Source organism: Monodelphis domestica, chromosome 2 (assembly GCF_027887165.1).
Source record: "Monodelphis domestica isolate mMonDom1 chromosome 2, mMonDom1.pri, whole genome shotgun sequence".
Lineage (NCBI taxonomy): Eukaryota > Metazoa > Chordata > Mammalia > Didelphimorphia > Didelphidae > Monodelphis > Monodelphis domestica.
In genome coordinates this window covers 56611201-56755379 of record NC_077228.1, presented here as the reverse complement: position 1 = coordinate 56755379, position 144179 = coordinate 56611201, and the positions used below count along the sequence as shown (strand labels likewise).

Here is a 144179-nt window from a genome sequence, read left to right as displayed (position 1 = left end):
CATCAATAATCTGTGTTATATTTTGACTGAAGATAGAACAACTTTGGAATAGTTTCTCTCTCCAGAGTTATCTCTAATCTGGTCCATGCTTGCCTTCTTCATTCAGGCTCTTAAGACAGAGAACCCTATTAGACACAGGATTTTGCTTTGCTGGGATTTTTCTCCCCTTTTACCCCAAGCATGGGCACTAATTTAAAATGGCATGAAATTCTATGGAATTTACTAAAAGACTTCAAATCCTTCGGGCCTTTTACATAATGGAAGTTATTAGCTATAAGGCCTTTGGGGAATCTTTTAATTTCTCTGAGCCTCAGTTTTCTTCCCTATAAAATGGGAATAGCAATGTTTGAACTGTCCATATCACTGGAGGTATTTTGAGGATAGTACTTTGGAAAACTTAACATTTAAGTTATTATTTTTAGGATTATTGTAATGAACTGTGAAACTGAAGCCATTTGGCTATATATATGAAGATAATTACTACTATGCCAACTACTGGGAGCAGCTAAGTGGCTCATTGGATAGAGCACTGTAATGAGGAGGTTTTAGGGAAGGGAAGGTTAACAGATGGGATCACATTAACCAATTATATAAACATATTTATTATCTAAAGGGATAAAGGAATGGAAGGGAAACAGGAGATTATTTTAACCCACCCAAATATTAATTTGTAGACTTTCTAAATAAACCTTAACCTAACTAAATAAACTAATTAAAGATACAAGGGGTTAGTAATGTCCACAGGGCCAGATTCTTACAACTCCAGAGTCCTTGGTTGGGTCAAACTGCAGAATCAAGATGTAGGGTCCTCATAAGGTCCAGGAAGGGAGGAGGTTCACACCCATTCACAGTGTGTAGGGGAACCCTCACTCAACCTTTGAAAAGATAATCCAAGTCCTTGGCAGCTCCACAGTTGCTTTCTTCGGGGAGACACTTTTACACACGGCTTCTCTGTCTGCCACCCAATCTGAGAGAGCCAGTTGCCAGTTTTCCAGCTGCCTTAGAATGCTAACTCAGCCAGCTCTGTGGAATCTTGCTTTGAAGGCTGTCAGTCAGCGTTGCAAATTACCTTGCTACAGCACCTACCAGGCCTAGAGTCAGGAAGACCTGAGTTCAAATCTGGACTCAGACACTTAACTGGCTGTGATTTTTAAAAATAATTTTATTTATTTGTTTAATTTAGACTATTTTTTCATGGTTGCATGATTCATTTTCTCTCCCTCCCCATCTCTCCCCTCCCCTCCCAAAGCTAATGAGCAATTCCACTGGATTTTTACATGTATCATTGATCAAGACCTATTTCCATATTATTAATATTTGTAGTAGGGTGATCATTTAGAGTCTACATCCCCAATCGTATCCCCATGGAACCATGTGATCATGGCTGTGTGATCTTGAGCAAGTCACTGAACCCTATTTGCCTCTATAAGCTCATCTGTAAAATGAGCTGAAGAAGAAAATGGCAAACCACTCCTGGGTTCAAATCTAGTTTCAGACACTTCTGAGCTGTGTGATGCTGGGCAAGTCACTTAGCCCTCATTGCCTAGCCTTACTGCTTTTCTGCCTTAGGAACCAATATATAGTATTCTAAGATGGAAGTTAAGGGTTTAAAAAAAAGTAGTGAGTTTGGGTTCCAGGCAGGGACACCAATCATTGAGTTGACCTAAGAGGAAAGGACTATTCCTGTTGGGTATAGGGCAACCTGTGGAACTGTAGTATTTCAGAGAGGATAGTAGGAGGTACAAAGAAGTAGCTGATCCAGGCAAGGCAAGACCCTTCCTTAAAGACTGGAAAGGCAACTAGTCTGGAATTGTAGCAGATCCAAAAGGGATACCAAAAGTATTATTGAAGAGTGAACCTCATTCTTTTAGATAACAGACAGAAGAATTTGGTACATATGCTTTTTTAAAAGCACAAAAGATTGGTTTTTCATATGCAAAAACATTTTAAGTAGCATGTTTTCTTCTACATACATGTACAAATCTGGATTCCACATTTCAGAAAGACACTGATAAACTGAAAAGTGTCTAGAGGAAAGAGAACAGAATAATATTTAACAGCCTTGAAATCATGCAATATGACAGCCTGAAGAAACTGAGAATAATTAACCCTGGGGAAGAGGAGACAGGAGGGAGGGCATAATAGCTTTCTCCAGGTACCAGAAAGATTTTCATGAGGTAAAAGGATTATACTTGCCCTTCCTAGCAGAGTATCCATTCAAACCACCCAAGATCACATTTAAAACAAAGATTTACCTCCCAAATATCAATGAAAAGGGGCAGATCTGTCTACCAGTAATTAGTGCTGAACACTGGAAGCCAGTAACCAAAACTGGTCAAGTCATCCAGTCCCTGATAGCACTGGTGAGCAACCCCCAGTCTGAGCACCCCCTTTGGGCTGATCTACCTGAAGAATACTCCAAGGACCATAAGAAATTCTGTAAGAATGCTGAAAAGTTTACAAAGAAATATGGGGAAAAACAACCTGGGGACTAAATCTTCTATGATTGATTCCAACCAGGGTATGAGCATCCCACAACCAGGACTCTTTGGGAAATTGACAGGTGCCACCTCCTGGTGTTATATTGTGGCAGTTACTAACTTTCTACAGTTTTCTTAATCAAAAGTGGTCTAGGTAAATCTGTAAAGAAAGGATTATAAATTTAAGATGTTTTTTAAAAAGAGTTTGTCTTGTTTGGTCCCAAAAGGCAGAACCAAGAGCAATGATGGGAAATCACAAAGAGATAAATATAAGGAAAAACATGCTTAATAATTAGAACTATCCCAGGATGGAATAGGCAGCCTCCGGAAATGAGCAGAGGCAGCAGTGTCTTAATCAAGGTCTTCCAGGGAAGGTTTGATTACATTGTAGAGGGGTTAATTTTTGAAAGATGGGTGGGTTGAACCAGACAGTCTACCGTAGTCCTCCATGCACTCTTTGAAGATAGCATTTCAGCTCAGATTTGAGAGAGAAAGCAAGAAACTGAAATGAGGAAAGAGAACATTCCATGCTGAGGGACAGCTGGTGTAAATGCCTGAAATTAGGAGATGGAATGTCTTATCCATTAAACAGCAAGGAAGCCAGTGTTCCTGGATTGCAGAGTTCATGTAGGGAAGAGGTATAAGAAGACTGGAAAAGTGGTGGCAGGAGGCAGGTTATAAGGACTTCAGACTTCCTGGTGACGGATTATCCTTTTGTACAAATTATATTCTTAAAGGAATGAAATGTTGCCAACCTCCTTTAGACATTTAAAAAACCTCAAACAAAAATATAATATTTTAAAACTCTTACCTTCTGTCTTAGAATCAATACTAAGTATCATTTCAAGCCAGAAGAGTGGTAAGGGCTAGGCAATTAGAGTTAAGTGACTGACCCAGGGCCACACAGCTAGGAAATGTTTGAGGCCAGATTTGTACCCACAACCACCCATCTCTAGGTTTGGCTGGCTATCCACTGAGTCACTTCAGTTGCTGCAGAATATTTTTTAAATAATAATTTTGATATATTATCATGTTCTTGCTTAAGATGTAAGTGTGATAGCTAAGTGACTCTGAATAGTGTCTGGACCTGGGGTTCAAATACTGCCTCAGAGAAACAATTACTAGCTTTGAAACCATGGGCAAGTCACTATCTGGCTCAGTTTTCTCATATGTAAAATGGGGATAATAATAGCACCTACTTCCTAGGGCACTTATCAGGATGAGTCAAAACAGTAAAGCTCCTTGCAAACCATCATGATCTTCATTTTCTGTCATCTAGACCTGCCTCTTTTTTGAAGAGTGGGAATAAGAAATGCATGAAGGTTCTATTTCCTTCAATTACACTGATGGTGTCAAACTAGAAAAAATATTGCTAAAGAATAGTAAGAATTTGTTCCTCCATATGGAGAAGTAAGCAACGATGAGTGTAGACAGAAGGAGAAAGGCAAGGAGTAACATTTGAAGATGCTACTGTTCAGCCAAATAGTCCTGGTCAAGATTTTAAAAGGACTGCTTTATTTAAAATATTGACTGACAAAAATTAGAAAATGAGGGGATGCCCCTCAATTGGGGAATGACTGAAAAAACTGTGGTATCTGTTGGTGATGGAATACTATTGTGCTCAAAGGAACAATGAACTGAAGGAATTCCATGGGGACTGGAACAACCTCCAGGTATTGAAGCAGAGTGAAAGGAAGAGCAGAACCAGAACATTGTACACAGAGACTGATACACTGTGGCACAATCTAATGTAATAGACTTCTCTACTAGCAGCAATGCAATGATCCATGACAATTCTGAGGGACTTATGAGAAGGGATGCTATCCACATCCAGAGAAAGAACTGTGGGAGTAGAAACACAGGAGAAAAACAACTGCTTGATCACATGGGTCGATGGGGACATGATTGAGGATGTAGACTCTAAATGATCACCCCAGTGCAAATATCAATAATATGGAAATGGGTCTTGATCAAGGACATATGTAAAACCCAGTGTTTTCCATAAAAAGAGACAAGATGGTTTCCAAGAGGAATTATGCATTGACTTTGGGAGGGGGTTTGGGGGAGGTCAGGGAAAGAACATGAATCTTATAACTATGGGAAAATGTTCTAAATTAATTAAATAAATAAAATTAAATACTTAAAAATAAAATACTGGCTGAATTCCCCATCATTGTTCTGCTGTTCCATTATATTCCTTAGTCTATTCTCCAAACATATGAACAAGGCACAGTGAATTAAATACAGGGTCCAATAGCCTCTTTTTATATCTCCTAGGAAAGGGAAGAGGCATAACTATCATTGGTCAATACCCATGTGTGGGTGAAATACCTATTCCACAATTTTTTCCATTCATACCATTCAGCCTCAAGTTAACCCCAAGCTATTTTCCGATATTCCTCAGTCAGATGCTACTCCAGCTAATGCTACTTGAATGGTGTTTTCTGGGATTAAAGACTTAGAGAGTCATTTCCATTCAGTACCCTGTTATCTATTTAAAGCAAAGAACAGCCTACCAACAATAAACCAGAGAACAAATTGTTGTTCAAAAGGGAAGTTTTTGATACCTGATGTGAACATTCTTCCCTCAAAGACTTAGGAAAAGAATTTCTTTGGAAAGACTGGACACAAAAATATTTGTTATCTCTAATATTCTTACTTACGCAACCTTACTTGCCATTTTTCCAAAGCTAAAACTTCCACTTGAGTCAGAGCCATGTGCTCCATCTTCTAATATGCTAATTTCCTCCTTTTTTGAGGTCATGTGTCTTATTAGCTCATCTTTATATCATACTTCATAGGTTTATATAATATCACACACATAATCTCATGGACTTTTAAGAAAACCTCCTAAGGTAGGTAGTCATAGTATTTGTATGGTCAGTTCAGCAGTGAAAACATCAATTTCACTGAAAGTTCCTCCATGAGATGATAAGCTTCTCTATAAGGCTGGGAGTCCCTGGGAATCAAGAACTGTCTTTTCCCTTTCTTTGGGAAATGATGAGCATAGCATAATGTCTGGAATAGAGTAGATACTCAATAAATGACATTAACCATTTATTGACTGACTTGTCCACAGTCAAGCAAGCTACTCAAAAGGCAATTCAGAACTTGAATTCAGGCATTTGGTCTCTTAAGTTAACTGCTTTTCTCATACTGTAAGGAGACTTGTATACTTCAGAAACTAAGTCACAGGGTGAATTCTTCATCCTTTATTGGTCAATGCTACCCTGTATGCCATTTTCAAAATCCATAACAAACCAAGAATTTATAGGATCATAAAACTTTTAGGAGTTTCATTCCCACCCATTACCCTCAAAATGTTCAAGAAACATCAACAATTCTTTAAAAAATAACTTCTCCTAAGAGACAGAAGGAACCAAATACCACTGGTGATCTTGAGTAAGATGTATAGATGAAAAACATTTTCTCCTATAACAATTTAATGACTTTTTCTTTTACTAATCAACGAGCACTTTACAAGAGAAGAAATTTGAAAGAAGGGGAAGGTAAACAGCCTGACATTTTTATTTCTGAATTATTGCCCAGTTTCTTGATATTTCTCTGCTTGATGGAAAAATTTGAAGTATAAATAGACCCCTAGCCCAACAAAAATGTAGGTATCAGTGGAGGGTCAGTAAAACTTCGCATGCAATTCATAAGTGATTTGGAGTTTTTGTGTAAGTTCATTAAGATAGGATGCAAAACTATTGGAACAAAACAAGTTTCTATTTTTTTTTTAGAGTTTAATGACTGTTTTTGTTTTAATAGAGAACAACGTTTTTTCCAAGGTAAAAGGATTTCAAGCTAACAACTGTTGTCTTTATAGCAACAAAACCACATGAAACATTGAATGGTAAACAGAGCCCATTCATTCAACAAGCATTAAACAAACTGCATGGAGAACACTGGGGGAAATACAAAGATTAGATAAGGTAGAACGCAGATCCTCATGGAGCTTACTGTCATGTAGGAGATAGGCTTCCTAAACAAGGTTTCTTACACCCCAAGAAATTAGTGTTCTTCACTGCCATCTAAAATTACTTTGTATTACTTGTTCTACATTTTGTATTTGTAATTATCTGTTCTATATTTTGCATTTACTTTTATGTCTAGGGATCTTTACTTCTTCTACACCCTCCCTTCTCTCACTTCTCCTCTACAACATAGGCATATAACTCCAAAAGAATAAAAGCTCCTTAGGGTCCAGGACTGTTTTTTTCTGTTTAGATATACAGCAGATTCTCTGGGCTACTACACAAACTCCCATTCATACCTGATGAGTTGGATGCCCAGAGTGTGGATACTAGGACTTCTCAAGGGCTCTGGAGTTATCACTGAATGTTTAGAGGTATCTTTCAATAGCTAGCTATAGCTCACAATCCCCTACTGGTGTGCAGGCTGCTATAATTGTCAGTTGATTATCAGTTGGTCAAGTTAAATTGTCAATTAAGTCATTAGGGACTCAATTAGCTTTTAGAAAGAAGGTATTAACTAAGATAGCATAGTAAGTAGAGTTGTTTGAAGGTATCTTCCCAGAAGTCTGCAACCCACGTTCCTACAGGTACAGACAGAATTCAGGAGATAGTGGGTTCAATCTTAGAAAGGCCAATTCTTGGAAATTCCTTTGCTATAGACCTCCAGATACTGGAAATTCCTTGAGGAGAGGGGCTGTTTTAAAATTTTTGTTGGTTTTGAATTTTACTTTTCTTTATCTGTATCCCCAGTGTTTAGCTCATGACCTAGTATATAGCAGGTGGTTAATAAATGCTAGTTAACTAAGGTGTAGTTTTTCTGCTGAGCTCTTTATAGAACTGTGAACATGTGAGTCATTTTGACCTTGGTTTCCATTGTAGCCTTCAACTCTTCTAAGGTTGCTTCTAGGTGTGAGGAGATTATCTCATAGTTTTTTTGATTTGCATTTATCAATTGAAGAATGACTTGTATTCATATAAAATTACTCCAGTTCTATGCATATTTAGAAAATAAGACTTGCCAGATATACTTCCTATAAAATTTTCTTTCCGATTATTTGTTTTCCTTCTAATTTTGATTGCATTGGTTTTGTTTGTATTAATTTTGATTAAACTGAATTTTTAAAAAAACATCTATTTTATTTCTCTTAATGTTAATAAATCTTTCCTTTATTCATAACTGATATTAAACTACTCTGTATTTCCCCAATTAGTTTATGCTTTCATTATTTTAAAATAATGTATTCATTTTTATTTTATCTTTGTATATGGTGTGAAGATGTCAGTATATACCTAGTTACTGCCATACTATTTTCCAGTTATACCAATTTTTGTAAATTTGTCTCACAAAAGGTTGGAACTTTGGGTTTATAAAAAACTAAGTTATTGTGATTATTTACTACTGTGTATTGTTTACCTATTCTATTCCATTGGCACACTATTCTGTTTTTTAGTCAGTACCAAATTGTTTTAATGACTATTGCTTTGTAGTATAGTTTGAGATTTGGTATGGCTAGACCTCTATGCTTTTTCTTTTTAATTAAATACCTTGATGTTCTTGACTTTTTGTTATTTCAAATGAATTTTGTTATTATTTTTTCTAGCTCTATGAAATAATTTTTGAGAACTTTGATTGGTATGGCACTTAAGAGATAAATTAATTTAGGCAGATTTGCCATTTTTGTTATATTGGCTTCATTTATGTGTGAGGTCTGGCTTTATTTGTGTACAAAGTATTTTGTAATTTTGTTCAAATAATTGCTGTTTCTTTTAGTAGGTACACTCCCAGATATTTCATATTATCTTCAGTTATTTTGAATGGAATTTCTCTTTCTGTCTCCTGCTCTTGAAATTTGTTGATGGTATAACACATACAGGTGATTTATGAGAATTTATTTTATATCTTGCAATTTTGCTAAAGTTGTGAATTGTTTAAACTAGTTTTTCAGTTGATTCTCTGGGATATCTTAGTATACCATCATATCATCTGGAAAGTGTGAGAACTTTATTTCTTCACTGGCTATTCTAATTTCCTCAATTTCTTTTTCTTCTTTTATTGCTATAGCAAGCATTACTAGTTCAATATTGAATAGCAGTGGTAAGAATGGGCTTCCTTATTTCTTTATTACCCCTTGTCCTTACTGAAAAGGCTTTCAGTTTATCTCCATTATATATAATGCCTGAGAAGGGTTTAAGAAAGATACTCTTTATCATTTTAAGGAAAGATCCATTTATGTTCTCAAATTATTTTATAAGGATTAGGTGTTGTGTTTTGCCAAAGGCTTTTTCTGCACCTGTTGAGATAATCATATGATTTCTGTTTATTTTGTTATTGAAATTATCTTTTATACTGATACTTTTCCTAATATTAAGCCATCTCTACATTCCTGGTATAATATTTGGTCATGGTATATGATCCTTGTGATTTATTGCTATAATCTCCTTCATAGAATTTTTTGTTCCATCAAAAAACTTATGTTCTTTTTTTTCTTGTTTACACCTGAATTATTCTTTTATTTAACTGATTAACTTAATACAGAGTCCAGGTAAGCTTCACTCATACAGAAATGAGGAAACTGAGCCTTTGGTCCCTGCATACCTGCAGGAGATCTAACTTTCTAAACCTTTATTTTCCTGGCCCAATAAACCTATCTGGCTTTCAATGAAGTCTGGCTCGATTTAATTAACTATCCCTAGTATAATTATAGTCTAAAAAGAAAAGCCTGGTCAATTTCCTATCCGGGCTACCGGATCCATGGGAGACCCCTGGTGTCCTTCCTTTCTATACCTTTTTTCCTCCATTTTCACCTCCTACAGTGATGACATTGATGATATTGATGATGTTAATGTTGCTATTGATGACAATGATTATGTTAGTGTTGTTGATTTTGATGTCAGTGTTAATGTTGATGATACTGATGATATTGATGTTGATATTGATGCTACTGCTGCTGCTGCTGCCGCTGCTGCCAATGGTGATGCTGCTGCTTATGGTGATGTTGATTACATTGATGATGATGATGATGGTGATGATGTTTTGTTGATGACTGAATTTGTAGTTGGAGGTTTTTCTTTTATTTGAACCTTTCTGACCTTTCCCACTGTAATGATTAAAATTTTTTTGGAGACTATCTCCAACCTCTTTCACCCTTCCCTTGTATTGGTCTTCCCACCCCACCCTACCCCACCATGTGCTTCTTTATGAAATATAAATTACTCCATTTTATTTGTTTTCCTATTTCTCTTAGTATTATTCACTTTTTTACCCCTAGTCTATATTTTGTAAGGGGTAAATGTAGGGTTGAGATTGAATATAAATTTAGTTGTTCGCCTGGGATTTAATTTCTAAATCCCAATAAAAAATATTCAAGTCAGTTTGGGAATTTATGGTGCTTTAATTAATATAGAGGGAAAGAATTAAGAAGAAAGAGGGAAAAGGGTATAAGATTTCCTCGGCCTAGTCTGAGCCAAGGAAGTTCAGAGACCTTCCAGCCATGAGGCCTACTCCAAGATGAGGGGTATCCTAGGAGGATGGCATTTTAGGAAACATTAAGGGAAAAAAAAGGAATTGGCGTAAACTCCGAGAGAGCTCAGGGAAGATGCCTCACCTGACCCATACTGAGACAACAAAATGCTGCCACGAGTCAAACTGCTAGTTGAACCCAACATCTCTGAGAGAAAGACCCCGAGCTCAAATCCTCTGCCTCCAAAAGAGAGAGAGAGAGAGAGAGAGAGAGAGACAGAGAGAGAGAGAGAGAGAGAGAGAGAGAGAGAGAGTGACTTGAATATATATACTATTTTTTTACATTACTTCCTGCCATGGTACCATGTAACAATGATAGCTTAAGCTTGACTTCAGACAGCCCAGGGGGTCTGTCAGTTGTTTCTGATTTGTCAATTGCTAACACATGTCTGTCATAGGTCATCCTTCTCAACACTTAATCCTTAAGTAATGGTGTATACATTCCTGATTGCTAGACTAAGCAGGATGGAGTAATTCTAAAATTCACAATTTATATATGTGTATATATATATTTTGACATTTCATCTAATATAGTTTGTCACTGTTCCCTCTAAGTATACTTCTGGCTACCCTGATGATAGTAACAATTTTAAGAGTTACTTTTGTCCAAGTCTCTTTGGGGTATAAACGCAGTAGTAGTATGGCTTAATCAAAGGGCAGACAGTCTTTTAGCGCCCCTTGGGCATAGTTCAAAATTGACCTCCAGAGTGATTGGACCAATCCACAACTCCACAACAATGCATTAATGTCCCAATTTTGGCACATCTCTTCCAACATTTATTACTTTCCTTTGCTATCATATTAGCCAAATCTGTCAGGTACAAGATGTTACCTCAGAGTTGTTTTTGCTTTGCATTTCTATGATTATAAGAGATTTGGAACACTTTTTCATGTGTTTATTGATAGTTTTGAATTATTTATTCAAATTGCCTAGTGATGTCCCTTACCATTTATCAATTGGAGAATGGCTTGATTTTTTGTATAACTGATTTAACTCCTTATAAATTTGAGAAATTAGACTGTTGTTAGAGGTTTTTTGTTATAAAATTTTCCCCAATTTGTTTCTTCCCTTCTAGTTTTGGTTGTATTGGTTTTGTTTGTACAAACCCTTTTTAATTAAATTAATCAAAATTATTCATTTTATATTTTGTAATATTCTCTATCTCTTCCTTGGTCTTAAAATCTTTCCTTTCCCATAGATCGATCTGACAGATAAAATATTCTATTTTCACCTAATTTATTTATAGTTTCCTTCTTTATATTAAAGTCACTCACCCATTCTGAAATCTTGGGGCAGGTGTGAGATGTAGAAACCTAATTTCTCCCATACTGTTTTCCAATTTTCCCAGCAGTTTTTATCAAATAATGGATTTTTGTCCCCAAAGCTAGGATCTTTGGGTTTATTGTATACTGTCTTGCTGAAGCCACTTACCCCAGGTCTGTTCCACTGATCCTCCTTTCTGTCTCCTAGCCAGTACCAAATTGTTTTAATGACTAATGCTTTATAGTATAGTTAGAGTTCTGGGACTGCAAGGTCTCCTTCCTTTGCATCTTTTTTCATGATTTCCCTGGATATCATTGATCTTTTGTTCTTCCAAATGAACTTTGTTATGTTTTTTTTTCTAATTCAGTAAAAAAGTTTTTTGGTAGTTTGATGGGTATGGCACTAAATAAGTAAATAAGTTTGGGTAGGATGGTCATTTTTATTATGTTACCTGATCCTATGAGCAATTAATGTTTTTCCAATTGCTCAAGTCTAGTTTTAATTGTGTGGAGAGTGTTTTGTAGTTGTGTTCATATAGTTCCTGTGTTTGTCTTGGCAAATAGATTCCTAAATATTTTATATTGTCTAGAGAGATTTTAAAAGGAATTTCTTTTTCTAACTCTTGCTGCCAAGATGTGTTGGGAATGTTTAGAAATACTTATGATTTATATGGTTTTATTTTGTATCCTGCAACTTTTCTATAGGTTTTTTTTATTATTTCCACTAGCTTTTTAATTCATTTTCTAGGATTCTTTAAATAAACCATCATATCATCTACAAAGAATAATAGCTTGGTCTCCTCATTGCCTATTTTAATACCTTCAATTTCTTTTTCTTCTCTAATTCCTACTACTAATTTGTTAAGTACAATGTTAAATAATAGAGGTGATAATGGTCATATTTATTTCACTCCTGATCTTATTGGAAAAGCATTGGAATTGGAGATTTTTGGAAATTGGAAAATTTCTCCCCATTGCAGATAATGTTTGCTAGAAATATACTGCTTATTATTCTTAGGAAAGGCCCTTCTATTCCTATACTTTCTAGTGTTTTTAATAGGAATGAGTGTTGTATTTTGTCGAAGGATTTTTCTGCATCTATTGAGACAATCATGTGATTTTTGTTGGTTTGCTTGTTGTTATGGTCAGTTATGTGGATGGCTTTCCTAATATTGAACCATCCTTGCATTCCTGGTATAAATCCCAACTGATCATAATGAATAACCTTGTGATCACTTGCTGGAGTCTTTTTGCTAGTTTCTATTTAAGATTGTTGCATCTTATGTTCATTAAGGATATTGGTCTATAGTTTTCTTTCTCCGTTTTTGACCTGCCTGGCTCTGGAATCAGTACCATATTTGTGTAGTAAAAGGAATTTGGTAGAACTCCTTCTTTGTTTATTATGTCAAATAGTTTGTATAATATTGGGATTAGTTGTTCTTTAAATGTTTGATAGAATTCATTCATGAATCCATCTGGTCCTGGGGATTTTTATTAGGGAGTTCTCTGATGATTCAATTTCTTTTTCTGATATGGGATTATTTAAGTATTCTATTTCTTCTGTTAATCTAGGCAACAAAAATATAAACTAGAACGCCATATTTATTGCCATATAGTTTGGCAAAATAGGTTTTAATGATTGCCTTAATTTCCTCTTCATTAGAGGTGAGGTCTCCCTTTTCATCTTTGACACTATTAATTTGGTTTTCTTCTTTCCTTTTGTTAATTAGATTAACCAGTACTTTGTTTTATTTGTTCTTTCAAAGTACCAGCTTCTAGTCTTATTTATTAATTCACTAGTTCTTTTGCTTTCAATTTTATTAAGTTCTCCTTTAATTTTTAGGATTTCTAATTTAGTTTTTATTTGGGGATTTTTAATGTGTTTGCTCTCTAGTTTTTTAATTTGTATGCCTAATTCATAGACCTCCTGCCCTCTTTATTTGTGAATATATGCACTCGGGGATATATATTTCCCACTGAATAGTACTTTGGCTGGATCCCATTGATTTTGATATGATATTTCCTCATTCTCATTCTCTTCAATGAAATTATTAATTGTTTCTATGATTTGTTCTTTAACCAATCGATTTTGGAGAATTATATTATTTAATTTCCAACTATTTTTTTATTTGACTCTCCATGTACCCTTACTTGTTATTATTTTTATTGCATTCTGATCTGAAAAGGTTGAATTTATTATTTCTGTTCTTTTGTACTTGTTTTCCATGTTTTTTATGCTTTAGTACATCGTCAATCTTTGTGGATGTACTATGTGCTGCTGAAAAGAAGGTGTATTCCTTTTTTGTCCCTATTTATTTTTCTCCACATGTCTACTAACTCTAATTTTTCCAAGATTTCATTCACATCTCTTACCTCTTTCTTATTTTTTTTTGGTTTGATTTATCTAGATCTGATAGAGACAGGTTCAGGTCTCCCACTAGTATAGTTTTACTATTTCCTCCTTAAACTCCAGTAGTTTCTCCTTTAAAAATCTGAATGCTATACCATTTAGTGCATACATATTGAGTGCTGCTATTTCCTCATTGTCCATACTGTCTTTTATCAGGATGTAATTAACTTACCTATCTCTTTTAATAAGATGTATTTTTACTTTGGTTTTGTCAGATATCAAGGTTGCAACTCTTGCCTTTTTTTTCCTCAGTTGATGCACAATAGATTTTGCTTCAATCTTTAATCCTTATCCTGTTAGTGTCTACCCACCTCATGTGCGTTTCTTGTAGACAACATATGGTAGCATTTTGGTTTCTGAATCACTCTGCTATTTACTTCCATTTTATGGGTGAGTTCAATCAACCTGTTCACATTCAGAGTTATGATTACCACCAGAGTATTTCCCCATCATTTTGATTTCTTCTCCTAGTCCTGCCCTTCCTTCTTTCATTATTTCCTTCTACATCAGTGTTTTGCTTTTATTCAGTCCCCCTAATCCCCACTCTTATTTTTCTTCCCTTCCTACCCCCTCTCTTCTTATTCACCTTATATTTTTCTTTAGGGTCCATTGAATTCCTTCCCCCTTCTCTTTCTCTCCCTTTTGGTACCCTCCCCATTTTCCTACCCCCTCCCAAGTTTATCCCTATCAACTTCTCTTTAGGGTAAGATATAATTTTATACTCCAATGGATCTAGATATTCTCCTTTCTCGGAGTTAATTCCACTGAGAGTAACATTTAAGTATTACCTATTAGCACTCTCTTCCTCTCCCTCTTATAATGCTATTCTTTCACTCCTCTTTTTGTATTATAATTTATTCTATTTTTCTTAATCCTTCAAGTTTTTCTTGGTGCCATTTTCTATCCCCCTTTCTTATTTTCCATATCATCTTCAACCACTTAGTACCCCAATCACTTCCTATGAATAATTCTTCTAACTACTATGATAGTTAATACAGTTTTTGAGAGTTGCAAATATCATTTTTCCACATAGAAGTATAAACAATTTGACCTTACTTAATCCCTTAAAAGAAAAAAAACTCCTCTCATTTACCTTTTCATGTTTCTCTTGATTTTTGTATTTGGACATCAAATTTTCCATTGAGTTCTGGTCTCTTCTTTACAAATACTTGTAAATCTTCCATTTTGTTATATACCCATACTTTCCCTTGGACGTATATAGTCAGTTTTGATGAGCAGGTGATCTTTGGTTGTAGGCCCAATTCTCTTGCCTTTCTGAATATCATATTCCAAGCCCTGTGGTCCTTTTGTGTGTAGGCTGCTACATCCTGTGTTATCCTGATTGGTACTCCTTTCTATCTGAATTATCTCTTTCTGCCTTCTTTCAATATATTTTCCTTAGCTTAGAAGCTCTTGAATTTGGCAATTGCATCCCAATGGGTTGTCTTTTGAGGATTTATTGTGGAGTATGATCTATCAACTCTTTCAGTGTCTATTTTTCCCTTTTGTTCAAGCACATCAGAGAAGTTTTCTTAGATAATTTCTTGTAGTATGATGTCAAAGTTTCTGTTTATTTCCAGCTTTTCAGGTAGACCTATGGTTTTCAAATTGTCTCTCCTGGACCTGTTTTCCAAATCAGACATCTTCTCAATGAGATATTTTATGTTTCCTTCTATTTTGTCATTCTTTTGACTTTGCTTGATTCATTCTTTGTGTCTTGTGAGATCATTAGCTTCTACTTGCCCAATTCTAGTTTTTAAAGATTGGTTTTCAGCTCTGATCTTTTGCTTTTCCTTTTTGGTTTGATCCATCCTATTTTTCATGGCTTCCAGCAGGTCATTTCTGCTCTTCAATTTGCTTATCATTTCATTAGATTTTTCGGCTTCTTTTTTCCAAGTGGGATATTCTGTCTTTTAAACTATCATTCTCTTTTTAAATTATTTCCCACTTTTCTTGCTAGTTTCTTCTATCTTTCTCACTTGGATCATCATCTCAAATATGAGTTCCTCAAGAGGAACTAATTCCCATTTGGGGCTGGGTGGTTGGATGTGTTTGCTTGTTTGTCATCTGCTGCCTCATTTGCAGTCTGGAGTTTTTCACCATAGAAATTATTCAGAGTCAGAGGTTTTTTCTTGTTTGCTTGGGAGTTCTTGTTGTTGTTGTTGTTGTTGTTTTGGGGGGTAGTTGTAACTTGAAGTTTTTGGGTGTTGTGGCCATTGCTTTTTTAGTTTTTACTTCGCTTCCCAGTCAGAAGTCTTAGTGAGGAGGGTAAGTAGTTCTTTGTACAGAGTTACAGAGCGGTTTTTGCTCTGAGGCTATTTTACATCTCTGCTGCATCTTCTATGTTCAGCTCCTCTCTGCCCTATTTTTGCACCCAATCTCCAAATTCCTCAGCCTCCTGTGGTTCCAAGTCTCACTGCTCTCTGGGGTACGTCTGTGGTGTCCTCACCTAGTCCCCCAAGAACTTAGAAATTGTCCTACACTCTCTCTGACTCTAATGCCATAGATGGAATGGGGAAGGGCGTGATCATCTCATGCTTTGGTGGGAGTAATTTGACCCTCTTCTAGGATTGAAATACCCAAACCCTGACTACCTTTATGGCTGCACCTTACAGATGAGCCCCTTCACTTGTCTGATTTTGGTTTTTGTCCTTTTGAGGTGCTTTATATCAGTAGATGACGAGGAGAGGAAGCCCCTTGCTTCTACATTGTGGCAATTTTATCCCAGAAGTCCCAGATTCTATTTTTTAAATCTACTCTGCTATCCTCTTTCCTTTTTTGGGTGATTTAATCCCATTTATATTTATAGTTATGATTACTAAATGTGTTTCTCTCCTTATTTCCCCCATTCATCTTTTTCCCTCTTTTCAGCCTTTTACTGTTCACAGACATTTTGCTTCTGACCACCACCTCCCCTAACTCACCATTCTTGTTCATCCTTTACTTCTGCTTATTTTGCCCCTTTGTCCTAGTTCCCTCTTGGGTAGGATAGGTGTCTATAGACATATGAGTGGGTATGTTATTTCCACTTTGAACTAATTATGGTCATGCTTTGACCAATAAAGAGCCTTTTATCCCCTCTATCTCTCTTTTTTCTTTTCCCACTGTATTCCTTTTTCTCATTCCTTATTTTTATATGATCCCATTCTATTCAGCTTCATCCCTTCTTTTTTCTCAATATGTATCTCTATGCTAATATAAATAAAGTTCCCAGGTAGCCTAAGAACCTTAATTAGCTTGTTTGTTTAAGTACCCTTTGTATCTCTAGTATAAAATATATATTAAATATCTTACCACTCTCCCATTCAAAAATATCATTTAAATTTTACTGATTCTTAAGTTTTCACTTCTCTGTTTACTTTTTTATATTTCTCTTGAATGATGGCTTTGATCCTTGAATTTTCTTTTCAACTGTGGTCTTTTTGTCAGAAACACCTGCAAATCTTCTTTTTCACTAAAAATTATTTGTACTCCATGGAAAATTATGATCAGCTTCACAAGGTATATAATTTTTGGTTATAAATCCTAGATCTTTGGCCTTTGGGAATATTATATTCCACGCCTTCCAGTCCTTTAATGTAGAATCTACTAGATGTTGTGTTATCTTGACTGTGGCTCCACAATATTTGAATTGTTACCCTCTGATGGGTCACATTACTTATTTCTTGGATTGGGAGTTCTAGAATTTGGCTATAGTAGTCCTGGACATTGTCGGGTTTTGTTTGTTTGTTTGTTTTGGGGGAGGGCTGGTCTTTTTCAGGTGGTAATTGGTGGATTTTTTTTCAATTTCAGTCCTCCCTTCTTGTTCAAAGATATCAGTATAGTTTTTCCTGGTGATATCTTGTAATGTAGTGACCAGGCTCTTTTTTGATCTTGGTTTTCAGGTGTTCTGATGATTCTTAGATTAGCTTTCCTGGATTTATTTTCTAGGTCAGTTGTTTTTGCCAGTGAGATATTTGAGATGTTCTCTTATTTTTTCATTTTGATTTTGTTTTATTGTTTCCTGATTTCTTATGATGTCATTTACTTCTAGTTGTGCCATTCTGATTTTTAATGATTTTCTTTCTTCCTTAAGTTTTTGTGTTTCCTTTTCTTTTTGATTCTATCCAGTATTTAGGAAATTGTTTTCTTCAGTGTTTTCCGTCCATTTCCATTTGGCTGATTCTAATTTTTAGAGAGGTGTTCTCTTCATTGAATTTTTTCCCAAGCTATTGAATCTCTTTCATTTCTCTTATTTGATGTTTAACTTCTTTCCAAGTTCTTCCTGGGTTTCTTTTTGGGCCTGAAACTCTTTTCCCCTTATCTTTGAGACTTCACATGTTTTCATTTTGACATTGTTGTCCTCTTCAAAGTTTTCATTCTAGTCTTCCCTGTTACTAAAGTACCTCTTTAAGGTCAGGTTTTCCTTTTGACTTTTGCTTATCTTGCCAGTTTTCCTTTTTCCTCCCTCCCCCCATTATTTTGTCTATATGTGGAAGTTCTGCTTTGTTAATGACATAGAGGGAGTACTATTCTGAGCCTTCAGTGTAATCTTCTCTGGTGTTTAGGGTGGTTCCAGCTGCCTTTGAGTCCCACAGTGTACTTATGGGAGGGGAATTTGGCCTGGCTACCTTGCTGTAGAGATGCTTGTGGTTATTTTGTCTAGCTGGATTAAACTCTTACTCTTGCCAGTTCTCCTGGTGGTTCTAGAGGCAGGTTGGTCCCCAGTTCTATTGTATTTACCTCCACAGTCTACACTTAGTATGCTGATCCTGCCTATTACCACTCCTGGAACACATGTGATGAGTTGTACCCCCCCTCTGCTGGTTCCCAAGCATTGAAAGACCTGCTCTACTCTTATCTTCTCACCCATGTGAACTGGTTTCCTCTTGTTTTTCTTTGTTTTGAGGCAATTTTTACTTCTTTTTTTTTTGTATATGTGGATATCCATGATGAATTTGGGTAGATTGAGAACAGTCCTTACCTCACCATCTTAGTTCCCAGAAGTGGAAGTGGAAATGATTTTTATTTGTAGTAATATTAGATAGGACACAGGAAATAAGTATCATGGTTACCAGCCTTGGGGAACTTTTGCTATAGTTGGGAAGACATGACTAATCTAAATTTGTAACAGCTATTTAGATATACTTTAGAGGGAGAGGGTATATTGTGTTAAAGATCTGAGAAGAGAGTAGGGAAACACTGAGAAAAAAAAGGAAACACTGAGCATTCTGGAAAGGGCAGGTGCCAGGGGCTATCAAGCCACCATATTTTGACCTGATCACTTGTGGAAACCAGGAGGTCACAAAGTGGCTCCTAGGAAGGATGGAGATATTCAGCCCCCCACCCCCACCCCCATGTGACTGCTTTCACTAACATCCTCTTGTTATTGGAATAGCTATGATTATTGTTCTTACTTAGCCTCAGGAAAAATAGATGAGAGCAAAGTGCTTTCCTGAGTAATACTCGTGTCCCATTTTAATTCCCCCAGAATATCACCAAAAGATTATAATTATAGAATTAAACCTAAGGATTCTTATGTACCCACTTAGATAGAGCCCTCTTTTCAATGCATAAAACTTCTGACAAATCTGTGCTCAGAATTCCCCAACCTAAATCTGGTTCATGTTAATTCTACCTGCTAACCTCACACTTAGCAACAATGTTTTGTTGACTATCTCCTTAGGCTTTGCATCTGTTGTTAGGATCTATGGAGACATGTATGTTAAGAATGAAACTGTGTGCCAATTAGATGTGTGACCACAAAGGTACAAAATAAAGCCAAACCTCAGCCAAGGTGGAACAGTTTTTCCTGTGAAACCTGTGCTGAGGGTTGAATACAAAAGCTGTGTGCCATTCAACATTCCACCAACACCATCCCACCTCCAAGATCCCATCACCTGTGGGAGGCTCGCCCATCCCGCAGCAGGCAGGGGTTTTTTGCTCATCGTCCTACCCAAGAATTTCCAATTGAGGACAACAGAGAGAATGGAAGTTAAAGAGATGAGAGGGACTCCCTCACCAGCCCAATATAGCCATCGATTTTTGCTGCAAGCCATTTTAATAGTCACCGTTCCAAGACCATCAGCTAGGAAAGCAGTTTTCTTTCCCAGACCACAGGGAGAGGTTGAAAGAATGTTCCATATTGCTATAGTTAAATAGTGGAAGATGTTCCAGTCAGGGATGATACATTCCAAGGGAGTATGAAGAACTGAACTGTCTGTATCAAATTCTTACTTTCACTTGGCTTGTTCAATAGCAAGTATTGGATAGGATTGGTTTGGGTTTGCAGTTGGTTTGCATGTGGTAACCAAAGGTGTTTCTTTTATATGTTTTTTGTTCTTCTGACCACAAAAATGAAGTTGACTCAGATATGTTCATCTCCTTGTGGCTCTTTGTTTATGGTCTGAATGAGTAGGACAACTTTGACTGTTTTAGCCATACAGAAGAATGTTGAGTAGGACAATCCTCTCTGGTTCCAACCTTGAAATCAAGTCCCTATTCCACTGCTTAGAGAATTTTTCTCTAATAAAGGGACTGGGGCTGGGGAGGCATATATTACATTATGCACCATTTATCCCATATTTCCTAATAATAATATAAGATCCCCAAAGCAGAATTTTTAAAGGGACCTCCAGACCATTCCCCTCCTTTGGCAAAAAGAAGCTACCTCTCATTGTAGTTGTTATGTGACACATTAACCAAACAGTAATAATATTCAAATGATTGCACAATTATTATTTATTAGGTCCTGAGTTAGAAGCTAAAGGAATACAAAAGGTTTTCATTATCTTTTTTTCAAGAAATCATAGAATCCAAATATGGGAGCTGGAAGTGACTATAAATATCATCTAATTTAATCCCTCACCCCACATTCTTTACCGATGAGGAAACTAAAGCCCTAGGTAGTCAAATGACCCAAACCAGGTCATATAGCTAATTGCAAGCCAGAACTAACCACTGGGATTTTATGACTCCTAATCCAATGTTCATACTATACCTCTTCATAGTGCCTCAGCTTTTCTTCTTGTGGGAAGGGAGGAAATAGACCCAAATAATAAAACAAGATATAATGTGGTGGACCACAGACCACAAGTATGTTACCAACCTCACAATTGTCTACTTAAATATATCTGAGGGCTATCAGATAGATGCAATCACAAACTTCTGGATAATACTTATTTTCCTGCTTATTTTCACTAAATTTACCTGGACTTTTTTTTTTAAGAAAGGCTAACTAAGAGCTACAAATCCATAAACAGGCAGTGTGGGGCAATAGATTTAGCAGTGGAGTTGTAGTCAGGAAGGCTTTAGTCTAAATTGTTCCTGAGACACTTACTAGCTATGTAAATCCTGGGCTAGTCATTTCATCTCAGTTTATTTTTCTCATCTGTAAAATGGGAATAAAAATCCCTGCCTCATAGAGATTAAATGATATAAAATATATGTATGTAAATTGCCTTATAAACCTTAAAGCACTATAATAATGTTAGCTTTTATTAAGTCTATATTAAACATTCATTAAATGTTTGCTTGTCCTTCAAAGAAGGAGTCTGTTGTTTACACTCAAAAGGAAGGGAAAGCTTCTTTTTTGTCTTTCTGCGTATAAGCTAGGACCACTTTTCTACACCGGTTTTTCAGAGAGGGAAAAGGTTTCATCATCTTGAGTTCTTAACCTCAAAAAAACCAAGTCTGATCTTAGGAAAGGAAATGGAATTCAAGGTTTCTTGGCTCAGATATGCGAAGGCTTTGCTTTTTTTTAACATCCTCCAAGGGCAATTGTGATTACTGCTGAAGTGGGAACACAGGTTTACAAAATGTTCTCCAGGATGAAGTATTGGGGTTGGGGAGGGGCGGGAAGTGCCTTCCTCCAGGGAAAAGGAGAGTCTTTTCAGCATCCACTGTTGACCTTGAGGATACATGTTATATGGATGTAGTCCAATTAATGAAAACAACCCCAAACAATTGATTAGCCTGCCTCATCCACTCAGTGTCCAATTTGGCTCATCATTTTAAACATTTAATTTAATAATTAGTCCATTCAACAAGCAATGTTTAAGCCCAGTGGGTGGGTTATTATGTTGGACAATGGAAGATAATTTAGAGAGGACCAATTCTGACTTCATGGATCGTAAAAATCAGAAGCAGGATAAGGCACCAGCACAGATAACTCTCCTATACAATATGACAAGTTAATTTAATAAGAGGAAAAGAAGGAAAGATGCTGTCTCAAGGGAAGCAGTTGTTGACCAGGGGAAAAAAAGTGCTGGATTAGGACACAAAGGATCTTGGTTGTAACCCCAGCTTTGCCAATTACTTCCAGTGTGACTTTGACTAAGCCATTTAAAGTGTGTGTGTGTGTGTGTAACTTCACTTCTGCCCAAGACTGAGGTAATTCTCCTAAGAGGACAATTCTATTATGTTGAGTACTGGGCTGCATACTTCCAAGAGAATATGTGACCTGATTTTCTGAGATATCTGAGCCTGAGAAACTGCAGACATTTTATGTGAAGAAAGACATGACTTCAGCTTGTTATAAGCACTACAGGAAATGAAGAGAGCGTGAGGCAATCAAGAGACTGGGAAAAAAAACTTTTGAATAGGAAAAGAATCAGTAAATATTTATTAAGTACCTACTATGTGCCAGACATTATGCTAAAACTTTATAAATGCTTCATTTGAGTGTCACAACAACCTGAGGCAGGTGATGTCATTATCCCCATTTTACAGCTGAGGAAAATGAGGCCATACTGGTAGGAAACTCTTGGGGGCAAGAGCGCTTTATTGACCAAACTACCAAGAGAACATAGATCTCCACAAAGACACGGAGATGTGTCTCCCATTCTTGTCCCCTCAACTGCTAAGAATAGACTCATCCAGTGAGATTATTCTTTCTCTTTGGTTAAAATGAGTTTTTAATCTCAGAAGGAAAGGAAAGCTCATTTACTCCTGTGTATTCTTGGACTATTCTAGTCTATAAAAGTTCCTCATTTCTCTTTACTATTTACTTTTGTAAGGCCGTCTACTCGTTGTTGTTTTTTTTTTAATGCTTTCTTTCTGCCTTAGAATTAATACTGGGTATTGGTTATAAGGCAGAAGAATGGTAAGGGCCAGGCATTGGAGTTTGTGTCACACAGCTAGGAAGTGTCTGAGACTAAATTTGAACCCAGGATCTCCCATCTCTGGACTTGGGTCTCAATCCACTGAGCCACTCAGCTGCCCCCAAGGATGTCTACTAGTTTATGGTATCTGCTATTTGTATAACCAGAATTTAAGGGGAGAGAGCCAAGATGGCAAGACTGAGCCAAGTTTTGCCCTCTTTTAAGGGCAATCAGGGTAGATGCCTTTTTTTCTGAAAGCTCCTGTTTCTAGAATGCATATACTTGAATTGTCCTAAATAGATATAAATCTGGTCCAAAGATACCTCTTCAATATGAGAATGAAGGAGAGACCTCGTGTCCTTCCCCAGCTAGCCTGCTTGGTGTACTAGCAAAAACCTCTACAGAGGCAGAAATTCCAATCTCTTATGGAGAAGGAGCTGGACAGATCCCAGATCAGGTGTCTTTCTATGCCACTTGTGGGCCAACCATTTCTCTATCAATGGCACCCTCCCCACCCCGCCCCATTCCCTTCCACACACCCCAAGGTATGTTTGAGTTGATCTCTAAAAACTGGTCAGGAATTCACTACCTGAAGAGGATGGAAGGATCAAGCATGAACCAGATCTAGAAGGCTATTACTTATGGGGCCGCTTCATGTCATGGAACCTTTGGCTTATGGGCCAAAAATATCTCTGATGTGGCATCACCCCCATTTCTAGTATTTGGATTGAGAGGCTGTAGAAAGTATCCAAATAAACCTCGATCTCTCTGGTTTGGGGATACTTGATCAGGAAATAATGAAGGAGTTAATCCTTAAAGGAAATTCACCTAAACTGAAAAAGAAAAAAACAAAGGAGAGAAGTAATAATAAATGGGGCTTCTAGCCATGATCATTGGACTAGAAGAGAAAAACTACTTATAATATTCTGGCAGGTATAGTAGTCTTAGCTTGTTTTATGCAAAACCAATGCAAAAATTATAATTTACACAAGACCAATTAGAGGGTGATTATTCATTTTACAAAGACAGTGTAGCTTCTATTGTATTTAGCTATAGTTTAATTTCCTTTTTTTCTGTGAATTTGAAAATCTTCAATAGCAACATCCCATCATACAAAAAAGAAAAGGATTGTATAAGAAATTGGGTATTCTATTATGTAGTTTGTTTTAAGAAATATATTCATTTGGTCAATGTAGTAACAAAATGGTTATTTTTCCCTTCTGTGCATTTTTTAAAAGTTTGATTGGTGCCCTATTTTGAATCCCTATCATTACTCACTAACCTATCAGAGAGCAGTCTCATATAATGATAACTCTATATATTTATATATAATTATATAAACATATATGTATACATGTTTTAACTTTACCTTCTGTCTTTGAATACTAGGTATTAGTTTCAAGAAGAGTGGTAAGGGCTAGTAAATGGGGGTCAGGTGACTTTTCCAGGGTCACAGAGCTGGGAAGTGTCTGAGGTCAGATTTGATCCTCGGACCTCTCATCTCTAGGCCCGGCTCTCAATCCACTGAGTTACCCAGCTGCCCCCCCAAAATTATCAGTCCTTTAAGGATGTCCTCTATGAAGAAAAAAGTAGGTCTTTTTATTCTTTGGTTGTTTTTCATAATTGCACAATATTTATTTTTGAGTGTTTTGAAGAGGTTTTTCTTTCTAGCTACATTATTATAGTTGTGTTGGATATTATTTTCTTAGCTTTGCTTATGTCACTCTGCCTCAGATCATGTAAATTTTTCCAAGCTTCTTTGTCTTCATCCTGTTCATTGTTTTTACTTAAAAAATTTAAATCACTATTGATCAACTATATCAGTCTATAGTTCCTTTGCTGTACTTTATCTTCCCCTGATTTAGGTTATTAGGGCTATACTTGTCTCATAAAAAGAGTCTGTTAGAGTCCCCCCCCTTTTTTGAGACTAATTTGTGCTATATTAAGACTAATTGCTGCTTAAAAGTTTGATAGAATTCTCCTGGGAATCCATCAGGACTGTGATTCCTTCTTTGATTGTCTTTAGACAACTTGTTCTATCTCCTTTTCTGAGACTGAATTATTGAAGATCTTGATTTGGTCTTCTGTTAGTTTCTATATTTCATATTTTGTTTTTTTAAACCTTTACCTTCTGTCTTGGTAAGGGCTAGGCAATTGGAGTTAAGTGACTTGCCCAGGGTCAGATACCGAGGAAGTATCTGAGGCCAAATTTTAATTCCAGGACCTTCCATCTCTAAGCCTGCCCCTCTGTCCTTATGTTTTTCTTTTTTGAACATATTTCTCTGTTTCTTTTGTGTTCTCAGATTGGTTAGCATATAACTGTGCATAGAGTCTGATGCTTTTTTTTTTTAATTCTGGTTCAGTTGTGAGTTCACCTTCACCTTCATCACTGATTATTTTGTTGATTTTCTTCCATAATGTTAATTAATTTGGCTAAAGGATTATCAATTTCTTTACTCTATATTTTCAAAGAATAGACTTTTGGTTCATTTATCATTTCTACATTTTGACTTCCAGTTTTTGTCCCCTAATTTTTAGTATCAACTCTTTTGGGCTTATTTAGGGTTTATTTGTCGGTTTTCTAATTTCATTAATCGACTTTCAGTTCATTTGTCATCTCTTTTTCTATTTTGTTAATGCTTGTTTTAGTGATATAATTTTTACCTCTGTTGATTGCTCTGACTGAATCCTAGAAATTGTAAGGTATTTTTCCATCATTGTCATCATTATCATCTAGGCAATTCACTGAGTAAAGTCAGGCAAAGCTGGATTCAAATCAAGCTTCAGCCACTTACTGAATGACTCACTTAGATATGGAATCACTTAACTTTGGTTGGCCACAGTTTCCTTAACTGTAATATTAGGATAATAGTACCTATGTCCTAGGGTTATAAAGATAAAATTAGATAATATTTGTGCTGTGTAAATGGAAATTATTATATATAATTATTAATTGTTTCCATGATTTGTTCTTTGCCCCACTTATTATTTAGGATTTCAGTATTGTCTCCTTTTAGATCTGTATCTTTTGTTGATATTCCCTGAATTTTTTATGATTTTTCATGTGTTATGAAATTTGTCATTACTTCCTTATATTTACTATAATATCTCTGTGACTTAATATATGGTCATTTTTCGAGGAAGGTCTATGTGATTCTGAAAAATCCACACACTTCAGCAGTTTCATTTAAAAGACAGCACAAATCCTTTTGCTCCAGTTTCTCCTGGCAATTCGTTCAAATCTATATGATTTTTTCAAAAGATCTTTCTTTTAGATTTGTCCAAAACTGAAAGAGGGATATTAAAGTCTCCTGCTATTCATGTAGCAGGTATGTTTTTCTTGTATTTAACTTATGCTGATTCATAATTTATATTCCAAAGCATTTGTGAACATACAAATTTAATATCAATATTAACTCATTATCTATGATTCCTTTGTATATTGTATTTTCCTATATTTCTTTGTATTTTTTCCTTATATTGTAAATTTTGGGTTTAGTTTTAACAACATGCTTGCAACTTTTAATTTTTTAGATTTACCTTATGCATAGTAAATGTGACTCCCTAGAAGTCCCTCAAGCAAAACTAGATATTTCATAAATATTTTGTAATAATAAAAAGACTAAAATTTCTAATTTTGCATGTGGGATCTCATTGAGATTGAAACAAAATCATAACTTCTATCTTCAAACCCTCACAAAAGATTTCCACAGGGATTCCACTTAATATTCTGCAGCCCCTAGAGCAGCTAATGGCATAGTGGATAAAGAGCCGGGCCTGGAATCATGAAAACCTGGGTTCAAATCTGGCCTCAGACACTTTCCAGCTTTGTGACCCTGGGCAAGTCACTTAACCTCATTTACCTAGCCCTTGCACTTCTGTCTTAAGAGTTGTTATTAAAACAGAAAGTAAGCATTTTTAAACGCTGCTGGCGGCTTTCCTCTCATTCTCTTGACATGGTATGGATGCCAGTGGAGTACAGGGGCATGCCTATTGGTTCTCCCTTTTTTTTTGCCATGTGACTAGACCACATTCTTCCCCAGTTATTCACTTCTTTATTGACTTCTTTCTGATGTGATTTTTGGTGGGTATTCCACTCATGCCCACCATGCAGCTTTCCATTGCCATTAGTCCATCTTCAACTTTAACATGTGAGAGATTGTGGTATTCCATGACTCTTGGTCTTATAAATCCATACTTCTAAATAAAATTAAGAGTTCAAAATTGGGAGCAACAGACACCCCACCTCCAACAAAAAAAAAGAATCTAATCTTTGATTTCTACCCAAACCCCTTCCCATACACTCATGACAACTGAATACTGAACACCAAATTAAACAATGAAATGCATACTAGAAAGGGAATTGGGGGGAAAGGAGAAAATTGATGTGGGATTAAAGTAAACTTGCCAGGCACTAAGGGAACGTTCCTGCTGTTTCAACATAATGTTGGTATTTTGACTGATTTTGACTAAGATTCTATAGTTTCACAATAATTATCCTTGGCTGATTATCTGGATACTCTAGCCTTCCTTTCCAATTGAGAGAAACTTCGCCCTTCACTGAGAAGTAGAAGTTATTTTATGACATATATCCTATCTGTGCAGGGTTTGTTCCAACATCTCTGTGAGACCAAATTCTTTTTTTTTTTAATTTTATTTAATTGATTAATTTAGAGTATTTTTCCATGGTTACAAGATTCATGTTCTTTCCCTCCCCTTCCGTAACCCCCTCCCATAGCCAACATACAATGCCACTGGTTTTTACAGGTGTCTTTGGTCAAGATCTATTTCCATATTATTGATATTTGCATTACGGTGATCATTTAAGGTTTTTATAACCCCAGTCACATCCCCATTAACCATGTATTCAAGCAGTTGTTTTTCTTCAGTGTTTTTACTCCCACAATTTTTCCTCTGAATGTGGATAGTGGTTTTTCTCGTAGATCCCTCTAAGTTGTTCAGGATCACTGCATTGACACTATTGGAGAAGTCCATTACATTCAATTGTACCACAGTGTATCAGTCTCCGTATACAATGTTGTCCAGGTTCTGCTCCTTTTGCTCTGAATCACTTCCTGAAGGTCTTTCCAGTTCACATGGAATCCCTCCAGTTTATTGTTCTTTTGAGCACAATATTATTCCATCACCAACAGATACCACAATTTGTTCAGCCATTCCCCCCAATTGGAGAGCATCCCCTCATTTTCCAATTTTTTGCTACCACAAAGAGTGCAGCTATGAATATTCTAGTACAGATCTTTTTTTCTTTATTATCTCTGGGGTACAAACTCAGCAGTGCTATGGCTGAATCAAAGGGCAGAAACAGTCTTTCAGCACCCTTTGGGCATAGTACAAGAACTCAGTTCTTGAGAGAATGCCAAAGTAGCCAAGGGAAACCCCCTGCCTGAAATTACCAGATGCTGTTGATGGAGATTACTAGGACCTATCATTTGGGTTCAGGGACTCTGAGTACTTCTACTGACTTCTCAGAAGTACCAAAATTGGCCGCCTCTGCCACCACTTCCCCAGCTTTTTCCTGATGAAGAAACTGAATCTGAGAAAGGTTAAATGATTTTCCTTGGAATACATCCCTACAAAGTCCACTGCTCTATATACTACTCTGCCTAACTTCCTATAAGGTCCCTTAAGAGCATTAAGCCTGTTTTTACTTCCTTCTTGTCTTATTTCTTTATCAGTCTTTGCCAGTCAAGCAATAATTATTTTTTTAAACTATCATGTGTTAGCCCCAGGGATAACTGCTAGGAGATATAGAACAGCAAAATATATATCCCTATTCTCAAAGAGTTCACAGTCTAATGGGGGAGACAAGATGTAAAAAACTACTTTTAAACAGAAGGAAGACATTAGAATTAAGGGGAACAACAGGAAAGGCTTTGCCTTAATATTAACTTAGTTCTCATTCTTCTGGGCTTAAATGCCCCAGACCTTTCTAAATTTGCTTCCCCTAACTTGTTACTAGAATGGGAACCCAAGACCTGAAAGCCATAGATAATTTTTTTAAGACAATCCAGTTATATCATCCATATGATGCCTTTTCTAGAATCTGACTGTGGCCCCCGAGAAATTTTTCCAAACTATCTGGTCCCCAAACCTCAAAGTTGTTTCTTCATTAAATTTCAGGTATCATGCCTTCCTCATCCATCTACTTAAATTTACTGGAAATTTATTTCCTAACTTTCACTTTGATCCATCTGGTTTGCCTAAAGAAAATTAGATGTCAGTCTGCCCTCAGGTTCTATGATCTGCCTTACCTTCCTCTTGGTTAATGGCATAGACCAGTAACGGTGAACCTTTTAGAGGGGCAGATGCTGTGAGAAATGTACTGAGGCAAGGGGAAGGGGAACAGCCTCACCCCATGTCCCTTTGGTTTCTGATAATGAACTCTGGTGAACTCTGTGCTGAGGCATTGGTGCATACACCCACAGAGAAGGCTCTTAAAGCCCCCTCTGGCACACATGCCATAGGTTCACCACCACAGGGATAACCTCTCATCCTGGACTAAATTGTATTCTCCTTCTGACTCTATGAACGTTTGTTACTTACTCTACAGTTACTGTGAGTTGACAGACACAATTTGGGGTCAATGGGCATTGACACTCATCATAGAATCCCAGAATTAGAAAAGACATATACAGAGCAAAAATATTTCAACTTTTGACATCAGGGAGCCTTCCTTTCCTCAGAATCACTGACAGGTAGTCATTCAATTTTTTCTCGAACTTTTCCAGGAGATGGAATTAGAGATATTAATAAAGCCACTGCGTAATTTGATGGCTCCAATTGGTAGAAAGTTTTTCCTTACATTGATACAAGGTCTGATTCTCCATAGCCATGCAAGAACAGGTATCTGGAAAATTGCAAAGTAAATTTAATCCTAGTATTGTGGAATTCTTAGAATTAAAAGGGGTCTTAGATAGATTCATTTAGTCTAACTCCTTTATGATGTAGACAGAAAAAAATTAGACCAGATTCATCAAGAAAGTTAAAATCTGCCAATATCTTGACAGGAGTATGGCTCAACAGCTGGTCTACTATTTTTCCCCCCTTAATTACATGAAAAAAATTAAGCTTGCTTTTCTTTGAGCCAAATTCTCTCCTTCCCTCCCTCCCTCTCTGCCCTCCTCTTCCCCAGGAAGGCATGCAATCTGATAAAGATTTTACCTGTGTAATAATATAAAAAATTTTTCCATATGAGTCATTTTGTAGAATATATTAGTTCATGTAAGTCTTTCAAGGTTTTCTGAAATCACCTTTCTCATCATTTCTTAAAGCACAATCATATTCCATTATAATCATATTTCACAGCTTACTCAGCAATTCCCCAATTGATAAGCCTCCCCTTAATTTTCAGTTCTTCACCGCCACAAAAAAGGGTTGCTTTAGATATTTTTTGTACATTTACGTCTTTTTCCTTAAAAAAAAAAATCTCTTTGGGATATAGACCTAGTAATGGTATCACTGGATCAAAGATTATATACAGTTTTAAATACTGCTTGTATTAGGGGTACTAGACTTAGACCAGGAAACTGAATTTTAAGAAAGATGTTGATAAGCAGATCCTTTAATTAGTTTAAAGCCCACTGGGCATAGTTCCAAATAACTCCAAAATGGTTGAATCAATTTACAACTCCATCAACAATGCATTAGTATACCAACTTTCCCACACCCCTTCCAATATTTATTTTTTTCTATCATATTAAACAATCTGCTAGGTGTGAGGTGGTACCTCAGAGTTGTTATAATTTTTATTTCTCTAATCCAGAGTGATTTAGAACATTTTTTCATGTGACTAGAGATAGCCTTAGTTTCTTCATCTGAAAACTGCCTGTTCATATCCTCTGACCATTTATCATTTGGGAATGGCTTGTATTTTTATAATTTTTTGGGTTTTATTTTTATTCTTTGTTTTCATTTTAAATAAATAACAACTATAATTACAATAAGCCACTTTTCATAGCATTACAAGCAAAATAAATTTATAAATTAATATATGTAGATATCAAATTCATGTATTTTAAAGACAGAAAAAATAATCAAAATTTAAAGCTGGATCTAATTTATTGCACCTTTTTTATGTGACAAAGAAACATTGGAGGTATCAGACAACCAAAAAATTTATTAATATTTACATTCTTAGTATCTTAGTTTTAATGAAAAGAACTTTAACAAAGGAAAGGGAAGCTTTACAGACAGAATAATTTGATCTAAAATTCATACTTTATCTTGTAGAACACTTAAACATTTACTCAGAATTTTCACACCGAGTAATTGAAATTCACTTGCATCTCAATTTGCAATGCAATTTTCTGTCATATTTAAATTCTGTTTTATAAATGTGACTCAGTTCTTCATATGCTTGAAAAATAAGACCTTTTTCAGAGATGTTATAAATTTTTTCTTCAATTTTTTGTTTCCCTTCTAATTTTGGTTGCATTGGTTTTGTTTACAATCTCTTTTTAATTTAATATAATCAAAATTGCCCATTTACACCCTTTAATGGTCTCTTGTATGATCATAAATTTTCCTTTATCCATAGATTTGGCAAGTTAGCTATTCTGTGCACTTCTAATATCCTAATGGTATAACCCTTTATGTTTAAATCATGGAATCCATTTTGACTTTATCTTAGTATATGGTATGACATGTTAGTTACCCATATTGGTCTCTGCCATACCTTTTTCCAGTTTTCTGAGCATTTTTGTCAAATAATAATTTCTTGCCCCCAAAGCTTAGATCTTCGTCTTTTTCTAACACTAAATAACTATATTCATAAGTATTTGTAGCTAGTCTATTCTAGTGACCTTCCATTCTATTTCTTCATACAAGTTTGTTTTGATGATTACGGCTTTGCAATACAGTTTGAGATCTAGGACTCCCTAAGTCACCTTTCACATTTTTTTTGCATTTGATTCCCTTGATATTCTTGATCTTTTTGTTTGTTCTAGATTAAATTTGTTATTTTTTCTAGCTCAATTAGTAAGGCATTAAATAAGTAGATTAGTCTACACTTTTTGTAGGGCCAACAAAAATGAAGAATACTTTTTACATACTCAAATTTTTATTATATTTTAAAATAAAAAATAATTCTTGCCTCTTGAACCTTCCAAAAACAAGTAGCCAACTGCATATTAGTATCCTTGTTCTAAAACACTGAGCAGATTAAAAAAAAAAAACCTTTACCTTCTTTCTTAGCATCAAATCTGTGTATTGGTTCCAAGACAGAAGAGTGGTAAGGTCTAGGTAATGGGGATTAAGTGACTTGCCCAAGGTCACACAGGAAGGATACATGCCTGAGGCCAGATTTAAAACCTGGATCTCCCATTTCTAGGCCTGGCTCTCATCCACTGAGCCACCTGTTTGTTCTGACATGGAGAAAATTCTAACACAATAACATTTAATAGGGAAGATGAGGCTTCAATTAAAAAAGTGATTTTGTGAGGACAAAATGGAGAGTATAACAGTCTGTTTGAAAAAAAATTGTTTTGAAAAGCTGCAAACTCCATCTGAGTCTATAATGAGACAAGTAAGGCAATAAAAGCTAATATGTTTTGAGGCAACATTAAAAGGCATAATTTTTGGCGATAAAGAGGTGATTGTTTCAATAATGGCCCAACTATACCAAATCTGGGGTAGTAAACTTAGACCAGGAAACTGCATTTTAAGAAAGATATTGATAAACAGAGAGTTTTCAGAGGAGGATCACCAGAATGGGGAAGGGCTTTGAGGTTAGGACATGAAGATTCTTAGCTGGAAAAAAAAGAACACATCAGAGAAGAAAGGGAATATGGATTTATGAAATGGCTGCTATGTGCCAGGCAATATTCTAAACTCTTGACAAATATCCCATTTAAATCTGTGAGATAGGTACTATTATCATGCCCACTTTATAGTTTGGAAACTAAGGCAAGTAGAGATGAAGTGATTTGCTCAAGATCATACAATTAATAATTTTCTGAAGTTAGATTTGAACTCTAGTCTTCCTGACTCTAGGTCCTCTATTCTTTTCACTGTAACATCTTAGATGCCTCTGTGGTGTCAAGTTTTTGAAAGGATAATTTATGAAAGCAAAACTAGACTTGTTCTATTGGGCTTCAGAGGGCATAACTAGAGGCAATAGAATACAAGTTTCAGAGGCAAATTTAAGCTTGGTCAAAGGAAAATCTTTCAAACTAATTTAAGAATTCCCTGTCATCAGAAGTCTCCCTGTACATGCTAGAGGACCTCTTGTTGGTTATGTTATAGAAGGGATTCTTTTGTGGGTGTAGGCATAAAGTTGATAGCCTCTGAGGTTTTTCTCAACTCTGAAATTCTGCAGTTCTGTGAGTTACTTGCCCAGAGTCACATTGACAGTATACATAAGATCAGAGATGCAAGAACAGATCTTTTAATTAGTTTTCCACTCTCCTGTGCCAGCCTGCTTTCTCTCTTTCATACATCTCTTCAATTATTTGAAGATAACAATCATATTCTCTTTTCTCCAGGCTAAATAACTACCCATGCTTCAACAAGTCCTTACTCCACATGGTTTACAGTTCTCTTGTTCTGGTTATCCTCCTCTGAATGGGCTCTAATTTGTTAATATAATGTATTGGTATCACAGAATAATAGATATAGAGAAGGAAGAGACAAGAATCTATCTGGCTCAATCTTTCTTTCTTTTCCAGATAAAAGGAAATGTAGGCAGAAAGGTTAGGTAACAGAGAGGACTATGCCATGCTGCTTACTTCTCAAAATTCTTCCCACTGCTTTGCCACCTCTCTCCAGATGTGAATCTGGATCCTAATCCCAGCCTCTGCCCATGTCCAAACACCCCCCCCACACACACACACACACCTCACCTTTCTCTTTTGCTGTCTTTGCTTCCGTGCCTCCATTTATAAATCTTTGTTAATTACCTTAGTTGATGATCCAACCCTCAGACAGGTGTGATTCTAGCTATTTGTCCCAAAGACTTTTTCTCTTGACTGACATTTAAGCCATTAAAGTTACATAGGGGTTAGGAAACCCAGTTTAGGTTAGGAAACACAGCACCCCTCTGGCATTTTTCCATTAGCAGATTATAGGGATTAGTTTAGAAGATTAGAAAATTGACACTTTGAGCCCGGAAGGGATGAACTAGAGAGCACTGGTGAAAACCTGCCAAAGGAAAGGATGTGGGGATGAAAGGACCTATTAGAAGAGTTCCCCCACCTGGGGATCCATCAAGGAAATGAACTGGACACTGCCTTTCCAAAGGAAAGGGCTTTAGTGATCAATTTAACATTTTAAGGACATACCCTGCCCCACAAAGGAAAGTGGTGATGGAGGGAAGACTGAGGAATAAATGGAACCTTAAGTGAAGACTTTAGGATACTTTGTTTCCCAATGGAGGACAATCTCCTCACTTTGTTGCAGTTTTGTACAGATCCCCCTTAAATGGGAATACTCCTACTTTGTTTCAAATGCAATCCTGTTTTGACAAATGAAGCAACACTGGCGTACTCTGATCTGTTCCCTCTCCCAGCAGCAGCAGCAGCAGCAGCAGCAGCAGCAGCAGCAACCCTTCCTCCCTCCGCCCCCCAACTCTATCTGCACAACTGGCTCTAGCTCCCTAGCCAGCAATTTACTTCCTAGCTACTGATTGGCCCGGCTGAGGACAGGGGAGTGGGTGAGGGGGGGCCGGGCGGGGGGAGCTGGCACAGAACCTCTATATATTCCTAAAGGAGGGAAAGGCAGACCCATACCGTGCTGAAGTTGAGTTCGGGCAGTCTCAACATCTTGTTCACAGCTTGAGCTCAAAACCCAAGAAGTCAAAATGTGCAAGGGACTAGCAGCCCTGCCCCACTCCTGCCTGGAAAGGTGAGAACTTGAGTTTCTTTGGCTTCAGAGGCTGAGCCCAGTCAGTGCCTGAGAGGGTGACAGGATCCCTAGGTGCAGCTGGGTGATTGGATACTTGAGCAGAGGTGAAATGTGTGCCTGATTCAAAGCCATAATAAACTCTAATATCCTCTTTTTGGAGCTCATAACCAACTTAGACTTTAACAGAGGGTTGGGGTTTTATTTTTATTTTTTAAACCCTTACCTTTTGTCTCAGAATCAACATTGTGTATTGGTTCCAAAGCAGAAGAGTGGTAAGGGCTAGGCATTGGTAGTTAAATGACTTGCCCAGGGCTATATAGCTAGAAGTGCCTGAGGTCAAATTTGAACCCAGGATCTCTTGAATTTTGGCCTGCCTCTCAATGAACTGAGCCACCTAGCTCATCCCTAGCAGAGGGTTTTAAAAGAAAAGTAGAAATAGAAGGGAATGTTAAGATCTCTGGATTGGAGGAGCTAGAAGATTTGGGTTGGGAATCATAGATCTCATAGCTAGAAAGGACCTAAGAGAGCATCTAGTCCCAACCTCTTGTTTTATAGATAAGGAAACTTTAGAGATAAAGTTCCAAAGTTAGTAAATATCTGGAGGCTTTAAGCCCAGGTGCTCTAACTCCAAGGCCAGGGTCCACCCCCATGCCACCCCTATTGTTTCTTTAGTAATTTCCAGCTTTTTTAGCAGGTAGATGCATGATCTTGGGCAAGTCACAATTAGTCTGTACCTGAGCTACCTCATTTAATTTCTCCTAAGGGAAAATTTCTTAGCAAACTGTTTACCCAAAAGTTGAATGGGAAAAAGTGTGATTCTCCCTCTCTCTTTTAGTTTTGAAATAAGGGGAAATTTCCTAACAAACTTATCTTGCCCAAAAATTGAATGGGAGAGAGTAGGATTCCTCATTTCTCTTTTAGTTTTGATATAAAGAAAACTTATGAGTTTATCCATGTCAAATGAGAGTAGGGTTCCCCTTCTCTAATTTAAATTTGATTTAAGAACAAACTTCCTAACAATTAGAGCTCATTCAAGTTAAATGGCTGAGAGTGGAGCTCTTCTCTCATTCAGATTTGCTTTTAGGGAAAACTTCCTAACAATTAGAGTTTATCCAAGTTAAATGTGAGAGAGTGAGGTGCTTCTCACATTCAGATTCGCTGTTAGGGCAAACTAATTAACAATTAAAATTTATCCAAGTTAAATGTGAGAAAGTAAGATTCTCCCTCACTGGAGATCTTCCAACAAAGATTTTATGATCATCTGTTACATATGATAGAAAACATTCTCAGTCGGATACAGGTTGAACTAGAAGACTACTGAGGTAGCTCTAAGAACCTGTTGAGTCTATTATCTGTCCAATGAGTCCTTCACTGTTTCAATATGAGAATAGTGCCATGTAGAGGTAGTGTCATTATCTTCCCTTCAGAGTTGTTGTGAAGGGCAAATCAGATAGTGGGTCATTGTTCTTTGTGTCCATGAAGCCTTTACAAAATAGAGTTATTCTCCTTAAAGACCAAAGAGAGGGAAGTTTCAAGAAGAGGTCAATCCTTTGGCCAGAGGAAATCCTTGGTGTAGAACCCAATGGAAGTTGGGCATCCTGGTTTTGATGCTGATTTTCAAACAGAATTGGTTGGAAAGGCAGCTTTGGAATGGAGGGACCTTGAACTAAATCTGCAGCAGTAAGCTCGAATAGTATATTAGCCATCACTCTTAGATAGCATAGGCTACTGAAGCAGGTGAAAGGCCAAGTGGACACAGAGACAGTTTACTTAGCTGGCATATTTTCTCAGGTAAATGCAGCCATGCACACCTCCAGACTTGCTTGGGGCCTTTTTGCCTGTATAATATTCTGATGGGGAATGTCAGGAATTGCCAGTATTCAGAGATAATTAAAAAGCAGGAATGCAATATTGAACTCCTAGAAATTTTAACCCAACAGTCCCATCTCATCCCAACAGACTGCAATATGTTGGTGGATTTTTCCCACTCCTTAGGTCCTGAATTTTGCTTTTGATAAAGTAGCTGCATCCCTAATTGTTTATAGGGAATGATACATGATCAAGACACAACATAACAGCAATGATAAATGCCTAGACCATGTTTATGCAAAATTATGTAATGGTGCAAATGATTTGACATTCAGTGCTTTAAATTATTAAAGCATTCTTTATATGATTACTAAATTATTCTTATAATTTAAATTATTAAATGCTTAATAGATAAACAATTCTTTCCATCCTAAGAGATCAACTTTTAAAATTATTTTTCTCAAAGCAACATTATGACCTCTTTTAAAAGTGATAAAGTAATATGAGTGGCAGCTTTGGTATAAATAAGTAAAGTAAAGTAAAGTTAAGTTAAGTAAAAAAGATCTATATTTGAACCTTTCTGATTGTGTCAAAGTATGCATCAAAGTCAAGGGACTTTCTTGCCAGTTCTTGGAGGATTGACAGATTAATGGATCAATTTATTTCCAGTCAAATTTGTTCATTTCACTGAAGTTTAAAATGAAATATGTCCACATCTCAATACTTATTCTGATACATTTTGATGCTTTTGACCCCCCAAATTATATTATTAGTTGATTTTTAAAATTAATAAAAACATTAGTACCTATGTGTCCTTCTTAAATGAGCAAGAGGTGGCAATCAGACTTTGTAGTTTACTACCTAAGCTTGGGCTGAGTCAGGAGTATTTGGTTCTAATCCTGGATATCACTGCTAACCTTCACCTCTCTAAGAGAAATAAATAGGGCAGTTTGTTTTTTTTTTCATTTTGTATTGCTGGTATCACCCTTTTAAGTTGGTGGACAACTTGACTCAAGCATGTGGAATTTCATTTCCAAGGTTGAGAGAGTCTATGCTGTTACATTTATTACATTAAGCCTATTCAAATTCCTGCCTTTACTGATATAATATACTTCCTAGAAGCATAGGTTTTAGAGGTGGACATCTTAAATGTCATCTGGCTCAACTTTCTCATTTTGCAGATGGAAAAACCTCAAGATATAAAAAGTTAAATGACTTTCTGAGGTTACACAAGGAACAGAATAAGGATTTGAACACAGCTCCTCCAGTTGCAAATTCACTTTAGGGTGACTTTAAATAGCTATTTCCCTTTGCCCATTAGAAATTAAATGATGGTAGTATTGTGAAGAATGCTGTATTTTTAATCTTAGCACACCTAGAATCTCACCTCTGACATCAGTTTATGTGACCCCTGGACAAATTCTCTGAATGTGAGTTTCCTTAAACATACAATCATACCTGAGATGACTATTTCACAGGTTTCTTGTTTAGAAAACCTTTGCAAATATTAGCTATCATTTTTATTCTCATAGAATATGGCAGGGTTTTTTTTGTTTGTTTTTAGTTTGGAAATTTTTTGTGATATAAAAAGGACAGGAATTAGAAGTTATACGGTACCCTCTTTAGACCTCACTTTATAGAGGAGAAGCTATGTAAAATAAGGTCATTGTGTGAAATAATGCTTTCAGTTCTTTCTGGCTTAATCACAGAAAAAGCATAAGGAGTGAAGACTGTGCAATTAATAAAATCAGTAAACCTGAGTTTTAGTGTTGGTCCTATAATATATTGAGCAGACACTAGGTGGCACAGTGGATAAAGAAAGCATAGGGCTTAGAATCAGGAAGACTCATTTTCCTAAGTTCAAATCTGACTTAAGACACTAGCTGTGTGACCCTGGCCTTAGCCCTGTTTGCCTCAATTTCCTTATCTGCAAAATGAGTTGGAGAAGGAAATGGCAAACCACTCTACTACCTTTGCCAAGGAAAACCTCAAACAGGGTCACAAAAATGAAACTTGACTGAAATGACTGAATAATAATTTACTATCTGAGTGACCTTAGGCTGTAGGATCTTCAAGTTTCCTTCTCTGTAAAATTAATGTGTTGGGCTACACGATATCTAAATTCTAGCATTAACATTCTGGGATTCTGTTTTGTAAGACTAAGACATACATTCTTAGCTCCTAGGAGCTCGAAGTCTAATAAATGTGAAAAGAAACTTGTAAAAAAAAAAGATATATGCAAGGTAAATTGGAAATAATCTCAGAAGGAAGTCAGTCACTAAGACTAAGGAGGACTGGGAAAGGCTTTTTGTGGAAGGTAGAATTTTAATGGCATTTGAAGGAAGCCTAAGATTGGAGATGATGGAGAGCATTCCTGCCATAGAGGACAGCTAGTTAAAAGGCAGGTAGAAGAGAGCTCTAATGTGAGGAGGCCATTATCATTGGATAACAGTATATTTAGGAGAGTAAGGTCTCAGAAGACTAGAAAGATAGGGGGCCAAGGAGAACAGGGGCTACCTTATAACCAGGAAGCTTAAGTGTAAACAGTTGGCTGGGCTGTTTTTCCTCAGAATTGCCAACTTTTTAGAACTGGTTTTAAGAGACAATTTGAGATATAATAGAATATGATTATGTATTATCAATTCATAATTTTTAAACTATTGTTTCACACTGCCGCCATTTTCTAATGACTATCCCTCCCCATTTCTTCCCTACTATCCCTTCACTCCTCAGTAGAAACTCCCTCATAACAAAGTATACTGAGTATTCCAAAATTCTTTGAGAAGTTTAAAATTACCCTAATAATTTAGGGGCATCATGTAATTAGTGAAAAACCACCCAACAAAATTTGTTTTCTTACAGCAGATGCCTCATTCTGCATCTACAGTCTATATCTTTGCAAAAAAGAGCTTAGCAGTCTTAAGATCATAGATTTAGAGTTAGAAAGGATCACAGAGATCACGGCCCAACATTCTCTCTTTATAGATAAAGAATTGAAGCCCTGAGAGGTTTAGAAACTTATCCAATCCAGAGTTGAATAGAGAGTGTCTCAGGTAGTATTCGAACACAAGTCTTCCTGGCTTTCAAGTTCAGCAAGCCTTTAATAAGTTTCTCAAAACAAAAGTGACTCAGGATAAATATAAGCAGGAAAGTTTTATTTTTCATGGTTTCACATAAAGTAAAATAAAAAATAAAAACAACAATGAATTTAGCAGCTATTACCAAAGGAGTCAGCGTCAGAAAAAAAAAATTGTATTTGTAATAGCCTGGCTTTGGAGTCCAGCTTCTAACAATCACGTCTTAAGTTGGAGATGAATTGATGTTGATGTCAGCAAGAGGGAATTTTGATTATGGCCTCCCTTCCAACCCCTCCCCTTGCCAAAAAATCTTTTCAAAAGTACCCTCGGAGTCAGGCTATGCTATAGCCTCCTGGGTAATCAGAACCAGAGCTAGAACAGACAAGGGTCTTGGTCCTGGAATTCAGGAAGGAGACCTGATCAAGCATGTAGGGTTGTTGGGAGGAGGTTAGTTTCAGGCCCAGCATATAGCAATGGAATTGAGTTCAGATTTTTTTTTTGGTTTGTCCAGACCTGTGATTTCATATATACAGGGAATTAATTCCCCAATGACATATATAATAGTAATAATGATAGTAACAACAACAACTAGCATTTACACAGGACTTTACAATTTTCAAAGCACCTTAACAGTTATCACATTTTATCCTCACAACAAATGTGGAAGAGAGGTGTTATAATTATCTTCATTTTACAGATGAAAAAACTGAGGCAGGCAGGGATAAATGACTTGCCCAGGGACACACAGCTAGTAATAATCTGAGGTCACACTTATACTCACATCTTCCTAACTCCAGGTCAGGGGCTCTATAATCATTGTGTACCTCTATGTGTATCCTTCCAGTGATTCAGATCTGCAACTTCTAGACTTAGGTTGTTTTCCGAAGCAATGAGAGACAAGTGATTTGTTCAAGGTCACATAATAAGAATGTGGAAGAATCTGAACTCTGATCTCCAGACTACCAAATCGAGGGTGATTTCCAGTTAAACCCTCCTTTCTCCTGGATCATTGTACTGGCTGTGTTATGACCAGACCACTGTGAAACTGTGTGTGTGATCTCTACTGTATTTAGTACAGTTATTGGCATGGAAAATTTTGGGAGAAGAAATAGGACAAAAATTGCTACAGAACATAAAAAGAAAGAGGAATTATGAAGATGACAAAAAAAATTCTTAATGGAGATCTTAGAGGGTTTTTTGGTTGTTTTTTTGTTTGTTTGTTTGGTTGTTTTGTTTGAAATAAAATGTTAGGATAGTATTATGTGTGGCAGACCTGTACTTGCCTATTGGGAAGTTTAATCAATCAATAAATATTTACTAAGCACCTACTGTGTGGTAGGCACTGGGCTAAGAGTTACACAGAGATACAAAAAGAGACAAAAGACAGTTCCTTCTGTCAAGGAACTAACAGTCAAACAGGAGGGATGGAAAGGAGCATGGAAACAATTATAAACAAAGTAAGCTATATATTAAATAGGGCACATAGGTAGTAGAGTGGATAGAGCGCCTGGCCTGGCATCAGGAAGACCTGAGTTCAGATCCAGATTCGGACACTTACTCACTGTGAGGCCCAGGCCAAGTCATTCAGCCTTAATTGCCTTAGTTTCCTCATCTGTAAAATGGCTAGAGGAGGAAAGAGTCAGCTGTTCCTGTATCTTTGCCAAGAAAACCTTAAATGGAGTCAGAAAGAGTCAGATACAACTGAACAACAACATATGCCAAATAAAAAGGAAATAATTAACAAGGGAAAAAGAATTAGAATTTAAGAAAGGTTTCCAGTAAAAATGTAACTTTTGGGGGGTCTTTGATTTTGAAAGCAATATGTAAGATAATATTTAAATATATTTAGAACACTAATATTAATTACTAAATTAGATTAATGTTAAATATTTTATATAATATATAAAAATATAATATTATGAGCATGACTGCTGGGTACAGGCATCCACATCATGAATTTCACAGGAGAAATGCAGGATAAAGCAGTGGTCAAAGTGGAGTCTCAAATCCTTTGCCCACCCCAGGTGAGTTATCCCTGGTCTGACTTCTCTCTCTAAGTCACTTATAAATTACAGAGAAGGCTGATGGCTGTCCTGCATTTACATTTGTTGAGGGAGTTTCTTCATTAGAGTGCCCTATAGCAGTGAAATCCCAGGTTTGTTACCAATCCCTCATCTTCCACCCCCTCTATTGATTCCTCCCTCATAACAAAGGAAAACCATCAAGCAAAAACAATCAGACAATGAGCAGATGTCCACAGTGTATTCAGCATTCAGCCCTAGTAACTAGAGAAAGGAATTTTGAAAAACATTTAGTTTTATATAAAAACAGAATATTTTCATAAATAGGATTTTTTTAATTCAAAAAACATTGAAGCAGCTCAGTTAAGTGGGAGCCAAAGTTCTTGAGTTTGAATTCTACCTCTAAGTCTATTTCCCTTGTGACTTTGGGCAAATCACTCATTCTCTCTGGACCTTACTTTTCTCATCTCTTTCAAAGAGAGGTTGAACAACTAGCCTCTGAAGTCCCTTCTTATTCTTATGTTTGGACATACCTTTGTGGAATATCTAACAGTTGACAGCATCCTTTACGCTTTCAAATAGCTCCTAGGACTTGAGCCAAAAGGAGCTATTGTTTTGGAGTCCCCCCTCTTTACCACTGCATTTTGATCATACTAATTTTGTACATCTGTTAGTGTAGTACTCAATAACAGAACAAAAATAGTGGCAAAATTCAAGCAAACTACTCCATTAAAAAGGAAGCAATCCCTGCTCTCCTCAGGTCTCCCACTCAGCAATTTCAGAAAACTCCTTATCCTGGTTTCATTTCATCACTGTGGATTGGGGACCCTTTTAAGCAGTTACTGTGCAGGGCCCCATATGTTCTAGCCAAGTCTACTCTCTCCATGGACGCCTCCACCCCAAGAACATCCTGTCTAGATTGTGTAAAGATTATGTTATAGATAGTTTGGGGGAGGTAAAGATGCCAAGGAGTGATACTTTGGGAACAACATTGGGGGAGGTAAAGATGCCAAGGAGTGATACTTTGGGAACAACAAGGCTTTACAGCCCTGTCTTCCGGTTATGTACCACCCCCATGTGATAAGTGTTGAAACAGATTGTGTTTCGACATTTCCCCCCATATCTTCATCGGCTCCATAGCCTCCCACTTTCACCTTGCCATCTCTGCCATGGTTTTGGCAGACTCCTCAGCTACAAGCATCTGCCTTTTCCTCTGCTTTCACCTCCACTAAGCACACCCCATCTCTTTGTTCTAGTTGTTTTCCTTACTCCCCCAATATGGTCTGTGATCCAAGTTCCCAATGAGTTAAACTGCTGACTTTCCATTGAGCCTGGCCTGATTATAAATTCCCCATCTCTATTGTTCTCATTGGACAAAACTTTTTGATAAATCAGTTCAATTTCTTGCCTTAATTAGGCAAGATATAATGAAATATAATGAAAGGGATTGATTGCTTCAGAATCTCATGGTGTCTCAGGAACATTATTCTGACCTTCAGAATTATATAGTTTAGATGAGAAATACTAAGTGACTAGAGAGCTGACCTCAGAGTTGGAAGACCTGTGTTCAAGTCCTTCCTCTCACGTCACTTCCAATCTCTCAGTGTCACCAAGAAACTCTGAAAGTAAACTGCAGCTTATATGTAGGCAACTAAGTATTCAGTGAATAGAATTTTGGACCTGAAGTCAGGAAGACTTGAGTTCAAATCCATATTCAGATACTTGCTGTGTGTCCCTGGGCAAATCATTTACCCTCTGTCTGCTTCTATTTTCCTCATTTGTAAAAGATAGATAATAAAAGCATTAATATCCCATGGCTATTATAAGGATCAAATGAAATATTATTTATAAAGCACTTTTCAGACTTTAAATTGCTATATAAATGTTAATTATTGTTAAAGAAAGTAAAGATTCTGCACCAGGAGAGACAATTCCTCAGCAGAAACTCCCAGTCTTGAAGAAGTCAGTTTTTTAAGTGTAGATGGTTAATAACTTTGATGAGGTAGTAGAAGTTGGTGTGTCACATTGGACTGGATTTGTCTTATTCTAGTAATTGAGGGATCTGTTGTTTGTATCTGTATATATCAGCCCTGATAGTAATCTATTGTGTTTGCTTTTGCTTTTTTTTTCCTTTGAAAAATCCAAAGGAAGTGGGGGAAATGATTTAGTCAGGGTTGCAACTCTTTTAAGATTAAATGATATGTCATAGGAGCAGTCCATTGGTAGAGAGAGCAGGATCAGTGCAAAGGCAGGCTGGTGGGAACCTTCTTCACCTTTTTAGTGAAAGGGATGTGTTCTGTAGTACCTAAGAAAAATCTCTATCCTTGGTGCTGAAACACTTGAGGGGGCAGCTCAACCTCAAAACTGCTTAGTCCTTGGCAAATTTGCTTCTTTAGGTCTCATCTTCCTCATCTATAAAAGTGGGTATAAAAATACTCATACTACCAACCTCACAAAATTATTTTAAGGGAAATTCTCTATAAATATTTTCCCTTACGCAAAACATATTTCTATGCTAGTCATGTTAAAAAAAAGAAAATGAAAAATAATATGCACTCAGAATTCATCAATTCTCTCTGGAGGTAGATACGATCTTTCATCCTGAATCCTTTGAAATGATCTTGGACCATTTTGATCATAGTATCTAAGTCTTTGACGGTGGATCATCATTATAATCTTGCTTATTGTTTTATTGATCGTCTAGACTTAAGAAAGTGATGGAAATATTAATAATGTAGATTAAACTTAATAGTATTTGGTCAGTATATATAACCTCCTCCACCACAGCCAGTTGTTGAACATTATGAGCTCATCTTTGCAACCATTGTGTTTTTCTGGAGAGGGAAGAGGAGGAGAAGGACAAGGGCAGATGCCCACTACTTCACCTTCCCCAGCAGAGACCATTCCAGAGAGGAAGTTTTGCACTTTTGCCTCTGTCCTGTTGACTGGCAACTTCCTCTCTCAGATTATTTCAGGAAAACCCAGATTCCATGCTTCAATTCACTCCCTGCTGTCTGGCTATTTCTTCCACTGCCTTGGCAATGGAACTCTGCTATTTCCTCCCACCCCCAAAATCATCATGAGCCTCTATAACTAGAAAACCATGATCAAATCAACTTAACCCATGATCACACAGGGGATATTTCATTTTACTCTCCTACAGCCTTACTCAGTAACTTTCCAGGCCAAAGTGCCTCTCCTTGGCCACTACTCTTGAAATGCATGTAGTTTTCTCCTTTAGAATATAAATTCCTTGAGGGTAGAGATTATCTTTGCTTTTGTTTTTGTGCCCCCAAGGGTTAGCATGGTGTTGGGCTCATAGTAAGTTCTCAATAAATGCTTTTTAAAAATGTATTCTTTTTTTTTTAGTACCATGACATAGAAAAGTCCAAGATTCCTGAAGGTATGGCAGGGGCAGAGATTGGATAATCCATGTGTAGCTAATGGAATCAGTCACATCTATTTAATAGTACCCCATCTTAACCATTATAGAACAAGATAAAACAGTCTGTGTGATCTCTGCAAAGATGGGAGTTTAGACTCCTCATTCCATTCCCCTGCTCACCGAATTTGGTTGACACAATGAATTTGTCATTTCATCTATACAGATAATAAGATGTGACCTCCTTATACCCACCATGAACTTCTTTGTCACTCTTTGAGTCATGAGCAATTTTGATTCTTCTTGGCATTGGAGTGCTGTTCATGATTCCTAGAACCATAGCATGAAAGGGAGGATGTGTGTGAGAAGATGTGTTTTGATGGTTGGGGACAGCCAGGGATCATTGAAAACATTGTGTAGTTACTCAAATGCAACTTGGCCTCTCCCCCTCCTATTATAGACTTACCTCAACTGTTTTCTGGACCTAGAAAAAAAATGTTTAAGACTGTGTCATAGAACTCTGTGGTAATCTGTTGAAGAAAATGAATGAATCCTTTCAGAGTAATTTTCAGTGAATAAAATAGAATAAGTACTTTTACAAAGGAAACAAATTATATTGAAATGCAATTATTAAAATAAGAGGGTTTTTTAGTTCACAGGCTCAGGGCTAAGAACTCCTGGTTAAAATGGAGGGAGAACCTCTTAGATGAGTCCTATGGTATCTACCTTCAAGCTATATTATTTCTTGAGTTAGTCTTTCTGTATTCCTTTGTGCTTCTGCCTTTTTCTCTCCCATTCACTTGCCTCTACCAGAAAACCAGTTTTATTTAAATAAAAATGTAAATATTTCATGTATCATTACTTACATACTCAGATGAATTCATGATTTAATTATTGTCAATACCCCCCCCTCCATGATGAAAAATGTCACTTATCTGTGTCTGCTCACCCTCTGGGTAACTTTGGCTACAAAGGATACCCTCAAATTGCTATCTCTGAGACTGTATTTGAACTTAGGTCCTCCTAACTCTTTGGCTGGCTCTCTAGCCACCAGGCTACCTAGCTGATATATATCCACATAATTATAATATCATGCATTCCTTTGATAATAAATATCTTTACAAATGTCCTTTGAAAGTCTTTATTTATGTGCTGTGTTTTGTACACATTTATCCTGTGCCTTTCCATTGCTTTTTGGGTGTTAATTATTATTAAAAGTGTGCTGGAGCCAGCTCAAACCAGCCCAGAGAGCCAATCATTAAAATTTTTAGTCTGAGCATTTACATCTTGGAAACTGCCAGATGCTATAACTTCGAGCTTTGTCTATATTTTATTAATTGTCTAGACTTATGAAAGTGATAAAAACATTAATAATGCAGATCAAGATTCAAAATATTCAATGTGTACTTTTTATAATAGAGACCGTTACTAAACATTTACTAGCATACCACTAATTATGTTTCGTCACTCAAAACTGTAAATTAACACCGGTTCAATATTGGGATTGAATGAATGGAATTTCATTTCAGAGACATATTTGGAGCCATTAAAATTCTACAATCTCCAAAGGGTAATGCAACCCAGATGCTTCCACTTGTTTCACTCTGGACTGACCTTATTATCTATTTGTGGTATATATCCAAGGTATACAAGGGATGAAGGATGGGCTTATAAATTATTCAGTTAATGGAAAATAATAGTCTGAAAAATGTTCAGTCTTTTCACATTAAAACTAAAGCAAGCTCTCCTCTCCCTTCTTACCCTACAAACTAAAGAAAGGAAAAACAACAGTCTAGCATTGAGTAGTATTGATAGTAGATTGTAAACCCTGATTGTGTACCTCCTAGGAAGGACACTTCTGTATGGTCAGAAAATGATGCTGAACCTTTGGGAGAGATCAAATGCCAAGCTCCATTCCCCAAAGGAAATTCCTCCCTGTTCAAGTATGAGTCACTAGAGAAGAAGATCCTCCCTTACCAAAACTATCCTAGTGGTACAGTGAGGTCTTGATTGCCTCAACTTATTGTCCTCTTCTCAGTACCACTGAGGGATAGCTTGGAGGGTTGAACTCCTAGTTTTTCAAAAAATATCTTTCAGTGCCTCGTAATTGTTCTTCCTCATCAGGACATCATTCCCAATCTGAATCTAAAAGGAGGTTTTGCTACACAAGACTGATTGGTTTAATTCCTTTCACTACAGTGAAAGTCCAGATAGTCCAGTATTCTGGACTAGAAGATATAGGTTAGAATACTGCCTTAGAAACTAGAGTATATGACCAGATAATAGTCACTAATCTCTATGAACCTTACTTTATCTAAAAAATGGAGATAATAATAGCACTTCACAATTACTTTTGTGAGGTTCATAGGAGATAATGTATATTAAGACCTATGTAAACCCTAGAAATGTAGATAAATATTTCAAAGGTGTTTTTGTACGAGATCTATGATTTTATTATTTTAGGGAACTCAAACTGGGAATCACCTTTAATTTTAAAATGGTAAAACCCAGTGGAATCGTGCATCAGATATGGGAGGGGGTTAAGGGGAAGGGAGGGAAAGAACATGATTTTTGTAATCCTGGATAAATGCTCTAAAGTAATCAATTAAATAAAATTTTAAAAAATAAAAAAAATTAAAATGGTGAAAAAATGTCTATGATCAGAATAGAGTTAATCTGATCATTTTTGAAGCAGAGCTAGAGGATTTCTAAAGTTTCTGGGAAGCTAAAGACAAGTTCTCTATGATTTCCTAAACCTGATATCCTATAGCCTTCAGGTAAGTTTTAGGAATTCCTAGATTCCAAGATCTTCTCTTGGGTCTCTCTGTCTCAACTTGTTTAACAAAAAGCCATAGACTTAAATTCATAATCATGAATTCATAAAGTAGACTTAATTCATAAACAAACCAAATATCACTTTCATTTTCTAACAATTAAGATACATAAAGTTATAGGATTCCAATGCTTTATACTTACTTCTCCTAGAACCAATGGGATCCAAAGAACAAACAAATTTAATAGATTCTATAGAATAGAGGATTTTGATCTTTTTTATGTTGTGAAGCCCTTTGATAGCCTGGCAAAGCCTTTGGACTTCTCATCTGAATAATATTTTAAATGCATAAAGTAAAATACATATGAATACAATAAAGACCAGTAATAAAATGTAGGTATCAAGATATTTTTTAAAAGCAACATCATGGGCCATAGGTTAAAGGCTATTGTAAAGGATACTTCTAATCCATATCTCTCATTTTAGATGTGAGGAAATATTATAAAGAAAGTAAGTAGTTAATTCAATGTTATCCAGACACCAGAGTCAAGATTTGAACACAGTCCTCTAACATCAGATCTGTTTTTACTTTTTTCCCACTCTACCATTGCAGTTTATTGCTTTGCTCACATAATCCATTCTCTATTTCCAAGAATGACCACAAGAGTATCCTGAGATAAATGATTTCCAGGGAATTCATGTATTCCATTTTGGGGACCATTCTTGATGCTATTTTGAATTACAGAAATCCAGAGAAAGGAGCATTAATTAATTCAGTCAGAGCTAGTCATTATGAACATGAACCAAATTAAGCCTAGAGGTCAAGTGATAAGATATCTTCAATTTTCTACCCTTCTTTAAAATTTCAGACAGTTCTTAGAAAAACTAGGCCATTAATTTATCATAAAGACTGAAGAAAGGTGAATCATCTCCCCTGTTAGTCCCCTCTGCCCCCAAATGAGCTTTGTATCATTGATCCAGAACTTGGACTGGAGTTTTCCCTGTGTTCTGGATCTGACCCTTGGTAGCCTGACTGACCAACTCATTTCCTCTCTGGAGAAAAAAGTTACAGAATGTTAGAACAGTAAGGGTCCTTAGAGAAGTTCAAGTTTGACCCCCTAATTTTACAGGTGAGAAAAATGAAGACTAAACTAAAATGGACAAGTGGTAGGAGAATGATAGTTAAAACTAGAATTTCATCTTTTATTTTGAATCAGCTCCTTATATGATTTCCAGTTTTTCATCACAGATCACAAGGAAAATGTTTAACTTCATGACAGCATGCTGTAGATTGAACTAAAAGTACAAGAAATATCACCTGACCTATCCTGACCTCAGTTTCCTAGTCTGTAAAATTAGTGTGGGGCTTAAGTTTTTTACCTTGTAATTCTCTAATCATGGTGTAACAGAGCAGATGATTTGAAATCTTAAGACCTGATTGTGAGTCTCACCTTGGCCACTAACTAGATGTATGATTGTGGGCAAGTCATCTAACCTAGTTAGATGTCAATTTCCCTGGTAGTAAAATGAGGGCAGCTGGGTGTCACAGTGGAGAGTGTCAAGCCTGCAGTCAGAAAAATGTGAGTTCAGTTCTGGCCTTGGTCACTTACTAGCTCTGTGATTCCTGGGTAAGCCACTTTACCTTGTTAGCCTCAGTTTCATAATCTGTAAAATGAGCTGGAGAAGGAAATGGCAAACCATTGCATTTTCTTTGCCAAGAAAACTCCAAACGGAGTCATGAAGAATCAGACAAAACTGAAAAATCTGAGCAACAAAATGAGATGGTTAGAGTAGATGGTCTCAAAGGTCCCTTGCAGCATTTCATGCATCCAGCATTTTGCGTGGTTTGGAGTGTTCATCACCTTGTACTTTTAAGCATAGAAGCTGTTTGCTCTTCTTCACTTGGCTTCAGATTTCAAGGCTACAAGGATGAGCCAAGGAATGGATTTTCTTTGAAGCAGTCATTATAGTTTAAAAGGGGGTGGAATGGAGCCCACTCTTCTTATCTTATCAGCACTTATTCCAAAGGAAAGAATGAAATGCTTAAAAGCAGTATGCTCCTTATAGATAATGATGGAAGGAATGAAGAAGTAAGATTTCCTCTAGCCTCTTCTACCTTGTTTTTCCCCTCTGGTATCTTGGGACAAATGTATTTCATACTGAGAGTCTAGGGGTTTAAGCTTCAACTGTATACAGGGGTGTGCCAAAGTGATGCTTACATTTTTGGTGTGAATATTCAGACTTTGGAAAATGATGTAAACCAATGCTTGATCTAATTGTTTGTTCATCATCTTAAAGTGCATAATTAGCTTAAAATGCTAATAATAAAGCTTAAACTTAAAAGTATGTCATATGTATGTTTTTTTCTGGAGAGTTAATCATTGAACATTTATCAGCACATCTCTGACTATAAGTCAATTTAATTGATTTCAATGTTTAATACTCCAGGAATCTCCTGTACAATTCTACCTCTACCAGTAAAGTTCCCCACCCTTTGGTGAGCTTCGTAGACTATGAAATTTGCTGTGGCTAAAAACTTAATTACCATTTAGTCAATTTGGAAATGAAACTCTATAAACCTGGGTTGGTTTCCAGACTAGTATGTTGCCAGGCATATGTTAAGAGCTATCCAAGCTTGTACTTGAGGGTCCAGCCTTCCAGACCATGGAGAATTTGCCCAATTTTTTACCTTGATGGTCCAGGGTCACCTCCATACCAGGGAGACATTAGTGGAAGAGTCTGATACTATTATTCAGACCCTAGTTTCCTTCATTTTTTAGAGCTGTATCATGGCTAGTACAACTCCATGTTGTATGACAATCTACAGGTATCTTTTCTTACCAGGCTTATCTCAGATTGAGGGAAAGAGAATGAACATTTACATAATACCAATTGGGTGCCAGGCACTGTGTTAAGTACCTCTTAGAGGTATTATCTCATCTGATCCTTCCAAAGGGTGGTTATTCTCCCCATTTTACAGTTGAAGGAACTGAGACAAACAAAGGAAATAACTTGCCCAGGGTCACACAGTAAGTGCCCAAGACTATATTTAAACTTAGGTCTTCTTGACTTCAGACCCAGGATTCTATTCATTGTGCCACCCTGTTGCTCTTGCATCTAGCTGGTTCCCTCCATGCATTCTGTACTTCAGACCAACTACCCTACTAACCATGTCTTTCTGACTTGTACACCTTTGCTCGTACCATTTTGTATAACTAGAATAACTACTCATCTTTTAAAGTCCCAACTCAGATGTCATCTTCTCCATGAAGTCACCTTTCCATGGCACATAGCCATACTCATCTATAACACAACTATCATGAATTATTATTTATTATAGTTGCTCAGTTATATTTCTCACCAGTTTAGACCATAAATTCCAGGAAATGATGCTTTCTCCACATTCTTTCCCAGAACCTCAGTCAGTGCTCTGGACCCAGTAAATCATTAATAAATGTTTGATGGATGAATGGGCTAGAGAAATGTGGAAACAGACGACCATGGAACGTCAAATCTGCAAGCGCTCTTATAGATCCCTCTATCCAACTCCTTCATTTTACAGATGATGAGTCTGAAATCTGGAGAATGAATTGCTCAAGATCATATAACTAATCAGTGGTGGAGCTAGGGTTAGGAACTGGGTCTTATATGCCAGTAAAGCCAGAGACTGTTATGAGTTCATGTCAAACACAAGACTCTGCATCATTAACATATCTGGCATACTGGTACCCTTCAACCTTAACCTACTTATCAGTCTGATTAGATTGTCCTTAGCAAGTGCTTAAACAACTTGTCATTATAAACTGCTTTGGCCCTATTACTTCTTTTCCTACTGAGTAGAAAATTAGCAAACTTTAGAGATTCATAGAATGTTAAAATTGGAAAACCACCGAGGTTAATCCTTCTATTAAATTACTTTCCAATAAACAACTATTTCCCGTCTCTCTTTCCTTCCTCTCCCCTTTCCCCTTGGGAAAACAACAACAAAATCCTTATAATGACTATTCATAATCGATCCAAACTGACTTCTGTATTGACTACATGTATGATGCCTTATACTGTCTCTTCAGTCTATTACTTTTATGTCAGGAGGTAAGAAGGAAGCATCATTCTCATTTCTCTGAAGTTGTGGTTGGTTATCACACTGATCATGGTCTTTGTGCTTTCTTTTATTAAATATATTTTAAATATTTTTCCAGATTTAATGTTGGTAGAATTTACCTTAGTCATTTTCTGAAATTTGCAATTCATGTTCTCTCTGTCTCACCTTTCTCCCCTTTCCAAGATGGCAGGTAATATGATATAGGTTGTGCAAGTATCATTTTATATGTATTTTCCATGTTCATCATGTTGTGAAACAGGACACATATTGTTTGCCTGAGAGAAAAATTCACAGAGGAAATAAAATGAATGATGGTGTGCTTTAATTTACTTAAATAATAAATTTCATCTAATTATTTAACTAAATAAATTAAATATTAAATTTAACTTAATCAGACTGTTAGTTTCTTCCATAGATAGGCTTTTTCATTGGGGTTGTCCTGGATCCTTGTCTTACTAATAATAGTTAAGTCATTTACAGTTGGATGTCATCTACTACTGTTACTATGTACAACATCCTCTGGTTCTGTTCACTTCACTTTGTATCACTTCATACAAGTCTTTCCAGGTATTTTGTGATCATCTTCTTTGGGATTTTTTATGACACAAAGAATTCCATGACAAGCATATATCACAACTTATTCAGCCATTCCCCAGCATCTTTTCAGTTTCCAGGTCTTTGCCAGTTCTCATGCTTTCAAAGTTGTTTGTCTTTTTACAATTTTGTTGCTATTGTATAGCTTGGTCTGCTGCTTTATTTACACTTCATTATTTTACATGCTTCTTCTTGTTTCCCTAAAACAGGATATTCCATCTTTTTTTCAGGGAAACTAGCCATTTAACTTTAAACAAAGGAAAACATTACAAAGTGATATGGCTACATTTTCTAGTATTTTATAATAAACAAAGTCCCTCATGTTATGAAAATCAGTTGAGCAATTTTAGTAAACATCAAAGGTCATTATGGAAAAATGTAATCTAAAATGTAGGAGAACAATATCATTATGTAGTCTTTGTAGTGAAACAATGGCAATTTAAAAAGCCAAAGGAATGGACAAGACAAAATTCCCCTTGTAACAACCATTATGCTAACAGCAAACATCTATTCAGGACTAGGATGTTTCCTTCTGCTCCAAAAAATCCTGTCCAGTGTCTGCAGAGTCACACCCAAAAGAAAACCTTGACAAGGTCTACTGTGCAATAAGCCCAGAGGAACAATGTCAGATCAGGTTGGGCAGAGGGATGCTGAAGAGGAAAGGCAATAGCTAGAGTCTGGTGTAAAGATGCAGTATCTAACATCCAATGCTGGACATTGTCAGATGCCTAAGTGACACAGTGGACAGAGCATCAGGTCTGGGGTTAGGAAGACCTGAGTTTAAATTTGACCTCAGTCACTTACCAGGTGTGTGATCTTCAGCAAGTATCTTAACACTGCCTGCCTCAGTTTCTTCATCTGTAAGATGAGCTGGAGAAGGAAGTAGCAAACCAGTCCGGTATCTTTGCCAACAAACCCCCAAATATAAGTTATAATAAAAAGTGAAACATGACTAAAGAAGATCATGTCATTGTTAGGATATTCATGAACCACTAGGAATGAGAATCTTGTACTCTGTTTACAGGATCTATAAAGAGAATACTTCACCTAAACTAAAGTGATTTAAAAGTCAAACACCAGACGAGTTCTTTTTTGATGTCACTTGTGCCTAAAACTTTGGCTGACATAAGGAAACATGTCCACCCACTAAGACACTGAGGCAATCTGACTATGTATGGGAGAGAATTGGGTTGTCAGAGCCATATCATTGTGAGGACAGAGAGAACAAATCTCTTGCAAAGGACCAGCTTCTTGGGGGTAATAAGTAGTCAGTGAGTTCATTGCACCCTGTGTCAAATCCCAAAAAGCAGATCCCATAGTTGTGTGGGGAAGAAAGCATTCCATTAACACAGTGGATAAAGTGCTAGGTCTGGAGTCAGTAAGACTCGTGGTGCTAAGTTCAAATCTGGCCCCTAATACTTACTAGCTCTGTGACCCTGGATAAGTAACTTAACCCTGTCTCAGTTTCTCTTCTGTAAAAATGATGCAGAGGAGGAAGGCCTTGACAGCAGCTCTTTAGTCTGAGGATTGTGGGGTTCCCTGTTGCAAATGAGTCACAAGAGGGACTAGAAGGGGGATCAGCAAGCTCTAGTGAGTAAGGAAAGGAGGAATGGAGCATTTGCTCCTCACATGTGGTCTTCCCTTGCTTGGGCTCATATTGTCTCTGGTTTGCTCCTTCATCTGAACCCCAAGGGGCTACTTGGCCCAAAATGAAACATGAAGCCAGCTCACCAGCTGCCCCTTCAGCCACCACCAACCCATTTTATCATTTATTAAAACTCAGTCGATCCCTTATTCTGTAGGGAGGACATTAAGACCAAGAGACCAAGGATACCCCAAATGCACATCTCTTACCTCTCAATTCAGTGATCTTCCAATTGCATCACTCCCTCCTTAACCCTACACTGTGTAATGAAAAGAAATTAGAGGAAAACTACTGTCTTAAGAGAGCTAGGCTCATGGTGGATGTGTGACCTTTGTGAATATTATAGATCCCCCAACTAGCACATGAAGAGAAGAAGGTCTTGTTTTCTACATTCTCCAATTCTCTCTTCTTTTCTCTTTGCTATCCCTTTCCCCTCTCTTTAGACTTAGCCCATCCCATTAACATCCCATTAAACCATCTGGATTGACCTTCACTCTTGGCCCTTTCACAAGTAATGAACCTTGGAGGGGATGTGGCAAAATTGGGACACGAATGCATTCCTGATGCTTTTGTGAACTGAGCCAACCATTCTGGAGGGCAATTTGGAATTATGCCCAAAGGATTATAAAACAATGCATACCCTCTATCTAGTAATACTACTACTAAGTCTGTATCTCAAAAAGATTTTTAAAAAATGGGAAAGGACTGGCTTCTACAAAAATATTTATAGCTGTTCTTTTTGTGGTGGCAAAGAATTGGAAACTAAAGGGATGACCATCCATTGGGGAATGGCTGAACAAATTGTGGTATATGATGGTGATGGCATACTATTGTGCTGTAAGGAATGATGAACAGGATGATTTCAGAAAGAGCTCGAAAGAACTTCATGGACTGATGCAGAGTGCAATAAGCAGAATCTGAAGAACATTGTACACATTAACAGCTATACTGTGAAATGATCAAATGTGATAGACTTGGCTACTCTCAGAAATACAGTGATCCAGGATAATTCTGAGGGACTTACACCAAAGATTGCTATTTACCTCCAGAGAAAGAACTATTGGAGTAGAAATGCAAATGAAAGCACGTGATTTTTCACTTGTTTATTTGAGTAATATTTTGGGGTTTGGGTTTTATAAGACTATTCACTTAAAAATTTAACAATATGGAAATATGTTTTGTTTGATAATACATATATAACCCAGATTGAACTGCTTGACACCTCCAGGAGGTGGGAGGGAAGAAGAGAGAGAGACAGTTTGAATCATATAACTTTGGAAAACTTATGTGGAAGTTTAGTACTACATGTAAGTGATAAAAATATGATGTATCATTAGTTATGAACCTGTTCAACCATGGTCACATGGAAAGATGGAGCATATAATGAAGGACTTTGCAAATATCAAGTACTCTCCTATACACATTTGTATTAACAACTGAATTTTGTGGGCTGATTCTGATCCAAGGACCACATTTTAACAACTTCTGGTATAGAACATCTGTTTCATAATGAGGCACTTGACTATGGGAATTCTGGAAACTCAGAAAATGCAAGATGCTCCATTAAAAAAATGAAGTTTCCTGAGATTTTCCTTGTGAGTCAGAGCAATGGTCGTTTATTCCAAGTGAGAGCTATTCCATCAGAGAGACACCTCGGTCAGCAGGACCATGGGGACTCTGTGACTCATTGGCCTTTCAGAACATGGTCAAGAGCAGGTCACACTAGAATTCTTGGAATAACAAGCAAGGTGACCTCCTCATCTGCTAGGGCTGTCTGGGAAACAAGTGACCAGAGCTTTAGATTTTGTGTCCAAATCCCAAATGTCCAAAACATCCAGGTCATTTTAAACATATGCATATATCCTCTGGGATTTCCTGCCCTTGACTTGGAGGGACAGGGAGAATAAATTGGGAGTTAAAAAGCAGAGCTCTCTTTGTTAGAGACAGACTGAAAGGGAAAGTGTTGCTCAGCGTGGGAGAAAGGAGCAGGTTTTCTATCATTAAGAAAAATCTGGATTGATCCCCCCCCCCCATTTTAGCAAACACTTTCTGGTTTCTCGATTTCATCTTTTATCTGGCACTACTTAAAACAATTCTTTTAAATCTGTGTCAATTAGTATTTCCTTCTCAACTTGCTTATCTGAGGAATTACAAAATGTCCATTAAAAATTGTCCTCTAGTCTCCCAGTCTATGGTTCCACTGTATGCAGTGCAGTTCTTGTCTGGCCCTGTCTAATCTCGACCACGAACTTTGATGCTGTTATTCTGAGCTCTGAGTGCAGAAAACTGGGTTGCATCTGGGTGATAAGAGAGTGTAACTCTTGCAGCAGGCACTAATGGAACACTCTCTTGTGTTGGATGGGACCCAGCATGACATTCAGCTGATGGCAGAGAGGATCCCTAGATGACCTCCCCACCCCTGGAGGACATGATGATGATGGAGTGATAGACTCTGTTCTCTGGCATCCTGTGAGAACCACCTTTCTCCTTTAGCCTTAGCATTTGGATGCATAGAATTCTGAAAATGAAAGGGCCCTTGAGATCTTCAGGTCCAGTCTTGTCGATTTGGTGTTGAATGAACTGAAGCCCAGAGAAGTCAAAAGGCCACAAAGCTGGTCAGTGTAAGATCCAAGCCTCCCAAACCAAGTGGATCCCAGTCTGATGTGTGTGTGTGTGTGTTTTCACTAGAACAGGCTCCTTTATATTCTCTCTAATCATTTCAATATATGAAGTATCTTCACTATCTCTAATCATGAAGGTTATCCAGTGCCTATAAAGCACCTTAACTTATAAACATTAATTCTTCCAGGCATCCCAAATGAAAAAATTATACATTCCCCCCCTCTCAACCTTGCTAAACATAACTACCTACCAGATAACATTAGCAAAGGGCTTCTGGGACAAATTCCCAGTTTGGAAGCATACCACAGGGAGAGCATTCTTCAAATGTATCTTCTCTCTCTCCTTCTCCTGCACCAACTTCCTTTTGTTCTTTCTAATCTGCTTGACTCCTTTGGGTATGTGTCAACTGTCTTTTTCTCTGTCTACATCTTGTATCCTTCCCCCTTTATAGTTTATTGTGAAGCTTAAGTCTTCAAAGAGTAGGGCAAATCGAGAATCTGGAAAAGCTGTCATAATGAAGCTTTTCTAGAATAAATGGATCATCTAACCTGGAGCCTCCCAAATCCCCTTACTAAAGAAAACAATTTTCGATAACTTTCTGGGTCCTCTTTCCTAGTGATTGATAAGCATTTGTCTGATGCCTGTTGTATGGGATGTAGTATTCTGAGGGGTAAAGGGTAAAGGATTATGGGGAGGGAGCAAGAGTCTGTCACAGGATGGAAAGTAAGCCTGATCCTTTTTATGACTACATTGTTTCCTTTTTTTAAAACTCCTTTTGTCTTAGAATCAATATTGTATATTGTTTCTAAGGCAGAGGAGCAATAAGGACTAGGTAAATAGGGTTAAGTGACTTACCCAAGGTCACATAGCTAGGAAGTATCTGAGGTCAGTTTTGAACCCAGACCTCCCATATCTAAACTTGGCCCTCAATTCACTGAACCACTTACACAGTTTCTTCAGCAAACTTTTGTTCAACCAGTTTTCCAGTTTCAGTTGATTTTATAGTTCTGGCTTTTTGAGGACAGGGACTGCTCCATTTTTATCTCTGTGTCTTCAGCACCTAGCAGAATGCCTGGCACATAGTAGGCACTTAATGATTATTGATTAATTACCTTTTCATTCCCTTCTCATGTACAGTCATGAAATCCTTCCATGCAACCTCAACATCTCTCATGTGTCTTTTATTCTCTTTCCCCATTGCCATCACCCTAATAGAGGATTTCATTATGCCCACCTAGACTACATAGCCTAAAGGGTTCTTTCTGCCTTACCTTTCTGCCTCCTCTAATCCATTCTTTCATCCATTGCCAGATTTTTATTATGCATAGAATTCCGATTGCTTCCCTATTGCTTGGTAAGCAGAATTCAGATTCCTTTTCTTCACATTTCAGGTTTTCCATAATCTGATTCTGACCTTTTGTTAACAGCAAGTACTGATTATTGGTGAGGCACTGTCCTAAATGTTGAGCAACACAAGGAAAATCCAGAAGAAGATCCCTGAGTTCAAGGAGCTCATATTCTGTTGAGGGAGAAGGCATCTATATAATTATGTGCATAAATTATTTATACAGTGTAAATGAGTGGGAGACTGAGGGAAGGCACTGGCAGTGAGATGAGGGGGCCAGGAATGGCCTCTTGAAGAAGGCAGGTTTTGAGTTGTCCTGTTTGGTGCTAGGTCTAATCATTCTAGAGTCCATTAAGCCCCTCAAATATGTCCTAAGTTTGCCCTTCTTTTCCTCTCTGCCCATTCTCTTATCTCTTCTTACTGCCCTCCATTTCCCTATTCACTTGATTGGATTTCTGCATATCCTACATATCCATCTAAAATGGCATGCCCTCTTCATTAAAGTCTTTACTGACTGATGGTAAAGGTCTTTCATCTCAGACTTCCCATAGTCCTTTGTTGTGTTACTATCTTTTTTACTTTCAGGTAATATAGATAGTGTAGTTGCATCGTAGGATCATTTAACTTATATGATTTCAACTGTATGATTTGCTTTTCCTGCCCCTAGAAAAATAAAAGAAAGAAAAATAGAGATTTTAAAAATTGCTGTTTCTTTTTGTGGCCCCAAAGACTTGGAAACTGAAGGGATTCTAATCAATTGAGGACTTGCTGAAAGTTGTGGTGTATGAGTGTGATGGAATACTGTTGTGCTATAAGAAACGACAAGCAGGACACTTTCAGAAAAACTTGAAAAAAAACTTACATGTACTGATGCAAATTGAAATGAACAGAAACAGGACATTGTGTACAATAACAGTGATACTGTAAGTATCATCAACTGTGAAACACTTAACTACTCTGATCAATACAATGATCCTTGACAATTCCAAAGGACTTGGGATGGAAAATACCTGAGTGTGTGTTGAAGCATAATTTTTTTCTACTTTATTTGTCTGGACTTTTTTTTTTGAAACACGGCTAATAGGGAAATGGGTTTTGCATGATTTCATCTGTATAAGGAACATCAGATTGCTTGCAAATGACTCGCATGACTTCACATGTATAATGGGTATCATATTGTTACAGAGAAAGGTAAAAATGATCCCATTGGTCCCATTATTTAAGGACCTTACCATCTAATGGGGAGATAATATACAAACAACAAGTAGCTATCTCAGATATTTCTACTCTCTATTATGAATTGCCTTTTTTTTTAATCCTTACCTTGCATCTTAAAAGCAATACTGTGCATTGGTTCCAAGACAGAAGAGTAGTAAGGGCTAGGCAATAGGGGTTAAGTGACTTACCCAGGGTCACACAGCTAGGAAGTGTCTGAGGTCATATTTGAATCCAGGACCTCCCATCTCTAGGTCTGGCTCTCAATCCACTGAACTCCCTAGCTGCCCCCCCCCCATGAATTGCCTTCTTTTAAAGAGATCTTAGTCCCTTTTTAGATACAACTATTTAATGATAATGTACTTAAAGGAAGATTTGGGAGATTCTCAAGGATGTTTGATAATATGGGATATTCTCTTTATGGAATGTTTAGAGCCTCGGTAAGATGTACTCCATTGTATTATAATTATCCAGGTATACTTTTTTTTGTTGGTTTTTACCATTTAAAATATTAAAATTCTCAAGTTAACTCTCCACCTCCCTTCCTCTCATTGGAGAAGGCATCATTTGATAAAAAGACTGTGTAGATATCAAACTATGCCTTACTTTATTTCTGTTTATCAGTTCTTCCTCTGGAGGTAGGCATACACAAGTCATTAGTCAAAGAATATTTCTGTTGCCGTATATAATACTCTTTGTTTTTTATTCCTCTGAGATATGGTAGGAAACATGAGAGGATAGCCTGGGACTTGACTAAACTTTATCATTCCAGTGTCTGGCTAATCTTTACAATGGCAAACAATTAATACAAGAGATTACAATGAATCGAATCTAGTTTTGTGATGAATTAGCTTATGATCTAATTATAGATAGAAATGTAGATAGAGGAGACAGCATACAGTATAGTAACAAACAGACTAGAAAAAGGGAAGTTTGAGTGGGGTAAGGCTGATCCAGATGAGTTAGGAAGGTGAATTTTGAACTGCTAATGGTTCAATGGATCAGAGATGAAGCATTCCAAGACATCTTGACTTTTTAAATGTATTTTCCAAATCTGAAAGCTTCCTAACCAGTGGGATAAGGAGTGCATATATTTGTTTAAGCCCTCACCAAGGGAATACTCTTCTATTCCCACCACTATGATTTTCACTGAAAATCAGTCCAAATCTGTCATTATCCAAAGGAAAAAGAAACTTCCTACCAATGTAAAAACATCATATGATGTAAAGAAAAGAATGTTCTATTTCCAAAATTAAAAAAAAAAATTGAGCAGCTAGCTGGGTACGGTTAGATATAATACTATATCATACTTGGAGTCAGGAAGATTCATCTTCATGAGTTCAAATCTGGCTTCTGACACTAGGTATAGGACCCCAGGCAAGATACTTAACCCTGTTTGCCTCTATTTACACAATTGTAAAATGAGCTAGCAAAGGAAATGACAAAACCACTCTGCTATCTTTGCCAAGAAAACCCCAAAGGAGGTCATGAAGAATTGGATGCAACTGAAAAATGACTGAACAACAGTTTCAGCACTGGAATATAGTGATGTTTATTCTTTGTATTTATTATATTAAATCTCTGTGCCCAAGCTAAACTGTCCTAATGATGATAAGGTATAATTTTCCTTTCAAGATGAACATGTTGTTCATGAGGAAATTGAAAAAAAAATTTGTTTTGTCACACTGAGGGGAAAAGAAATGTCTTAGATTTCTTGGTACGATGGTAGCTGCTGACATTCCTTGAATCATAAAATAGAAGCCCAGAGTACTACTTTGGAAAGGGATGGCCTATGCTGAGTAAGGGTGGTCTGTGGATAAAAATCAGAGAGTGGGAAGGAACCCTAAAAGTAATCTACTCCAACCCCTTCTTATTATAGGTGCAAAGACTTGTCCTCAGAGAAGAGAAGTGACCTACCCAGAGTCTCATAGGCAATTAAATGGCAGAAGCAGGGTTAGAACCCAAGACTTTGAATTCAGTGTTGGTGCTAATGAATTTATGTTGTTTCTACAGTCTCCTATAGACTGTGAATTATAGCATTCACATCTGCTGAATGGGCATTGTAAAAGCTGCACAAGTGAAAGCTCCCATAGGGCAAGGCTTCTGTCCTTCACAATTTTATATCCTGTAAAAGTACCTTGCACACAGTAGGTACTCAGTATATATTGATTAAATAAATGAATGATGCATTGATAATTAATCATTTGAAACACATTTTGAGCTTCTTTTAAGTCCTGTTTCTTCATTGGTAAAATAAAGTTGAAAGCTGAACTCCTAAAACTAGTGCAAGTAGAATGACAACAAATTAGGATTCTGGGATTATTCTTCAAATAATGATAACACAGACCCAGAACAGACAGATAATGGCCCTTAATTGACTTGCAGAAACCCAGGATGAGAATATTGCACATCACTACCACTTAAGAGTGAATCAGACATCTTCTGCTGGCCTGTAGAAATTCACACAAGAATGGGAAAGAGGAAATGAGGACAACTCAAGCAATGTTTATGCGAATAGCTGCTTCCTCTTTGATAACTGGCCAATTTTATCACACAGCCAACTAATTCAGCCCTTAAAGTAGTCAAACCAATTATTTTATACCAAATGGGAAAAAATAAAAAGACCAAGATTTCTCCAGGCTACATTTATCTTAGCTAAGGTGAAAACTTTCAGATATAGTCATATTGTGGGCCTCAGAAAAGAAATATAATCAGATTAAATTACAGAAGAGAGAATGAGTATTTTTAAGAGTTTAAAAATCTTAAAGAGCCATTTTTGGAATGTATATTTTGGAATATATACATATCTCTGGATAACTAGGTAGATCAACAGATAGAGTGCTGGATCTAGAGTCAGGAAGACTCATCTTCCTGAGCTCAAATTGTCCTCAGACACTTCCTAATTATGTGACTATTGGTAAATCACTTAATCCTGTTTGCCTCAGTTTCCTCCTCCTCTGTAAAATGAGTAGGAGAAAGAAATGGCAAACCACTCCAGTATCTTTTCCAAGAAAACCCCAAATGGGGTCACAAAGAGGTAGACATGACTAAAAACAACTGAACTATATACACACACACAAATATACATAAAAATCTATTTATGTATGATATATATCATGTATACCCATGTATATACATACATACAGCTAGGTATCAATTAGTGCAAATAATGAATTCTACAAAGTGATTTTATTATTTAAATGTATAATGCATGTTTTCATTGGGCTGGAACCAATTATCACATTTTATATAATTACAACTTAGAAGAACATGAATCAGAATATATGTGACCACATTATGGGATTAAGTTTTTGTGCTAATCAGAACCTAGAAATACATGTTTACACATAATATATATGTATATACATATGTGATATGTATAAATATATAACATCTAAAATATTTACATATTTAATATATTTTTTCTATTTTATATAATAATGTATTATATAAATTTTTATTACTTTTGCATATCATATAATTTATCTATAATTATCTATAATATATGTATAAAGCACATGAACATATACTATAAATTAGAACAAAAATATAAATATAAATATATATATATACAATACCTTATGTGAATACAAGGTAATGACTTTTCTTGACTCCAAAAAAACTCTTAGACTTCATTTAAATCATAAAAGGGCTGCAATCTGAATCAGTGGAGAGATTTCCCACACTGATGAAAATGATGAACACTAAAGGGTTTTTTTTTTAATAGAAAACCAGCATTTATATAAAATTTTAAGGTTGACAAAGCACCTTTGCATACATTTTCTCAAGCCTAGAAAAAAGAATATTATGCATTTGAGCCAGAATTTAAACCTAAGTCTTTGGAATCTATATTTAGAGATGTTCCCATTATATTGCAATGCTTTTCAAGTTCCTTTTTCTCAGGGTTCACATGTTCCAACCACATTACATGAATAATGAGCTGAATTTTGTCACCTGCAGGTAGGTTTGCCAGCAGAAAGGGGTTCAGATTTGTATTCAGTGTGTTTTAAGTATAAAATAATGCTGTCTTCATGCTAGTGCCTTCGCTCTGCTGATTATCTGAAAGAAATCCTGTCTATAGCTTGTTTTTACACAGTTGTTTGCATGGTACCCCCTCCTTTTGACTGTTGGCTCTTTGAGATCAGTCTGCCTTCTCTCTTTTGTATTCCCAGTGCTTGGCACAACATCTCTCACATAGTAGGTGTTTAATAAATGTTTAGTGACTGACAGATTCAGAAAACTGGAGTGCCCAGAAGGTCAAAATCCCAGTTGGAAGAGATCCCAGGGACCATTTAATTCAACTCAAACCTGAAAAAATATTCCTTCAACAACACAACTGATAAATGGAAATCCATCTTGCTTTTGCTAAAAGACCTCAAGAGAAACACCTCTAAAGAACTTATCACACTTGTTTTTTTATCATTTAGAAATATTTTATTTTCCAGTTATATTTAATAACTCACTCTACTTTTAAATTGCTATTATCGTAGGAAGTTTTTCCTTACACCAATAATAAATTTGTCTCTTTTCAACTTCTTTAGTTTTATCCTTGGGGGCCAAGCAAATTAATATAATTCCTCTTTTCCCCAAAGCCCTTCCAGTACTTGAAAAGAACTATTAAGAGTGATGTAACGTTTAACAACTAGCTCTCCACAAAGGAAAAAAAGAAAGAAAAAAACAATGTACTTAACATAACAATTTTAGATTTAATCTACATTGTTAATTTCTCTATAATTTTAAGTCTAGACAATAAACAAAGCATGCAGATTTCAAACTTATGCCACTTCTGAATAAAATGAGCTTAAAATAAGTTCTCAAAGAACTGCCGGGAAATTTCAGTTCAAGAAGTCTATTATTCACAGTTTGTATTGGTCTCATTTTTTAAAAGAAGATGGAACCATAAGAGGCTCTTTTCTGATGGGCTATTACTCTATTGTGGAAAGAATGCTGAATTATGAATCAAGAAAACTTGGGTTTCAAGTCCTGATTCTACCATAAATTTCCAGCATGACCATGAGCAAATGGCTCCATCTGGGCCTTAGTTACTTCATCTGTAAAATGAAGGGATTGGTCTTAATAATTTCTATGATCCCTTCCAGCTTAAATATGAGATGATTGTGTGACCATCAGTCTATCACCCTACCAACTTGTATATACAAATCTTTTTCAACTGAAATACATTGGAGAGAGTACTGGACTTGGACATTGCCACTCATTACCTGTGTGACATTAAAGAAGTCATTTGATTTCTTTGGGTCTCAGTTTCTTCAGATGTGAAATAGCAAGGTTGGGCCAGATTTCCTCTAAGATTTCTTTCACATTTACATCTATGACCTCATGATCAAGTGAGATTTGCATTGTACACTTGCAACTAAATACCTGTGTGCCTTTGGGCAAACTACCATCTTTAAGTCTTGGTCTCTTCATTTTAAAATGAAGGAGTTGGATGAGATAATCTCTTAAGATCTTTTCCATTTTTCAGTTCCATAAATACTTAAGACCATGTCTGTGTTCCCAGAAGAGATGACCTCAACATGTGGATGATTTTCCCACCATTCATTAGCTGGTTTGGAACAGAGTTGCCATAGGTCAGATCATCACATAAATAAATATCTTTAATAAGACGGTATATTAAAGGTCAAGGACAAAGAGCCCGTCTCCATCCTACCCATACTCTTCTCCTTCTTCATTACTTCCGATATGCTCCATTGAGTAATGGCTGTATCACAGATAGGCCATGAAAACATGGGAAAACACTTCAACTTTTTTGGAAATCATTGGGTTAGGAAGTGGCCAATGCTTGGAAAAATACTTTTAAAAAAACCTCCTTTTTAAAAATAGCAACTATGGGACAGTTGAGTGGTGAGAGCATGGACAGTTTAAGACATCAGCAGAGAACCTGTGATTACAAAAATCATAGGATCATAGATTTGGAGAGGAAAGGGACCCTCAAATGTCCCTTATCTCATGGAAGAGAGAGAGAGGGGGGGGGAAAGAAAGGAAAGAAATGTTTTAGTCTGCATTCAAACTTGTTATTTTTCAGAGAGCAAAATGATATTATTTTTCATCATGATTCTGGCATTGTCTTAGATAACTACATTGCTGAGAATAACTAGATCATTTACAGTTCATAGAAATATTCCTGTCACTGTGTGCAATGCTCTGATTCTGTTTACTTCCCTTTACATAAGTTCTTGTAAGTCTTTATGGATTTTCTGAAGTCATCCTGCTCCTCATTTCTTTTAGTACAATAGTATTCCATCTTAATCATGTTTAACCATTCCTCAGTTGATGGATAACTCCTCAGTTTCCAAATCTTTGCTACAATAACAATAAATATTTTTATACAAATATGTCTCTTCTCCATTAAAAAAAGTCCCTAGGATATAGACCTAGTAGTTACAATCAAAAGATCTGCAGCTTTTTGGGCATGGATCCAAACTGCTCTCTAGAATGGTTGGATCAGATCACAATTCCACATCAGTGCCCCAGTTTTTACACATCCCCTCCAACATTTGTCATTTTTATTTTCTGTCATGTTGACCAGTTTCATGGTTGCGGGGTAGTGCCTCAGAGCTGTTTTAATTTGTATTTCTCTAATCAAGAGTGACTTAGAACATTTTTTTCATAAGACTATAGTTAGCTTGATTTCTTTAGCTTAAAAAAAAACTGCCTGTTCATATTCTTTCACCATTTACCAATTAGAAAATTACATTTCTATAAGTTTATCTTACTTATCTATGTATTTGAGTGGTGAGATCTTTATCAGATATTTACTGTAAAAATTTCCCCCAGCTTTCTTCTTTACTTTTAATCTTGATTGCATTGGTTTTGTTTGCATAATCCCTTTTTAATGTAATGTAAATCAAAATTATCTTCTTTACATTATATAATGGTTTCTGGCCCTTGTTTGGTGATGAGCAATTAATATTTTTCAAATTATTTAGATTTGACTTTTTGCTTAAAAAGTATTTTGTAAGTGATTTCATTCAGTTCCTGGGTTTGGCTTGGCAGGTAGACAAGTATTTTAAATTATCTCCATTAATTTAAATGGAATTTATTTTTCTATATCTTGCTGCTGGGCTTTGTTGCTAATATATAAAATATTGATGACTTATGTGGATTTACTTTATGTTCTGCAAGTTTGCTAGAGTTGTTAATTATTTCAATTAACTTTTAGTTGATTCTCTAGAATTGTCTAAGTATGTCATTATATTATCAATGAAGATGATAAATTTGTTTCTTCATTGCCTATTCTAATTCCTTTGATTTCTTTTTTTCAAACCCTTATTTCCACCTTAGAATTGTGTATTGATTCCAAGGCAGAAGAATAGTAAAGGCTCAACAATGGGGGTTAAGTGACTTGCCAAGGGTCACACAGCTAGACGTATTTGAGATCAGCTTTGAACCCCAAGCCTCCCATCTCCAGACTTGGCTCTCTATCCACTGAGCCACTGAGCTATACCCCTCTACCCCAAGATATTTTTTTTTGTTGTTTTTTGTTGTTTTTAATTTTAAACATTATTTTATTTGGTCATTTCCATACATTATTCACTGGAAACAAAGATCATTTTCTTTTCCTCCCCTCCCCCCTCCCACCACCTTTCCCTCTCCCATAGCCTACACAAGATTCCACTGGTTATCACAGGTGTTCTTGACTCAAACCCATTTCCCTGTTGTTGGCATTTGCATTAGAGTGTTCATTTAGAGTCTCTCCTCAGTCATATCCCCTCCAGCCCTGTAGTCAAGCAGTTGCTTTTCATCAGTGTTTTTACTCCCACAGTTTATCCTCTGCTTGTGGATAGTGTTTTTTAGATCTCTGCAGATTGTTCAGGGACATTGCATTGACACCAATGGAGAAGTCCATCACCTTCGATTGTACCACAATGTATCACTCTCTGTGTACAATGTTTTCCTGGTTCTGCTCCTTTCGCTCTGCATCACTTCCTGGAGGTTGTTCCAGTCTCCATGGAATTCCTCTACTTTATTAATCCTTTTAGCACAATAGTATTCCATCACCAACATATACCACAATTTGTTCAGCCATTCCCCAATTGATGGGCATCCCCTCGTTTTCCAATTTTTTGGCCACCACAAAGAGTGCAGCTATGAATATTCTTGTACAAGTCTTTTTCCTTATTATCTCTGTGTACCCCAAGGTATTTTTAATTGATAAATCTAATAGCTTTTCTCGAACTCTATCCTTCTAATTCTGGGCATCCTTTGATGCTATTGATCACCCTCTTCATGATAATCCCTCCTCTCTAGTAACCACATCACTGCTGATTCCTAGTTCTTCTCATCAGATCCCATGTATTCACCTATCCTTTCTATATCAGTGATTCTTAGGTCTCTTTGACCAGCACCAACTTCACTCCTGCCTTGTAGTCCCAAATCTCTACTTGCTTTTTGTACTTCAGGTTGAATGTTCAGTAGATATCTTAAACTCAACATGTCCAAAACAAATCTTTGAATAACCTCTCCCCTTCCAATTTCCCTATCACTTTTGTATGTATCACCATCTTCACAGTCCTAGCCTTGCAAGGTGTGTTTCATCATTGACATTTTACCCCATCTCTTCCCCTCTATCAATCTATTTCTAGGTCTGATGATTTTCCTTCACAGCATCCTTTGAATATGTTTCTTTCTCCCTTCTGACACTGCCACAACCCTGGTGAAGATCCTCTTCATATCATGCCTAGAATATTGCAATGGCCTATTGGTTTTTCTCCCTGCCACAAGTCTCTCCCCACTTTGGTCCATCCTCTACTCAGCTATTAAATTCATCTTCATAAAGTTTAATTCTGACTATGTCACCCACCTAATCAGCCAACTAGAGTGGCTCCCTATCACCTCCAGGATCAAATATAAAATCTCCTCTTCAGCTTTTAAAGTCTTGCATAACTTGGCTCTTTCCTACTTTTCCAGTCTTCTTAAAGTTTATGTTACCTCTCCCCTTTGCATACTCTCCGTCAGTCACATTGACCTTATTGTCACTCTATCTCCTAACTCTGGGAACTCTTCCCTGGCTTCCTTCAAGTCCCAGATCGAGTTCTATCCTCTAAAGAAGCCTTTAAACCTCTTTAATCTTTAATGTCTTCTCTCTGAGTTTAGCTCCAACTTACTCCGTATATCCTGTATATGCCCTATTTATTTCTGCATATCTCTTTGCATGTTGTCTCCCCCATTAAACTGAGCTCTTTAATAGTAAAAAGGTTTTTCCTCTTTCTTAGTATCCTTAGCACTTAGCCCAGTTCTTGGCACTTAATGAATGCTTGTTAACTTGACGTCCAACTAGTCCCCTCTTATCTATCATTCTTCCCAGAAAGGACGCACAGATATTTTCAGTTTATTTTTTCTTTCCTTGGTGATTGTACTGAAAACATACTTCTTCTTTGGATTTCCTAAGGGATTTATTGCAAGTAGCTCCATAGGTAGCATACTTTTGATATTTTGAAATTATATGACATCCTACAATTTGCCATCAAAATAAGTATGTCCTCCATCAATTATGGAATGTTAGATCACAGCCCCTCTGAGTAGACGGTTTCATAAATTGCTTGGTTTTAAATTTTTAACACATAGAGACCAACCCTCTGGTGACAAGTACCTATCTGGAATGGTCCTCAGACAATATAACCAGTCTGGAACTTGTAGCTTTTACAACTTGGTAGCTTACTACAGTTTTCTTGAACCCAGGGCTATAGTCATAGCCTATAAGACATTAGAAGACGACTTAACTGGAGAATTGTTCAGTCACTTTCAGATCTCTCTGACTCTTCATAATCCCATTTTGACAGGGGTTTCTTGGCCAAGATACTGGAGTAGTGTGCCATTTCTTTCTCCAGTGAATTAAGGCAAATAGCACTTGTAACTTGGCCAGGGTCATGTGAGCTAGTAAGAGTCTGAGACTGGATTTGAACTCAAATCTTCTTGACTCTAAGCACAGCAGCTCTATCCACTGAAATTCCTAGCTACCTTAAAGCCAAACAGAGATTAAGGGATTTAGCCGGATTTATACAGTCACTAAGAGTCTGAGGTCATTTTTGAACTTCGGTCTTTCTGACCCCACGCCCAACACTCTTAACCACTAAGCCATCTAGCTGCCTCTGAGTAGAGTACAGGGACTTACAATAACATCAAAGTGCTTTCTCACTGAAAGAACATGAGCTTCTTGAAGGCAGGAATTGTATTATTTTTTGGCTTTATAACTCTAGGGCTTTGGGTTGTATGTAGCAAATGATGGGTACTGCATTAATGCTTGTTGATGGGTTGATGGAGAATTTCAATGTGAAGAAAAAAGTCACAATGTGTGAAGATACTAAGCCTGATATTTTTAATGAAAATATAAATGGAACTAGCCCTGAATTTACTGTACTTTCCTCTTTGGAATCAGTCCTACTGCTATCAAGTCAGCCTGGAAACTCATGCATTAGTCCCACCCTTAGCATATGGGGCCATTGCTTGAGGACTGCACTTCTCTGCATGTCACCAAACACTCCTTTACTGGTGTTCATTCCCCTTAGATAAAGCAATCAGACACTGGAAGCAGCCACAATGAAGATCATTTCAAGATGGGAACATGAAGAGACCTTCATTGTGGCTGCTTCCAGTGTCTGATTGCTTTATCTAAGGGGAATTTACTAGTTGGCCATTAAGGCTAGTTCGCTGTTATAGTGAAGTTCATATACGTCATTTATTGCTCTACAGAATCTTAGTAAATGAACTTTATTCTCCCAATGGTGATATGACTCGGATGGCCAGAGATCTAATCCCTGAAGTCCATCTGGTTTTTGTCAATTCTCTTCCAAGGTTAATAGTCTGCCTTTTATTTTGGCTTCAAACTCTATTCTCTGTTGACCTTCCTACTTTGCTTCTTTTTTTCTCATTTGGGAAACATTTTTAGCTCTCAACTAATTGTTGCAGCAAAATTGATTGATGTATAATAAACATAAGGAAAGCCCTCACCCACCAGCCCAATCTTTATAGCAAATGGCTTGTACTATCCATCAGGAAGGTCTGACTCACAGCCTGCCTCTCATCCTTTCTAGATCTGTGACCCTAGACAAATAATTTAGCCTCAGATATTATTTTTTCCTGACTATGAAACAGGCATAATTAGATCACTAATACCTATTTTATAGGATCATCTGTGAAGTTCAAACAAAATTACATATATGAAGCACTTAAAAAAGACTAAAGCACTGTATAAATGTCAACAGTTATTATTTCCTTATGCATCCTTGGAAGTCATCACTATCATTAAAAGCCTATATAATATTGGCTTGATTGGAAGTATTCTACAGTCAGGCACCTTTATTATATTTAAAGTGCTTTTTTCTCCAACTAAGGAAGGAGGGAAAAAAGAATGGAGGGAGGAAAACAGAGAGAAAGGAAGGGGAGAAGGAAGGAAGGAAAGAAAGAAGGAAAAAGGGAGTTATTGAAATCAGTATGTTTCAGGTTGTGTTCTAAGTGCCAAGAATACAAGTACTAAAGTAGTAACTGTCCTCAGAGAATTTCCATTCTAATGAGAGAGGACAACACACAAAAGGGAGTAAGAAAAGCAAGTGGGAGGAGGGGAGGTGGAGGTACCAAGGTAGAGTTTTGATGTCCAGAAGTCTGGATCAGGGCTGACTTGCAACCCTCTATCAAATGAAGGCTGCAGAAAGAACTAGCTCTTGGGAGAATTTAGTGAGCCTTGTAGGCTGGATTTTCCAGCAGAGAAGGTCAAGGGATAGTTGGATGTTCCATAGCAGGGAGGGCCCAGGTGCTGAGGGGATTTCCTGGCAGAGACTGCAACAGAGGCAGTTTTAAGGTTTGGAAGCCAAGAAGAGGACTTGGAGAGCAGTGCACCTTGTTGAAACCATGTTTACATATTCTGGTTTGTGTTCTATTTATTTGTGATTCTGACTTCTCTCCTCTACTGAACTAAGTCCTTTGAGACAAGGGATGATTTTCTGAGACTAGCTAAGCATTTCCTGCTAAAATTTTGGCTGCCCAGTGGAATAAAACTTCTTTAGGACAAGCTAGAAAGAAGTTACTCTCTTGGAGCATTACAATGAAAAAAAAAGTGACTTGACAAGGTGTCACATACCATAGAATTATTTTTTCAGAATCTTTCTTAAATTTGAGTAGTCCTTATTCCCCCAGGATTTAAGACATCTACTTGACTCTAGACCATGCTTCTCCACCGCTTCATCTGTTCCTCTGACTGTCACTTTTGATATCTCATCCAGTCCTTTTCCTGCTGGTCAATGTGCATCTCTTTCTGGTAACCAGGGGAACCACCACCCCTGGGTCTGTGGATTGTCCTAGAAGGCAAGTATGGCTTTAGTCATGTTTAAATTAGGACCCCCCAGCTCCAGCCCTCCATAGACCCAGTTCCTAACTGTCCATAGGAGGTAGGTCTGGGGGAACATTTCAGAGATCTCCTCTAATCTATTTTTGTATCTGCCACAATACTGATAACAGTGACTGTACTAGGAAGTTGGTAAGAGTTGATGGAATTAATGAACTAATGAATTGGATTATTCAGAATTTTGTTGACCCAGTACCTTTTCCAAGCATCATCCATATTAGTCATAGGATGCCACATCTCTAGCTGGAAGGGACCCCAGAGACCATTCCCGTCCTTTTGTGTGTTAGGGATCTTCCTCACAGCCTAGAGAGGTGAACCAAATGAGGATGTCAGTTATGTGGGTGCTATTTAAGTTACTCAGCAACGAGTTGACATCCTGTTGTCTCCTTTTTTGGAAGGAGGGGGCATTGAGCTCATTTCCTAGGTAACTACTCAACTCTCTTCTTCACTTTGTACATAGTTGTTTGCGTGTTGTCTCCCTCATTAGCCTGTGAGATCCTTGAAAAGGGTCATGGGTTAGGGGTAGCTGTTACATCTCTTATGGAAGAGGCCCTGGGGCATCAGTTCAGAGCTTGCCTCGCTCTAAGGGAACTCTGGACAAATTCAACAGTGTTTCTCGCTCAGGTCTGTCTGAGATTTAGACAGGAGACAGGAGCCCTGGGTGGATAATTTCTCCCAGGATGAATAATGAAAAAGGTTGTATTACCCAGCAGAGGGAAACTATTTAGTGTTTTATCACCCCTGCTTGGAGGCCTTCCCAGCTGCTGCCTGCATCCTAGGAACCATTAGAAACAAAAGGAGAAATACTGAGAGAAATCTTTCTCCACTGGCTGCAATGAGTCAGACCCACTCTCCTCCCTTTGTATACTGTTTTGGAACTGCACAGGCCTTGCTTCCCCCCCACCCCCACCCCAGATCTTTCCCAGCATATTCCACAGGGAGTAAGTTTTCTCTCCTTGGCTTTCACTCACTTAATTCCTTTCTTTTGGTCTGAAAAAGTGACCATGAGGGAGCTGGGGCCCCAACTCATCCCCCAAAGCTAAAACACAATAGAATCTTGATTCTTGGAGTTGGAAGAATCCACAAGAAGTCATTCTTTTCAGTGCCCTGCTTTGAAGTGGTAAAATGACATTTTTCTGCTTGTTCTTTTGGTGACCCCATTTGGGGTTTTCTTGGCAAAGGATCTAGAGTCGGTTGCCATTTCCTTCTCCAGTTCATTTTATAGATGAGGAAATCGAGACAAATAGGATTAAATGACTTGCTCAGGGTCACACAGCTTGTGAGTGTCTGAGGCCAGATTTATGAGACTTATGTGAGTCCTTCTTGACTCTGGGCTTGACACTCTTATCCACTGTACCACCTAGCTGCCCTGCTGTATATTAAATGAGTGTGTATACACACACACACACACACACATTATTCATGTATACAGAGTTATATATTATATGTAACATGTATTTGTATATTATTGACTATATGATACACCATATTACATGTATGTATCTTTATGTGTCTACACATATAAGTTATACATACAAACTGATACATATTATCTCCACCGTTAGAAAATCAACTCCTGAAGAACAGGTCCTACTTGACTTTTGCATTTGTATCTCTAGTGTTTAACGTAGTGTTTGTATCTTATATAAGGACACTTTTTTACCTAATTCCTTTCTTAGATCCTAGAACAAAGGTTTTCCTTTGAGCTAACTCAAAAGAGAGCTAGACAACAACTGCTCAACTATCCAGAAAGGTCTACACATACATCTTCCTATACTTTCCTACCATTATTTTCCAATTAAGGGCCACCAATTGAGGCCCTTCAGTTCAATTTAACAAGCATTTCGGAGTGTTTACTCATTCTAGATACTGCACAGAAATGATTAAACAGGCTCTTCCCTGAAGGAGCTAACACTCTAATTGGGAGTCCAAGACACAAACACAAATAATTGTAATTCAAAACAATTCATTACGACCAAGAAAATGAGTTGGAGAATCCTTTGTGAGAAATCTGAGAGGTTGTTTAAGGTGGTAGGCTACAAATCAGGAGGGCCCTTGAGGGAGGAGGAACAAACTGATTAATTGGGGACTTGAAAAAAGGGACAGATTTCTTAGGTAAAGTTAGGAGCATGGAAGAGAGATCTGTTTCAAGTATTAGCAAAGGCCCAATAACTGTAAAGGGAAGGACAAAAGTGGGACATGGAGGGGGAGGTAGGGAGGACACTAAGTTTTTCATTTTGGCTGGGGAGTACTATCCCTGAGAAACATATTTCTAAAAAATGTTCATATAATCATTGAATTTAAAATTTCAACAGAGCCTTCTAGTCCAACTCATACTATGCTATTCATGACTACCCTTTACAGTGTCCCAATTAACAGTGATTTAGTCTCTACTTAATGATTTCTGGTAATGAAAAACTCATTACCTCCCATGGACAGTCCATTTCCTCACTGGTCAGTTTTTCAGTACTCTTACAATGGATTCTTCCAGTAGTCTAAATGTGGTTTGCCAAGAAGAGAATACCACACGACATCAAGCAATCTTCATGATTCTTGCCACTATTGTGACTGATGTTTTTTTTTACTATGAAGCAGGCTGCCAAACAGACTGTTGACTGATCTTGAGCATTCTTTAGTCTTATTGAAATCTTCAAATATTTTTAAACTTAGCTTCTGTCCATCTAATCTTCTTCAAGCCATACTTGTGCAGGTAATTTTTTTAGACAGTTAAAAAAGTTTATTGAATTAAATTGAACCTCATACCTTCTATCTAATTAGTCACTTTATTATTATGTGCATATTCTGTTACTGAGAATTCTTTTTTTTTAATTTTATTTAGTCAATTTAGAACATTATTCCTTGGTTACAAAAATAATATTCTTTCCCTCCCTCCCCTAACCCCACCCTTTCCCATAGCCAACACGCAATTCCACTGGGTATTACATGTGTCCTTGATCAGAACCTATTCTGTGTTGTTGGTGTTTGTACTAGGATGATCATTTAGAGTTGCGGGTAATTTTTAATCATTGATTCAGAAATAATTTAAACTTTATTCTTATTGCATTTTATTATGTGCTTATTTGTACTATTCATTTCAAAACCAGCAGAGTAATAGATGATATCCTAATTCTTTTTTTCCTAGTGGTTTACTTACCTAACGTGGTTGAAGCCTGCATTATAAGTTCTTTAACAGACTGAAATGGTTTTCTTTAAAAAAAAACCCTTAGCTTTGGAAATAAAAAATAAATTACATATTGTATATTGAGTCCCCTTATCAGACTTCCAGTCATAGTTGGAATTTCCAATGAGGAGAGAGGAAGCCTTCATTTAACAAGCCATTATGTTAGAAATAGAAGCCAATGTCAGGCATTGATTCTTTGATTTTCTGATCAGGATGTTCATTAGAATTTAAAGATTTTGCATGTATGTTTTGTGGACTTATTCCTATTAATGTTAACTGATCTATTAATAATATTGATGACTGAGTGACTTGGAGACAACAAGGAATATAAAGAATCACAAACAAAGGAACTTTCAACACAGCACCTTATAATCTAGTTGAGGGAAGAAATGGCAGAGCCTTGGACACTTCTTTTTAACAATAAAACAGAAAAGCCCAACAATTCATGACAGTATATAGTAAGTGCTAAATGTTTAAAGAGACAGAAAGTGGTCTGGGAATTTAGGAAGATTGCTTCCAGATTCATGGCCTGGAAAAGCTTCCCAGAGGATGGTGGGATTGGAACTGGTTGGTCCAGTTGGTAAGTGTGTAAGAGCTAAGGATGGGGACTTCATCACTGACAGCCAGTCAAGTTGTGGTTCTATAGACTATATCCCCAATATTAGGCATCTTAGGCACGTATTCTTTATCCCAGTAGCTAGGAGGGGACACAATGTAGAGGCTTCAGCAAAGATCCCTTAAGAACCCTGACCATGCAATGATTCAACCACTACCCCAGAGTATAGATGATGAGGCATTTTACCCATCACTTAGCAGAGAGATGATGAACTCAAAGTCTGAGACAAATGTATTTGGACACAGAAAATGTGTGGATTTGTTTTGCTTCATTATGCTCTGTGCTAATGAGGATTGTGTTTTTCTTTCCTATTGGTGGCAGGGGGGAGATTCCTGTTTTCATGTGTAATCTTATTTTTTCTATTCTCTTTTGTATATGGAAATGCTATCTTGGGGGGAGTGACTTAAATTGAGAAAATTTTAAATTAAAATTTTTATTCTAGAAAATGAAAGGGAAAATAACATAAAGTGGGACTTTTCAGATTCATGTATGAACCTGTGTATTACAGTTATCTTGTTAAGTAAATTGCCATCATATCCAACCCTTCTGCCTCTGGAGAGGGTTGTGGTACTTTTAACCTGGGGCAACTGGAATTGATGGAGCTTTTAACCAGAAGTGTTTGAGCACACACTTTATGTACTATAGTTCAGCATTTCAGAGCAAAATCATTCTTTTAAAATAGAATGAAGATGGAGGCTTTGAATCCCATATAAAGACAGTTAAAGCATTGAGCAGAAACTCTCCCAGACCATACACACTCCATGTCCCTCCAGGGTTTGAAACTAAAAGATGAAGATATCAAGCATTAAGAAAACTATCTGAGAGAGAATAGCTGGGTGGCTCAGTGTATTGAGAGTCAGACCCAGAGATAGGAGGTGCTGGGTTCAAATGTGACCTCAGATACTTACTAGCTGTGTGACCCTGGGCAAGTCACTTAACCCCCATTGCCTAGCCCTTATCACTCTTCTGCCTTAGAACCAGCACCCAGTACTGATTCTAAGACAGAAGGTAAAGGTTTTAATAAAAATAAAAATAAAAAACAACCATCCAAGAGGGGATGGTTATGGAACACCCAGAATTAGGCAAATTATAATGTCTAAATGTTTATATTCTATGAGTGTGTCTCATTTTTGACCATCTTGTGGATGGGCTTGTCTTACTGCAGAGCCTGATGCTGACATTCTAGAAATAGGAAATCAGCTGACCTAGGCTGTTGATCGGATCATTTATTCTCTCTAGACCTTAGTTTCTTCCTTTGAAAAATGAGAATGTATGACTAGAGGAACTCTCAGGTCTCTTTCTGTGGTAACATCCAGAACCTGTATGGGATAATCTCAAACTTTGTCTCTTCAGCTTTTCCATGGAAGTGTATTTGATTTCATTGTCTGTGGCATCCTACTAAATTCTGATAACTGAAGAAGTAGTGCTTTTGGCATCCAAGTAAAGAGACTGAACCTCAAACTGTGGTTTACCAGGTCATTAAATAGACAGGACTTTTAGTGTGGTAAATCTATCAGAATGGTGTGCTCTAGGTCTTGAATGTTGAAGGGACAATCACAAGAAAGCACAAGCCTTTGTATCAAAGACTACTCTGAAGGAGAAGCTAGGATAGGAAAGAGATCCTGTCCTTTCTAGTAGTTTATAGGATCAGAGATCCAGAACTGGGAAGGAATTTCGAGAGTTTTTGAGAGATAAAGAAACAGAAACCAAGGGAGGCTAATTCACTTGCCCAGGGTCATACTGGCAGTGGCAGAAGCAGGACTGAAAGATTATCTCCTGACTCCAAAGCCAGTATTTTGTCTACTGTGATATATATGGGGCAGTGGATAAAGTTCCTAGAGTCAGATAAACTCATATTCCTAAGTTCAAATCTGACTTCAGACACTCCCTGTGTATGCAACCCTAGGCAAGTCATTTAACCCCATTTGCCTCAGTTTCCTCATTTGTAAAATTATCTGGAGAAGGAAATGGCAAACCACTCCAGTTTTTTTTGCTTAGAAAATCACAAATGGGGTCCAAATAGTCAGGCATGACTGAAAATTACTGAGCAACCACAGCAAAGCATCATGATGTCATGTAGGAGAAGTCCTAGTGAATCAAAGAAATGTCTTGAAGGTAAACAGATAATGTGTTAGTTATGTAGGTAGGGTGGACCTTGAATAAAGTGTGACAGTCTTCATTGGGTGTGCGTGCAGGTGTGTACATGAGAGAGTGGGGCTTGTGCCATGTTTAGCTATCCATGCAGACACTGAAACTGAAATGCTCATGCAGATAAAAATACTAGAATGTGTTTGTATCAATTATGCCCTTGTTTCTACCTTAGTAGCTTGTTTAAATGAAAGCAACTTCTCTCCTTATCAGAAATTAGCTACATGAAAAAGTGAAACCGAAGGGTAGAGAATCCATCCATTTCAGCCTTACCATTCTGGAGTAAGCAGGAAAGGAAATAGATTTGTATTGATGAAACTTGGCAGGGTGGGGATGCAGGCCAATTCTAGTTAAACCATCTATGTCTTGGTAACTGAAGAGTTCACTGGCTAGCTATTTGCTTCTCTGTGCAGTTTAAGAGGTCCATTTCAGGGCTAAAGTGAATGGGTCTTCTTCAATTTAAAGTGATATAAGCTACTGATTACAAGGGCTATGTGTGTGTATGTGTGTGTGTGTGTGTGTGTGTGAGTGTGTGTGTGTGTGTGTGTGTGTGAACTATGAAAGACTAAGATGAATTTGGAGTAAAGGGGAGGAAAAAAAAAGCTTAAATGCTCCATCAGGTTCAAACTGCCTATAAAAGTATTTAGTTAAGAGTTAGGAAATCTGTTAATTAGATGACATGGAACAAATTATTAATCAATCATTTTTCATTGGTGTCTGACTCCTCATGACTCCATTAGGGGTTTTCTTGGAAAAGATAGTGGAGTGGTTTGCCAATTCCTTCTCTAGCTCATTTGACAGATGAGGAAATTGAGGCAAACAGGGGTAAGTGACTTGCTCAGGGTCACACAGATAGTAAATAATTGAGGCCAGATTTGAACTCAGGAAGATGTGTTTTCCTGACTTCAGGCTCAGAACTTTATCTACTATGTCACCTAGTCGACTATCTTGGGACAAATTGCTTCACATTTATGCCTCAGTTTCCTCATTTACAAGATGATGTGGTCAGATTAGATGACTTCTAGGTTCCCTTCTAAATCAAATACTCTATTTCATTTTGCAGGGGCACATTCAATTATTAAAATGAAATTAACTAATTCTAGGACAAGCAGGGGAAAAGGCCAAATTTATAATTTCTCACAAAATTGACCTGAGGGTGTCTTCCTTGCCATTATACTTGTAATCTTTATCTGAAAGGAGAAAGGAAATGAATAAGCATTGTATTGCCCCTACTATGTTCCAGACTCTGTGCTAAGTAAGCACTTTACAAATATCTCATTTGATCCTCAGAACAATCCTGCAAGATAGTGTAAGATTTAAATTGATATCCAATAGCTCCAAATATTATATTTTATAAAGTTTATTAATAATCACTTGAAATAGAAAATAAACTAAAAGAAAAAGTAGTTCAAACCTAATTATCTAACAAAAATAAGATCACGTGTAAGTTCTCTTGCCTGCCCAAGTCCCACTTCCACAGCTGCCATCATCAGGGAAAGAGAGAGCGAGGCAGGGCTACACAAAACTTATATCTTCCCTATGTTAGCACATAAAGTGAGAAGGAACATGGAATGCTGGAAGAGAGTCCAGAGGAGCAAATTCTAATTATACAGTAGGTACCATTATTATCCCCATTTTACTGGTAAGGAAACTGAGGTAAACAGAAGTTAAGTGACTTGGGTAGAGTGACACAGCCAGTAAATGTCTGAAGAAAGATTTGAACTCAGATTTTTCTGACTCCAGACCCAGGATTTTCTAATCACTGAGCCACCATGCTACCTCAAAGTAATATTCCTAGAGGGTAATGAAACAGTATTTTTTCTGGGTTCCAATTTTTCCATGAACCAAAATCTATTCTAGATCTAATTATAATCAATGGGGAAGATCTCCTTGTGGTGAGAAAGATAGGAATTCTTAGGAAATGTGACCTCTGTGTCCCATAATTTGTAATAGAAGAGAAGAAAGCTAGCCCTAGTCTGACATGCTCCCTAGATCTGGGAAGGACTGTTTACAAAGAGTTCAAAGGAAGGATGAATAAAGTCCTGTGGTCTTGAATTCCACAATGGAAGATAATCCAAAAGAGATGGGAAGTTCTAAAGAAAAAAATTGTGAAGACCCCCAAAATTCAGTTTGATAAGGGCAAAAATCCTAGGGATTTATTGAAAAGACCTTTGTGGAAGTACAGGTAACTCAACAGATAACTAGGATTTTTTTTAAAGGCATAGCCAAATATGGATGCAAGGGAAGGCAACAGAGGATTAAAGTTGTTGCTACTGAGTCATTTCAGTCATGTCCAACTCTTTATGGCATCATGTAAGGTTTTCTTTTATCTTTAAACCCTTACCTTCTCTTTTACAATAAATACTAAATATCACTTCCAAGGCAGAAGAGTGGCAAGGGTTAGACAGTTGGAGTTAAGTGATCATATCACTAGAAAGTATCTGAGATCAGATTAGAACCCAGAACGTCCTGTCTCTAAGCCTGGCTCTCAATCCATTGAGCCACCCAGTTACCCCCTTTGGGGGGTTTTCTTGATAGAGATACTGGAGTAGTTTGCCATTTCCTTCTCCAGCTCATTTTATAGATGAGGAAACTGAGGCAAACTGGGTTTAAATGACTTGAACAAAACCTCAGAATAAACTATGGCTTGTGAGAAAAGCTAAAGAGAGCCAAAAGGATCAGAGAATAGAGGAGGAAGCAAGATGTCATAATATCTCTGCTTGGACTATATATTTTTTTGCAGACTAATGCATTTTTTTCCTTTTTTCTTGCCTTTTTGCAGAACATAGCTAATAAAGACATATTTTTATATGATTTCCTGAGATATCTTGGGATACCTGATGAGATAAAAGGCAATGTTGCCCGATTTTCCCCTCACTTCTGTTTCCTCTGCCAAGGAGAATGAACCATTGATTACTTAATATAATGGAATAAAAAGAGTTAACAGGAAGTAAATTAACCCAAGGATAAGAAGTGAATTATAAACAAACTCCCCCAAATCTCTCACATCAATTTATTTTATTTTTGCTAGTTTTTCTTCATTTTTAAGTTCCAAATTCTCTCCCTTTTCCTACTCCTCTCTCCCACTCTTTGAGAGGGCAAGAAATATGATACACTATTATGTATGAAGTCATTTCATGCCATTCCCACCTAAAACAAGTAATGTGACATTTGCTCAGAATCAATCATCCTAATGTGGATTGACCCTTCAAGGGCTATCTGTTACATGGTGAGCAGAGAGAACACAAAGTACTACTTTGAGGTTAGAGTTTCCCTCTAAAATGGAAATCGTTTGGTTTTGTAAGAGTTTCCAGGAAATTTCCCCCAGATCCTCTTTCTCCAGGTGTATCTGAGAATCTCTATCAGGAACCTGGTGTTGGATGTTGCTTCAGGTTTCCATATATTGGTCATCTGTGGAATCATCTCAGATTTCAGTGACTTTCTCTCAATGAATAAAGATCCTGTATTTGATCTTCATCAGACACTCCCTGTGGCTATTGTTGACCCACAGTCCTATTTCCAAGACTCTCTAGTAAGATTGTATGCCATAGAAGGCTAATTGAAGCTATGCATAAATTATGAAGTACCCAATGGGCACATGGTTTTAGCAAGAATGTATTTTATCTAGGCCAAGTATTCCCTCTTCTCTTTTATGAGAAGCATGATGTAGTATTTCCCTGGAATCATCATTGGCTTCAACCTTGAGTTCAAGTATTTACTAGCTGTGTGACTGTGTAAATCTCATGATTTCTCTGGGCCTAGATTTCCTCATTTGTAAAATGAAAGGTCTGAAGTAGATAAAGAATAATGTGAGGTTCAGCTCAATCTCAGTGGCATCTGTGGTCTCAAAGCAGTTTATTTTTTTTCTTTTTAAATCAAGTTTTCTTTTGGCTTAAGTTATTGTCAAGAATAACTTTCCCTATTTGGAGAATTTAAAGTGATAACTGCCTTTCAACTCACCCATGAGCAGGCCTGGCTAATGGGGTCCTGGGGCCATTTTGTAATTTGATTTCTCAGATAGTATGTTTTCTCCTTCCCAAGTACAGATTCCATCCAGGGCAGCTTTAGAATTATTCACACCCCATTTGAACTTGAAATGGGTGATCTGAGTCATCCAGAGAGTATTTCTTTTCCCTGAGACATTAATTAAATTCTTCACCTAGGGACTTCAATTGATTTTTATTTCCAAACAGCTTTTTCTTTACAAAACAAAGGGAAAACCAGAGGGAAGAATAAAATTGTTTCTTGTTACAAGCTTCACCCTAATGTGGTTGGAGAAAATGACCACTGCAGGGTTAAATACAGCCAGAGGTTGCCTCCAAAATAGCAGTATTTTTAAATTGCAAAATCGTCTTATATGTAAGAGGTTGTCTTTGACATTTAAAAAGTTTGAGCTCATTTCTCAATGGGAAAAATAATGTGATGGTTTGGATTTTTATTTGTTTTTCAATCTGGTATTTTTTGCTTCTGGAACTAGATGGAATAGAATAGCATTCCTTAGAATCTCTGGGGGAATAATTTATAGAAATATTGTATAATCTTGTGGATCATCTGCATGACCTTGATTGAATTAGCTCCAGCTTCTATCAAAAGCATATATATATATATATATATATATATATATATATATATTATATCCAACCTTGGGAGAGGGGGTTATGGAACAAAGCAAAAGATGTGTTTGCTGAGCTACCATTGGTGACATTCTGCATGATCAATGTTGCTGTGCTGCCTAGAGGAAGGAAAAAAAAGGGGAGATGAGGAAGAGGCATTTTTCTGAATTTCATGTTCCCAGTGGGAAAATGGTACTGACTCAGTGTCATGGTGGTTAGATTTCCTTGCGTGGCTGTAAAAACTTATTTAACCAAATTATGGTAGATATATGACACTAATGCCCAATCATGGGTTAAATAGATCTTTTATGAGTTTGCTCAGGGTACTGACCACTCTGTATTATATTTACTATCAAATACAAATCAAATACTATCAAATACTTTCTTCATAGAAATGAATAAACTCTCCGAAATGTGGTTTTGGACTATATTGAGCTTAACTTGAGAATTCCTTATACTGTAGTTGAAAGGACATGGGACTTAAAATCACTTGGTTCAAATCCCAGGTATGAACAAATAATTCCAATTCTCTTAGCCTCAGTTTCCTTGCATGTAAAATGAGGGGTTATTCTTGACTCATGACTGACCCCTAAGATCCTTTCTAGCTCTACATGCATGATCCAACGATTCCATTTCTGAAGAGCTTGGCTTCTTACTTGGTTTACCCTATTCCAAATGTGTGAATCCCTTAATATTGTCTACCAGCCACCAAGGAAACCAGGAATAACCATAAAGTCTCCATTTTGACATGGAACCTCCCTTTTCCACACCCTCCTTTGTCTGACTAGCCCACATCTAGGCAAACTCCATCACCAAACTTTTGACCAGAACTAACCACAATTAAATGGCCCCAGTTAGGCAACAAAAAGAATGAAAAGGAAAGAATATGAATAAATTACCCCAAGCCAATAATAAACTTGACTCTTGGGTCAAGATCAAATCTGACTTGTCTGCGTGTGTTTCTTCTTCATGCAAGTGATATGAAGAGTTCTAATACATTAATTGTGTGAGCATGGGCAAGTATATCCCCATGGGACTCAGGTTCCTATCTATGAAATGAGGACAAAGATATTTGTAAAATCTTCTTTTCAGAGTTGATGTGGAAGAAAACATTTTGCCAAGCTTACAGTGTAATATAAAATGAATTGTTATTTAAAGTCCAGAACCTTGACAAAGTGATAGCCATCTGAAAAGGTTAATGATGGGGCTAAGTGGGAGCTCAGGTATCTTCTCTAAAGGATGAAGGCACCAGGGGGATCAGAGGACCTGGGACTGAATTACAACTTTTGTCAGCCACTTTCTGTGTGACATTGGGTAGGTTTCTTCAGTTTCTTAATGTGTGAACATAAAAATTAACTTATATGGCTTGTGTATGTAAGACATGCCTCTAAGATTCATTTGACCTTTAAATATGCTATCCTACGATTTCCATCACATCTAGGCATTTATGCAAGGTGCTGGTGGAAAACATTGTTCTTCAGGTATTCAGTCAGTAAAAGAGCCCTTCTGGATAGTCTAATGTGATTGGGACCTTCTCTTAGGCATGTAAACTCCCTGAAGGCAGGAATTGGCTCATATTTTCATTTGTATCCCCAGTTCCTAGCACAATGCCTGGCACAGAATTGATACTCAATAAATGTTCATTGACTAGCATATACTAATTAATAAATGCTTTTTAGTCAACTTGAAGAAAAAAAAAGTAAATGTCAGTCATTTGTAAAGAAAATTTAGTTAAGCACTTGGTGTGTACCAGAAACTATGCCTAATACTGGTGATAAAGAACAGATACAAAAGATAATCCCTGCTTTCAAGGAGTATATGATCAGAGCCATTGACACCATGAAGATGATGTCTTGCTTGTGTATGAGTTGGATTTAAATGAGGTAGAATTGCACGAAGGCATTGGCCTTACTCTATCTTCCAGAATCATCAAAGTCCAGTGGCAGGCCAAAAGTCAAGATAGCCTATGACACAGGGGATGGTTATGCCATTTGCGTGTGTTCTCACAGTCCTTTGCACACTATAAACATACAATAAATGCTCCATGAATCAATTAAATGAAAATTAATATAACTTGTTATAGGCAAAGGAATCATGAAGTAGATTAATGGAATTTGAGTGTTGGATGGGCCTTTTTCAGAGGTCATGTGGTACAGTGGCCTGAACCCTGAGCCAAGAAGTCCTGAGTTCCAATGATGCTTCTGATTATGTACTCTCAATCTCTTTCAGGCCCAATTTCTTTAGTTTGTAAAACGGAGCTAATAATACTCTAGAGTACCTACTTCCTGAGGTCTGCAGTCGTCTCAGATGAGATATTCTATTTTAAAATGCTTTATAAATCTGAAAAAGGGCAAAAATATTCCAATGTCTCATTCATTTCTTTCTTTAAAATTTTGGCTGTATGATTTCACTGATGTTTGCAATCTTGGATGAAGAAATTCCCTTTGTGAAAGCATATGCGTAGCTATTGGGAAATTATACTGTCTGGCTTCTTTTCTTGCAGGGCCAAGGAGATTAAGACAAAGTTAGGCACTCTCCTGCAGAAGCCTGATGCCACTATTGACCTGATCATACCCTATCCTGACAAGCCAGAAAAGCCTGTGAAGACTCAAAAGTGAGTAACAAACAAGCATCAACCACATTCCCTGAGAACACAAGCACTTTGCTATGAATGACCCCCTTCATCTGTAGAAGTCCAACTTTAGTCCTTCAGGGAGTTTCCAAGAGTGTTGACTAGCAAATGAGGTCGTAAGACATCTTATATTGTTCCTGCATGGTATCTAGCAGTGGACGTTGGTGAACTATTTACAGAACAATCTCACAGAAGAGACAAAGTTCAAGACCATGGCGTGGCTCCCAAAACTTTACAAAGGCTCCCAACATCAATCTTATTTTTGGGTTCAATGAAATCAGTGGCACAAGTGCCACCAATAGTGTAGACAACAGTTTGGGAAAAAATCTGGGGAATCCAATTATATGTAAATTCATTATCAGTCTATGGTGTGATACTGGGACAAAAAGTCCACCCAGACTAGCATATTCTTAGATTTCCCAGGGAGTTATAGAGGTCAAGACTGTGAAAGTCATAATTCTAATATAATTATCCCTGTCCAATCACATATGGAGTACCATGTTCAGTTCTGGACACCCCATTTAGGGAAGGCTAGTAATAAATAAGAGAACAAAGAGGGTGATCGGCATGATGAGAGACCTTAAAGTCACAATGGGTTTAGCTGATGGCACTTGGGGTGTTTAGGCTGGAGAAATCATTGTGGAGACACCAATCTCCAGATGAAGAATTAACTGTCTTCAAATGAAGAAGAGGGATTGGATTTGTCCAGCTTGGCACCAGAATGAGAGAGAGAGACTTAAAGCAAAGGATGGCAGTTGGAGAGAGAGTTTTTATCTCCATATAAGGGGAAAAAAATCTTCCTACCAATTAGAGCCATCCAAAATAGAATGAGTTGTGTCAGCAATAATGGGTTTCCCTTCAGTAAATGTCTTCTTCAAATGGAGTCTGGATACCTATTTATTGGCCATGTGGTAGGAGGAATTCTTATGTCTTGCTATAGGGTAGAGTGGATAATCTCTGAAGCCTCTTCCAACTGTGATTCTCTGGAATTCTGAATTTGTGTTTCTGAATGATTAAAAATAAGAGAATTTACTCATACGTGGTTGTGGTTTAGTTGAAAAAGCAATAGTTTTGGTGTTAAAACATTCAAGTTCAAGTTTCAGAAGTGATATTTGTCAGTTCCATGATCTATCTGACTAGCAGTTAATTAACTACATTATTTTTATTTCATTACCCCCCAGTCACATGTAAAAACAGTTTCTAGCATTTTTGAAGAATATTAAATCTCAAATTCTCTCTCTCCTTTCTTCCCCCAACTCTCCAGTCTCCTTGAAATGGTAAACAATCTCATATAGATTTTAAATATGTGATCTTTCAAAACATTCCCATATTTTTATTTATCTATATTTTATTTTTACTAATTAACTCCTTTGAAGGCTTAATATTTACATATGTAAAATAGAGATAATAATAATACTTTCAACCACCTATCTCATAGTTTTTTGAGAGAGGGACAAAAATAACTGTCAACTTTAATGAGCTACATACATTTTTAATAGAATTTATAGAATTTTCTGGCTAAAACAAATCCAGGCACTGTGTGGTTTAATAGAGATGAGAGAGGATTTATAGAAATTTCAAGCTGAAATAAATCCAAACACTCCATGGTTTAACAGACTAGAGAATCAGGAGAATGCTTAAGCCAAGATTACACCGCAAATTAAAATGTTTTAATTTAGAATAAATGGAACAATTTTCTCGGTATAAAAATCCCCGCCCTTGTCCTTCCATTCAGTGATAAACAACTTCGGCATATTTGTCTCTTTACCTACTTGACTCTGTAATATTGATATATCATGTGGTTTCAGTAAGCCATTATAATTGAAGAGTTACAACCACATTCATTTCCTTATTTCATGAAAGATTCCAAGGGGTTTTTAAGAATCTGGGAAATCCCTAGGAAAGTCTGGGCTAGACATGATGGCCTTAAAATGCACTTTAACTGATGTTCCCCTTATAAGAAAAAAGATGGGAATGAAAACTGGGAATTGGTCAAGAATTAAAGGACCTATTAGATTTCTACCAACTAAAATATATCTTAACTAATTCCTTTTTCTACTTGATGACAAATGTCGGGTTTATCTAGCTTAATCTTTGGATTTTCAAGATGAGTAAACTGAGAACTATGGAAGTCAAATTATTTGTTTAAGGTCAGGTAGTAGTAGTAGCAGCAGCAGCAGCAGCAATAGTAGTAGTAGTAGTAGTAGCAGCAATGAGAAGTAGAACAGATATTTGAATACAAATTTTCTTCCATTGGACTTTCCATATTTCTTTCCATTCTTGGAAAGAAAATGGAAATGAAACTCAGTAAATCTGGGTTCTGGCCATTGTGGTTAATATTAGAAGGTGCATTGCAATGGGGACCTCTCTTAGGACCTCAATTTCTTTATACACTAGAACAAAAGGATCAATGGACTTAATACATGTAGAAAGGCTCCTTAGGGAAAGATAATTGGGTCTCTCTTTTTAGAGCACAGGCTATCTACAGACAGGAAATGATATGACCAAGAAACTCTCATAAGATTTCAGCGTTGGAAGAGACCTCAGAGGCATCTAATCCAACTTTTATGTGAACAAACCCATTTCCTAAAACAACACCTAACTAATGGCCATCTGACCTTTCATGGAAAACCAACTACTCCTAGGTTGCTCCTGGATGAATAATTTGTAGGATGTTTTTCTTTACCTCAAGTACCCACTGTTCCTAGTTTTGCCTTAGAGGCAAAGCAGAACAAAGCTAATCTATCTTCCATATGAAAGTCTTTCAAATACATAAAGATATCTATGTTTCTCCCGAGACATTCCCATTTCCTTTAACCCATGCTCATATGCCAGTTGCAGAAGAACTTTCAGTACCTTGGCTACCCTCCTCTGAACACCTTACCTTATCAATGTCCTTAAAATATGTCCAGATTGTTATTTTAACTTTTGGGGCTATTGTATCACACCATTGTGTCATGTTGAATTATTATTATTTTTGTCAGATGAGTGACATCAATTCTAACTCTCTACCAATGCAGATGAATACCCTCTCTGCACTTTAATAGGTTTAGAGATGCCTAGGACATTGAGAGGTGCAATAGTTTATCTAAGGTCTTACAGCCAGTATATGTCAAGAGGTAGAACTGAAATGCAGGTCTGCCAGCCTTTGAGGTCACATCTGTATCTATCCCACAACAGCTGCCTCTTGAACTCAATGCCCATTCATATCCATATACCTCTTTCAGATAAACTTCTATCCTCCACTTTGTCCTTGTGCATCTGAGTTCTTGAACCCAATGTATAATATCTATGCCTATTATGTTTTTGTAAATTATATTTTTCTAGTTGACATGCATTATTTTCTCTCTCTCCAATTTTTCCCCTGCCCTTGGTGGAAAAACAAAACTCTTATAACAAATATGCATAATTAAGCAAAACAAATTCCTATAATGACCATGTCCCAAAATATGTTTCATTATCTCTATTAAAAGGTAATGATAATACTAATAATATCAATAGCTAGCATTTATATATCACCAACTCTGGGCTAAGCCCTTTACAAATATTATTACATTTGATCCTCACAACAACCCTTGAAGATAGATGCTATTATTATATTCATTTTATAATTGAGGAAATGAAGGCAAATAAGACTTAAACAATTTGCCTAGTTGGGTAGCATTCATCATCATAGTAATCTTCACCTGGAATTGTGAATGAAATTTTATTTGATCATATATTTCAAGTTTCTTAAAATTGTTCATTTTACAATATTGTTGTTATAGTATAAGTTGTTATTCTGGTTCTGCTCATTTTATTCGGTATCTGTTCATAAAAATCTTCCCAGATTTCCCTGAAATAGATTACCCTAATTATTTCTCAGAGTGCAATAATATTTTATTATTTTAGTATTATCATTTGTTTAGCCATTCCCTAACTAATGTTTACCCTAATAGTTTTTAGCTCCTTGCCACCACAGAAAAAGCTGCAAAAAATATTGTGGGACATATTGGACCTTTTCTTCTTCCTGTGATCTCTTTGTATCTTCATTGTAAAAAAATTATAAAGCTGCCTCAGTTTACTCCCCAATTACATTGGCCCAATCTAAGTTTAACGCCATGCTCTTTCTTAGTCATCTCCACCCTTTCCTTTTGGGTCCCTAGGAAAAATATTTACAATAAGTACAGAAACTGTCTAAGCTACCTCATCTGTTAATGGAGATGATTTTAGGGATGTAGCCTGGAAAGGAAGCCTAGAGACGTAGTATGAATATGAGACTAGGAGTAGGAAGATCAGGAGTTCTAGTCCCAGTTCTGCCAATATCCATCCTTCATATGTAGGATGTTCTCTGCCTCTCAGAATCTCTGGCTTCCTTTAATGTTTAGCTCAAAAACCACTTTCTTCAGGTGGCCTTCAGTAGACTCTTTCTCATTTCTCATTTCTCACCCTCTCCGGCCGGTGCATTCCTCTCTGTAATTACTATCCATGTATTACATTTTTATCTGATATTTACAGATTTTTGTTTATGCTGTCTCCCCCTTTAAAATATAAGCATCTGGAGTCAAAGAATGAGGTTTTTTTTTAAGTTTTCTTTTTTATTAGTGCTAAGGAATATAGTAAGCTCTTAGTAAAGATATATCAATTGACTACTGACCTTACACTCCATTTTCTTTATCTGTGAAATGAACAGATGAACCAGATGATTTCCAAGGACTCTTATTTCTAAAAGTCTTGTCTATCTGTGAGTCTCTTACCTAAGGCTTTTGGGAAGAAATAAAAAGGCTTGATAACAGGAATCTCTTCCCACCTACTCATACATGAAAGAGAAACCTGTATTTGTACAAATTGGTGAACTCTTTTGTCCAAGTAGCTTTTAAATTAATATAGAATTGAAAGTTTTGGGTGGGAAGATGAAGGCTATTATTTTTAATCTATTTTTCCCCATCAATCTAAGTGCTTATTTTCACTCTTCTCCTTTTATTTCTTCAAAGTGATACTAGCCACAGGAAGGGAGACATAATTGAGTTTTCTGCCTTTATAAAAAAAGAAACTCATCAATGTGGAGTGGTCATTGGATTATAAAACCAACTTTCTTAGCTGAGGTTGAGGCAGCCATAGACCATAGCCTCCCATTTCAAAGTAAACAGAGAGACAATTATTGATCTGTTAGAACCTACTTTAAAATTTTTAATGCATTATCATGCTTCCTGCTTTGATATCTTTAATGCCAGTAGACTATACACAACCCTGAACTATTTTACTAATCCTGGCCTAGATTCAGACAGAAAGGGCTTGCTATTGTAAGCAAACCCAAACCACAGGGCTGCTTGTCCACTTCTAATAGTTTATGTGTTCCCTTTATCCCCTTTGCTCCTCTCCCCCTACCTCCAGTCTCTTCTGGGAGCTTGAATTGTTTTGGAAAATAGCACTTATCCCCAGAAGACATTTCTATGACTCATAATCATGTTCCCCACAGGGAATTGATGTTTTAGACCTTTTCCACTCTCAAACTCCCACTCGAATCTCTCCCCTCATGCCATTACTGTTAGCAGTTCAGTTTATCCACTAAATGAGGATTGAGATTGATGGGACATTCTTTAGGTTTCCTCCTCTCTCCCTTGAAATATCTCCCTATTGTCACCCATATCTTCTCCCTTCTTTAGTTCTCTTCCCTTTGAAGTTTAACACCATTACCTTGACTCTGTCCCCTCCCACCTCTTCTGAGACATTGATCCACCTTCTAATTTTTACATCCTCAATCTGTTCTCATTGTCTTCTTCCTCTTTGGAGACGAACATGCTTAGGTCTTCCCTGCACTAGACACTGTCCTTTGCCTTTCAGAAGCCTTGGATTCAAATACTAGTTCTATACCTTAGGAGCAATAAATCTAGAAGTGAAAGGGAGCTTAGAAGGTATATGGTTCTTTCATTTTATATATGAAGAAACTGCACCCCTCATAGGTTAAGTGAACTGCTCAGGGTTATTTAGGTAGGAGATCACAGACCCAGGATTTTAACTCAGATCTCATGACTTCATTTACAACAATCTTTCTTTTAAACCATGATGCCTCCCTTCCAGTTTTATTTATGGTCTATGTAACCTTGGGTAAACTTGACTCAATCTCTCTGGATCTCCATACTGATATCAATAGCAGTAAAATGAGAGTGTTTAACTAAATTAACTCTCAGATCCCTTCCAACTCTTAGACTGCATAATTCTATTATCTTGTGACCTTGTTGAGGTGCCATCCCATCTCTCCCATGCCTTTTACCCAACAATAATCTATATTTCAGTCCCCATATGCAACTCATTTGTTTATTCCTTTTTCTTCCCTCTTTACTCTCTTTTGAGGGCCCCTGATAGACCCCTCATCATTAAATTCAGTGTCTTTTTCTCATTTGTCATCTTCTTTGACTTCTCTTCATCTTCCATAGCTTTACTATTTAGTACTACTCTTCTTGCAACTATTCCCTTTTATGCACTCTCTTTTACTGTTGTCCTGTCCTAAGTCTTCTACACATTGGACTACCATTTTATTTTTATTCTTATATTTTTGGAAAATTTTATTTAATTAGTTAATTTAGAAAATTTTTCCATGGTTACAAGATTCATGTTCTTTCCCTCCCCTTCCCCCAACCCTCTCTCGTAGCTGACACGCAATTCCACTGGGTTTTACTGGACTACCCTTTAAGCATCCCCTTTATTGATGCTTTCCCTCTTAATTTTACATATTTCCCAAAGTATTTCTTTCCCTAAGTTCCTTTGAAGGGGAGAGGGGAGTTAGGGAAAGAACTACTTTGGGAAATATGTAAAATTAAGAGGGAAAAGCATCAATAAAGGGGATGCTGAAAGGGTAGTCCAATGTGTAGAAGACTCAGGACAGAACAACAGTAAAAGAGTTTGCATAAAAGGGAATAGTTGCAAGAAGAAAGAAGAGAAGCACTAAATAATAAAGTTTTGGAATATAAGAAGTCAAGGAAGATGAATGAGAAAAAATCACTGAATTTAATGATGAAGGGCCCATCAGTGGCCCTCAAAAGAGAGTAAAGAGGACAGAAAAAGGAATAAACAAATGAGTAGTGTTTAGAGACTGAAATATAGATTATTGTTGAGTAAAAGGCCTGAGAGAGATGGGATGTCACCTCAACAAAGTCACAATATAAATTTGTAAATCCTTTAGCAATAGCTAGGTAGATAGATAGATGAATGATAGAAATAGATGATAGATAGATAGAGATAGAGAGAGATTAGATAGATAGATAGATAGATAGATAGATAGATAGATAGATAGATAGATAGATAAATAGATAGAACATTTAGTAAGCATTTAGGATGGGCACTGTGAAAAGTACTGAGAATACAAAATACAAGAAAAAAACACAATTTCTTCAATTATTTTACATTATAATGGGATGAAGATATATTTATGCATGTTTGTGTATAAATAATATACTTATATGCATATAAATATTTATGTGACTGTGTGCATGAGTTTGTTCTTTAGTAGGTTTAAAGGTTCTTGAAGGAGATCATTGGGGTGTTTTCCCTACAGGGCTTGATAAGTATTTGTTGCATTAATGAATCTGTCCCTTTCCTTAATTTATTAATTAAAAGGTCATTTTTAAGAGTTTACATTGGGAAATACTATTGATTAATGTGCAATAGGCATCTAAATTATTATTTAGAATATAATTTTGATAAAGGATTTGAAAAAGAAGAGCATGACAAATGCATGGCAGAATTACGAAATTGACTGGTAGTACCCCAATTATTCCTTCCTGTTCCTGCCTCCCCTTTTCAAATGAGACAGTATTTGTATAGCACTCATCACAGTGCCTGGCACTATATAAACACTAATTCCTTACCTTTGTCCTCCCCTTTCCATCTCTCCCTGCTTTTATCACCTTTTTTCCTTTTTAAGCTCATATTATTCTCAGACAGGGTCCCTCCTGAGCCAAAGGATAAGGACTTCATAAAACTAATTACAAAGAGAGGGCTTCAGTTTTGTATTCTAATCACAGGCCTTTGAGAAAGATTTTGGGGGTGAGGTGGGGATGGGGAGGATCAATAATCTTCTGAGTGCCTTAAATTATACCACTTGAAGAATGCCAACCTATTTCAATTATAGTCTCGAAAGAAAGGATGATATCTTGTTGATAAAAGAAAAATAAACAAAAAAGCTGAGAAAAAGTAATGGAATTAGAAGAGATGGAACGGCCCTACAGATTATCTTGTCAATTTTCCTGGCAATTTTTGCCCACATTCTTTTATCAATTACTTGTTTCCTATATATAACCACTGTGAAACCTAACTTAGATATTCTTAGGAGAACCAAATAGATATAATGAAAGATATAAAAGTGTAACAATGAAGAGGTTTGTGCACATTAAATGGAAAATCAAGGCCTCGATAACTCATTCTTCCCTGGAAATGAAACCAAGAATCACCAGAAAATGAAATTATGAGTAGGCTGCTCATCCAAGTTTATGATACAAACATTCAAGGGATTCTTTATATGTTTTATAAGCTGTTCAAGAGTCAAGATTCTTCCCTCTGATCCCTGTTTGGAAATTAGTTTTATTTTGTTTTTACCATTCACCACATCAGAATTCCTACCAGAAGGAAGATAAGGATAGGAAGAGACTATGAGATTTAAATTAGTCATGGAAGCACACTTCACAAAAGTAGAAGAGTCCCATAAATATTTATTTTCCGTGTCTGAAATAGTCTCCCCCTTTCTCTGTGCCTAAACAGACTTGGTCTCTTCTCCAAGGCCCAGCTCAAGAATTACAGTTTTTAAGTTTTCCTTGACCCTTTCAGTCATGTGGATCTCTTCTCTGCACCCCCTTTTTTGAGTGCCTGCAACTTAATCAGTGCTGAGCATCAGGAAAGTTGGGGACACAAAGAAGGACAAGGCTTGAGCTCAGTCCTGGTGAATATTGCCAACTAGTTCAAGAAGAAACAAGTAGAGAAAAATATAAATTTAGCCTAATACTTATTTTGTATTCCTCAGAAGCTAGAAGGACACTGAGCAAATTATTGGTGCCCAAGAATATTTGTTGACTAATGAATTGGTTGCAAGTGGTTCCAATCACTGAGAGGGAGCAAGAAGAGAACAAAATGTGCCATTGAATGAACTCCACTTCAGTTTTTCCATCTTGTCCTTTTGGTCCCTTGCAAACAGCTCTGGTAAAAGTACTGATGGTAGCCATTGAGATAATGAGTAAACACAGGGATTTGAGGTTTTCTGCAAATTTCATTTATCCAGGCCATCCCTAGAAGAATTGGTTTGATATCCATAAAATGTTTTTATTTGATCTTTCATTTATTCACCGTCAGACTATTGGTATTTTTGACCAGTCACTTTCTCCACCAACATCCAACATACCTTCTCCATTATATTTACCACCTCGAGAATTAGAGTCCACCATGACCTTAAAAACCAGGGTGTTTACTGGTCACTTTGATCTGCAACTCTTTTATTTCCAAAGTCCAGGCTTGATGAGTGGACCGGGGTTCAGAGAATTGGGACAAAATGAACTTAGGTACTTCCTGGGCTGGTAATCAGAAAACCAAGCCTCATGCTGTGGGAGATGCATCCTGCTTGACTTTGTGTCCTTAAATCAATCTGGGCTAATTTAAACCCCAGGCAGATTGTGCAGATGTCCCTTCCAGGGATTTAATTTTGGCTGTGATGTGCTACCATTATTGACCATTAGCCTAGTTTTCAAAAGCCCATTAGAGACAAATTGGATATGGTAACACACTCAAGCCCCATGTCCCTGCTCATGTGATAGCTCCTTACTGAGACACCTTAATATTAACTGGAGGAGGGAGAGAGAGACAGAGAGGGAGAGAGACAGAGAGAGGGAGGGAGACAGAGAGAGAGGGAGGAAGGGAGGGAGGGAGAGAGAAAGACAGAGAAAGACAGACAGAGACGGACAAAGACAGAGAAGGAGAGAGAGAGGGAGGGAGGGAGAGAGATAAAGAGACAGAGAGAGAGAGACAGAGAGGGAGAGAGACAGAGACAGAGAATCCTTCTGCCTGGACTTACCTAGCCAATCCATCCATCCATCCACAATTTGATGAGCACCTATTTTCAAGTCCCATACTTTGCCCCAAATCTCTTCCTACAGCTTTCTTTCCCACCTGGCTTTCCCCAGAGCACACTGCATTCTTAATTCTCCTTGACAGGATCCCTTTTCTTATGCTCTAATGCCATCCTGGAACAGAAGGAAAAGAGACACATTTATTACTTCTCATTTCCACATCCAGACCATTTCCTTTATTACCATCCCTCAGCAGACTTTCCTCATTTAAGGTGTTCTGTTTTTGGATAGATTACTGGGCCTGGAGTCAGGAAGACCCAAGTTAAAATCCTGCCTCAAACCCTTACTGACTTTGGGCATATCACTTAACCTCTGTCTTCCTCTATTTTCTCATCTGTAAATGAGGATAATAATAGCACCTACCTCCCAGGGCTGTTGGTGAGGATCAAATGAGCTAATATTTATAAATGTTTTGCAGATCCTAAAATGCTATATAAACTTTATTATATACCACCTGTTCAAAATCCTTGGCAGCCCCATACCACCAACCTAAAGAAACTTGTAACTCTCTCCATCTCTTTCCTGACTTCGCTCTCCCCCTCTCCCTCTCTCTTCCCCCTCCATCTCTGTCTGTCTGTCTGTCTGTCTTGTCTGTCTGTCTGTCTCTGTCTCTCTCTCTCTCTCTCTCTCTCTCTCTCTTTCTCTCCCCCTCTTCATCTACTCACTTCTCCACTAATTACTAAAAGTATATCTAGGTCTTCTTTTCTTTAAAAAAGATCCTAGGGGGCACCTGGGTGGCTCAGTGTATTGAGAGTCAGACCCAGAGATAGGAGGTGCTGGGTTCAAATGTGACCTCAAACACTTCCTAGCTGTGATCACACAGATCCTGGGCATGTCACTTAACCCACATTGCCTATCCCTTACCACTCTTCTCTAACTTAGAGTATTCATCCTAAAATAGAAGGTAAGGGTTTAAGAAAAAAAATTCTTCACTTAAACCTACCATCCCCTCCAAGGAATTATATATCCCTTTCATTCACTCAGAATCCTTGAAAGAATCATCTGTACTTTTTGCTTGCAGCTTCTCACCTACTTCAAAACTTCTTCCAAACATCCTTCTAACCCAACTACTCAAATGAAATTGCTTTCTTCCAGGTTTCTGATGATTTAATAAAGTCAGTGGCTTTTTCTCGCAGATTCTTTATTCTATGTGATTTCTGTATATCTTATGAAGCTTTTGATTGTCTCCTCTTTCTGGAGGAGTTGGCTATCTCCTCCATTGACTTCAGAACATTGCTTTTTCTTTTTTTTTTCTTCTCTACCTGTCTGACCATTACTTCTCTGCATCCTTTGCTAGACCATCATCCCATGACAATTATTAGGGGTGGTTTGTCCTACAAGGCTCAGTCATGGGTCTTCTAATCTTTTCTCTTTACTTCTTGGTAAACTCATCAGGTCTCAAGATTGCAATCGTCACCTCTATGTTGTTGTTGCTCAGTCATTTTTAATTGTATCTGACTCTGTATGATGCCTTTTGGGGTTTTCTTGGCAAAGATCCTGGAATGGTTTGTCATTTCTATCTCCAGCTCATTTTACAGATGAGAAACTGAGACAAAGAGGGTTAGTTGACTTGCCCAGAGACACACAGAAAACTTTTGAGGCTGGATTTGAACTTGAGTCTTCCTGACTCCAGACCTAACACTCTATCCACTGTGCCATTTAGCTTACCATCTATGTAAATGCATCCAAATCTCTATATTCAGAACCTTTTGTTGTTGACCTGAGTCTAATTAAATGATTCTGCTTCTCTAATTATAAAAGCCTGTTAATTTATCTTTCTGTTCCCATTCCCCCCTAATCATTATGCATCTTCAATAAAGCTGCCAAATTGATGATCTTAAAGCAGAAATCAGGTTACATCAACCTCCTGTTCATAAATCTTTAATGGTTCCCAATTATCTCTACAATAAAATATAAAACCAACAGCTAAGCATTTAAAACTCGCTACTATATATATTCTGCTTGTAACTTTTCTAATACCCCCAAGTTTACTCCCTTTAATTTATTTTTCCTGTTTTATATAAATTGGAGAAATTAGACCTTTCTTAGGGGTTTTTGTTATAAAAATTCCCCCCTAATTTGTTGCTTCCCTTCTAATTTTTGCTTCATTGCTTTTGTTTGTACAGAAACTTTTTAATTTAATATAATCAAAATTGTTCATTTTATATTTTGTCATGTTCTCTATCTCTTGCTTGTTCTTAAATTCTTTCTTTCCCCATAGATCTGACAGGTTATACTATTCTATGTTCAACTAATTTGTTTATAATTTCCCTCTTTAGATTAAAGTAATTTACCCATTTTGAATTCATCTTAGTATAGGGTGTGAGATGTTGATCTAAACTTGATGACCACTGCTTTATAGTACAGTTTGAGATCTGGTAATGCTAGGTCTCCATCCTTCACATTTTTTTCATTGTCTAATTCCCTTGATATCCTTAGTCTTTTGTTCTTCCAGATGAAGTTTGTAATCATTTTTTTCTAATTCTATAAAAAAGCTTTTTGGTCATTTTATAGGCATAGCTCTGAATAAGTAAATTAATTTAGGTAAGATTGTCATTTTTATTATATTAGCCCATCCTACCCATGAGCAATGAATGTTTTTCCAATTGTTTAGATCTAGTTTTATTTGTATGAAAAGTGTTTTGTAGTTATGTTCATATAATCCCTATGTTTGTCTTGGTAAGTAGATTCCCTGGTATTTTATATTGCCTGCTTCATTCTTTATTGTGGTGAAACATCTTTCAGCTGACCTCCCTCCTCCCCCTTTATTACCCCAGTTCCTACTTTTAATGTCCTTGTCTTTATATGGGCTTTCTCCTTTACCTTAAATGGCCCCTCTCCTTTTCTCTGTCTCTTACAATCCACAACTTCCTTCAAAACTCTGTTCAGGCAGCCTTAACTGATTCCCTACTCTCAAAGCCCTCTGAATCTTTTATTGTCTTTGGATATCTAGATCAAGATATCCAAAGACATCTTAAAACCAACATGTCTAAAACTGAACTCATTATCTCCACCCCCCAAAACCTTGCCATTTTTTTTCATTTCCTTATTACTGTCAAGGGTAGCACCATCATCCCAGTTACCAGGTTCCTACTCTAGGTGCCATTCACAATTTCTCATTCTCTCTAACTTTCCATCTCCAACTAATTGTCATATCCTGTCATTTCTACCACCCTAACTTCTCTCAAGGGGCAGCTAAGTGATGCAGTGGATAGAAAGCCCAGCCTCCAGATGAGAGATCCTGGGTTCAAATCTGCCCTCAGACACTAGCTTTGTGACCCTGGTCACCACTGTGTTCCAGCTGCTCATTGTCTCATCACCCTCATCACTTTATACCTGAACTATTTCTGTCACCTTCCAGTTGGTCTCCAATTCATCCTCTACTAGAGCTCTCAAATGGATCTTCTAAAGCTCTGTTTTGAGCACATCATTCTCCACCACCACCCTGACCCTCTACCCATTCACAAATCTGAGTAGCTCCCTTTTAACTCCAGGATCAAATATAAAATCTTCTTTTAGACTTTTACAACTCTCCACAACCTAACCCTTTTCTATCTATCCAGGCTCTTATACTTAGTTCCTGTAAAGTTCTTTGCAATCCAGTGCCACTGGTCTCTTTGATATTTCTTGTACCTGACCCTCCATCTCCTGCCTCTGCACATTTAGTTTTACAATCTATCCCACATACCTGGAGCTCCCTCCTTCCACATCTCCACCTCCTCCTACCTTATCTGGCTTCCTTCAAGCCTCAACTAAAATCTCACTTTCTGCAAGAAACCTGTCTCAACCCTCCTTAATCTTCCTGATTTCCCTCTGAGACTACCTTCCCCTATTTTATTCCGTCTATAGTTTGCTTGTATTAATAGAGAGCTCCAAGTTGAATGCTTTTCTCTTCTACTCCACTACGGTGTCTCTCTTTATGTGAGAAGTGAATAATACAAAAATATCTAAATGCTAATCGTGTTTCTCATACATATGCAAAATGTTTACTTTTCTGTTAGAAGTGAGAAGAACAAGAAAAATTGGAGTATTTACTTGTTATTTGATGACCTCAAAATCTAGAGAGATGGTGGCAGTTAAAATGGTGAAAGGAGACTGGGCTTCAGGACCAGGCATTCCTCTTGATCTGCCCCCACTTCTCACTCCCAAAGTGGAGAAAACAGAATCCTTTGGCTCTCATCCCATCGCATGGTTACCTTGCCTTTTGTGAAGGTCTTAGCTTTCAGAATAGCAATCCACATCTGTAACAGGGCTTTATAGTTTCCAAAGTGCCTTATATCAATGATCTTATTTCAGCTTCTTTATAGAGCAAGTATTATAGATAGTCCTTACTGCTCTTCAGCCTTAGAATCAGGTCTTGGTATGGATTCTAAGACAGAAGGTAAACATGTTTGCTTTTTTTTTTAAATGATACTTTATTCTTTTCTTAGCCTTTGGTCTCCACTTTATCCAACTGTAATGAGAAAAGTCAAGTCATCCATGATTTTTCTGTATTGTTGCTATCATTCAATCGTTGCAGACATGTCCAATTCTTTATGATCCATTTGGGTATTCTTGGCAAGATACTTGAGTGGTTTGCCATTTCCTTTCCAGCTTATTTTACAAATGAGGAAACTGAGGCAAACAGAAGCTCTCCCATGAACACAAAGCTAGTGTCTGAGGCTAGATTTGAGGTGGAGTCTTCTCAATTCTAAATGTGACAAGTTAGTCACTGCACCACCTAACTAGTAAGGCAAACAGGCTTAAGTGATTTGTCCAGGGTCACACGGCTAGAAAGCATCTGAGTCTAGACTTGAACTCAGGAAGATGAGTTTTCCTTACTCCAGGTCTGACATTCTATTCACTGTATTGGCCATCTGCCTCAGAGATAATCAATAATTTGCTTCTGGTGACACTGTTGATAACTCTGGAATCCAAGCCCAGGTCCTTAGCTGACTCAGTGATTCTCTCACTCTACCAGGGACAGCTGAGGAGGTGATGATATTCACGAGACTTGTCTTATGATGCTTTCCCATAGGGTAGCAGCAACGCTGAGTATTGGGGGGATCTACCAATAGAACACAGCCATCCTCCTGGGCAGCTTTCACTAAACTGAGAAGCTTCCAGAGACTGTCCAAGGGCCAGTCCAGCTAAGTTCTGAGAAGGTCACTACCCAGGCGCAGCCTGCCAGAGATGACCTCTTTTTGGGGAAGGAATGTGGTTTGCACTGGTGGTGGAAGCAGAGGCTTAGTCTCCAGAGCGGGACAACTGGGCGAAGCCGTGTTTATTCGGTCAGAGCTTTTTGGAGAGCATGGTCCTGGTCAGATACGGTAATGTGAGTCCCGAGAAACATTCCACCAGAGAGGCATCACCCCAAGTCAGTGGACTTTTCTGGGCCTCTATTTTTCCTTTGGTAAAATAAGGAGGTTACATCCGATGATTCATCATGTCTCTTCCAGCGTTAATATCCTATGATTCTGGGATAGAGACTGTGATGGGATAAAAGGAAAATATACGATGCAGTTTCCCAAGGCCCCAGAGATGAACTCCTAAACTGGGCCATTCATGTCACAAAGGAGGTCCCAGGGTGACCAAGGAAGGCCCTGTGGGAACAGTAGCACACATCCAACTCTAGAACTGGAAGAGCAAGTCTATCTTGCTGATGAGGGCAAAGCAGAAGAGTCCCCTTAATTGATCAAGATTATGTATGTCTGGGGGAAGTTGGATGGCTCAGTGGATTGAGTGTCAGGCCCAGAGAGAGGAAGTCCTGGGTTCAAATCTGGCTTCAGACACTTCCTAGCTGTGTGACCTTGGGTAAGTCACTTAACCCCCCACTGCCTGCCCTTACTGCTCTCTCTCTCTCTTGGAACCAATACACCATATTTATTCTAAGGTGGAAGGTAAGGGTTTTTAAAAAAGAAATTACATATGTTTAACTCTCCACTCATAGTCTTCACTCTTTTCATTTTCTTCCTTTGACTTTAGGCCATCACCAGAAGAGGCTTTACAGTGGCGTGATTCCTTGGAGAAGCTTCTGCAGAACAACTGTAAGTCCTGGCTGCTATTAGCACTAAGCCCCAGAGTCTGGAAAAATGGAGTTTAAATTCTACCTTAAACAATTACTAGCACTATGACCCTGGATAAATCAATTAACCTCTCTGCCTCATTTTCCATATCTATAAAATGGGGGTAATATATAGGCACTAAATAAACATTTATTGTGACTGGGGATAGCTTGATGGTATGGTGGCTTGGGTACGCTGGTCTTCAGATCAGTAAGACTCATCTTAATGAGTTCAAATTCAGTCTCAGACCCTTCCCAGCTGTATGACTTCGGGCAAGTTATTTAATCCTGTTTACCTCAGTTCCCTCATCTGTAAACTCAGCTGGAGAAGGAAATGGCAAACCAATCCAGTATCCCTGCCAAGAAAACCCCCAATGGGGTCACAAAGAGTCAGACACGATTCAACCACAACAACAGATTGATTGATTGAATGGAATAGAACAAAGTCCTTTTCCCACATAGTAATTGAATAACGGCTCATCCAAGTCCTTCTCTTCTACAGTTGAAACATCTCCATTGCCTACATCAATCCTCATATGCCAGAATTCAAGGTCTTTGAGCATTTCACTTGCCCTCTTCAAGATCAGTTGATCAACAAATATTTATCCAAGGCTTCCCATGCTATAATGTATTTTCTCCAGTGTGGTGACCAGAAATGAATACAATATTCCAGCTGTGGTGTGAACAGTGAGACTAAACTCCTAGTCCTGGGTCTCCCGAATCCCTCCATAGGCAGAATTTTAGTGTTGAAAGGGACCTCAGGAGCCACCAACTCCAACCTGTACTTGGATTAAAGTCCCCTTCATAAAACACCCAACACGTGACCTTCTAGCCGTCCTGTGAAAGCCTTAAGTAAAAGGGAAAACACTACTTCCCAAGATAACCAATTCAACTTTAATTATTAGATGTTTTTCACCCTTTTCCTGACCAGAAATTTACTTCTCTTCCATTTCCAACAATTTCTTCTGATTCTATTCTCTGTGTAGAAATTTCTCTATAATCATTATCCAAGTACTTCATTTCATTTTAGTTCAATAAACACTTTTTAAGTGTCTACAAAGACAAAAAACAAACCCAAAACAGAAACAACCCCTGCCCTCAACAGGCTTATGTTTTCCTAGTGAAATATGGCATGTAAACAGGTAAGTAAATACAAGATAGAGTAAGAATGGAGACTACCTGAGCTGAATCTTGAAAGGCAGTAACATTTAAGAAAAAGAGAGGAGGGGGCAGCTAAATGGCTCACTGGATTGACAGCCAAGCCTAAAGACAGCAGGTTCTGGGTTCAAATCTGGACTCAGACAATTCCCAGCTGTGTGACCCTGGGTAAGTCACTTAACCCCCATTGCCAGGTCCTTACCACTCTTCTGCATTGGAACCAACACATAGTATTGATTCTTTTTTTTTTACAATACAATTTTCTTTTTTTTTTATTTAAACATTATTTTATTTGGTCGTTTTCATACATTTTTCATTGGAAACAAAGATCTTTTTCTTTTCCTCCCCTCCCCCCCCCCGCCTTTCCCTCTCCCATAGCCGACGCATGATTCCACTGGTTATCACATGTGTTCTTGACTCGAACCCATTTCCCTGTTGTTGGAATTTGCATTATAGTGTTCATTTAGTCTCTCCTCAGTCTTATCTCCTCCAACCCTGTAGTCAAGCAGTTGTTTTTCATCTGTGTTTTTACTCCCACAGTTTATCCTCTGCTTGTGGGTAGTATTTTTTTTTTAGATCCCTGCAGATTGTTCAGGGAAATTGCATTGATACTAATGGAGAAGTCTATCACCTTCGATTGTACCACAATGTATCAGTCTCTGTGTACAATGTTTTCCTGGTTCTGCTCCTTTTGCTCTGCATCAATTCCTGGAGGTTGTTCCAGTCTCCATGGAATTCCTCCACTTTATTATTCCTTTGAGCACAATAGTATTCCATCACCAACATATACCACAATTTGTTCAGCCATTCCCCAATTGATGGGCATCCCCTCATTTTCCAATTTTTGGACACCACAAAGAGCGCAGCTATGAATATTCTTGTACAAGTCTTTTTGTCCATTATCTCTTTGGGGTACAAGCCCAGCAGTGCTATGGCTGGATCAAAGGGCAAACAATCTTTTATCACCCTTTGGACATAGTTCCAAATTGCCCTCCAGAATGGTTGGATCAATTCACAACTCCACCAGCAATGAATTAATGTCCCCACTTTGCCACATCCCCTCCAGCATTCATTACTTTGCATAGCTGTCATGTTAGCCAATCTGCTAGGTGTGAGGTGATACCTCAGAGTTGTTTTGATTTGCATCTCTCTGATTATAAGAGATGTAGAGCACTTTTTCATGTGCTTATTAATAGTTTTGATTTCTTTGGCTGAGAACTGCCTGTTCATGTCCCTTGCCCATTTGTCAATTGGAGAATGGCTTGATTTTTTGTACAATTGATTTAGTTCTTTATAAATTTGAGTAATTAAACCTTTGTCAGAGGTTTTTATGAAGATTGTTTCCCAATTTGTTGCTACCCTTCTGATTTTAGTTACATTGGTTTTGTTTGTACAAAAACTTTTCAATTTGATGTAATCCAGATTATTTATTTTGCATTTTGTAACTCTTTCTAATTCTTGCTTGGTTTTGAAGTATTTCCATTCCCAAAGGTCTGACATGTATACTATTCTGTGTTCGCCTAATTTTCTTATAGTTTCCTTCTTTATGTTCAAGTCATTCACCCATTTTGAATTTATCTTGGTGTAGGGTGTGAGGTGTTGATATAAACCTAATCTTTCCCACACTGTCCTCCAATTTTCCCAGCAGTTTTTATGAAATAGTGGATTTTTGTCCCAAAAGCTGGGATCTTTGGGTTTGTCATATACTGTCTTGCTGAGGTCACTTGCCCCCAGTCTATTCCACTGATCCTCCTTTCTGTCTCTTAGCCAGTACCAAATTGTTTTGATGACCGCTGCTTTGTAATATAGTCTGAGATCTGGGACTGCAAGACCCCCTCATAGTATTGATTCTAAGATGGAAGGTAATGGTTTTAAAAAAAATAAGAAATAGAGATGAGAAGGAAGCAATTCACTGCAAGAATGGGACCCTTGAGTCCAGAAAACCACAAATAGACAAAACTAGCCAAGATATTCATAAAGAATTCAGATTGATTATCATCTCCCTCACTTTATAAATTGCATTAATTTTGGGGGGAGGAGGCTATTGTTAAATTCTGCATTGGCTTCCTTTTCTAGAGTCTCCCAAACCATTACCATGCAAATGCCAACAAAATCCTTCTAATTTTGCTCAGAGATTAAAGCTCAGACTCCATCTCACTTGATTTATGAAAATGAGGACATTGCCATTCTTCAGTCCTAGAGCATAGACCCTGTTCTCTATCCTTTTATAAAAAACACATTATTTTTTTTTATTTTGAGTTCCAAATTTTCACCTTCCCTTCTACCTCTTCCCCATCTTTGAAATGGGAAGCAATATGATACATATTTTATGTATGCAATCATGTAAAACATTTTTCCATATTAGTCATTTGCACCACCTTCTTTTTAAAGATCTTTGATAATAGCTCAACAGTCTTAGGAAGTATGGGCCTGGTGATATGAAGAAGGACCAGGAGCCCCATTATCACCTCCTTATTTGTCATCTAAACTTCCTACTGGTCTTGTCCTGCTCTATCTGGTCAGAGAACAGAAGCCAAACAATGGTCCTACCTTCATTGTCTTGTCCATTATCATCAATCATGATCCAATCCACTCAGTCAAGACCTTTGCCTCCTTTTGTCTTTCTCTTCTCTCCATTAGAGGTTTCTAAAAAATATATTTATTCATTCTTTCACATTAATTCATTCAATCAATCATTTTAAGCCCTACCTTCCAACTTGGAATCAATACTGTGCATTGGTTCTAAGGCAGAAGACTGGAAAGGGCGAGGCAATGGGGTTAAGTGACTTGCCCAGGGTCACATAGCAAGGAAGTTTCTGAGACCAGATTTGAACCCAGGATCTTCTGTCTCTAGACCTAATTCTCAATCTCTTGAGATATCTAGCTGCTCCCCCACAACTGAGTTTTAAAAGCTTTTTATTGTTGATCTGCGTACCCAAAATATTTCTTCTGCTTTTCTAGATTTTGTTCTTAGTAAATTCTCTCTGTGAGGTTCAAACTCAAAACTTTCCATTCTTCACTCAGTACTATTGTACAAGTTCCCAGGCCTACCTAAATTGTGATTCAGCTAAAGCCCTGTTGGGTTGCTTGGGGCATTCAATTATTGGGCCAGTCTTCTTTATTAACTTAGGTTTGACCTAGAGGATTTATAATCCATAGAATTACAATAACAAAATGAACAATTATGGAATCAAATCAACCCTATTGGTCGATGTTCTTAGGGCGCCATGATGTCCACAAATCCCATGATGATGTTTTCAGCAGACTCAAGAAGACAGATAAATATTTCCCTATTCATATGCATTCCTTTTGAGTCTCTATAATCCTGGGGGAAAGCAGCCCATATTTCTAGGAATATTATTGTGCAAAAAACTATTGGAATAAGTGAGTTAGGATCCGCCTATCCTAACTCACTTATTCCAACAGTTTTAATAGGGAAAGATTTATCTGTCTACTTGACTCCGCTGAAGATATCATCATGGGATTTGTGAACATCATGGCATCCTAAGAACATTGACCAATAGGGTTGATTTGATTCCATAACTAGAATCTTTCAGAGAGTTTTAAATCTTTAGTGTTTAGTTCAGAATTTTATGTTTTTCATGGTGAAAATCACCAAATCCATTATTTTCCACATTGGGTCTTTGGGGTCAGGAAAAATGTCATTCCTCATTCTAAATCCCCATCCAATCAGTACTTCAGATTTACAAACCTACCAAAACAACATAATCACTACTAAGAGAAAGTTGTAAATATTAGCCCTAGAGGAATTAGAAGAGGACATTCAGTCCATTCCCCTGCCAATAGGCAGAATCATGACTGAGGCATTTTATTTCATAAGTATGAATGAGTAAATGGATGAATAATGAAATTTCTAGCTCTATATCCATAATAGATGTACCTGTTCCTCTGCACCACAGCCTACTCTAGTCTTCCAACAGAGACCAACACCATCAAATGCTACACCAGGGAGCTAGAGAGCCAGGAACCATTCTTCTCCCCACCTGATCCCATAATCTCTTCCAGGCATTAGATGCTGATCCTTATGTCTTGCTTCCCAAAGTCTTCTGGCCTTTGTCTTCTGCTTTGCTGCTTTCCTTCCCTAAAGCTCCCTAAGTACCAGCTGGCCTTTCCATCTGCCATGAACTAAACTGAGCCCTCCTTTACGGGTTATTTCCAACTTTTAGATTCTGAGCTTCTCAAGAACAGAGATTGTCTCCCTTTTCTCTTCATATCCTTAGTACTTAGCACAGAACTTAGTATATAGTAAGGGGTTAATAAGTGCTTTTCCATTCCATTTCAATGATTCTATACTAGGCAGTTCAGTCTTTCCTTCAAAAACTCAATTCCAGTGCATCAATCTTATTTGTAAGTTAAAAATATATCATGTCCCAGAATGAGCCCATGGGGCTGCACAATCTTTGGAGAAAACTAAAAGGCAAAAAAAAAACCCAGTTATGTAAACATTTTTTTTAATTTTAAGATTATATCTTTCTGATTTATACCTCCAAGAGTGGGCACATCACTTTCACTGTAGACCTTGTATCGTGATTTACACTGAACTTGGACAGCCTTTGTGCTAATGCTGGGCACTACACATGACCCCTAATACCGTACATTGGACCTGTTTTCTCTTGATCTTTCCTTAATGGAATTGAAAATAGCTAGATACAAGCTTCTTAAAAACAAGCCACAAGTTTTATGGGGGTTTTTGAAGACTGTGATTGAGTCACAATTTAACCTTCTCTTCTTCAAGCTTCTTGATCTTTGGTTCTTTCTGTGGGGCCTAAATCAATTTATAGCATGGCTATGCTCTAAAAATGCTCCAACTCCTATAAATTCTCCTTCAGTTGCAGAGAAGGATTCATCTTGTTTTCATTTAGGGGGTCTGGAGGGACTCATAAAGTATATTTTCTTTAGACTTTAAATAATGGCCCTAATTTAAATTAGGATTGGCTTTGTTAAATAACACTCCTCCTCAATGACAATATGTGAGTCCAGGGAGATGAAATATTACAAACAGTCACCAAGAAATTTTTATTTCAGACCTCCTTTCCTCATAAAGTTCTAAAAGGTCATGATGTTTCCTAGAGATACTCCTAGGCCCTTCCATGGGGAGCAGAGCAGCTCAACATCTGGTTTTCATCTTTCATTCTATCTTTAGGTACCCTTGCCACCATTTTCCAATTATTCTATTATCTTCCTCCACTTTCTCTTACTTTCTTTTCTCATTCATTCTTGTATTCAACACCCTTAACCCTCACAACAAAAAATAATTAAATGCTCCAGACATATTAAGATCAAATAACCCCTTCTCTGATATTTTAGGGAGGAAATCCTTAGTCTCCGTAGGATTTGTCATTTGTAAATGAAAGAGAACCCCTACAGTAGCCATCCTCTGAGGCTTCCTGGTAGCATGATGGTAACTGAAGGCTCTCAAAGCTATTATGGCAGACCCCAAGCTTTGGCTGGATCCATATGTCTGGAAAGGCTTGGAGTATGAGCCTCATGATGGATTCCATTGATGACTATAGTTAGAAATAGTAATCACTAGAGCTTTATCTGTTAGGTGATAGCTTTATTTTTTATAGCTAAAGCAATTCATGATGACTAAGACTTTAAGAGACTATGAGTTCCATTAATGGGGAAAGCACTTAGATATAGTAAATCTGGGTTCCTTTAAGCATTTGAAGGAGAAAATCTGGGGTAAGTTCTGACTTTGTTTCTAATTATGTGATTTTGAACACATCACATTAACTCTAGGTCCTTCATCTATAAAATAAGGAGATTGGGCTGGATTAATAATGCCAAGATTTACTCCCATGGCTCTTTGCTTTGAGATTATAATACTACTATTTTGAATAACAAAAGTTTTAGACTTCTGGTAATAAGAATAGATTTTAATGTGATGATAGATGAACTCTCTTGGGCAAGTAGAACAAACATCACCTTCTTATATGGTGCTACTCTTCAGGAAAGCAAAAACAAATGGAAGTTTCCTGCTCTCTCCAATCTCCTAAGGTAATTCATCATGTACACAGATAAATATGAATTTATTAAGCTACCTACTTTGTACCAGGAACTCTGTTAAGTACTATGTACAGGAACAAAGAGAGGCAAAAACAAGTTCTCAATCAGTCAGTAAGAATGTATTATGAGTTTACAAGGTGCCAAACACTCTGCTAAGTACTGACATAAAGTCTAAAGACCATCCCTGCCCTCTTGAAACTTACAGTCTAGTGGGAGGCGGGATGGGGGGGAAAGAAAGCATGCAGACAAGTGTGTGAATACAAGATACCTACAGAATAAATGGAAGGTAATCTTAGAGGGAAGGCACTAGCAGTTTGGGGGTAGGAGAGGGAAAGCAGCACCTAGAACAGCCTCTTCATGAGAAGGGAGGATTTGAGCTAAGTCTTGAAGTCCAGAGGAGGAGGTAAGGAGGAAGAGAACCCCAGGCAGTTTGAATCTTGGTGCTAGAGCTGCTTTTTGAACATCAGAAATAGGACTACCACCAGGTCTTCTGACAGCACAATGCTCTTTTCATTTAATTCAATTAGTTCAAGTATATGTAAGTTCAAGTAAAGGGGTTTGTACACAGGGATATTTATGGTACTTCCATGTCCCGCCATCACTCTTGCTTCTTAAAGTGGATGATGATATAAATCCATTGAATTCAGAGGCTACAAATCATCCTTGGAAGAAACCCATGTCAATCAGCTGTTCAGGATGCCAGTAACTGAGCAATGAACTCATTGACCTGGGAAGTTGTATGCAGTGCTCTTTCTTTAATTCCATCCATGTCAGCTATACTTGTTATCGCAGCACACAGTGAGTACACTGATTCACCAAATACGTAAACTGGAGATCTTTGGACTTGCAGTGGGTCTGGGAAGTTATCTGATCCATTCTCTTCCTTATAGGTAGGAAATATCGCAATCAGTGATTTGTCTAAGGTCATATCTAATAAATGGGAGAACAGGGATTTGAACTCATGACTTACTAACTCCAAATGTAATACTCCTTTAATTATACCATGATGATATATTTTTTCTTTGGGATATCATTTTATTTGTTCATCATCACTCCAATTCAGTTGTTTCTAATACTGCTAATATTATTGGCAGCTCCTGCAGAAGGCTAAGGGAGGAGACAGTTACCCCTCAAAATACTAGAGCCCAGAATATAAGGACATGAACTTTGTGCCAAGTCAAATAGGAAAGTAGATTATTTTTAGAGACTTAGATACATTTGTATATCATGATCCTTGGATTCTTACCTTGCCTCATCCCACACTTGTCTGTTTTGCCCTTTCTGTGTTCCAATTAAAACCTATTTCTATGCCTTGGAGATAACTTGTTGCCTGGTAATAGCTGATATTTTAGTCACATCTGACCTCCTCTATTTGCTTTAGATTCATTCCCTTGCGGGTTTCTATCTATGACAGATCCTGCCCTAGAAGAGAAAGATTTGAAGTGCATATAACTATATGAAAAGGGCATTAGCAAAATTATATTCAGTTTTGGATTTTTGTGCTTATAGTTGTTGTTTATTAATTCTTTTTTAAAATCCTTATCTTCTGCCTTAGAATCAACACTATGTATTGGTTCCAAGAGAGGAGTGGTAAAGGCTAGGCAATGAGGGTTACGTGACTTGCTCAGGGTCACAAAGCTAGTAGGTACAATTGATGGGATGCCAGGCTTGACCTTCTATCCAATAATTGCATTTATATAGTACTTTCTGGGTTTGCAAAGCACTTTACACTTGGAAACTCATTTGATTCTCATACCAACCCTGGAAGGAAGGTGGAATTATAAACCTGATTTTTAATGGTGAGAAAACAGATCTAGGCAGTAATTAAGTGTCTTGCTCAGGGTCACACAGGATCAGTATTTGGGTGAGATTGAATTGGAACTCAGATTTTCCCAACTCCAGGTCCAGCAGCACTGACAAGGGTGCCACAAGCTGACTCTCCATGTAAAAATAAATGGTGTTATAAATGATAGGTAGGGCTAGGAAAAGGGGGAAATGAAAATGAACCCAGTTTTTGAACTATGAACTATCTGTTCATAGTAAGGTGCAACCCATTGAATCAGCTACAGGGGATTTAAATTTAAATAGATGTCTAAATTTCTAGAGTAATCCATCTCTATCCATTCCTAGCTCACTCAGTTCATGCCCAGTTTCAAATCCAGTGTGTGATTCTAAAGCAAAAGATTAAGGTTCTTAACAAACCAACTGCAATTTCATATATCCAAATGACAATTGCAATTATACATAGATTCATTGGGAGGCTACCTACTGATTGCAATAATATTGCCATTACTCTGAAAAAGTGGGACATTTCTCTTGGGGAATTGACTTAAGTGCCTGTGGCACACTATTTGGAAGACCCAGACTAGTGGCCAATCACTGTCCTTTGTAGATGGATTTGACTTTTGGAAACAAACAGAAGGCATTAGGAGATTAGGATGAAGAATAAGGTGTTTGTCAAAGTTGGGTGGCACTAATTTGGGTTAAAAATTAATTATGACTCTGAATTAATCTAAGCAAGTTCCTTCTGTGTGTCTGAAGGGGCCACTAGTCCATACAAAAGGATCTCTGTAGGCTACATATTGACTTAATTTTAAAATGTGGTATCTGTGTCGAACTGTGTTTTTATTTATTTTGTTCAATATTTCATGAAATATTTTGGTAAATAATTAAAATTTAAAAAGCATTTTAATTTGGTTCCAGTGCTATTGAAGAGTGTGTCAAATGATCCTGGATCTGTGTGCTTGACACTTCTGATATATGCCATTCCTTCCAGTTCTAACAATCCAAGAGCTATTTATTTGGTCTATCTACATAGACCTACATAGATCTACATACATCTACTATAGGTGCCCCAAATCACAAAAGCATAAATACAAACTTGATTTAACATTCATACCTCAAAGCCCCAATGCAGAAGTGCAGCTTTTACCCCTGATAAATGAAGGGAAAGGAAATAAATAAATATCAGAAGAGCAGAAGGGATTCCAATGAGCCAAAGCCATTTTTGACCATAGGAATGCTGATACTACACTACCACAACTTTGTGAAGAAAAGTGGAAAGTAGTTCACAAGGGGAGAAGAAGGAAGCTCTACTGTCCCAGTTAGCACTGAAAATAACCCTTCGGAGGGCATGAAATACAACCCTTCTCCCCCTCCTTTTTCCTCATCACTAAAGCAAAGGAATGACCTATCATTCCAAGTTTGCTACCATATCCAATCCTCAGGATGGATGTTTGGTGACTTCTTTTTCCCTTCAAGTACCCCAAAATGCTAAATTTAACATGATTTCATGTGGATAAAAATAGTGATGGAGAAGCAAAGCATACTATAACCTTCCTGGGGCATAATATCCCTGAGAGATGACTCTCTCACAGATCTCACGGATGCTTATCTTTCCTTCCACTCTGTTTCTCTAGTTTTTAGTGAAATTTTAAAAAATATAACTGTAAAATGGGCTGAGATATGTGGAAAAGACATCAAGGAAAAGGGTTAAAAATCAACAGCATTTCTGGAAGACCTATTTGTATGTAGGGCACTCTACTGAGGCTAGGGAAAGAAAGGAAATATGCCAGATATGGATGTATAATGAGAGGAAGGAAAGAATTATTAAATGACTAAGGGAAGTAGGATGAGATTAAGGGAAGTGATTCATGATATATTTGCTAAATAAGGATAATGGACTTTCAAAGAGTATCAAGGAGGGAGAGAAGTCAACTAACATCCCATACTTAGGAAGTACCTATACAGATGTAGCTAAGATCTTTCCTGGCATTTCCCCCTCTGAAAGCAAAATGACATCTGAAAGTTTTAAATTTTAATTAAAAAACTTTTAATTGAAATCTTTAAATAACTTGTCATTTGGGTTGAGTTCATGGGAAATCCCAATGTTTTCTTTCTTCTTTTGATATTTTTTCCCATTGGTTATCTTATGATAATATACTAATTGTCATGGATAAATGCCTATAAACATGGCCTGAGATAAAAAATAAGTATCTGGATTGGTACTGAACCTGGATCTTTTTCTTCTCATGAAAATCAATGCCTTCTGCCATTTTGTGGTTTAGGAATGGAGAGGTAGGGAAGAGAAGAAGAGGCTGAAACTCATGAATAGTGTGATCTTAATATGTTTTTCAGTTGTGAACAGATAATCATGCTACATAAAAAGCAAGAGACATTTGATTCAATCCAACAAACTTTCATCAAGTATTCATTGTGTACAAAACACAATGCTAGGAAGTAGGAATTCAAAGACAGAAAAGAAATAAGTCCTAATCATCTTTGGGGAGGGCTTAAATTAGATTGGAGCACCTGTGCTCTGTCATGGTGGGCTCTAGGACTGGGATTCTAAGGTGGAAGAAGCTGGTGACCAGTGAGCACAACAAGCACATCCAAATCCCCCTCCACCTCTACCACTTCCTGGGAATAAACTTCTGGTGGTTCCTATTGATTCTGGCACTTTGAAACATTTATATGAAATTATAATGAGTTTTTGATCCATTCAGACATTTATTTATTGCCTACTTTATACCTGCCATTGCCATAGGCACTTGGAATTCAAGGGCAAAGAATGACACAATCTCTGCCCTAAAGGAGCTCACTCTTTAACACGAGGAAGGTGGTAGAACATTTGGACACCAGACAGCAGGGATCAAGGAGTGAAGGTGATATATTTGTCACATCTTACTTCTGATCCCATAATCCAACTAAAACTTCTATCTCCAAAGTTATGAATGATCTTTTTATTTTTTAACCCTTACCTTTTGTCTTAGAATCAATACTAATTATCACTTCCGAAGCAGAGGAGTGATAAGGGCTAATTCGGGTTAACATTAATGCAGGTAAGGTCAATGGGGGTTAACTGACTTGTCCAGGGTCACACAGCTAGGAAGTGTCTGAGGCCAGATTTGAACCTAGGTCATCCTGTCTCTAGGACTTGTTTTCTATCTACTGAACCACCTGGCTGCCCCCTTAATGATCCTTTAGCTGCCAAATCTAATGACTTTTCTCAATCCTTATCCTTCTTCACTTCTTTGCAGCCTTCAATGCTGTTGACTTGGCCACCCTCTTGTTCTTAAGATTCTCTCTAGAATTTTATGACACCATTCCTCCTGGTGCCCTTCCTACCTGACTATTGCTCAATCTCTCCTTTGTTGTATCTTCATCTAGATCACTCCTGCAGGTGGTGAATGTCCCGCTGGGTTGTGTCCTAGGATAGCTTCTATTCTCTCTCTATTCCATTTCACTTGGTTATCTCATCAGCTCTCATGGATTCAGTTATCTTTATCCTGAAGATTTTCAAGTCTATTTATTCAGCCCTAACTTCTCTGCTGAGCCTTCAGTCTGGAATCTATAGCTGCCACCCAGATATCTCAACCTGGATATATCATGGACATCTTGGACCCAAAGTGTCCAAAACTGAACTTATTCTCTTCCTGCCCCCATCCCCTCTCCTTTTCCTAAATCCTCTATTACTATTGAGGGTATTATTGCCTTCTCAAGTCCCCAGGCTTAATGTAGGTGCTATCCTTAACTCCATACTTCCTCTTGCTCCTTCCCCGAATTCAATGTGTTGGCAAGGCTTGTCAATTTTATCTTTGTAATAGATTTAAGATATACCCCTCTCCCTCTTCTGACACTACCATCACTTGGGTGCAGGCTCTCATTACCTCATGCCTGGATGATTGTAATGACCTGCTGGTTGGTCTGTCTGTCACAAGATTGTCCCTACTCCAGTCCATCTTCCATCTAGCTGTCAGTGATCTTCCCTTAAATCATGTCTGACAATATTATCCCCCAATGTAATAAACTCTAGAGGTAATCCCCTATCCCACAATATCACCTCCAGGATCAAATATTAAATCAATGATTTGACATTTAAAACCTTGTATATCCTTTCCAAAGTTCTTATACCTTAGACTCCAGATCCACCATGTTCTGTGATCCAGTAAGAATGGGTTCCTTGCTGTCTTCACACAAGAAATTTCAGTTGCCATCTCTGAGCATTTTCTCTGCCTATCTTCTAGGTTTTATCTCTTCATCTCTGCCTCCTGACTAATTTCAATTTTCAGTTCAAATCCCACTTTCTACAAGAAACCAGACCCCAACAGCGCCAGTGCTTCCCTCTCTATTTTGTATTTCAAATTCATCTTGTATAGAGCTTATTTGGTTTTTTAATGTTTTTAAATATTTTTATTAATAGAATTCATTTACAAATGTCTCAATTCCTCCCTTCCCTCCCCACCTGATAGAAGGTATCATCTGGGAGATAGATATATATATATCAATTATGCCTTTCATGTTTCCATTTTTCAATTCTCTGGAGGCAACATTCAGAATTTATTCTTCAAGTATTAAATCTGCAGCTGTGTATGGTGTTCTCTTGGTTCTACTCATTTCACTGTCTATTATCCCATGTAGTTCTTTCCAAGGTTTTTAAAAATTAACCTGCTCATCATTTCTTATGGCACAGTAGTATTCCATCACTATCCTATACCACATCCCCCAACTGACGAGAATCCCCTCAATTGCCAGTTCTTTGCAACCACATAGAGAGCCGCTATAAATATTTTGGAACATGAGTTCTTTTCTTCTTTCCTGATCTCCTCAGGAAATGCATCTGGCAATGGTATATCTGGGTCTATATAGCTTACTTGTACATAGTTGTTTACATGTCTCCCCTGTTAGGCTGTGAGCTCCTTGAGAGCAGAGCTATTTTTTACCTTTCATTATATCTCTAATGCTTAGTACAATGCCTGACCCGACATGGACTCTTAAAAATATTTATTGAGTGACTTGACATTCTTTTTTTGGTTTACATTCAGTCCCTCTTTAGTATGAAAAATAGCTCTGAGGGGGCAACTGGGTGGCTCAGTGAATTGAGAGCCAGGCTTAGAGACAGGAGGTTCTAGATTCAAATCTGGTCGGACACGTCCTAGCTGTGTGACCCTGGGCAAGTCACTTAACCCCCATTGTCTAGCCCTTACCATTCTTCTGCCTTGGAACCAGTAGATAATATTTATTCTAAGGTTTAGAATCAAGGGTTTAAAAAAAAGGGAAAAGGGTGCTGACTCTCCTTCCCTTGATGCTCAAGTTCTGCACTTCAGAGAAAAGTCAGAAATAAAGGGGTTTCTGTCCCTTCTTTAACCCTCTGACCATAAATCCAGAAGATTCCTGAAGGATAAACCTCATAACATCCCACATTTTCTACTTCTCTTCCCCCTGCTAGATGGACTTGCCAGCTTCAAGAGTTTCCTGAAGTCTGAGTTCAGTGAGGAGAACATTGAGTTCTGGATTGCCTGTGAGGATTATAAGAAGACTAAGTCACCTATCAAGATGGCTGAGAAGGCAAAGAAAATCTATGAAGAATTCATCAGAGCTGAGGCACCTAAAGAGGTTAGTTTAACTGGGTGAGTGGGTGTGCATCACTGGGGTGGACCAGCTCAAGAGCAAGCCACCGAAGATCTGCAAAAGTCTGGAAGTTAGAGGAGAAAGGAGAATCTTAGGACACTGAACATGGGAGAAGAGGCAACAAGGAGTAAGGGGGAGAGAGAATTATTTGGGCAGAGGGTAGAATAAGCTGAGATTCAAAACAACTAAATTGAATAAGGAAAAAATTCTTGGTGAATTCTGCTTCGGTCCAGTGGTGCTTTCCATCAGCCACCCCTGCAGTATGGTCCTCTCTTGCTTTGCATACAACAAGGCAGGAAGTGATCAACTAGGAGACAAAATAGAGCAACCAGATGGGGACTGGCCTGTTCCATAACATCCTGCTTTAGTAATCAGTGCTAGGACTTCAGAGCCTTATCTCTTAAGCACCTTCCCTCATTGTACCCTTGGGGGTTGTGGTGTACCGTTGGTACTCTGTGGACATGGGATCATAGCATTCAGGGAAAGAATTGCCCTTAGAGGTCATCTAATATAAACCTTCCCTTTTACAGATGAAGAAACTGAAACCTGGAGAGGTGATTAGGAATTACACAATTCGGAAGCTCCACTGGTTTTCGTGGTTACTTATAAAGTTTCAGCTACTAACTTCCTGTCTCAGTTTCCTCATCTGTAAAATGGGAATAATAGATATATTTTTTAAGAAAAAAAAAGCTTAGCACAGTGCCTAGCATATAGTAGATGTGTATGCTTTCTCCATCTCACTGTACCTTTGACCTAGTTGTACCTTACATTTACAATCCATTCCCACTCCATCTCTACCTCTTTGTTTCTTTTCAAAAACTCAACTAAATTAACACCTTCTAGATGAGGCCTCTTCTGGTCTTCCCAGAAACCAATCCACCTCTTCCCCTCTTTTTTGTCCATTAGTTGTATCTGAGTCTTTCTGATTCCATTTTGGGTTTTCTTGGTAAGGATATTGGAGTGGTTTGCCATTTCCTTCTGCAGCTCCTTTTACAGATGAGGAAACTGAGGAAAATAGGATTAATTGATTAGTCGAAGGCCACACTGTGGTAAATGTTTGAGGCCAAATTGGAACTCGGGTTCTCCTGACTCCAGGGTTAGTGTTCTATCTACTACACTGCCTAACTGCCATTTACTTTGTATTTATTTTATATTTACTTAGTATGTATATGTGTTATCTCCTTTGATAGAATGTAACTCCTCCACAGGAGGGAAAGTTTTATTTTTATCCTTGTATCTCTGTACCCAGTACAGGGGCGTAAAAAGTCCTTACTTGTTGACTGACCAATATGCTAAGCTTATAAAGCTAATAATACAATGTAAAACCCTTAAATATAGGATTGTTTCAAATTAAATGTATTCAGTATTCTCTTCCTTTAGTAAGTATAAGCTAACTTAAAAAAGGACATCTATATAGACCTTTAAGATTTGCAAAGAGCTTTTATGTATTTAGAGCTATCATGTGAGGTAGGTGCTAGTATTGTCCATATTTATAAAGGGGGAAACTGAGTCTAAGACGTTAAGTAATTTAGCTGGGTTTACACAGCTTGGAGGTGTCTGAAGCAGGATGCTAACCTCTGGTCTTCCTGACTCCCATGACTATAATGAGTCTCCACTCTACCACCTAGCTTCCAGATGATGCAGAACGGTTGGTAGTAGGTCACCAATACGTAGCTTCGTCCATGGTTCTCTCTCCTGGTGTCCTGCTTCAGACGGTACTTTGTTCTGTCACGATTTTTGGCAGCCAGGCATTTTATGTGGTGTTGCCACAAGAGACTGTGGAGGCAAAGTTTTCCAAGAGCCAGAATAATGACCATCCAGCCTAGTGGGTCTCCAGGGTCTCCAGATGTTAGAAGCCACATGTCAGAGAGACTGGACTGTGAGGGCTGAAAGGGCTCATGCAGAATTGAGCCCTTCTTGCACAGTTACATTGAAAATACTATTCCTGTGGATGCCGGCCCAGGACAAACCTCCATCCACACCAGCCTGAACTGCTGGAGAAGTCTCCTACCACATCTGCTGGCCTTCAAGCCTTTTGGGGCTGCTCCCTGCCTATCCCACTTTTCCTCTGCTCATGTCCTCCTTCCTTGTTCCAAACTGAACACAGTTCAAGCATCCTTAGAGAACAGATGAGGTCCTCCATCACATACCAAAACGCTATCTTTTCATCTTTAGCTCATCCGCCCCTCTTCTGTGCCCTCTCGATTCCAGATAATATAGATTATTTTGTATCTCCCAAAACCACTTTAGCCATGCCACAAGAGCCCTCAATCAGTCCGTCTGTTACCCTACCCATAGTAGGTACTTTATAAAGCACTTAATATGCACCAGACTGAGGCTACAGGTACAAAGAATGAAACAGTCCCTACTTGCTTTGAACTTATATTCTCATGGGGGAGCCAAGTATAATAATTAGCCAATGAGTAAATCTTTATTATGCACCTACTATGTGCCAGGTATTTGCTAGCCTTGAGGCTACAAGTACAAAGAAGGAAAAAATCCTTATTTTCAGTGAACTTACATTCTCAGGAGGGAGCCAAGTATAATAATTAGTCAATTTGTAAACATTTATTATGTGCCTACTATGCACCAGTCACTGTGTTAGGCTTGAGACTACAGGTACAAAGACTGAAACAGTCCCTACTTGCATTGAACTTATATTTCCATGGGAGAACCAAGTATAATAATTAGTCAATCAGTAAACATTTATTATGCACCTAGTATGTGCCAGGCATTGTGCTAGGCTTGAGGCTACAAGTACAAAGGAGTGAATTTACATTCTCAGGGGGGAGCCAGATACATTTACAAATACAAACAACCTGAAGTGAACAAATGCATACATACATACAAGTATATTTCTTTTGTTTGTTTGTTTTTTAACTAAAATCCTTACTCAATACTGTGTGTTGGTTCTAAGGCAGAAGAGCTGTGAGAGCCAGACAATAGGGGTTAAGTGACTTGCCCAAGTTAATACATCTAGGAAGTGTCTGAGGCCAAATTTGAACCCAGGACCTCCCATCTCTGGGTCTGGCTCTCAGTCCACTGAAATACATGGCTGCCCCTTATACATACATACATATATATGTGTGTGTGTGTATATATATATATATATATATATATATATATATATTTGTTTGAATAACAAAGTTGTTAAAAACAAGGTAATTAAAAGAACAATTCAAGTGCTTCCCCTTCCATGATGCCTTCCTTGATTGTCACTATCAATCCTCTTGGATCCATCCAGATAATTTCCTGTCAGTGCCTCTGTAAAGGACTTCTGTATTATTCTGTGTCATATTTATATGTTTTGTTATCCTACTAGACTATAAGTTCCATGAGGTCAGGGATACTTTATCTTAGAGAAAATGTATCTAAGAGACGATTAGGTATTTGAGGATTATTTGATAAATTGAACATAGCAGTAGGGGATGGTCTGCCAAGACTGGTAATATTAAGAATAATAGCAAACTTAAAAAAAAATATATATATATATTAAGGTTTGCAGAGTTCATAATATAAATATATGTATTTCCTGATTTAATCCTAATATGTGGTAGGTGCTATTATTATTTCCATTTGCTAGATGAAGAAACTGAGGCTGAGAATAAGTGACTTGTCCAGGGTCACACCATTAGTGTCTGCCTGACCATCTGTTCTTCTAGCATCAGAGAATGAACTGTAGATTTGAGAATGGCAGCAGGTTAAGACCTAGAAGGGACCTTGAAGACCCTTGGCTCATTCCATTCAATTGAACAAATGCTCTTGAGGAGCCGAGTCCCATGTTGAGGGTCTCTCTGTGTGAATGTGGATGGGCCAAAGGGCTCTTGGGCCCATCTCTTCTCTCATTGTTTAGGCTTTGCTGCCCCAGCCTGATGGTCCTAGTATTAGAGCTCTGGAGCTTTGCTGTTCTTTCTGATCTCTAGCCCGCAGGAACTCCTGACCATCCCATATGTGACCTGCAGCGCCCCCTAGTGTTCCACTTCAGGACAGCCACCAGATAACTTCATCTTTGTTTTGAATGTGCTCTAATAGATTTTTTAGGAGGCAGGGCATGGCTCCGTGGGACTCTCGGTACCAGCCTAGGTTCAAGTCTCCCCTGATATTTGCTGGTCGTGTGACCCTGGGCAAGTCTCTTAACCCCCTCCCCCCAATTGTTCTAGGCAAGTCCCAAAGCCCGTATGTTGCAGAGGAGGTACAACTTGCGCTGATAGAGGGAGGGAATTTCTTTCCCTGGGAGCTCTCTGGGCTAATGAAACCACGGGTCTTGTTCCGATCTCTGAAAACCTTCATTTGAACCAAACATCTGCCCATTGCTCAGCCATGAAATGCCGTGGAAGGATCCTACACGTTATACCTCAGCTGGCAGAGCTGCCATTTCCCAGGGTGGCTAGGCTTAATGTCTAGATTGCTAGATCTGGGGTCAGGAAGGCACGGGTTCAAATCCAGCCTCAGACACTTCCTAGCTGTGTGACCTTGAGCAAGTCAATTAACCTCTTTTTTGCCTCAGTTTCCTCATCTATAAAATGGGCTTAAAAACAGAACCTGCTCTATCCTGTGGTAGTTGTGAGGATCAAATGAGATAAAAATTGGAAAGCACTATATAAATGTTAACTATTGACTGCTTTAAGAATTATTCCTTATTTGAATTTGGAAGGTCTTGTCTACCAGGTTATCTTGCCATTTTCACTCACCACTACCTCCTCTTTTCCCTCTCTCCAGCTCCAATAGATCTAGGGCTGCCCAAACCGTCCTCTTTTCTGTCTTGCCTCAAGGGTTACCAGATGCTTTCTTCATAATAACCCTGTGAAGCTGGTAATAGCAAGAGCTGACATTGCTCACACTCTCTAGGTTTAGCTCATCTGCTCCCTCCTTTGAGCCCGGCAGACACCTGGCAGGAGCTATTTTTATCTTCGCTTTGTAACTGAGAAAATGGAAACTTGGAGATATGCAGTGACTTGCCCATAGTCACCTAGTCAGTCAGTGTTAGAGGAAGGTTGTGTTGTTTAATTGTTTCAGGTTCTTCGTGAACCTGTTGGGGGTTTTCTTGGCAAAGATACTGGAGGAATTTGCCACATTTCCTTCTTTAGTTCATTTTACAGATGAGGAAATTGAGACAAAGAGGGTTAAGTGACTTGCCCAGGGTCACACAGCTAGAAAGTATCTGAGGCTAGATTTGAACTCAGGAAGATGAGTCTTCCTGATTCCAGGCACAACACTCTGTGTTGCCATGGAGCTGCCTCTGTGGGAGGACAGGAGTTGAACCCTTCCAAGTCAGCACTGGTGTTTGTGCTCCTCTGGACTGTCTCTAATGGTATAGACATTTTTACTTCCATCATCTTGTGGATGAAGGAGAAGGAACAACTCATAAGTATCAGAGCTTTCGAACCCAAATCTTCTGTCTCTAAATCACTTCAGTGCATTGAGCATTTATTAAATACCAAGTCCTGGGCTGGGCTTAGTATACAAGGATGAAAAGAATATGACCCCAACTCTCAGGAAGCTTTGATTCTACCAAAGGAGTCCAGCATGTAGGTAAAGGAGAGGTGCCTACATGAGGCAGTGAATAGAGCACTGAACCTGGAGACAGGAAGACCAGAGTTCAAATCCAGCCATGCAGGTATTTATTAGCTGGGAGATACTGGACAAATCACTTAATCTCTCTTTGCCTGCTTCCTCAATTTTAAAATGGGGGATGATAATGATAATATTGCCTACCTCTTAAGGACTGCCGTGAGGATCAAATGAGATAATATTTGTAAAGGTCTTAGCACAGTGCCTGGAACATGTAAGTGCCATAGAAATATCAGCTATTATTAAATTTGCAGTATTCAAAACACAGAGGAATAATTCAAAATCTATGCAAAATTAGTACAAAGTGAGTAAAGAAGTCAGAGAATAGTAATCATAAAGGAGGTGGAAGGAATATAAAAAATGCTTTGTGTAGGAGAAAACACCTGAACTGAGCCTTGAAGGTCACTATGAATTCCAACAGGGGGATAAAGGAAAAAGGCAGAATATATATAAATGGACCATGCAAATGCACATAGGTAGGGGATGAAATCGTGTCTGTGTACAGGAGACAACAAGGAAAACAATTTGGCTGAAACTTAGAATTCATGAGAAAAAGGTATGTGGAATAAGTCTGTCAGAATTGATTGAACTGGGGGCATCTGGGTGGTTCAGTGGATTGAAAGTCAGCCTTAGAGACAAGAGTCTCTGAGTTCAAATCTGACCTCAGACACTTCCCAGCTATGTGACCTTGGGCAAGTCACTTAACCCCCATTGCCTAGCCCTTACCATTCTTCTGGTTTAGAATGGATGCAAAAACCAATACACAGTGTTGATTCTAAGATGGAAGATATGAGTGGGAAAAAAATAGACTGGAGCCAGGCTATGGTGGTCATTACATGCCAACAGAGGAACTATGTTTTATCCTTATCCCCTAACTGTTAAATGATCAAAAAATGGTCTTGTTACCATTTGTGAGTTTTTTAATGGGTGACTTTTTAAGGAATGTTTTATTAAATTCATGATGGAAATTTAAATAGTTTGCAGTATTCTGTATTCACTTAAAGTAAATTATTTTATACGCAATTTGTTAGCAACTGAAATTTTATAAATAAAATGGTCAAGTATTTTTAAAAATGTATGAAACATCTGCCAACCCTGGAAAGACTTCATAGTACAGCTCTCTTAAGGCAGTACAGTCACTAAAGCTTCTTCAGCAGTGTAGTAACTTGGTTGGGATATCTCTTTGGTAGTAATGTGGAGGATAGACAGGAGACAAGAAGCAGGGAGAGAGCTCAGTTGATGAGTGGGGAGACTCTGTCCTAAGGCAGTAGCCATGTGAGTGAATAAAAAGGGACAAAGGAGGGAGAACGTTTGGGGAGGCAAAAATCAACGGGTCTAGGCAACTGATTGGGGAAAGAGAGTGATAAGCAGAGAATAGTTCTTGAGATTGATATCCAGAGGAATGGTGGCACCCTAGGAAAGTGACAGAGGGTAGTATTTCAGGGAGAAAGATCATGACTTCAAATTCAATGATGCTTTGGGTCCGAAGGAAAAGAGGATCTTAAATTAGAGCTAGCACCCCTTCCTCTTTTCCATTCTCTTTCCCCTAAACCATCTGTTCCAAGTGATATATTTGCCTCTCCAGATAAGCTGTGAAAACTGAAGTTTCCCTCTCTGTGTCCTTGCCTATAGGTGAATATCGACCATTTCACTAAAGCCATGACCATGAAGAACCTGGTGGAACCGTCACCAAGCAGCTTTGACATGGCCCAAAAGAGGATCCATGCCCTAATGGAGAAGGATTCTCTGCCGCGATTCATTCGGTCGGAGTTTTATCAGGAACTGATCAAGTAACAATGAAAAAGGCATCTTGGGAGTCCTTTCCCCCCATAGCAACTTCTTTTTTCCCCAGAGTTTTCCAGAGTAGCCCTACCCTGAAGATTATCCAACCTGAAATCATCCCAGGTGGTGTTGCTAAGATGTTTTTTCCCTACATTGTTTTGGATATACTCGAATTTGACCAGTGTTACCACTTTCAACCAAGTCATTAAATCTCAGAATCTCAGAATTGGAAGACACCCACAGAGACTGTCCAGTCCAGTCCAGACCTGCGTGAGAATCCTCTCCACTATATTCTTGAAGGTTTCATCCTGCCTCTTCTCTCCTTGTATGAAAAGGACATTCAGCTTCAGGGTCCAATCAGATCGGTCACTGCAATGCCCTGAAAAGGTTCCCCTGGTCAAAAATTAAGCAAGGGCTGAGGAGGACAATCAACTATAATGAAGGATGTGGGCAAATCTGGTTTCAATAATACAACTAGATGACTACAAATTGGGCTGACAGTGGTCCTAATTCTGGAAAACTAGTTTAGAGTTCAATCATTTTCATTTGTAGTTGTTTTGTTGTTGTTGTTGTCATGACCCAGAAAGGATCAGAATGCCAAAGTGAGTATCATTACTTCTTTGGGGGCTTCTGAACCAGCATGGCTGTCCAGGAAGTGGCAGAGATCTTGTAGAGTAGTCTATTCTTTATTTTCTTAAGCAGATATTACATGAGTTATTGAAACACAATATGGTACAGTGGCTTATAGAGCCAACCTTGGAATCTGGAAGACCTGGATTCAAGTTTTGCCTCAAACATATACAACAAAGTCATTTAACCTCTCAGAGGGCCAATCAACTCTCATAGACCGCAAATCACCAAATAAGTATTGATCTGTAGTCATAGAGAAGGTCTCCTCTTTGATGATAGGCTTTAATTTTTTTTTAATTGCTATTGGGGGCAACTAGGTGATTTTGTAGATTGAGAGCCCAGCCTAGAGGCAGAAAGTCTTGGATTCAAATCTGACTTCAGATACTTCCTAGCTATGCCACTCCAGGCATGTTACTTAACTCCCATGGCCTAGCCATTATAGCTATTCTGTCTTAGAAGCAATACACAGTATTGTTTCTAAAAGAAAAAGGCTTTTTTAAGCTACTCTATAAAATTTTGGATATTTCTTGAGCATCTTAATGTAAGCTGAATGTAGAAAATGCTATTTTTCAATCATTTTTGTCAATATAAAAACAGCCTAATATAATACAGTTCTACAATCTTCTTCCCTTAGAAAGAAAATACTAGATTATACTATGCAAACATCAATCCAGTCGTAACAGTACAGGCTTTTTTTAGTCCAAGGTCTTGACTCAAAGTGTGATTTTTTTTCAAATTACCTTCTGTACATCAGAAGGCTTAAATTTCCAAAACTTCTCACATCAATTTGTGCAAAATAAAGCCCACTTGTATTCAAACTCATTGTTAAAGGAATGACAGGGGCAGAAGGCAGAACCAACTTGTGATGATTCAGCCAATGAAAGGAGAAATTATGTAGATGGGGAGAAAAAGGGATAGTGTTCTTTCTGTAACAGTTATTCCAGATCCAAGTCCTTGACATGGCCAACCTTCATGCTAACAATGTCTGAGACCATGAACCAATAAGAACAGTGATAATCACAGTTTATCCTTTAAGAAAAGATAAAGATCTTATACATTCCCTTCCCTCCACACCATCCCCCCACACCCTGAATTGAATATTTTCATAGGATACTTAATGTCCCTTGGTTGGCCAATTATTCTACACCTAGAAAAAAGGGAGGAGGTGTTTAAAAATTATGAAATATGTATACTTACCTAAAATATATGCCTATAACCCATTACCCATCATACTTACTTAGTAAAAAAATGACATGATCTTTGAACCACCCTTATTTTCTTTAGGAAAAGTTACTTTGACTCTCCTTAGAGCTAGTCAGAGATGAAGTAGTCAGTATTTTCCAAAACAATGTGGTCTCTTAGCAACCCACATCTTTCCCTAGTTTCTGCTCCCAACACTAGAGAACTCATAATCACAGTAACCATACATGTCCCCAAGATGCCTGACAGAGTCCTTAACTAATGGTACCAAGGTATTTTGTGGTATGTTTGTACTCCTAATAGTCTATTTCAGTATGGTAAACAACCTTGTTCTACTTCTTTCCCCTGTAGTAGAGGTGCCAAAATCATCTTTCTTCAAAACTATTGTGACATAGAAATGAATCTGGAAATCTGAGCACATTGAACCATATTGTTGAACAAACTTGTGTGGGTAGCTGAGGTATAGATGGTGGATTTCCCTCAGAGGAGAAGCATTCCGATGCTAGCAGCAGGAATAAAGCATATGTCATACTTAAAGCAAAAAGAATAAATTGCTTAGTTTCCAGAAATCGATTTCCCCTTTCCCCTCCTTTTTTTCTGTTTGTTTCTGTTATTATCTCAGGCATCTATTATCATGAAATTATTACTCTATAGCTTTTTTTTCCCTTTAAGGAGAATAGAAGGATTATTAAAATATCACCTTGTTCATTAAGGCGGGGCTAATGCTAACCCTAACCCTATCCCTATCCCTGCCTCTTGCAGAATTTTCACAGGATATTTCATCTCTCCTGCTGAACCATTGTTTGGCATCCAGCAAATGGCAAGGTGGAGGGGGTGAAGCGCCTAGACTAACCAAAAGTCACTACCTACAGCTTCCTCGCCATCTGCTATGAATCTGTCCTTCTGGGTCAGGTGCTCACTTCAGACAACAATCAATCCATCACATGATGGAGAATGGCACTGTGTCCAGAATATGATGTCAGTCCATGAAATCTTTTTCCCGCTGTCACAATTTGGTTGGCACTTTCTTCCAACAGCTCAGGCAGCCAGGGTTTTTTAATTCAGTGGCTTAAAAAATAAATTTGGAGGGAGAATGTAAAACCCAAGCTTGAACAATTACTTGTCTAGCAGATAGTGTAGACCAGCCACAGGAAAAGAAAACTCCAAGACAGACTTATTGGCTCCCATTTTCTAGAGATGCTGTCAATACAGCCAAAACAACCCAAATAAAAAACATTTTTTCCAATTTCCATAAAATTAGAGCTTTTACCTAATAAGCATATAAGTCCCTCCCTTCCCATGCCTCTGATTAAATTGAAATGTCCACAGAAGCTCCCACCAATTTAATTATGAAGCTCAGATTGAATTGATAGAAATGATAATTTATAAATTTTATTTTGGACTGACATCGTTCAGGCCTTCATGGTGAGGGTCAGGGAAAGTGGGACCCTTTGGCAACCAGAGGTCTGAAAAAAAAATTGAGGAGACTTGAATACCAACTATAATGGTGTCAAAATGTCCATAAAAATGGGGAAACAATTCACACCCAAATGCACATATTCCGTCTAAATCATACCAAAAGTCCAGATAGGTGAGCTTCTCTAGGACCTGACTTGTCAGTCTTTTCTGCTTCTGTTTGGGGTCCCTAAGGCAGAAGTTGATTGATCTTAGCATAGAAGATAGCTTAGGATGATGGAGCAGAATTATCCGGGAAAAGGGTAAGAACCATTAGCTTTTTTCATGAGCTGTTTTAGCAGGGGAGCAAGGCACTGACTGACAGGAATTTTCTTGCAAAGCCTATCAAGCCAGCTCTTTTCAGTAAACCCTCTCCTAAATTAAATGTAGTAATGTTTTTAATGTCATACAGACATCCTTCTAATAAATGAAGGAAAAGCCAATGAACAAGAAAAAAAATGCTGGAACTCAAATGGGAAAAACTAAATACTTTTAAATCTCTGAAGAAATTGATGTGAGAATCTTTTATTTAAAGAATCCGACAAAAAGTTTAAAAAACAATCCCTGTGTTGCAAGCGGTTTCCATAGAGGCATAATGAAAATAATTTCTATTTCTGGGGAACAGAAAGAATTGGGTTAATCATTCCAGAATTAAAAAAAAAAGTAATAGTCTTGAATCTTCACCCCCCTCCCCTTTTCCCTGGAGCAAATTGCCTGGGAAAGTAGGAAAGTTAATGACAGGGCAGCATTACATGCTTCCATTTTCCTTCCTTGTGAAAATGGAAGTCGCTGCTGTAAGTTGGCTTGGGCCGTGTGAGGTTGTGGATGGTAGAGGAACCCAACAGGGATCAATTGAAGTGGGGAACATGTTTCTCATCCCGGAGGGAAAAAAATGGCGACTAGCCCAGAAAATCTGGCCTTTTACTTGGCTGGGTTTGCTATGGATTAGAGTTGGGTCAGAACAAGAGCTGAGGCAGGGCTGGGACAAAGAAACAGAACAATGATCGGGAAATAAAATCCAGGTTATGTTGTTCTGTCTTCTTTGCCAAAAGTACACTTGGACATATTCAGGAGTGGACACGGAGAAGCACACTTTTTCTGTCTTTGCCTCCTAGCTGAGCTCCCAGATGGAAATCTTGTGAAGTGGGAGTTCTATTTTTCAGAGAAGCCAAGGTAATTTAGCCAAAGCACTGCCAAAAAAGAGCAAAATGAAGCCATAAATGAAGTTCAGGGCCTCTTTCTTCCCTTTTAGTTATCTCCTGGCTACACAGGGTTGCATCAATTGCAAACTCTGCCTTGGTGAGATTTCTTTTTTACATAGTTTCTCCTTCTGTCTTTCTCCCAAATAAGTTCCTTGTGTGCAAAATCAAGGCTGCAGCGATGCAGATGGCAGTTGACAAGCTATGATGCACAAAGGCAATTTCTCTTAGGTTAAGAGTCCCTGGATTTCAAGTCACATTAGGTTATTCAGGACCCACTAAGCCTCTACATATCTTTTATTTATTTTCTCATTTCTGCAAAGTTAGAGCGTGTATTTCATATACACACAAGTAATTCCATCCATTTCCATGACACCAATAAAATCAAAAGGGCCACAGAATCTTCCCCCAACTAAATTATTGAGCCAATATTGAAGCAACCTGACCTGGATTGTGATGTCACTCCTTGTTTAGGCTAACTAAAGCCTTCTGGCTTCAAGGCACCAGAGCTGGCCTGCTTCTGGGAGCCAGACACATTCCAGTTCAATCATTTTCACTTCTGTTCTATCCCTCATCCTCTCCTCAGTGCTATGATGACTGTGATGGGCAGATTCTGGTTCTCTCTTCCTCCCCCTGAATACTTAATCTGGCTAGGCTGCATTTTTTTTTTAATTTAAAGAATCTTAAAGAGCACTGATTTCATCATTGAGCTATGGCTTGTGTGACATTTGCTCAATCTTATTGGCCAAGAATGTTTCAGAGAAAGAAGTTCCTTCCATAAAAACGTCCTGTCTAGCTGCATGTGGCGGCACGGACTCCGAGCAGATGGGGTGAACTAGGCTGAGGTGTGCCAGACATATGCATCCGCCATCCATTAAGATGAATCAAAGCTGCATGCTAAGTTTTCACAAATCGCCAAGAGGGGAAAAAAAAGACTCCTAATGGCTAGGAAACAATTTTGAACAAGCATCAGACCCTGATTTATACAAAGCCCAAATGTCTGCCTGCTGCCACTTTTCCAATTGTTTGGAAGGCACTTGCTTCTTAATAATGGGTACTCTTCACAGTTCACTGAATGATGGAAAAGTGGCTAGAAGGGAGATGCTTTTTAACCCTGGGCAGGCTTCTGATTATAGAAAAGAACAGCTGGAAGCCAGGTGTTCATTCCTGTTGGGCTGGAGTGGGCTGGGAGGCAGGAGGTTAGGTTGGGGGAAAGAGGCTGGAAAATTTCCGTGACCCAAGGAGTCTGAACCCCAAGAGCCTGCTAACTCTTTGAGGGTTCCTGCCTGGGGATCATAGTGAGATTCAACACCCCCCTCAGAGGTATGGTCACATGGTTGTACCTGGAGTGAGCCTAGCTCACCTTTTTACTTCAATCATCCCTCCTGGAGCTGTTGTTGCATCAAGTCTGCAGTAAACCCATCTTCCTTCCCCAGGAGGCATGTCTGGAGCTCGCCAAAGGGGTTGATCCTTAAGACCTCTCGTGCTCCATCTAAGGTAATGTTCTTGAAACGGAGTGGAAGCCTGCATAAGATTTTAAGAGGAAAAATATCTAAAATCAACAAACCCCTTAGAAATTCTCTTTCTATTTTTTAATGTTAATCCATTTACTCTCTGATTTTTACTAAACAAACTACACTATATTCCCCGCATGATTGCTCAGTTTAGATGAATTCCTTGTAGGGTATCTAGCCATCTCCCTTCCTTGAAGTTTCTCCTTTATGCCCCAAAATGTCCTTGATCTGGCAAAGAGAAATAGAGCTAGTGGATGGGAACTAGCAGTCTGGATGAGAAAATGGACAACTTTACCAATCTTTATCAATGTCATGTGGACATAGGCAGAATGGAGAGCTGGAGAATTTGACAGTGGCGCAAGCCATTCTGATGAAGCTAAAGGGGCATTTCCCCCTCCTCAAAAGCAGGACTTAGGGAGAGGGATGACCCCAAACTTAATATTTTCCTAACTTTTGACTTGACTTTGATTTTGGTTCATACACTCTTATGTCCTGGGAAGGACATGAAAGCCTATCATTTGACATTTATCCAATGACCATCTACTGCAGGGGCATTCATTTACGCCTTCCTCTTTTGTTTGCCATTGCTTTATGTACTCTGATATTTTGTGATAAAGTAATCACCAAACCTGTATTCTGTAACCATTATCACATATATTATATATTAAATTCATATCTATATGTTATCATTAGCATCACGTGGATCTTCCTTGATTCTTAAGACACTTTTTAAATGTTTGTTTCTTTTAAACCCTTACCTTTCATCTTAGAATCAACACTCTGTATTGGTTCCAAGGCAGAAGAGTGGTAAGGGATAGGCAATGGGGGTTAAGTGACTTGCCCAGGGTCACACAGCTAGGAAGTATCTGAGGCTTAAAAATATGTCTTAACTAAGAATGTGATTCTTTCTTCTGGTTGGTTTCTTATGTCTAGAGAATGGGAGAAAAGCCAAGTTAGGAGGACTGATCATGCTCAGAACTTTGTCTCTAAGTTTACCTTAATTTTCTGACATAATACACTGTACTCTGGATAGTCCAACCTGGATAGTGAAGGCCCTTGAGCCTGTGCCATACAATTGTCTGAAGGGAAGGAAGAGGCCAACAAGATAACAGTTTTCAAATCCTTGAAAGGTAAAATGAAGTAGTGAGCTTTTTGATCCCAGAGAAAAACTAGGAATAATTGATGGAAATTGAAAAGGAATAGATTTAGGCAAAAACAAACAAATTTAATTTCCTATTGATTAGAGCCATCCAAAAATAGAATGGTTTGGAAGTTCTGTTGTGAAATATACAGTTTTGCTGTCCACCCTCAGGACAACAATGGTATAGTGAACCAATAGGAGCTGGAGCTGCTAAGTTGCCTAGGGAGAGGCAAACCAGCCTTAATTGGAAACAGAACAGGTCAAATATCCCATGCTGACCAGTAGTGGAATTAGGCTCTATACTGCCATCCAGAGTGAGAAAGGGTGACTCAGGTGTAAAAGAAATAAATTCGAGTAGAATGAGTGCTATAGAAGATAATAAGTTCAAGCAAAGACTGGGATGTGTTTTAGTGAGGATTCTTGTTCAGGTATAGTTTGGATTCGATGGTCACTGAGATCCTTTTCTACTTTAAAATTCTGTGCTCTGGGAGATAATGGCTATGCTTGAGTAGTCTACAGTCTGTCAGGAGTATGGGTAATGGATATAAGTAAATATAAAGGATATGCAAATCTTTTATACATCATTTATAGAAACTGCCAAAAATTGTGGGGAATTGACAAAGGTCCCACACGTGACAGGAAGTTCTTGAATTGTTCTTTAAAGAAAATTGGAAATTTTATGACATGGAGGTGAGGAATGAGTTCATTCCAGATGTGGATTACCAATTCCAAAATGGCAGTGAATGTCTTTTATAGGAAATAGCTAACAGGTCAATTTGACTGAAACCAAGATTACTGAGGGAAGAAATATAAAATTAGACTGAAAAGGTCTACAAAGGAAGTCAAATTATAAGGGTTTTAAATGCTTAAGTGAGGATTTTGTATTTTATTCTAGAGACAATATGGATTTTTAAGTAGGATAGTGATGTACCCATCTCTGGGCTTCCTCTGACTATCCAGGTCATTAAATCTTCCAGTAATGGCCTAAAACTCCAATTACTAGAGTGGCTACACTCGCCACAGATAGCCCATAAATATTTATAAAACACTTTCTTTGTGCCAGGCATTGTGCCAAGCAATGGAGATACCAAAAGAAGCAAATGAAAAACTGTTGTCTTCAAGGGACTCACAATATAATTGGGTTGGGGGCAATGGTGTGCAAACAAACAAGTACAAGAAGATAAATGAGATGAATAGGAAATATTTAACAAGGGGAAGGCATTCGAAGTAAGAAGGATTGGGAAAGGTTTCCTGTCAAAGATGAGATTTTAGTTGAGCCTTAAAAGAGGCCAAGGTCAGAAAATAGAGTTGAAGAGGGAGAGCATTCCAGGCATGAAAGATGACCAGAGAAAAGATATCATTCCTGGATAAGGAAAAGAAGGAAGCCAGTATCACAGGATCATGGTGGGGAGTACTGTGTTAGAAGACCAGAGCTAGAATTTACTAGAGTCATCAATAAACAACTTAAATAAGAGTTTTTTTTAATTGCTAATATACAGTTCATTCATTATACTATCTAGAGTTGACATATGTTGATTTTGTTCATCTTTTATTCATTTATTTGTGAAATCTTTTATGATTGTTAATTATCTGCATAAATCAAATGGCACATTCCCTCTTGTTAGCTTAAGGTCATTTAATGAAGCTTTTGAAGTTGTCCTAAAATCATGGGATCCTTATATAGAAGGGACCTTGGGGATTATCTAATCTAAAACCCTCATTTTATAGATGAAGAAATTGAGGCACTCAGTGATAAAGCCTTTCCTTAGACCAATCAGGTAAGAAATGGCAGAGATGAAATTTGTATTCAGTTCTTCCTATTCCATATTTAGCAATTAATATACACCACCACAACCATTCCCTGAAATTTTGAGACTAAGCATTCTTTTCATCTTCTCATCTTCAGTGGCAATCTAAACAGAAGTCCTCCTCTTGTTTTGTGTGTCATAGACACCTTTGATGAAGTCTGTGGATCCTTTCTCATAAACTGATTCAAATGCATAAAATAATATTCCTAGGATTCAAAGGAAATCTATTAGAGGGAAGTCCAGTTATCATTAAAAATAAACCTTATAGAAACCAAGTTAAGACCTCCCCATATTTAGAATTTGAATTCTACTGACTCTAAAGGTACCCAAGGAAATTTCTGGCTAACAGATCTACAAAAACAGATTTGATCATGGAAATACTGATTCTATTTAGTCATCATTAAAAACTTGTTTACAGTCTTTCTTTGCTTTCTTGGTGTGATATTCTCTGTCACTTAGAGGCAATGAATTTGGATTTGGAAAAAGAAAAAAATATTGGAATGAATTGAACACTATGTTTTAACAGTGATAATGATGACAACTGACATTTTTATATCTGATTGTATGTGTATCTGATTTTATATAAACTGACATTTAGATAGTATTTTATATTTTGCAAAGAATTTGATAGGCATCCTCTCATTTGGGACTTGAACTCTGGGAGAAATTCCAGGCAAGTGTTAATTTGTAACATTTTTAGATGCCCACGAAGAAGTGGGTCAGACATGGTTAATTGCTTGCTCAAGATCATGTATCTAGTTAGTGGTAGGATCTGGACTAGATCCTAGGTTTCCTGACTCCTAATTGAGTGCCCTTCAGTTCCCACTGGGAACCTATATACCTAGTGTGCCATTAATAGTGTCAAAATGGGTACTACTTGGGCAGTTAGGTAGCACAGTGAGTTTAGTGCCAGGCTTGGAGTCAGGAATCCTGGATTCACATCTGGCCTCAGGCACTTCCTAGTTGTATGACCTTGGACAAGTAACTTAACCCCCATTGCCTAGCCCTTGCTGACCTGCTTTGAACTGATACTATGATAGAAGGTAAGGTGCTTAAAATGGGTACCATTACTGGCTGGCATCATAAATACTGGAAAATACAGTAACTTCAGAAGCCACACAAATCTCAAGCAAAGCACATAGGTAGCATATTTAGTTTATTCCCTTGGAGTCTAGAAAAGACGTTGTATTAAGTATTTACATAGCAATCTATATTTCTAAGTAATTTTGTTAGTCATCTCTTACCAGTCTGTGCAGAGGAGTTAGTATCATCATAGCCTTTACTTTATATAGAACAAGAAAAAATATTTTAAAATTTAAAATACATACACCCACACAAAAAAATAAAACTCCAAACTCCCAAATACTTCACATTCTGGATTTGTCCTATTCAAAACTTCCCAGATGCTCTTTTCTTTTTTTTTCTTTCTTTTTTTAAAAGACTCTTACCTTCTGTTTCAGAATCAAAAGTAGCAGGGGCTAGGTGTTTGAGGTTAAATGACTTGCCCATAAATATACAGTTAGGAAGTTTTGAAGGTTAGATTTGAATTCAGATCCTCCAATTTCTGGCCTGGGTCTCTATTCACTGAGCCAGTTTGCTGCTCTAGATTATTTTCTTTCAAGTAGCCTAGTGTTCTATAACAAAAATCTTAGCAGACAAGCAGCAGGTTTGCCATAAGTTATTTTCCATCCCAAGGAAAAAGAGTAGATCACAGATATAGAATTAAAAGGAACTTTAAACCTGATCTAGGCCAACCTTCTTTTTTTACAGATGAGGAAACTGAGGTCTAAAGCAGAAAAGGAAAATAGTAGGCACTAGAAGACATGGTTAGAATTTGAACTCAGGTTCTATGACTTCAAATCCAGGACATTCTCCACTGTACTATGCTGCCTCCCTTTATAAGATAACACATTTCATGATTAAGAATAGTTTTTAAAGCAATAAATGTTCTGTATAGAGTATAGTCACCTTCCTACTACATTGGGGTCAATAGGATGAAAATGAAGAGAGAGACAGAAATTGATTGATATGGTCACTAAAAAAATCTTTGTACTTAAATAAAGTTTGCTGTTCCTGCTTCCCTGTTTTCCAGCAGATATGACTGCCTATTCCCTGCATCTCTCATCTCCTTAATTCTAAATCACATTTCTCTCATTAATTGATTATGTTGTCCGTTTCAGTCCTGGTAGAGTGTCTCAGTCCTGTGTCATCGTGGACCTTGTATTGTTATGGCAGTGTATGGCAATGGAAAGACTCCTGGACTTGAAATCATTAAACCTGGGATCCTGTTCTGGTATTGCCACTCACTATTTGCATGACCTTGGGCAAGTTCATAATTTATTTAAACTTCAGTTTCCTCCTCCATAAGATGGAGATAATTATGGGGAGCCATCAGTCAATCAAATAAGCATCTTTAAGGCATCTGTCATGGGCCAGATGTGCTAGGTTCAGGTGTTTTTGTAAGGAAAGCACTTTGCAAACTTTACCAGGCTACATACAAGTGACAAAAACCGAATCTTTCCTTGAATTTGTTGTTGTTCACTCTTTGTTTTGGAAATGAACCAGTGACATCTGGGACGATGCAGATGCTATAGCTTCTTGGAGCCACAGGAGAGGGTTGGGTGAGAGGTGGACACCAAAGGTAAATAAGCAACCCTGAAAAGGACTTGGAAAGCTCTCATATCAGAGGTGCTAGTCCTTCCTGAACACCCTATACACTCCTAAATAAAACAACCTCAAATGCACCACAACGTACTAATGTCACAAGTAGCCATCTCAGGGAGTTGGTTCCCTCCCCAAAATTAAGGAAAAGGCATTCTAAATGGGAGTCATTGTCATAAATGAAGAAGCACTTATTTTAAATCTATATATCTAACATATATGTTGTAATAATAATAATAAATATTCTATATGTTATAATTATATATTCATGCCACCTTATATGCAATTATATATAAAATATTATATTAATATATGCCATAATCTATAAATGTTTTATTATATAATCTATAATCTATAATTATTCCTATTCTATAACAAATTATAAATACACAATTATTACTTAAACTTATGTTTCTTTCCCTTTGCCCTTTAAGAGAGTCATTCAATAACAAGAAATATAAATTTTTAATTAAAACCCTTACCTTCTCACTTAGAATCAATACTGTGTATTGGTTCTAAGGCAAAAGAGCAGTAAGGGCTAAGCAATGGGGGTTAAACGATTTTCCCAGGGTCATACAGCTAGGAAGTATCTGAGAATAAAGAATATTTTTTAAAGAAAAAAAGATGAGGGAAGGAAGAGGGAAAAAAATCAGCTAAATTGATCAACACATCAAGAAAGTCTGAAAATACATATAATGTTTCACACCCATAGATTTCAGACCATTACAAAGGAGTTTAATGTAGGACCCATGCTTAATGATTGCAATTCTACAATATTCTCTTTCTATTATTTGGTATACTTCTTACCATTTACATGGGTCTAGACATTGTGCATATGTGTTTCCTGGCTCTGCTAATTTCACACTGTATCAGTTGATGTAATTCTTTTCATGTTTCTCTAGAGCCATAACTATTGTTTTTTGTAGCACACAGTAACATTCCCTTACATTCACACACCACAATTTATGTACCATTCTTTAGTCAATGGGTATCTACTTTGTTTCCAGTTCTTTATTACCTCAACAAGCATTTATCAAGTTGCTTCTATGCTGTGGGCTTTTTATATTGGGCAATAGGGATGCAAAGATATAAAGGAAATAATCCTTGTCCTCAAGGAGATTTCATTCTATTGGGAGAAATGGCATACAAAATTAAATGCAAAATAATAATTTCTGATTATTAGGCATTAACCGCTGGAAGAATCAAGAACAGTGTCATGAAGAAAGTGGCATTTGAATTGAGTCTTGAAGTCAACTAGGATGAAGGAGAGTGTTCTAGCCATGAGGGTTAGCTTGAGCAAGAGCAAGAGCAAGGATGTTGGAGATGGAGCATCATATAATAGGACAAGAAGGCCAATAATCATAATATTCATCCTCTGAAGGTCACATTCTGTTTAATGTAGCAGAGATTTATTAAGTTCCTAGTGACTTTCCAGTCATCATTTAAGGCACTGGGGACACAATGATGAAAATAAAATAATCCCTTCCTTCAAGGAGCTTGCATCTTACTGGGGAGAAATAACATATATTCAGACAACTAAGTCTGAAATGCATACAAAATCAATACAGAACAACCAACAATGAGAAGGATGAAGTACTAATGCCTCGGAAAGCTGGTGAAAACCTCTTGTAGATGTTCTTGAGCTGATTCTTGAAGGGCATTAGGGGATGTAATGGGTCAAGTAAAAAAGCATTTATTAAATGCCTACTCTAATACTAGGGGCACAAAGAAATGCAAAAATATAGTCCCACCCTCCAGTGGAGATGTAGGAGAGTGTCTTATCCATGTGTGGGAAACTGCTTGTTCAAAGGCATGAGGAAGGGTGATAGAATGTTAGGACAGCAGAAGTGTGCTCCAGGAAGCTCGAAAAGAAGCTCAACAGAACCAATTGTAAAAATTTTTAATCTAAGCATTAAGCAAATGCTCCAGATCAGGGCTGGATTTTTTGTTTTGTGGATTATCAAGACTTCAGAGTGTCATGGAAAAAATGTAAATGAAACAGATTTAATTTAAAAAGTTTGTTCTACATTCCTTTGGAAAGCTAGCTGTTAAATGTTCACCAGAACCCTAAACAGCAAGTAAATTAGTTTGAGTAGAAGAGAGCATAAGAGGGGAGTGATGTGCAACACACTTGGATACATACATACATATATATATATATATATATATATATATATATATGTATATAGTAGCCAGATTATAAAAGGCTTTAAATACCAAGTAGACAATTTTACATTTGTTTTTAATATGAGAGAAAAAAGGGGGCCCCTGAAGTTTCTTGAGAAGAGGAAGCTTGATCAGAACTTTATTTTAGGAATATCAACATGGCAGCTGTGTGGAAGACAGATCACAGAAGTTGAATCTTTCTTTTCTATGAAAGGTAATGTATTTATTTCCATGTCTTAGATCTGAACCCTTAACAATATTGAAGTAGAGTTCATCTTTCAACGAATTTCTCTGTTCTGTGTTCCCCGTACCCAGTAACTTTTTAGCTCATAGTTTGACCTTTCCCACCCAATCTGACACATTGATCTCTGCTAGTGTGTCACCTTAATGTGTACAAAGACTCCATTAAACATTAAACTTTCTTTAAGATTTCACCTTATTTCACCACAATAGAAGTCACACTATTTATATTTATTGACTGAGAAAATGCAGTTGTACTGATAATGTTCATTGATTAAGAAAATTCACATAGGCCTAGAGACCAGAGGTCTTGGGTTCAAATTTGACCTCAGACACTTCCTAACTGGGTGCCCCTGGGCAAATCACTTAACTCCCATTGCCTAGTCCTTACCACTCTTCTGCCTTGGAACCAGTACACAGTATCAGCAGGAAGGTAAGGATTAAAAAAAAACACAATGGCAGCAATCCATTAGGAAATCAGCCACACTTTCAATTACTATACATTCATATGTCACAAAAAAGTCTACATACATTTTTTAAAAATAGAATTCACATATAGAAGTCATTACTTACTTAGCCTACAGACAGTATGCTTGTTTACTTTTTCTGCCAAATCATGCCACACATTTTGTTGGGGCTAAATCAGGATGAGAATGGCAATGCTCAATGCTTATGTGTATTCATCCTTTGGATTGGAATCACTGACTTCATTACTCTCTTACATCAAAATATGGGCACCTTCTCAATGGACTCCCAAAAAAGTTCCAGGACTCAGAGGTATGAATTAAATGGTGGGGATTTTAGGCATGATGGTAGGGCAGTTGGGAAATGTGTTATAGACAAAATTTTTAAATATTTTGGAGGGACATGAAGGGGTACGGCATTTCTTAGGGCACACTCTATGCTCCCCTTCAGGAAGAATCATTCATTGCATGACTCATACACAGAAGCACAATGTGCATCTAAAAATGGCCAGATTTGGATTTGCCAAATAATCACAGAGATGGAAAATTCCTTAAAGGCTAGCTAATCCAATAATTCTCAAAGAGTGGTCTGGGAACTCCTAGGGGTCCCCTAGACTCTTTCAGGATGAACATTCACAAGGTCAACTCTCCTTTCATGATAATGTTGACATTTTGATTTCTAATATGATAAATAGCAATAGATATAATCCACATCAACAAAAGCTCTGGATGTTCCTCAAAAAATTTTTTTAATATAAAAGGGTCCTGAGACCAAGTGGTTTGAGAACTACTGATCTAATCCAATCCATGTGAATACAAAATGAAGCAACTTGTCTAAGGTCACATGATAAGACTAAACCCCAGCTACCCAACTCCATCCAGGACATTACTAGACCTTTGTTGAAGTTAGCAGTAGCATTATTGACCTGAACTGGAACCAAGGAAATAACAATGATTTTTTTTTTTTTTGGAAACATGCCAGAGTGGGAATTAGGCCTTTTATCTTTCAATGCCAGCATACCGCCATGTTTGAAAGCCACATTACTCAAAGACCTTCTAATGCATTTTATTGTTGGCTCTTAGCATTCTGCTGCCTTAGGTCCCTTGGGGCTCTGATCTCCTTCATTATTTCTCAGATTCATCTGGAAGTTTCGGTTTAGCAACTATTTAAAAACTTTGGATCAAGCAGCCACCATGAAAACCCTTACAGTAGACCAGGTGAGGACCACACAAATCCCAAAATTAAATTCAATTAACATTTATTAGGCAAAGGCATAGAGGCATTAAATTAAGACACAAAAGTAAGAATCAACTAGGAAAGACTGCTTAATTGAGAGCTAGGCCTAGAGATGGGAGGTCCTGGATTCCAATCTGATCACATAGCCATGCAACCTTGGGCAAGTCACTTACCCTCATTACCTACCTACCTACAACCTTACTGCTCTTGTGCCTTGGAACCAATACACAGCATTGATTCAAAAATGAAAGGTAAGGGTTTAAAAAAAGATTGCTATTATTCAGACCTATAAGGACTACCACAGAAGAAGGCATAGGGTATTCTTATAGCCTAAATGGACTTATATAGACTCACTATTCCAGTAATGAAGCATAGGGTCAGATCACATCTCTCTCTCTTGAGCACCTTTTCCTCTGGTCAAGGTGAGGCTGATAAATGAACACTTAATCTTTTTCAATATGGTTATGGAAGCATCCCACATGCTATGTGGCTGATTTCTCATCTTTCCTTCACTACTGGCTCCCTCCTATCCATTAACCCTCAAAGCTTGAATATTCAACAAACAAACAAACATTAGCCTTTATTCCTGAATATAGTCATAAGGTCATTCCTCTGCTTTGGTTCCCTATGTTTTCCTCCAAGTTCATGCTTCTTACTTTCTAGTTCCAGTTATAGATGCAGCTGCTCCACCTTTCTTTCAAGTCTGTTCCACCTGGTCTTCCTCCTCATGTAGATGCCCTCTTCCTCTTCCAAATTCATGCTTCCCTGCATGCAATCCTTCCTGAGGAAGAATTATATTGTATTTCTGATCATTCCATTTTCAGAAAAGTAAATAATGTTTTTTCCCCTTGATTACCAAAAATTTGCCTTATTAGTGATTTATTCCATTATGTTCAGTTTTGTTCTCTCTGGGAGTTTGGAGATATGTGGTTGTTTTAAAATCTATAGATTCCTAAGAAGAGCAACATGTTGCTGTATTCTTCCTCAGAAATCTCATCTCTCAGAGCTTTCTTTAATGAACAGAAGGTCCACTGATGTTGAAAACGTGGGCAAATTGGAGTCGTCCATTACATGCCAGAGGAATTCTCCACCCATATCAAAAGTAACTTGATCTTTGCAGTGCTGAAGGACTTCTCTCAAAGTCTGTTAACAGTCCCATGGTGATATACAACTATAATACTAGCTCCCGGAGAGACTAAAATTCATTTAAGCTCTAGTTATAAACTATAGAGGGCTAAGATGATGGGGATGGATGGGGGGAGGGGGTCTACATTAAGTCCAGCACCAATATGGCAGGTTGATTGGAAACTTAGCAAATGGAACTTCCTTTGCTAATCAGAGCAACATCAGTTTATGAGTAGCGTCTATCTTTCCAGGCTGGGCAAGAATGCAACACACACATATCCATGAACTTTTTTGTTTTTCAGTCATTCAGTTATGTCCATCTCTTTGAGACTCTATTTGGGGTTTTCTTTGCAAAGATACTGTTTAAGTTGGCCATTTCTTTCCCCAGTGGATTAGGGCAAACAACAGTTAGGCGACCTGCCCTGGAACACACAGCAGAAAAAGGAGGATAAGGAGATACTAAACAATGTCTGGAGAACTCAGGGGAAGCTTTAGCTCAAGCTTAGGTAGGTAATCCCCACAGCCCCATGAACTGGTTGATAGTTTCCTCTGTTGATAAATCATTTGCCATCCATTTCTTATGAGGAGCCAAAGGTGAAAGTATTTTCACTATGTAAATAAGAATAAAGTTGTTCTTTATTATATATTATATTATATATATATATAAAGAACATATTATATATGTTTTTTATAATAAGTATTCAGTCTCCAGAGAAAATATCAGATTATCCTTTTTAAAAAATCTTTACTTACTTTTGGTCTTAGAATTAATATTGTGTATTGTTGCCAAGGTAGAAGAGTAATAAGGGCTAGGCAACAGGGGTTAAGTGACTTGCCCAAGGTCACATAGCGCCCTGTTGGGAAGTGTCTGAGGTCACATTTGAACCCACAACCTCCCATCTCTAGGCTTTTGCTCTCTATCCACTGAGCTACCCAACTGCCTCCCTGATTATCATTACAGTATTAGCCTTTTAAGTAGGCTTCCATTTGAGAAACATAAAAAAATAAGATAAAATATTTAGAACTTAAAGGGAACTTTAAAAGGAGCTCATAGGCCATCTAGGATAACCTACTTGTTTTACAAACAAGAAAACTGAAGTCCTCCCCAGGTCAAGCCATGCCCAAGGCCACACAGTAAGTGATATAACCTGAGTCTGAATTTAGAGCATCTGTATTCAAATCCATCCTTAGTTCACCTACATCACCATTGTGTCCCCAAATGCTCAGGCCTCCCATTAACAGGAATGCCCAGAACTACTTAGAAAAGGACTATTTAGGAAAAACTGTGGGGAGGCTATAATGAGCCTGTTTACCTGGGGTTCTGTCTCCCCTTTGCTTCTTTTATCGAACACTCATTCTGACACATTCTTTATTTAGCAGCTGATGCTGTGACTTGCATTTCATTATACACCTTCCATTTTCTCTGATTGTTCTGTTATCAGAAGAACAGATAATGCTTTTTCTCCCTTGATTTCTGAAATTTTAGCCTCTTGGTGATTAATTCCATTATGTTCAATCTTGGCCTCTCTCTGAGGGACTCTCTTAAAAACCCAAAGAACCTTGGGATGAGTAATCCATAATACCTAACCTTCACTGTGAAAGAGTTCATATGAAATTATTCTTGAGATACTGGAAAGGGCCAGTGTGAGAGCCTAGAATTATGGGAAGTCACAGGGCCTGAAAGATTGGAGGTAGTAGGGACACTAAAGACAAACTTTGGCCAATGTCTGGACCTAGACATGGAACTCTTGAGAAAACTGGACCAGGCTTATTCCAGTTCACATGGGCTCTGTAAGATAGGAAGGGTAAGTACTCTTATTTCTAGATGAGAAGGGGGTTCAGAGATGTTCACTGATTTACTCAAGGGAATTAAGCCCCAGGTTCATGGACTCCAAATTCAGTGCAATAGCTCTAGCATTGGGCCTTCCATGAAGCCCTGGCCCAGCAAATCCTTTGGGAATTAAATCTTTCTGAGGCCTGATCTTGAGCTACACCGAGTGTGGTCTCCTCTGGATTCTACATGGGGCTGAGTAAAGTAGGAGGGTGAAACCCAGGAAGGGTCTGTTATACTGGAAAAAACACAGAACCACCAAAGAAGTTACCAAAGGACATGTCTTTAATCAGAACAAGGAGACAATGGCCTTATGGCCACCACTTAGGGACATGCACACATAATGCCTGCTCAAAGCCAAGCTCTGAAACTGAGAACAATGTCTCTGGGAGGAAAAAAAGACCACAAAGAGGAATTTTCATCAAATGGAAGAACTTGGGATTCTATTTATACATGAAGGGACATAACCAAAGAGAAACAATGGACTGGTTACATGGAGGCTGAGAGAGGCCCAAATACAATAAGAGAAACTAAGAAACCATAAAGGGTACTTAAAACTTGACTGCCTTAGGTCTTGATCAATGACACATGTAAAACCCAGTGGAATTGTGTGTCAGCTATGGAAGGGCGTGGGGGGGGGAAGGGAGGGGAAGAACATGATTCTTGTAACCATGGAAAAATATTCTAAATTAAGTAATTAAATAAAACTTTCCAAAACAAATAAATTAATTAATTAAAAAAAAAAAACTTAACTGCCTTTCTACTCCAATTCAGGGTACTCATTGCGTGCTTGATGGTCCATTGTTCAGTTAGGGACTAGAGCCAGTCTGGGAGTTCTTTGAAGGCATGTTCCCTTGGGACAAGGGTAAATTTGGGGTTCCATAAAACAAGATTGTTGGCTCAGATGACTGTGAAGCTTCCTAGGCAAAAGAGGAAAAGGGCTCAAGGTAGGGATATAGCTGGCCAGGCTCTAGGATCCTTATTGCTCTTCTGTCTTAAAACCGATATACAGTATTGATTCTAAGACAGAAGGAAAAGATTTTTTAAAAATGATTCTAATCCATACTCATGCCCTAAGGCAGGAATGTTTTAGAATTATAGTATAGCTGAAAGAACCAAGAATTAAGAGTTAGAAAGTAGAGTTCTGAATGTAAGTGCTGCCATTTGTGCCATATGTGACTCTAGACAGGTTATCTCCCTTTTTCATCCTGTTTCCTTTTCTTTAAGCTTTGCCACATCCCATTTCACCCAAGACAATACTTCCTGACATCTTTTTGTTCTACAAATTCCTTTCAACAACAGTAATAAAAAGTGCATTTTGAACCCCCAAGTTAATTTAATATACCATACAAAATATTCTTTTGGACTTACTAAGTGTTTACAGTAACTACAATGATAACTGTTCTCTCCAAAGGCTCCAAATTAAAATATATATTATGTTACATAGTTAATAGTTACATAGTTCTATGTATGTGCCAGGAACAGTGCTAAGCACTTTACAATTATTATTTCATTTGATCCTCAGAAAAGCTCTCAGACTGAGGTGTTATTATTATCCCCTTCTTACAATTGAAGAACCTAAGACAAATGTTAAATGATTTGCCCAGGGTCACATACCTAAGATGTATCTGAGTGTTGAATTTGAACTCAGGCCTTTCTGGCTTTAGGAAATTTAAGCAGCAACACCTCATATGTTTACTAATATATACAAGACTTCATGTCAAATTTCTTTATTTCATGAATTAAATTTTGTTTATTATGACAGTTTAGTTGAAATGTTTAACTTACTTTAATAATCATATATAAGCCTTATTTTAATTTAAAAAAATTTTAAAGGTTTGCAATATTTGGTTCAATATCAAACACAGTCTTAAATTTGATCCCCCAATGAGTTTATTTTTATATTTTTATTTAAGTCAAGAATACACAAAACATGCTTGGCTATGCAAATACATGGTAGAAAATGAATTTTGGGAGGCAGCTAGGTGGCTCATTAGATAGAAAGCTAGCTCTAGAAATAGGAGATTTAATTCAAATATGGCCTCAGACATTTCTTAGATGTCTGACCATGGGCAAGTCATCTAAACCCCAATTCTTAGCCCTTATTGCTCTTCTGCTTTGGAACTAAAAAGAAAAGAAAGAAAATGAATTTTATAACCTCTTTTGCTGAGGGGGAAATTCTTTTTTAGAAATAAATTTAGACAAAAAAGAATAGCTAGTTATAATACAGAATTTTTGCTTTTCTACTAGCCAATGACAAGCATGGCATTAAATGATAAATATACTGTAATAATTGTGATTTACGAAATATATTGTTTGATATTATAGTTATATGTGATGACCTCAATATGGAGTCACTTAGCTTGAGTGGTTTTAGTGACCATAAATATATAAGAAATAATAGCCTGTACTTTTCCACTGTCCTGACTCATCTTGACTCTTATAATTGGGCAAGGCTCTCAGCTGACTGTGTGCCAACACCTATTTCTGGGATTCTCAATTTTGGATTCATCCCTTTGCCCAGTTTCTGGTCCCAAATAGGAAGCTCCTTAGCTTGAGTCTGGTACCAATAAGCAGTTCAAGGAGTTTCCCATTGTGTCTGGATCTGATTAGAAATCTTGCTACCCTCCCACATATGTGGTATCTATTACTTATTCTTGACTAAGCCCATCTTTAAGGTAGAAAACTTACTTGCTCAGTC

The 144179-nt window shown here is 37.6% G+C and overlaps 1 protein-coding gene across 1 annotated transcript; it reads left to right on the top strand.

Annotated features, from left to right (window-relative positions):
• Positions 1–34427: 34427 nt before the first annotated feature.
• Positions 34428–129491, top strand: RGS5 (regulator of G protein signaling 5). The gene is made up of 5 exons (XM_007480677.3): positions 34428–34589; positions 84594–84704; positions 100778–100839; positions 115273–115439; positions 122658–129491. The coding sequence occupies exons 1-5, from the start codon at positions 34546–34548 to the stop codon at positions 122817–122819; spliced, it is 546 nt and encodes a 181-aa protein (XP_007480739.1). The 5' UTR covers positions 34428–34545; the 3' UTR covers positions 122820–129491.
• The last annotated feature ends 14688 nt before the right edge of the window (positions 129492–144179 follow it).

What these genes read in the sequence shown, in the direction of transcription:
- RGS5 (XM_007480677.3), top strand. Translation starts at nt 34,546, where the DNA reads ATGTGCAAGGGACTAGCAGCCCTGCCCCACTCCTGCCTGGAAAG. An exon ending in GAAGCTTCTGCAGAACAACT is followed by an intron (nt 100,840 to 115,272) that starts GTAAGTCCTGGC and finishes TCCCCCTGCTAG; the next exon opens with ATGGACTTGCCAGCTTCAAG. An exon ending in GAGCTGAGGCACCTAAAGAG is followed by an intron (nt 115,440 to 122,657) that starts GTTAGTTTAACT and finishes CCTTGCCTATAG; the next exon opens with GTGAATATCGACCATTTCAC.